The sequence below is a fragment of the Amphiura filiformis genome, chromosome 20 (genome assembly GCF_039555335.1).
Source record: "Amphiura filiformis chromosome 20, Afil_fr2py, whole genome shotgun sequence".
In the NCBI taxonomy this organism is placed as follows: Eukaryota; Metazoa; Echinodermata; class Ophiuroidea; order Amphilepidida; family Amphiuridae; genus Amphiura; species Amphiura filiformis.
Window position 1 is genome coordinate 42,113,640 of NC_092647.1, and position 125,066 is coordinate 42,238,705.

Below are 125,066 nucleotides of genomic sequence, written 5' to 3' on the forward strand. Positions count from 1 at the left end.
TAAGTGCATTTTATACAATGGTTGAATTCTATTTCTTGCAATGAAGAATTTCAAAAATGCCAACATTCCAATTGAAGTTTTGATTGAATTCTAGCTCGTTCACAATTTAAAAATGATAGCCACTCACAAGGTTGTGCCACAGTAACTCCATCTTATAGTTATTTTTGAAATCTTAATTTTATTTACAAATTGCTCAAATTGAACCATTTGTTGTAAGATACCAAAATGCACATAACACAGGCAATACCATGTTGCACGTTGTACACCAAAAATAATGGTATAGTGTGTTATGATGAGATCAAAGATGCATGACAGAGGGCTATATTTTATCATCTCATATGTACCCATCCACCACAAACTGGTCGTAAAGTCGGCATTTTCCATTTTGAGATACAATCAAAAACAGTATATGGATTTCTATGTAAATATATAAGAAAGTTGACATTTGATGAACCATAACTTCACTTCCAGATGTTCGATGAAGCTGGTTGAGGTGTCATTTTAAAGCTGAAAGTGCATTCTCTCCAAATCTGCAATAAACAGAAAATGATCTAGAGCCGACTTTACTACCACTTTGTGGTCACATATGTGACCCGATCTGGTCCGTGGGGGCCAAAGAAGGCATTTTTGACAATTGAGTTACTGTAATTATTATATTATACAATAGGCTATCATTTACAGAAAACACCAAAGGTCTAGCATACTTGGTTCTAAAGTTATGAAGTTTTTTGATGTCTATTTTCTTATGTATTTTATTGTTTTTTACTCCATATTTTTATCTTTATCTCAGTTTCAAAATTGCCGCCTTTGGCCCCCATGGACCAGATCGTGTCACATATATAACCTGGCACTCCAAAAAGATTTGACCTGAGTACTTTCATCACCATTTTGGTGTCACTCCTTGAAGGCAAAATAGTGTCCCTCTGAATTATTTCGGCCAGGTCACCAGAAATTTCAATTTCATGGTTGTTTGTGTTCTGTGTCCAATGTTTTGTACCAATATAACAAGCTACAGCCTTTTGCTAAGATCCTTCACAGTTTTATCCGACCTGGTACGCTCACGTAAAATCGCGCCTGTGTCACGCGATGCTACACAGAATGATCGGCGAATGAGGTGCTGATGTGATTATGACGTGATTCAATTAGCCAATCCGAACCGCCTTTGTGTCTAAGCCATAAATTGCGCCAATTTGAGGATGGATAAAAACTGTGAAGGAATTTTGCAATTGACAAGTGCTATGCGCACACACACATATGTAATGTTCAAGCTTTAAGATGCAAATCATCGTTCGATTTGGGACACTATCTTACTGTCCAGCTTTACAATAATGTTACCATAGAGCAATTCAGAGTGGTTACTCTTTGGGACTCACCTCTTTGAGGCACTCTCATTTCTGTTGAAGTAAGGCCCAGAGTAACATAAAAACCCTGATGATTAAAACAAATGATGGCAATTGAGAGTACAAACAAGTTTAAATCTGTTACTGTAGAGTGGACCAAAGTAACACTACCTGATGTGGCAGTGACAGCAACATGTTGAGGCAGCAGTTTCATGCTCACGTCTATGCTGTGTCTTTAAGGGCTGGGGTATGAACGTTTGGACAGTATTTATTGTGGGACATTAGAGCACATCAGACATATGGAATGGCATTCTGAATACGAAGAATGTCCTTCTGATATCAAATAATTTCGATAAATAAATTTGATATTTTTGATATTTAACAGTACTTGAAGTAAACTTTATAAATCTGATGATTTATACTTAAAGTGTATGTAGGTGGGATGAAAAGCCGACGACGATCAATTGAAAATTTTGACCTTTCGTATTGAAGATATGGATTTTTCCCCAAAAACAAACAAAAAAAAATAAGGTTTTTTTGGGGAAAAAATCCATATCTTCAATATGAAAGGTCAAAATTTTCAATTGATTGTCGGCTTTTCCTCCCAGCTACATACACTTGAGAATATGTCATTAGATTTATAAAATTTACTTCAAGGACTGTTATATATCGAAAATGTGAAAAATTTGTATTATATCGTGAATGTCAAAAAATGAAAATTATTTGATATCAGAAAGACATGCTTCAGTATTCAGAATGCAATTCGATATGTCTGATGTGCTCTCATGTCCCACAAAAATACTGTCGTAAACGCTCATAAACGCTCATTCTAGATCCCTTGAATTAAAGATCAATCAGACAAATTGTGTTTTTTTTCCCAAATATAGATTTATTTCAGATGATATTCAGTGACCAGCACTGTTTTCAAAGCAGCAGCATTAAGGCACTATCAGTGATTCTCTCAATCGAAAATTAAAACAACATCTGAAATTAATTTTTGCCTTTTAAAACATCTGAAATACCCTGAAAAGTGGACTAGACACAACCTAATAAGGGTACCCGATCACATCTTATGCAATGTTTGACGAGTATGTCCGTATGACGTTTGTATCTATGCAATTGAATGGAGTTTTTCATATGAAAAAACACCAAATGATAATTTTATTGACATATCCTTACTTTTAAGCCATTTAAAAAAGGTAATATTTTTGCTGCTTTACATGGATCACTGATAGTACCTTTAATCTACTGTATTTCCATTACCATTGTTTACAATGCAATATATAGCTCAAAACTTACATACTAGTCTGAATTGTATAACTATTTCCCTTTCACCATAAGGGGAAAAAATCATTTGGTTGTCCTTCCACATCCTGCACCAAAATTTGAAAACTGGAAAAAAGTTGTTACCGTACCAAAGAATACCGACCCCAATTTTTGACATTTCTGAAAAAGGGGGTTTTTTTTCTCAGACTTTTGGAATTTTAATTATGATATTGAAATATCCTCATTGACATCTTATTACTAGTTATTAGCTTTCATTAGTAAGTTTATTGTGCAGTTTTTACTCTGATTTCTAAAATAAAATGAAAACATTGTTTTGAAAAGTGTATCCACCTGCCAGCAGCTACCCTGGAAAAGTTGAAAAAACAACCAAACAATTGTTTTTTTCTTGGCTCATGGGTCATGAAGTGAAACTGCTATAAACCAGACCATGGAATAGAGACCTTTTTTCCGTAAGATCAATTCAAAATTCTTATGGTTAATAATCTTAAATTCCTATCATTACTACTTCATTGTTTCCTAAATTGAATATAAACTGCACCCACATAGTATTTATTACATTTCAAACTGGGATGTTTTGTGATAAAAGCAACATTTATTAACAAAATTTATTATTGGGTTCTTTAGATAGATAAATTTGTCCTGAATATTTTAATAAAATATTGACACTGACTTTCCCTCTTGGCAGAGAACAACATATAGCTGGGCCATATGGGATATATAGGGGGATATATTCCCTCTCCAAGGTAACAAAGAAATTAACTAAAGGAGTGCTTCTTTAGACTACAATGAGCGTGTATGGAAGTTTAGGGAGTCTCCAGCAATATAACATTATGCCTTATATGTTAGAAAAATAATTATCAAGCATGAATCACTTGGTTTTATTTAAAAGAAACACATAACGAATAAAACAGTCAGCTCTCAACACGCGATATTCAAAATTCCCGCATTGGAATTGTCTAAGTGCAATGTTCACTATGAGCTAGTTTTAAATAAAACCATTTGATTTGTGCTTGATAATTATTTTTCTTACATAAGGCATAACATTGTGATTACCGGAGACTTCCTTCAAGGCAATTGAAGGAGTAAAATTTAGGGGGCTAAATTTAATGAGTGAAATGCGATTGATATGTATCACTGTGTAACACTTTTCCAACATGTTGAAAGTGCTGCTTAATTTTCATTCGGGTTACATTGGATCATCCCCTGGGAACCTTGGATAATCTGGTTCATCTGAAAATGAAGAAGGCAAAATATTTAGGGACCAATTAGTGTTATGCAGTTCCATCTTTCCTGTTCCACTGAATTGCTAAAAATTTGTATTTCCCTTTATTTCCTGAAAACCCCCTTCTATGCACATATCTTAAAGCCGTAATGTATGATTTCCGTCAAATTTTAATGGTTATTTAAGCCAAAATGCTGAAATAATATTTATTAGTAACTAGCACTATAATGTTCATGTGCATGACAGCACACATTCTTGCCAGTGAACATTTGGTATTTATTTTATTTAAATGTATTATTATTATTATTATTATTATTATTGTAGTGTGTAAGTTGGGACATGTGTACACAGGAAACATTGGAAAAAAATTGGGTTTGAAAACAATTAACCAATTTCATATTTCATTATGGCTTTAAATTATGTATATCAATCTTGGTAAAGTTGTTAGCCTTACCTGGTCTTATTATTGTATTCTGACATGTGTTTCCATAATATGGATAAGGACATGAGCATGTGAAACAGGTGGTGCCGCAGGTGCTGAGATGCTGGCAAGCTCCTCCATTCAGACATGGATTTGGATTGCAGCAGTCTGAAATTGGAATTTATCAGATAGCTTATAGTTGGTCGTATGTCATAAGTTGGGTATGCAAAAAGGGTGGAGGGACACGTTTTCTGAAAATTGTGATACAAATTTGATTGGCTTTCCATAACACCATATCCTATGCATGTAGTAAAAGTGCCATAACTTTGCAATTATTCAAGCAAGACATATAAAAGTATACATTTTTATAAAGGCAAGACATAAAGGAATCTCAATATAAATACAGATTTGGTGTACAAACAACAATTATGAAGAAAATCACAAAAAGTGAATTTTGGCAATTTTGTTTGGTACATCATAACAAAAAACATGCTTTCCAAAAATTTTGTTTTGTTTTTGAAATAGACCAAATTATAAAAAAAAGAGAAAACCGTTTCTCAGTCGATCATGCTTTTTATGATGAGCATAAATAATTGCTAACCTATAGATGCTGTATTTATTGAGTTATCGTGTACCTAAATCGTCATTTTACCGAGAAAATGAACATTGAAATAAAGGCCATTGAAGTTTAAAGTGGTCACATTTTGCACTTTGATCGAAGCTCACAGGAGAATGCGGCATTTCTTGCTTTTCTACCTTACATTACATGAACATCAGGTAAATCCACAGACCCTTGAGAAGTTAGAGCGAAATCTATTCATATCTTGATGTTTAAATCGGGGGAAAAAACTTGAAAAAAATCCACATTTTATCAGCTAAAACTGAGCCATTTGACCGCTAGGTTTTTGTGAAATCAGTGCTTCCGTGGTGCTTCCATAATATGCGCCGCGCATGCAGATAAGCGTTGCGTATTCGTATCTGTGCATTAACAAATTGTGCGACTACAAAATGTGATGCGTTGTTGCCCGCGTGTACCCCGATGGTACAACAAAGGTTTTCTTTTCTTTTAAATTGCGGAAACGAGTGAAATAGTGAAATAAAATCCATAAAATAGAGCAGTTAGAGTAACAAATCTGGATTTTCTTTCCTTGTATTTATAAAAAACATAACAAAGTAAATACATTTCAAAAAAGCTCAATTTCGCGAAAGAAACAATGTCTAGAGTACACAGCCATGTTAAGCCTAATTTTATGTTCTGTCAGTCTACTGAAGCATATAATTATACATTATTCAGTAAAAAAATCACATCAGTTGAAATGAAAAATGCCAGGGGTGGAGGAGCAGGCGGATGTGGAGCAGGCGGATGCGGGAGTGTGCAATAGGGCCTATGTGAATTCACATATCAGCATGTCAAAACTACTGGGTGCTTTTCAAATCTAGTGAGGGTATGATGTATTGACAGCTTTGAATGTTGAATTTGTACAACTAAACTAAACTAATTACTACACCCCCTGATAAATTTTGTGACTAATTTTGCATTTTTCTCATAAAGTAACTACACACTGGTAACAAAGGTTATGTTAAATGTATATTATTGGGGCAAGGAATCAAATTACTTCACTGAAATTTCAGTGATTCAAGATAAGGCGTTCATGTTAATAATTGAGGTATTGTAAAAAACATACCGCTTGTCTTGAGTCACTGAAATTCCAGTGTAGTACCTGGATGCCTTACCCCTATAATAAACATAGCTTTTGTTACCAGTGTGTTATTTTTTTTTGAGAAAAATGCAAGTATAGTCACAAATTTATCAAGGGGTGTAGCACCACCTTAAATTTTTTTTTTCAATTTTTAATGAAATCCTAGTTGAATTTCAGTATTTTTAGCAATGTACATTTCTCTTCTTGATATTCATTTCCTCAATAATAGAATAACCATCTCGCTAATTACTCGTAAAAATATCATTGACCTTCACAATGTAATTAACATACGTACAATTATTTTAAATAGTTTATTTGAAGCATTAATGTGTCGATAACATATCCTCTAAATCTGATGACATTCTTGCATTAAATACAAATTTTACAGTCATCTGATTTGTAATTGAGGTCCGATTTGAGGAAAACGCTTTTGAAAATTGAGATTTACATAGGCGCTTGTGTATTAATTAATTAGTAATTTTAATTTTTGAGATAATTCTTATAAGTATTATCTCAAAAATTAAGCATGTGTTAAGGTTAAAAATACAACATCAAAAAATACATTTTTTGTCATTTTTGACCATGTAATGGAAATTGTACCCATGCAACATGACATGCGACCAGTTATCAATCAAGAAAATAGACAATTCAGGATAAAAAAGTATAAGCCGCTAAATTAGTGGGGGGGGGGTTGACGAAAGAGACAAAAGGCAGACACCCTCCACAAAAACATTATTTTGAGTTTGAGCAACTACTGGTACAGGCGACTGTATAAATATGTATTATTAATCTATATTGCAATGCTTTTGGGCATTACTTCCATGTTTTGGGTGGTTCCATAAATAAGCCTGCATGCACATTTTAAGCCCAAAGGGACTGTTCACAAACACTTGTTAGGGGGGTCTGATGCAAAACGGGGGGTTCTTAAAAGTTTTGACCCTCCTAAGGGGGGAGGCTGAAAAATTTGACCAAATTTTCCCAGGAAAATTGAGTTTATATGCTTTTCTATGGGGTTGACCCATAATTTTAATGTCAAAAAGGAGGCCCTGAAATTTTTGAGATCTGAAAAAGGGGCCCGAAACATTTTTTGTGATAATTTTTTTTGCATCAGGCCCCCTTACAAGTTTATGAATGGTCTCTAAATTCATAACTCACCTCTTCTGTTAAAATGGGTGTTTTAATTTGTATATTTACTGGATTGAGAAAATCTATTTCAAAAGAGTAGTGACCATTTTTTCCCGCTGTTTACATCTGCAATCATTCCCCGTGTAACATGGACACCAAATGCTTTTAATCATAGTTTGGCCTTTAAAAATAATTCTGTTCAAGTTTTTGTTAATTTTGAATAAGTTTTTCATTGTTTAATCTAAAAACGTGAGTATTATTCAAACTTTGTTAGTTCACAATTTTTATAGCTGCAAACAAATTTCCCTGTGTAATGGTTTCCATAGAGGAAACAAAACCTTGGATTACTAATATTTCATAAAGGAAAGAATGCAAAAATTTTGTCATATCTGTTTTTTAAACCCACTTTTCAGTTAAACTTTTGGCAAATAAAGAATAAACATGCAAAGAATCACAGTGTAACATATTTTTATGAGAAACCAAATGATCTGGTAATATTAGAATTGTTCTATTTCTTGTACATTGTCAAATTTAATTCCTATTCCTATTCAATATTGGATATTTCCATAACCTGACCACCTTTTCTGACTACCTTTTCTGACCACCTTTTCTGACCATCTTTTTTGACAATCTTATTTGACATTATTTTGATGTTTGCTTCATTGTTATTATCTTTACACTTTGCACAATAATGTTGTACCATTCTGGATGTTAAGGGATGAGTCTATAGGAATAACGACCAAACAAAGAAATTCTTGTTTAAGCCGTAATATTGTAGTCTTTCAACCCTTTCACAACTTCAGCTGTGTAACTTACAAAAATTCCCGCTAAAAAGTGGTTCTTTTAATTTTAGAAAATACATTAATAATCGCATTGGACTTTTTTTATTTTTTTTATTATAAATGACCACCAGCCTATAATGTTCTAGTCACACTATAGACTGGGATTACATGTGACGTCATTGCCAGGCAATTGGTCTCTATTGTTCCTTGTCGGAAATATGCCCACGCAGTCAGGGACCGTGCTTTTAAAACTCCCGCCAGATCACAATAAGGCCATTGAACTGCGTAGTAGCCATCGTACTCATTGAAGTATAACGGTATACGTTCCTTACCGACTCATTATTAATGTGTGGAAAGGGGTAAGGGACGGCATTCTGATCATTCTAATCCTTTCTTTTGAGTTCAATAGATAAAAGAAAGGCCTTGAACACAGGTGCCGAGTTGTAGATAATATTTAATCATCAAAGCTGATGGCATAAGAAATTTCGAGGAGGCAGCGCTTATTATTTCTTGTAAACACAATCTAATGTGGTACTCATCACTACATGTAGAAGGCAGGCGGGTCTGCAAATTAGTGCATGAAGCTAGTAAAGATATAGCTTTATGTTCAGTTTAATCAATTAAAATGCTATGGCTGGATATCAAAAAAATCGCGAGGCATTAAGTATTAATTTTTATATTATTATGACAAAATCCAGTCCCTTCTCAATTGAATAGGCTCCGAGATTAGACTTTCCTTTCCAAAAATAAATTATATGGCCTAGAGGACATGATATAGGCCTAATCTAAACCCATATTCGGTATCCAGAAACCTTCACAGTCTGAGCGGCGCTTGCACTCGCATCGCATTGAACTAGACAAAGTTCGCTAAACTGAGGCCTGCTTCAATTGCCAACCTTTATCGAGGGGCGAGTTTGAGGTTTCATAGTCATCTATTACCTATACCATTTTTCACCCGATGTGGCAGTGATGTCAACGCGTTGTGAACAGCTGTTCGGCATTTCGCGCATCTATGCGGTGTCTTTAAGCGGCGTGCGTATGTACACCAGCGCCATCGACCTCCAGCGCAGTGATGCTGCACCTAATAAAATTCGTTTCATATCTCTTTCCCGCCAGGAGTGTCGTAAAATACATCATCTCCCGGGGAGTACAGAGTTATGTTCATTGCATTCTGGAAAGCGGACATTTCGGCTGGTGCCTTCATCACAAAAAAGGAATCCCCGATCATCACGATAATGGCGCGATCACGAACACCCGGCAAGCGGCAGAGCGTTTCAACCAATTACAAGTCTTGATTGTGTCCGTTTGTCTGCAATGCGCGCGGCGCCACGCCGCTCATTGCAACCGGCATGGTAGTATGAAACCAGCACAGAGGAGTAAGATATCTTACTCCTCTGTGGAAACCAACTTTACACTGGCGTGACCCCGGATGTGACGTCACTGTCACATCAGGGTGAAATAGTCTCGGTACCAGCGGTTTGTGCTCCTCCGTCACCGTTAGTGACGGAGGAGCACAAACCGCTGGTACCAAGACTAAGGTGAAATGGTATTGAACAACGCAAACCAGCCAAATTTGTCATAAGTTTGAATAGCCATTAGAACAACCGTGAATATAGTGTCAGAAAGTCTTACACATCTTAGTATAACCTTGTCGTTAGCGTGATACTGAATGCAGCGCCATATTTGGAATATATTCGTACACGGTGTGGGCAAATAGTTGCTCAAATGTAGGCTAAGTAGGCCTAAATCATGAAAATCGCTTAATCGGAATAATACTAACCAGTAACGGACACGAGACAGCACTACTTTTGAAGTTTGAGGTAGTAAAGCTTTTCCTTGTTATAAAAAACAAGGAAAAGGCAGTCATTTTTATCACAACGCGATATTTAAAAAAGTACATTTTGAGAGGGCCTACGCTGGTTCTTTTGATTCTAGTGTAAAATCTGTTCATCACATGTAGTCCGATTTGGTATCTATGGTCTCATCAAAGTCTTGAGAACTCTTTTGATGTTATGTTGGTTAACAAAAGCGATACTGTTAAAAATAGCGGTATTTATGCAAGTTTAACGTATCTATTGTGTAAAATGCATTGAGAATTGTCGGCTAAAGAGGGCATAAATTAAAATCGCGCAGAGTAATAGCAACAATAACTATCTACATTCCAAGCGGAAACGCTTTTCAAAAAACATACCACCTTTTTGGACAATCGCTGAAACCGAAATATGAAATTCCAGGCCATCTGTAAAAAGTGCGTGAGCAGAAATGACCATGAACTTGGGTCACCGAAACAAGTGTTTATATTGGTGTCAGGCCTATCATAGTGATACAACAATTAGCCCCCAATAATGGCTTTCATTTGAACCGTTATTTGTTAAACTGCGATTTTTACTTTTTGAGAAATCAATGAATGTATCAAAAAACTTTTCGAAAGTCGATTTAAAATGGCATAACCCGTTAAGTGACATAAAATTGAAATTATCAAGTGAAATTTGTTTTGTTTTTCCATACTTCCATGGTTTTTCACAGGGCAGTTAACTTCTCAGTTTAGAGAGGAGACAGTTATCATTTCAGGTGCTGGGTCAATAATCAATAGAGTAATCACAATTACCACTTCACAAGGTCATATTCATGATATTTGTCAAACATGCCCTATATATTAAGGGTGCAGCATGAATGTGAATATGGGTTTAAGGGTATACAAGGTATTGTTGGTCGAAGCAGATTTTCATTTATCTGAATCAATATATTATTGAAAAATAACACTTTGGTGTTTTGCAGAAGTTCATTATACAAATCATATACTTTGGAAAACTTGCTTATTTATTGTTTATGAGTTATGTACGTTTTACAAAAGTGTTGTTGTTTCAGCCCTCTCTACAACATAACTCAAGAACCACAGGACCTACAAAAGTATATCTGTGATATTTGAATTATTCTACACGTTCGCTATGAATAAGCCCAATCGCCATAACTTTCTGGTTTTTTGGGACACTTTGACCTCTGACATATCTGGAAAATTGCTGTAATCATTAATTTATTATTGTAATAATGTTATCATTATAAATAATAAAATAATTAATTTATACAATAATCAAATTTTTGGGTTTGTTTTTATTCTAGTAACACGTTTTAAATTATATTTTGTACGCTCTAAACCCCAATTTTTCTGAATTTTCCCGATAGGTCAAAGGACAAAGTGTCCCAAAACTGCAAAATGTGTTCCACAATGCATTGCAAACTTCCAATGCCGATTGGGCTTATTGAGCAATGCAATTTTTGCTAAAGCTCACTACCATTTGCAAGGTGCTGTGAACTACTTTGTTTTCTGCTGCTTCGACCAACAATACATCGTATACCCTTAATTGTCCATCAGACAGACAAAGTCTGAACAGGGAAGTGCATGCTGAGGGTAACACTAGGGAGCTAGCACTCGTTCGAATGAAGTCAGGAAAATTGGATGTGTGTGCAAAATTTTATTTTATTTGTTTTAAACCAGGGTTTTAAATAATTTCATTTACCATGAAAGTGTTGTAGTTTGAAGTTTTTATTAGGAAATTGCTTTTACATCAGTGGCACTCGATCCGATGGTGCATCCAAGACATTAAATATACAAACAAAATTGTACTACAAAACAAAATCAAAGGATACTCGACCCGTACTCGACAAGCAAAAGGTACAAATAAATAATCTAAAGTGAGAAAGAAATAACAACCATGTACCCTTAAAAATGTTGTATATCTATTAACAAGTCCCAGAGAAAAGCTTGCTAATTATCACCCAGCATGACTGTCTATGATTATGGTGTAAAACACTAGGATCCAAAACATTCTCATCTATTAGTGCACAGTTCTTTAATCCAATTTGTACATTCATTGAATAACCTTTGAAAATTGGGGTACAAAAACCTCATACTCTGCAACTTGAGGTCAAATTTTGCACTATGATTGTTTAGTTAATGTTATTAGACTATGGCATTGGGATAAGGCCATTGTAGTCTATAGTGTAAGAATCAAATATCACAGGGCTCACTGTAAAAGCTGGTCAGAAAAGGTAGTCAGAAAAGGTGGTCATGTTATGGAAACACCCTTCAATATTGGCATATGATGAAATTGCTCACACAATCACTTTAAAAAATTGATAGACGGTAACAGTTACTATGAATGCTACACTCAATTACAAAGTTCGATCCCCATGTAACATGATTTTGTGGAAACCATGGGGAATGTGTTTTTCCCAATGCATGTCCTAAAGACAGTGTTAATAGGGATGACCAATGAACCATCAACATGATTAGAACGCTCCCATAGACATGCAGGGAGCTCAACTGTGCACTGCTTGCACAGACATTTCTAAATTGATCTCATTCTTTTATTTTTCAATATTTTTCTGTACAAATTGAGGAAGTGAATACCAATTATATTTTGTAACTATCTTGCAAATTACAGCAACACAACTTATTTCATTTTCCTGTAAGTGAGAGTCAAAATTGTTCCATCGCCACAGTGCGTTTAATTGCCAGTGGCTAAGTTCAGCACTGCTCAAGAATGGCACAAAATATTCATGTCAATAATTTCAGGTGAAAAACGTGGCCTACTGAGCTGTAATTTGGCATAGTTGCCAGTAATACCTCTATCATACCCTCTGTAAAAAGGGAAAAAATTGAACAAGTAGATCTCGAGTTACAAATTAAATCACCAGCTTCCCTTTGGAATTTCCATACTCCTTTCGAATCATGCTAAGAAGACACCTTAATTTCTGAACATAAATGTGAAGTTTCGTGCTCATTCGATGTATTTTTCACCTGATTTCAACCCTAAACGTTTTCTTATATTTAGGCCTATACCATCCACAACTTGCTGCTGGCTATACCTTGTTTAGAACTTTCAAAAGAAGTACCTGAATCTGCAACCATAACTGTTTCAAAATAGCCCGCGAAAGTCATGCAGGTGACTCCGAGGTCATGCATTGAATTGGTTTGAATGAAGAATACTACGGGAACCAGCACCTTTTGTTAGAAGTCACACATGAGCATGATGAGTGAAGTAGATAACCTCTATTGTTGTGAATGAGTCAATGACCTTCAATGACACTTAAGATTTTGTTTGCATACACCTACTAATTGGTCATATTAAACCCAATAACATTGACATTTTTGGTTGTGAAAAAAAAAAGTTCACCTGGACTTAGTGCAATTTTGATTTTGTACCATATCGGCCATCTTGGATGATTTTTGGCAAATGTTCTCTAAATGCATGATTTCAATGCCTCGGTTTGAAAAAATAATTTATGCCATTGACTAGTAAAGTGCCATTTCATAAGAAACCCTTTGATACTTTCACAATATGCTTGTTTCATGTTTGCATATATGTTAAAATAAAGAAATATATAAAGGTAAATATATGCTTATGCCAATTTTGCTCCCAATTGCTATTTTTGGACCTTGTCATTTTATTTCGTTCCAATGACCGGTCAGAATTGGAAACTTTGAAAATTCATAATTCGAAAAGTTTTTGACCGATTTTGACCATTTAACCACCAAAATACTTCTGTTGATGAGTTCTATCCAGAAAACAATCTTTTGTAGCAATAGGGGCAACATGAAATTTTGATGGTTATCCCTAGTGTTAATTAGTTCAAGCAGCAATGACGTGTGACACTGTAAATTGGTCCACATGTGTAAAACAAATAGGGCTATACACAGTGGCGTAGCTAGAGGGGGGCAAGGGGGGCAACTGCCCCCCAATATTCCATTCCGTCGGTTCAGACAGGACCGTCAGTTCACTTTGAGTGGTCTACTAAAGTGCCGCCGCAGAGCGCCGGTCGGCAAATCATGCATCTGCATGCGATGTATACTCACGCGGCATCGTCGGTCATGTGAACTTGACTAGGCTTATAATATTATGTGCATGAAAGCATTGTAATAATAGTATGTATACTGATGCCGAAATGTATATGGCCCATTTCACGGTTAGGCGCCACTTTTTGATTTTCAACATATCTGGCCTGTATGGCACGCCACACCGGACAAAAAACGGCGAGACTTAAAAAATGACGTCCAGTTTAAAAAATGACGCCAAGAATGAAAAAAATGACGTCGAGAATGAAATGATAACGTCGAGTTTTAAAATACGACGTTGAGTTCAAAACGATGACGTTGAGATTGTAAAACCAACGCCGAGTTTGTAACGGCAAGTTTTTTCGCGTCCAGACTTTTTTCGCGTCCAGATTTTTTCGCGTCGAGAAGCGCCCTCTATAGATTCTGATTGGCCATGTTGACATGGTCCAAATAGCTAGTCATTTTCAATATCTGCAATGGCGGAAATAAAAGAATATGGTGAGTGTGGCAAATCTTATGAGTGAGATTCAGAGGACAGACATTGATTCCGAGGTTAATTCCGTGGAAAGACTAGGAAGAATATGGTAGAAGAGCATTTGTGTAATTAAGTTACGACCTTTCTAGCTGTATACTTGCCATAGTCAGTTCAATGGAATGACTCTTATGTCGTGTGAAATTTAAATAACCAGCATAACATGATATACAAGGTGTACCAGAAATACCCTGGTGAATGAATTTGGACATAAGTCAAGAAATAGGCATCGGAAAAAATGTAAAAACCGGCGTTTAGCTCATTGTATTGTGCATCATATTATTATAATATTATTATGTATGCAAATTATATTTGATTTGGTTGACTGTTTGTGAAGAAATGAGCGATTAGGGCCTACATAATCATGACAATGCCCGCATCAATGCAATTTCCGCGGGGAAGTGACGCGTATGTATAGGGCTATTAAGTCTCCCATTTCAGCACCGCAGTCACCCAAAGACCCCATATTTGTTTTTATTATCACATGCTCTGTCACCCAAATACTCCTTATATTTTCCTTTTGATCTGTCACCCAAAGACCCTTATACATGTATATCCATTTGAACAGCAACGAGTCATCTATCACTGATTTTGTTACTTATTTTGAAATAACAAAGCCATTTGAGCTAGAAATTCAATTTTCGAGGGTCTCGTCCGAAGACCCTATTTTAAAAAAGGTCATTCTTACCCAATGCTCCGACTAATTTAGATCCAAACGGTCCGTCTGTCACCCAATGACCCCATATTGTGTGCATTTTGATCTCACCAAATGCCAATATGTATGCTCTCACCCAATGACCCCATATTTTTTTATATTTTGCTCTCACCAAATGCCCCTTACTGTGAAAGTGTCAGCAGCCCCACACCTATATCCATTTCATATTGAAGTGCCCCCCCTGCTTTTTCATACTGCTCGCCCCGTCCTTATAAAGATTGTGTATCTCATTAAATTTAGTCCTCTTATAATCCAACGGTGTTATGTTAATCCTGCTTTAAGCAGTCATGTGGAAGCATTAACATCTAGGGGAGGGGCGCTAGTAGGGGACGAGCATTCGGTTTGGCTGATGTGACTTTTTGTGCGCACAAAAATATTTCAATTTTGGACTATTGTAGTCCTAGATGAACGTGCGTTTTGCTATTTTGATTGGTCATCGCGCACGAAGCGCGTACAATTGTGTAATTTTACCCATTTGGTCCCAAAAAAGGTGCTAAAAAGGAAGATGCACATGGGAATTATTACTTTGTTTCTTCTATTATGATTTTTAGGGGGACGTGGTTCAATGTGTTCTAGCCAATTTACAGTGTAATTGTTGATACTGTGCAATGTTTTGTTTAAAACTTTTGCATTCATTATTCAGGACAATATTTAAAGTAACATTTTGTCCAGGAAAACTTTGATTTCTGCAACAAACTTATTGAACAGATTAAACTTATTAACAGATTATTTAAAGAACGATAAGAATTTTACCAAAATATAAAGCCCATTGGCATGTACTTTGTTTGAATTTTTGATATTGGCAACCTTAATGATAATAATAAGTTTATATTCATTATGAGCGATAATGAGAATGATGCCATCACTGATCTTGCTAATTTCATTCATTCTGCTTAAAAAACGTTCTTTAAACATGTTAAATAATTTCTCATGTTCATAATAATATGTTGTATTCTCTATGTTCGATCCTGTATCATTTAATGTCTAGTTTGACTTATACCTGCTTTGTTTGGGTGATTGTCTATAAAATGCTGATTCTGATTCTGAATGAACTTTCTTTCAAACTTGAAATGAAGTGATTGATTCATGCGTTATGTAATCGCTAATTTATTCGCAATCATTCAACCGATTCAAGTAAAACCATCGTATTATAATGGGCTATACGCTGTTTTTTAAATATTTGGATTCTGATGCCTATTTCTCAACTTAGGTCCAGTTGTTTATTTTTCTGGGACACCCTGTACACTCCCCAGAGCCAATTGGTCAAACATGAATTATCACTCAAATTATTGTAACAGGTAGGCCTATAAATTTCATGTTTTGTCTTACGTTGCCTCCATACCCAATGTGTCTTTGTTAACCCATTTTGACCCTACCTGCTACCCATACCTAACATTACATCACTGACCTTGCCCATTTCCTGTCCTATCCTTGCAATGTGACCTGATAACCATGGTAACCCACCCCATACTATGTGCTTTTTCATGTGCTAGGCAGTTCTGCACTGACCTCCGCCAAGTCAAGACCATGCTGGATTCAACCATAGATAAGGAGACACTATCACTATCATGGACTTAAACAAACATGCATAGCACTTACCTACAATGAAACATGAACAATATACTGCCAATAATCACGCTCAAGTGCTATCTTTATCATTGTTGTTTCTTTCAAATATGAATAATATTAGTAAATAATCAATAAATTGCATGGTTTATAATAATTACTAGTATTGAGATATAATATATACAGAAAGGCTATAGAGGGCGCTTCTCGGCGCGAAAAAATCTGGACGCGAAAAAAATCTGGACGCGAAAAAACTCGGCTGTTACAAACTCGGCGTTGGTTTTACAATCTCAACGTCATCGTTTTGAACTCAACGTTGTATTTTAAAACTCGACGTTATTATTTCATTATCGACGTTATCATTTCATTCTCGACGTTGTTTTTTATTCTCGACGTTAATTTTTTTTATTCTCGGCGTCATTTTTTAAACTGGACGTCATTTTTTAAGTCTCGCCGTTTTTTGTCTTATATCGCGTGCCATAGGCCTGGTGTGTAAAAAATAATGGGGTTATATACAGAATTGACTGTTGGTGATTTTTCATTGTCTCTGTATGGCCTACCTCCACTAGCTTAATCGGCCTTTCTGCTTTTATCGTTCTGGGCCCACAGGGGTCAGAAGTGGTCAAAAAGCACATTTCACTAGCAACCTGGAAACAGACATTTATTTTCTAAATGCTGCCACTTTTAACTATGTTGAGCCTACCAGCTGCTTTTGTTGTTTTTATGTAGTGAACAAGTACACTATACAGCCATACATGAACAAAATATTAGTTGTCAGTTAAACTATCATGAGAACCATTTAAATTTCTAAATTCGGATGTGACATTTTCCGTTCACATCTATGTACCTTATTCAATGTGGAATAGATAGACTTATATTTTACATGAATGGCAAACTAGTGTGTTTTAGTAAAGTTCAGAGTCTTGTTACTATTTGTTGAACAAATTACACTTGTTGCTCTTAATATGTAGATACAGCGATATTTTGAATTTTTGCCAACAAATTCTGTTCACAATTTTGTCACATCCGATTATTTTTCCAAATAGCATAATTTAAAACAAATATGTGGCAGAATTTTTCCTCTTTGATTTTTAAAAATCTCCTGCTATGAGCTATCTAATGACACCATTTAATGAAAACTCCTTCATCAACTTAGCTTGCAGATGTCATTTCAAAGTTTCCGTTCACATGTGTCACATCAATGGTACCTGTCACATCCAAAATAGTTTCTTCAAAGAACTAAGACAGGAATGGGACTAGGATGCCAGTTTGAAGTTATTTCATTACAGGTTTGTGGGGGATCAAAAGGCACAACAAATCATTAATTCAGTATGCCTTCTTTAATTGTGACAGGAGATTAAAAAGCTTCAATTTCCGCTCACATGTCACATCCTCAAAATTAGTAGTTTTTAGGCCAAAATACTTTATAATAAACTACATGATATTTGACTTTCTAAAATAGGTTTATTATTTCATACATGTCACATATGATTATTTCATGGCTTTGTTGTTGTCTTTAGGGGACAGTTTTGTATACAATTTACAGAAGCAGATGTGACATTTTCAATTGTGAACGGAAAATTTCAGTATTATAAACATTTTGCTTGTCAAAAATATAAAGGGTCGGGAAAAATATTTTAGCATTGCTCAATTCAATAGAATCTCACAAAATATATGTGTTAGAAGTACCCAAAGCTTATATTTTTGACAAGCAAACTGTTTATAATAATGAAATATTCTGTTCACAATTGAAAATGTCACATCCGCTTCTATAAATTGTAAACAATGTTTTAAAATGAACACTAACACATGTTGATATATTTCAATATATCCCATTTAATTTACTGAGTGTGTGAAAACTCTTTGAATCATTATTTTCTGAAACATACTCTGCTTTACAGTGTGTGGTTTCCGTTCACATTGACATCAGTCACATCCTAAATTGCACAATTTAATATCAGAATCTTGAATTTGACATGTGTTTTCAAACTGGCTGATATTATTTGTGAACATTACCCATATTATGACCTTCAAAGCTGTGAAATATCAGAGTCATTCATTGATTATTAAAATTGTTGAGTAAACCTTTTCATGTCAATTTCCCTTTTTTACAAAAAAATTACATTTAAGTGGCCATAAATTTGTCATTACACAACAAAATTTGCCCAAATTTGGTCAGAAGGGAGCCCATGACATACTCGTTTATTTTAAATGTCTATTATATATGTATTGGACACTCGCAGTATAAATATACACTACTCAATATTTATCAAATTCATTAAAAAATTACATAACATGAGATAATAAATCATAATTTTCTTCAAGAAGTAGAGAGATTTAAGCTAGGAAATGATATTTTTATGAAAATCTGGTCTTATTTGGAAAAGAAAACCCCTATTAATTTATGAAATTTAATCCATTTTGAAAATTTCAAGTTTTTTTCACCAAAAGTGGCGCCTAACCGTGAAATGGGCCATATACGTACTAATATTTCTTGCTTGATACAATAAAGATTCACATTTTGATTATGTTAATAATTGGAGTTCAACATTATATCAGTATTTGTATTGGGATTTAGACACACTGGCACACTGTGTAATTGAATTATTTAAAACTTTCAAAGACTATATAAACATGTTCAAACATTATTTCCTTGTCTATTCTTTAGTGATTTTCACACAATTTCAAAGGAACAAAATGCTATATAGGCCTACCTAAATGTAAAAACATGCACGAAAAATTGGCCCTCCACAACGCTAAAACCTCAGAGCTTCCATGGCTGGCTTCGCCCCTGGACCCCACCAGGGGCTCCTAAGACGGGCCCCTGGACCCCACCCACTTATCGCTCCGCTCGCTACGCTCATCTTTTAAATATATCTTGTCGGTTCGTGGAACAAACTTGCCCCCCCAATATCACAATACTGGCTATACATACCTTTTTACATTTCGTGAAATGTGAATTTATTTAAAAAAGCTCACTGTAGCTCGAAATGCCCAGGCTGGTTACATGGTACAATATCTGTGATACGTCTGTACTTACCACTGCCAATGTAAAGGAGAAGATTAGGTGATCCTGCACCAGGATTGGTCACTACATTTGGGGTTGCCATGTTCAATAGTTTAGTAACTATAGCACCTGGTGTCAGAGCTGGGCATAACCCTCGCAGAATGGCAGCAGCACCTGCAAGAGATTTCAATATGGTTCCAATAAATTGAGCTTATTTCATTGACAAGAGCTTGGGCTATAGAACCAAATTGTTCAATCTTTCAATCAAACACCAACGCTGGGTCGATCCTTATTGTTTATGAAATTAATTAATTGACTATTGTTAATTGTGATAACATTTAAGTCCTTGCATGTAATGATATTGACCAATACATTAATTCTAATCAATTATAAATAGTTGATAGTTCATTTCTAAAGCATCGAAGCTGCATCGATAGGAAATAAATGTAAATCACTGTGGGCCTCAAGGAAGAACAGATGATTAATTGTGTTTTCAACTGATTGAGTGTCCCAGGTTAAAGAAGAAATAAAACAAACAAAAAACTATTTTTCCTTTCTGTTTACAGTACGACAGCAACTTCATGACCTCTTTTGTTCGACAGAAAATTTATACGGGTTGGTGAACACGAGTTACGTAACGCAATGTTGAAATTTTAGCCGGCAAACATGTTTTATCAAAATAGCTCCAGAAATGGAAGACACGGGTCGTATATTGCTCCATTTATGTACCCTAACCACAGATAAGATATCAAACATTTGTGTAAAGCAACAAATAACTTGTAAAAGTTGAATTAAATGGACAATACAGAAGCTTGAACATGTCCAAAGTAGCTCGGAAAATGAGAAAAATAGCATGTCACGAACACAAAAATGTTCATATCATCAAGCAAGAAAAAGCGCGGAATCAAAATGGGTGTCATGTTATAGAATAACTAAAGTGAGCTTGCCTGAAAATTTCATCAATTTTGGTTGGGGTATATTTTTAGTCGTATATTGAACACGTTGAAATGTTTATCTTTGTGCGTGACTACTGTCACGCAATATACTGTAAGGCCGATCGATGTTTTTCCTGCAAAGAAGCTTGCATTGTCAATTGTCCATTGTTAGGTATTTACCTTGAAAATAATACTTCCAACGTTTAAACAATTTTAAAGTCAGCATAAAGGTTTGTGTTACATTATTTGGACGGCGTTAATTCATTCCAGAAATAGAATTCACGAGTGAGCCATGAGTGGGAATAACATTGCTATTATTACCGTATCTATCAAATCACTGGTATGGCTTGGTGGTAAATAACGGGGGTAAATTAAAAATTTGGAAGTTCGATCTTGGTTCGAACCCCGCTAGCACCTCTCTTTGATTTTTGATTTTACATTGCTATTATTACCGTATCTATCAAATCACTGGTATGGCTTGGTGGTAAATACCGGGGGTAAATTAAAAATTTGGAAGTTCGATCTTGGTTCGAACCCCGCTAGCACCTCTCTTTGATTTTTGATTTTATTTTAACTCATTTTTTTAAATCCTAGTTTTCATATTTTTATTAAATTTGAAGTTTTGTTATTCCAAAAATGATAACAATATTTATAATATTAATAAATAACTGTCAGGAAGGTTTTCACATTACTTTTGAAGCAGGAGTAGCGAGATAAAATGAAAGAAAGCACCTAATATCTTGACCGCTTAACTATGGGGGATTAAATAAGACATCAAAGTTAGTTGCTCTATCTGAAAACGAACTTGGCTGATTCCAATTAGGTGTAATCCGAGGTGTAAGTTGGACATTGTGTAAAAATGACAAATATGCCAAAATATTAGGTTTGAAATTGCGTGCTTCTCGTGATTTAATATGTATGCATAAAAGCTCATAAAATATGTTGTCGATAGGGGAGGGGTCTAGTCCAATTAAAAAATTGTGGAAATCTGTGTTGATGTTCCTTTATTTGATAATCCTACTCCAAGTATATAATCTTGAACTTAAAAATTACTTAAGTTTGACATGCTTTATTTGAAATTATTTCATATTGAAAGCTACTGAACTTAAATGCAATTTTTAAAAAAGATATCAAATCGAATGTAGGATTAGGCCCAAATATGAAATGCTTAGCAACAAGAAATAAATCATGAAAAAGGTGGGCCTTCAAGCTGACATTCATTAGGCCTATATTATTAAAGACAAAAGGGAGAGAAAAAGAAAGAAAAACGAACTAAAACATTCTAAGCATAATTCCATGATGGGAATCGAACTCTCAACCTTCCGCACTGAAGACCTTCGCTCTGTCCACTAAGCCATCGCATCTTGTTATTGCAACGGGTATTATTGTGCTATCTTATTTCTCGTTCAACATGTCACAGTATCTCACTCAACAACAGTCTTTTTAAAACTGCTTGTACTTCAGTTAAATGAGATGATACTACCTTCTTAGACGACTATAATATTTTGTTACACAATAGAGTATTTTGCATTAATAAAATATACAACAATAGGCATTTTTAATTGCTATATTGATCAATATAACATGCTTAATAGACATCAGTGCCGGCTGGGATCCATTTCGTGAAGCATCGTGACACTTGCAACGTGCGCGTACGACACGAGGACTCAAAGAACACAACTTTTCAACCTACGACTAGGTTGTTCCACCGCTAATTTTCGCTGAAAATTTAATACAAGCTCTGGTTAATTAATTATGGTTTATCATAACAGAAAAGCATTAGACCGGCGTTTCCTCCAAGCTGTAGATATAACCATTTTAGTGATCGTGACATGCATTTTCTCTCATTTTTTAGGCTACTTCGCGCTCCAAAAGCATTCATTTTTTTCCACAATAATTCAACTTTTACACGTTATTCTTTGCCTTATACTCATGTTTCATATGTTATCTATGGGCTCAATATGGAAATGAAGGGAGGAACGACCATTCCATTTTTTTTGATGTTTTCTGAAAAACCGTATTTGCCACCTGATTTTCAACATTACGTTACGTAACAGCAGAGGTCACGCCGTTAAAAATTACCGGAAGTGAGCTAAGTTGCTGTCGTACTGTTACTCATCGGTGAAATAGGTTTTACAATAGACGTAAAATAAGCTGAGAATTACAGCAAATTATATTAACATTTAAATAATTTAAAATTATATTAACATTTAAATCTGTAAACATCATGTAAATCTAATTCTTAAGTTTCTGCTCACTCAAAACTTGTATTTCAAAAGTACCGGGCAAAAGTAGTAGTTTTGTAGCCGGGAGAGGGGCACAGCCATGACCGTTTCGAAGGGGGCACATCTATACAGATATATATGCTATACGGGGGCACAGAATATGTTTGACAATTTTGCGCTTAAAATATTATTTTCTTGGGGTGGCAGGGGTACACCCAAGTTTTTTTTTCAAAGAGTGGGCATCATATGTCTATAATACAGATTGGCACAAATTGGAAAGTCAGGTCCACTTCATTCTAATCTTTAGTCCATAGTGCCATGCAGAGAAGGTTTAATAAAGAGGAGGGTCAACAGAATTATATCCTTGAGATAATCCCATAGGTAATCCTGTCGCATCTATTCTAAAGCAGTATACAGATTTTTTATTGTACGTACACTATGTAAGTTATTTAATCTATTGCCATTATCTTTCCAGTTCTGTTTAAGTTCTAACGAATGTTTGATGACGTAAAATCGATAATATATTTCTGCTAGATATATTGTATCTAACATTATCGATTTTTCTGTATACGACTATAGTCCTTTATTCTCAAGTAGAATAAACATCCACTTGAAATATCCTGTGATGTTATGTGTGTGACCGCCCATGGTTGACCGATTTTCACTTCAGAATTGGAAATATTTCCAATGTTTCTATAGAGAATTTGTTGAAAAGTATGAAACGCGTGTGTTATTGGACCTGCTGCTTGGATGGAATACCACATGTGGATAATACAAGAAAGAAATCGAGTGCTGTAAAATTTCCCACCAAATCAGCCCTTTTTTTGTAAATATATAAATTTCTATAAAGAAGAAATTTTTAGGATTTTTTAGAGAGGTGATGAACTGATGATTGTTGATCATTTCTATTTTATTATTTTATGTATTTTCCTATCATTTCCTGCAAACCTAATAAAGATATTCTGATAATTGAAAACATTCTTTTCATAAATAATAGAGGCTGAAAGTGGCAACAAGCAGCAAAAATTATAATTTGCCATATGGAACAGTCATATTTTATCCGAAATCTGACAAGATGACAGGGTCTGCATGCATGGTGTGCATGGCATGATGACATGCACACACTGACCTATCCCTATTAAAAGCAGTTAGCTGCAACTTGTGTATCACACCCATCCCGGGTTCAAACTCCATTGTGGTATTCTATTGTAAAGCAGCTAAATAGGGTGATTCATCATTTACTTTGAATGAGCGGTCTTAAGCGCTTCAGACTCAGTATTATACGTACAATATTGTATGTACAATATTTTTCGATGACGTCAGAAAGTATTGCACGCATACAATAAAAAGTATGTACCGGAAAATATATATTTTGCCACAATCATTGGTTGCTTAATTGATAATGGAGTTGCCAAATTTCTAAGAGTGGTAACTTAGTGCAGTGTTCGTGTAACGGAATGATGAACATCTTTTATGTCTTCTTGTATTCAACTGTACTTGAATTATTATATAATCAATGGGCACCTTTAAAGTTAATAATATTAATACTGATATTAATATAAAAAAATATTAAAATTGTAATAATAATATAAATGGCACATTCAGTTATTATTTATTTATTTATTTATTTATAGATTGATTTATTTAGGCCTATTTGTTTATTTATTTATTGATTGATTGATTGATTGATTGATTACTGATTGATTAATTGATTTAGAGATTCATTTATATTTAGTCATATATTGATTTAGTCAGTTTCTTAAGTATTATTTGTAGGCCTATGTATTTATTCTGATTTTGATTTTATTGATATTGATATTTTTATTATTTTTTTAAGTTTTGGCTTAGCATTTGTTACATTATAACACGGTGTGTTATGAATTTGCAACACCTTTTTACATGTTGATATCGGTGAGGCATGTTATGATGGTGTATGTTATAGGCCTACCTATGATCATCACAATACATCCATAAACGTGTTAATGCAGTAACCGTAGCTTTATAGGGGCCCGGGAGCACCCCCCCCATTGATCTGAATTTTAGAAAATCCATAGGAAAACTGCCAAAAACGGCTTGTGCCCCTCCCCCCTCATCAGACCCGGATGCAACGCCTTCTATACTTTTTCATTAATTATAGGCCTATTAATAGTAATGCGTTGAGATTTTAAATAGTAATATCCGCCTTTTTTTCTTTCTTTTTGAAATGATATACTCGTTACAAAAACAAATCAGCATGGAAAACATTTTTTTTTTCGTCAGAGGCAGATATTTGGTCTAATCAGTGTAAGCTACAAAATAGACGATCTTTTAAAATCATTTTTAAATGGCTTTTTTTCAACCTTATTGTTTGTATTTGTAATGTTCACACAATCTGACAATGTCCCAACTTATACCTAATGTGAATCGAGCCATTTAACACGTGCTTGTAGGACAACGATTTTGAATTAAACATGTTAATTGTGATATTTTAATTCCCCTAGAACACCACAGTTAAGCGTCCAAAATTGTAAGTGGGCTTTCTTTTATTTTACCTCATTATTTCGTTAAAATTACTCGGAAACCCTCCTAAGAGTTGTTACTAATAAACATTTCATAATTTTGGGCAAAGAATAGCCAAATAGTTGACCGAAATCGTATATTTGCACCAATATTTGACTGAAATCGTATATCAGCATTAAACCATCCCTTCGTGGCTTTATTGCAAGCCAAAGTGCTGCTAAATGTGAAACGAGATTACTTGAAATATATATTTCAGAGTTGAAAGAGTTTCAACTATACGAACATATTTCTGAAATATGTCTCTCTGATTGGTTGATTGTCAAGAGGATTACGACATCCTCAAAGCCTCCTGCTGTAATTCTCTATTCGATATCTATTATAGGACCGATCTTTTGAAATCCACACAACCGTGTCAAATGAAATAGTCTCGAATCATAATTTGTGCACAATACAACGTTGATAGGCCTACCGCACGTCAGATTTGAATTTTATTAAAATAGGCATAAATTACATTGAACAGGTTGAATGCTGGCAAAAGTAGACAAAATAACTATGGGTCGAATTTACATTAATCAGTGTCCAGGGCCAGGATAACATTTAGGACTCCTTCGCATTCTAAAACAATACTTCACCAAATGTCCTTGCTTTCATTTTCTCATTTAATTTGTTTTAATTTTAATTAATTTCTTTATCCACTGGCTCTGTGGTAAATCCGGTATTGCCAAATATTTCTCGTCCATTACCCGTGTTAATCTATTTATTTATTAAAATGCACCATCTATTAAATTCCTGTAATACAATGTATAGGCCTAGTGTATTTGATAACAAAGTTGTTTTATTTTTGATTGGAATTTGGGGTTCCATAGATTTACAAGTGGTCTGTTTGTACATTATTAATATTATTATTAATGTACAAAATGCAAACGAATGTATATATATTTGATTGTTTTGTAAACATTAAATTTGATGTTTACTCATAATTATGTCTGGAAAGTCAGGGAAAAAACTAAGGAGTATCGTTATTTAGTTTCCTGGGAAAGTGGATCAGATGAGCAGTGAGTAACAACATTCCCTCTAAATGTTTATTTTATTTTTAAATGAATTTATTAGGCCTACTGGTAAAGTGCAGAAAAACCTCCAAACGCACTCTAGGATTTTTCATCAGCAGCAGTAGAAATTTCTCTTGCATAGATTTTCGGGTGACCTCGCTTGGATTTAGCAAACAATGAACTGTCAGGGTTATAGCGCGTTATTTAATCTGATTCAACTCGTCGTGGCACGTATATTTATTGGACGTGCAATACTTTTTGACATCACGAAAAATATTGTACATACAATATTGTACGTACAATGCGGAGTCTGAAGCTCGCTTCACACATATTTTGTTTGAGGATAGCTTGATCAACCTCCTCTTTATTATACATCTTCTCTGATAGTACGCAGCAGGACTCGAACGATATATCACTGGCAAGGGGGTACTCAGGCCCTGAGTGCCACCTTAGGGGGGGTTGCTAAATTGACCAATTCAGCATTAGTTTCAGCACAAAATAATTTGAAAGATCAATTTATTACCGATCTTCAACCCCAGGATTCAACTTCATTATAACCAAAATAATTAGTGGTAGGCCCTATTTGTACAAATTTTCGTGCGCTCCAGGCCCAATTGGGAATTGGGGGAGGGGCACCATTATGTATCGGGGGGAGGGGGCATCATTATGTATCCTTAGCCCTGGGTGCCATAACCCGTAGCTACGCCACTGGCTGTAATAGTTGTTTAAAGGAAAGGAGCGGTTAAAAAGGTTTCAGTCCTAGGAAGAGGGGGTTCAAATAGGTCTTTGAAGAGAGGGGTAAAAAAAGTGTCTAGTTTTCAAAAAGTGTTCATGGGCCTAATATATATATGTATGTTAAAAATAAAATTGTCCAACCCAAGGTATTTCTAAATTCAACACTCCCTGAAATACGATACCCCGAGTATGATACATACCTGTAACATGTGGACAAGCCATTGACGTTCCACTTATGGTATTGTATTCTCCATTGTTCCATGAGCTGCGGATGTTAACTCCCGGTGCAAATATATCAAGACAATTTCCGATATTGGAAAACCCTGCTCTTGCGTCATTGTTATCTGTAGCTCCAACTGTAATAGCCTGATAAATTATAAAAACATATGGAAGCTCTCAGTGTGGCATCCTATATATCGGGCATCCTATGCATTAGGCGAACATATCCTTAAAATGTTTTGAAAGCAAATTTGGAAGCTGTCAGCTAGAAATCCTACTGGTTTGTTCATACCAAAATGTCATTACCGGTATTGACTAGTTAACAACAGGTGGAACATACAATGTGCCCTATAGGCACTATGCCTTGTCTGGACATGAAGGTCTCAGTATATATAATTTTTGCACCAAGCTATGTTCATTACAAGTTTTACTTTGTTCTAGACTCTGGTTATCATTGTTTCTGTTGGTACAATCGCAAATTTCCAATTTGCGAGACGGTTCTGTTTTTGGTCAGTTCTTACCTAGCTGGGGGGTTTACACCCCCAGCTAGGTACTGTAATGCTATCGGATCTTTCTTCTTTCTGGCAATAAATTTCAAAATGCTTCTCCTCCTACATGTTACACCCCACAGTTACGTAACTTGCACATATGTATCGACTATATCCAGTGCCCATAGGGTCTAAACAGAATTGGGGTAAATGGTCATTAAGGGGGCATTTCCTGTATTTAACCAAATACCTTCAAAATGCTTCTTCTGCCACATATTATATAGTACAATGATGTCATTTGCATATATGCATCTAGAACTTGCATACAGAATTGGGGTCAAAGGTCATTAAAGGGCCAAAATCTTACATTTGCATTATCTGGACATCTGTAAGGGGTATGGGGCTCAAACTCGGTGACAACAAATCTCATGACCAGGGGAACAATTTGCACGGGTCAGGTCAAAGGTCATGCAGAGGTCAAATTTTAGAAATGAATTTCCTGGACATCTGTAAGGGTGCAGGGGCTCAGACTTGGTGACAACAAACTTAATGATCAGGGGACATTTTGGAACACTTTGCAGGGGTCAGGTCAAAGGTTATCTGGGGTCAAATCTTATAATTTCATTTTCTGGATATGGGGCCCAAACTCTGTGACAACAAATCACATGATCAGGGGAACATTTTGCAGGGGTCAGGTCAAAGGTCATGCAGAGGTCGAATCTTATAAATGTATTTTTTGGACATCTGTAAGGAATACAGGACTCAAACTCGGTGACAACAAACCTCATGACCAGGGGAACATTTTTGGAACATTTTGCAGGGGTCAAATACCTCCACAACACCAACATGCCCCCAGCTAGGTTTGTGGTCTATGACCACCATTTGCCACTAGTTCTTTCTTTCTTTCTTTCTTTCTTCTGTCAAACTTTTAACGAGCCACATATGAAAAAGTTTGGCCACAATATGAGCATAAAAGTGGTAGCATGAAGAGCAACATTTTTTTACTGCACGACCTTGTATTAGGCAAGCATGGGAAAACCCATTGTGCTCCCCATTGTTCACTCGTTATGGCTGATTGATTTCCATTGTTAGGAATCCCCGTGCACATCGAAAATATGAGTTTTGGTGATATTTATTATTATTTTGGATCAAAAAGTGCCACCTTTTGCTATCCACTAATAAACATGAAATTTATATCATCAGAAAGATAACTCTCTCAAGTGTTTATTGCAATGCGAAGAAAAATGTTAGCATGTTCCAGTGAAATGTTCTGAAATTATTTATCAAATAATTTGCTCAAAAAACTTGAAAAAGAAAGAAAAATGTCTCATTTCCCATTAAAAATTGAAAAACGTACAACTTTCTAAGTAAAAAGTGCCACCTTTTCCCAAAACTCAATGCATTTATAATTTATATTATTTGAAAGTAGATATATCAAAGTTTTTAATACCGAGCGAAGATATTTAAAAACATTTTTCGTTTTCCTGTAGTGGTTGAAGATAGGTAGAAAAGTCGACATTTTACTAGAATTTCCTGTGTTAAAAAGACCTTTTGAAAGTGGCGTGAGCAGATGCACCAAAGTTTTCCATATGCATAGCCATATGCTTTAAGCCAATGTGACCATATTTGGTCACAAGGACCATTGGGTGGGGGCACAAATGTTACATGACCAACTCGGGGTCAAAGGTCATCCAAAGGTCATTATGACCCAAATGTGATTTTCACTAAAAATGCTTCTTCTTCCACAAATTACATAACACAATGTCGTCACTTGCATACCTGCATCAACTTTAGCCAGTGTCTAAAAGTTGTACAAAGAATTGGGGTCAAAGGTCATTAAGGGGGTAAAATCTTACAATTGCATTATCTCAACATCCGTAAGGGGTATGGGGCTCAAACTCAGTGACAACAAATCTCATGACCAGGGGAACATTTTACAGGGGTCAGGTCAAAGGTCATGCAGAGGTCAAATTTAAGAAATGCATTTTCTGTACATCTGTAATGGGTACGGGACTCAAACTCTGTGACAACAAACTTAATGACCAGGGGAATATTTTGGAACACTTTGCAGGGGTTAGGTCAAAGGTTATCTGGGGTCAAATCTTATACCATAATTTCATTGTCTGTAAGGGTATGGGGGCTTAATTTCGATGACAACAAACCTCGTGACCCGGGAAACATTAAGGTCAAAGGTCAGGTCAAACAGCCATTAAAGGGTTACATGCCTTAATCGCGATTGTCTGCGCTCTGTGAGCTTAAATTATCTCTAGTTCAAATTGCTTCTTTGCACTAAAAACAACAACTTAAATATTTTCATATTATCACATGAGGAAAATTTATGAAGTGAAATTAAGTGAAAATAAAATAGGATAAAATATCAGTGTCTATGGTCAGGCAGAAAAGAAATGCCCTGGGCAGTCTATTAACTCCTTGCATGCTCAAGAATTCATCAAGATTCAACATTAACCATGGTCAAATTGGATACTACTGCATAAAGAATCAAGGTTTAGAAAATATTATTAAGAGAAAGAATAACTATCTAAATAATAAATTGACCTCTGCATGTTGAATAACTATGTTTAACTTTACCCACATAGGCCTACTAAGTGTATACCACTGAATTGCAGAGAGGTCCAGGGAAGAAGGGTAAGGGGTATTTCCCATGGTTTGGTTGGAGCTGGGAGCCCTCCTGCCGACAGTGGTATGTGAAAATAATACCATGGAAAGAAGATTTATTGCCCTCGCTTTTCTCTAATCGAGGGTAATTTTCCTCAAGTTCTTTAAGGATCCGTCCAGCTGATGTGTGACGGAAGGCTTGTTCAGACGATTGCTTTAAGTCGCTTATAAGTACATTTGAATGTAAACTTGCATGTAGTGCCTGTCTAAACACACTCGCATGTAGCTAAGCAGGGGCGGATCCAGGAAGTTTCAATAGAGGGGGCGCCGAGCCACCGCCCACACAAAGTCAGGCGCCGATCTGCAAAAATAGTGCGCCCCCCTCTAAATCCGCCCCTGACAAGCAAGTTACTTTTGTACTTTTGACGATCCCCTCTGTGATGTAAGATATCTTAGATGTAGCAAGCTACATTCGAATGTAAGGCCAGTGAGAACAAGACTTGCATGTAACTCGCATGTAAGCATGACCTTGATCCTATTGTGATTGTGTATAATCATATAATTTACCACTCAAGGTCACACTTTACATGTGACTTTTACTTACAAGTAAGTCCTGTGTGGATACACACTCACTTGTAGCATAATTTAATTCCTGACTTGCATATGCTTGCATGCAAGTTACATATTTCGAAAGTAGGCTACCGTCTAAACACACCTAATGTAGCAAGATAATATATTTTGACAAGACATATAATATCAGTGTGATGTCCACATGGCTATAGTTAATTTAACTCACCTGTTGTCAAAATGGTAATTTATATTTCAAAACAGTGGCTCCGGAACCGGGAGGGGCAGGCCCTCCAATATTTTTTGAGGGGGGGGGGGGCAAGTACACTAGGGCCCCCAATAATTTAAGGTAAAATTCATAATTTTAAGGTAAAATTCATAATTGGCCCCCACACATATGTGGGGCTTATGTTATCACCCAGATGGTTGCCCGTTTGCCTGGCTGCCTGGTTGTTTGTTTGGCTGGCCTTCCGGGTGGAAGCAAATTCATTAATCCACTCTGCAGCTCCAAGCAGTAACCGATCAACTTCATTATTATATGTCTTCAGAATCTTGCATCCCATACCTTTGTAAATTACATAACCTGGCTGACTGATAAATTTGTGTATCGGTCTCCTGGAGCTACAGGTTTTTTTTTATACCTGTAACCACTCTTCATAGTTCATATACTTAATGTGCACAAGTCGCCATGTATAACCAAAATCACATTTTTGACCAACAATCACATATTTGACCAGAAATCACATTTTGACCAAGAATCTCATTTTGGACCAAAAATCTAATTTTTCACCAAGAATCACATTTTTCAAACTTGTATAGTTTTGTGTCATGTTATTTGCATATATATGAATATTAATAAGCTTATTTGCATATATTACCTACATTTTCATTAATTCACTCTGCAGCTTAAACACATACAGATCAATTTCTATCTTGGTATTGTGATAGTATATAGTGGCCTAATGTGCTGTATAGTTTTGTGGCATGTTATTTGCATATTTATGAATATTAATGAGCTTATTTGCATATTATTTCTATTAACAAAACCTTTATTGTTTACACATCTTTGTGTGGGGGCCACCTTAATTACGAACTGTGTAATTCTAGTTTTGAGGTAAAATTCATAATTTTAGGGTACTATAATTCATAATGTAAGGTACAATTCATGTAATGTATGCATTTCAAAAGCTTCCATGCATACCCTCTCCCGCACCCACCCCCTTCTGCATTTCGTGCCTCAAAGCAGGCCCCATACTCTGACTCAGCTAAAAAAAGTAAGAAAATGCTGAAAATTACACCTTTTATAACTTAAAATCCCCCAAATCTCCTCTTTGCGTCTTTGCGATCATCTCCCCAAATCTTCTCTTCGGGATCGTGTAAAAGGTCCGAGGTAAAAATCTGATGAAAATACTATCTCTGCTTGCCCTGAGAAATTTCTAAAGAATCTCTGTCCCTGGCCTCTTGGTCTTTCACAAATCTCTGATGAAATCCATTGATTTGAACTCCAAGTGCAGTATATTTCAATATTTACATGATTTTATATATACGACAAATATTTTAGTGCTAAAACTGGGTGACATTAGTTGTGAATATGTGTGATTTGATGGAAGCATCCCGGGGGAGGCACTCCCTATCTGAAATGGCAGGGATGTGCCTCGGCCATGTTAAAAGTAGGGGGCATTCAGGTCAAATGTACAATAAAAATATGGGGTCATTCAGTACACAACCTGAATAAAAATGGGGTCATTCGGTATGAAACTTTGAAAAAAGGATGGTCATTGGGGTAACAAAAAGTAAAATGGGAGTCATTGAGTACAGGATTGCCAAAAGAGTATCATTAAGTACACATAAATAAGTGCCAAACTGCGTAAAAACAACTTGGCCACCTTGGAAATGTGAAAAATCTCATTATTTCTGGAAGAGAACACAAATACCACCTAAATTTGGGAATTAAAAGGGGGGGGGTCATTGGGCATAGCAGGAAATAGAAAAAGGGGGTCATTGAGTACATGATTTTTTTAAAGGGGGTCATTGGGTAATAGGTAGGACCATAACACAAAAAAGGGGGTCATTGGGTACAAGCCGGTTTGAAAAAGGGGGTCTATCCCGAGGCACATGATGCATATCTGTCATGGAAGTGCCCCCGGGGCCGAAGCATTATGTTGGGACTTTATTGATGCCTACAGTAACAAAAACCGATTAATTTTTGCCAATTATAAGCCAAACAAACTATACAGGGTGTAACAATAAAATTTGTACAATTTTGAAAATAGAATGACACAAGTATGCCGCCTATTTTTTGGTTTGATATTAATATGTCTATCAAGATAATTTCTTTAGCCACCAGATAAGCTTTGTTTCAATAAAATTGTAGGTATACAAGTGAAGATATAGCCAATTATGTAACCTAGTCTTAAAACCGCTTGGGCCACTTTTGTCTGAGTGTTACAAAAGTGACTGAATAGAGTTGAACCATGGACCAGTTGGACGGTGCTCTTATGATAGGTCAATTTAAACAATGGGGTATTCGAAGTGTTGGAAATGATTACATAATAGAATACCTCCTTGAGTTTTTGAAAGTCACAACTAAACACTGACATATAACAACCTCATTTACTAGAAATCGTGGCTGCAGCTCAACACCTTCAACTCCAATTCACGTTGGAAGAGCGTATTTTTATGGTTGTGACATTCGGTAGCACATTGAGTCGAGCAGAAACCATAAGATTCTTTATAGCTTATTTTCTAAACTCACGTCTTCTTTCAAGGCATACAATTACATATAACTATGAGAAGCATGTAAAATTTGTTGACAGAAATGCTGGCAATAGTGGTTGCCCCAGAACAGCTAGAAGCCCAGCTGAACTTAATTTCAAATTTTTATTGTTTTGTACTTATGGGTGCAAAAACTGTTTTCAGTTTTACCAATGATATCTCAGGGATATGAGAAATTACTTTATTTATAAGATAATTTGAAAGAGATTTCATGACTTCATTTATAGATTTTAAAGAAATGTCATATTATTATTAAGTTCATGTTAATTATATGAAGAAACACCACTTAAAATTCTTTTGTGTCAGTTCTTTGATGTTCAATGCACGATAAACACAATATACGCGGTTCAAACTTGATATACGCTAACATGGCAAAAGTGGCCCAACACGTTTTCTGGACGATTTAATTAATCGGACATAACTTTTGAACCTTAGCTAGTAAAGAAACCAACTAAACGTCTTCTTTTAGCCAAGATATCACTAATTCTACTGCATATTACATTTGTGCCGTAACTCTTTTAGTTTTTTCCTGAGAAGTCAAAATGCAATTGTACAAATTTTATTGTTACACCCTGTAGACCTTACCTCTGGGGCTGATGCTGGTGAAAAGTTGCATGCATTCTGCCCAAAGTTGTTGCCTGCTGCTACACTCACTACCACACCAGCATTGTACATCGCAGTCACAGCGTTGTTCAAAGCCGGTGAATTCCCAGCAGTTAAAGACATAGATGCGACTGCTGGCTGGATGGCATTACAAGCTACCCAGTTCATACCTATAATGATTAGAATAATATTGTATACAGGTAAAAAATAGACAAATATTAAGCAAATCAACAAAAAATCATTAGAATGAGGATCATGCAGTGGTCATAAGTATATATGAGTAAGATTTATTTTCCCCTAGAGTAGTTGGCTCTGAAGATGGCACTCGCTCGTGTTCCAAAAGCTCAGACCTCTGAAAATGACTTCTGTAGGGAAAGATTAAATCTTACTCATGTTTACCGACCTAGAGCACCAAGTAATGTCAAATCATGTTGTATGTTCCCAAGTTATTAAATGCATCCTATAACATTTGAAGAGTTACAAGTAAGAAAGGTCAAAATTTGGTCCATGATACCCTCCAACATTGAAAGATGGGTAGTGAGAAAAGGTGAGATACAAGGGGAGTCAGTGCTTCAAATATATTGCATTCATGTTTCACTCAAATTTGCAGTTTTGATAGGGCACACATTTCAATTCTTTAATACAAGTGTGCCAACTATTTTTTCCAAGATTGTCTGAATCAATTTAAAAAAATATGCATATTTTGGTTTTATATATAAAATAAAAACCATAAAAGGTATGACCACCAAATCTTCAGGGATTAGTCTTCATGTCAAGTTATAAATTAAAGCATGTTGAAAAAGTTGAAAAAAACTTTTTGGAACTCATGCAAATTAGTTGAATGATATACAATTTGTGGCATAGTCTAATACAATGGGAGTTCATAACAATTATTAAGTTTTTAGCAAGTTTTCCAGGTAACCAGGTTCAGACCTGTCAAGATTTTGTCAGGAGCAGCTCTGACATCTTCAGGACAAAGTACCTAAATACATGTATGAGACATATAGGCCGTCCCTTACCTACTGACGACTCTGAGAGCTGTTTACTGAAGACAGCCCCTTGTCAACAGTGAACAAGTAGACCTTGCCTATCTGCTAATGTAAAAGTTTTTGGTGGCCCTAAAAACCCGTTCAATGAAGACCGCTCCTTGTAAATATAAAGTGGTGGCTCTGAAAAGAGCTGTTCAGTAAAGATTGTCCTGTGTCAACAGAGAATAAGCAGACATCACCCATCTGCTAATGTGAAAAAGTTTGGTGACTCTGAAAAGAGCTGGTCACTGAATTAAGACAGCCCAATAGAGTACAAGCAGCCCGGACAAGCAGCTTTCGCTTATCTGCTGATGCAAGTGATGCAGAGAGTTTGCCACAAAGTGGGCTGCCTTCTTCCTCTTTGTGTTATTATTAAACCTGGTCTAATTTGGTTGTAGCGCATTTGTTATGAGTGTTAGATGAACTGTGGTAATCATGCTTTTATTGAATAAGTAGTCCACCATATTTACGGTATGATACCTCATATATTGTGGCAGTTGTGTTAGAAATAGCTTGATCTGGAAAGATGCCATTTGCCCTCACATAGCAACAGTAAACAAATTATTTAAAAAAATTAATCCTACTACACATTTTTAAAGCACTCTAAAGGCACACATTTTGCAATGTTGTTACTTCATAAATTTGCAAAAATAGAAAAAAAACGAGATCTGATTGCGTTCGCCTGCGACCGCGAGCATGCACAGCCAGCAGTGACAAATGAGTTATGACCCGAATCTTTGAGAACCGGAAGTGATCCCTTAATTACCTTTTGACCCTCAAAAAATATTACATAGTGCTTAGGATGTCATAAGGAATATTCCTGGTGAATTTCAGCTTAATCGGAACTTATACATGGATTTTGATTTTTTTTAAATTTATGATTGACCTTTTGACCCCCTTAATGACCTTTTGACCTCAATGAAAGAAAAACCACATGTACACCGACAAAATGCATTGTTCCAATTTTAATTAAAAAATTCTACTTTGTTTAGTTGTCGAGATAAAAATTCTTAAAGTTATTTACCTAAAAACAGGAAGTGACCCCTTAACCCTAACCCGCCTGAATACTACAAAATACTACTCGATATATGCGCTGTTAGTGCATGCATCCCACGTGGTGTGATGACGCAATCGCCCTAAGTGATATATAGGCACGGTTTCAGCTGGCCAGCGAAGCCCAAGACCCGTGGCAAAGTGTCGCCGATCGAGTGCTTGGCATGCGAGGGGTCTCGGGTTCGAATCCCACCCAGAGCAAACAACTTCTTTCCTTATTTTCTCTCTTTATTCTTTCCTTCTTTCCCTTCCCGTCGCCGAAAAGCCCTTAGGGCGTTAGGGTTAATGACCTTGACCCCCAAAATAAAAATACCATACATACATCAGGTAACACTGATTCATGTATGATGATTATATTACTCTGGTCTGTTTACATTTTGAGATAAATTTTTTTTTAATGTTTTTGATAATTTTGGTTTTTGACCAGAAGTAACCCCTTAATGACCTTTGACCCCAAAACTGTAGGCATCCTAAAGACCCTAGCTAGTAGCGATGCATGTGTGCTAATGGCGACTCTCTGCTATGTAATTTGTAAAGACAGTGATTTTTTGAATATTTTATACAAATTTTTCAGACTTTTACCGGAAGTGACCCCTTAATGACCTTTGATTCCAATTTTGTACGTGGTATAACTTTTAGACACTGGCTATAGGTGATGCATGTGTGCAAGTGCCGTCACGGTGCTATGTAATATGTGGAAGGAGTAGCATTTTTAGTGAAAATCACAGTTTTGGCCACTGACCGGAAGTGGATGACATTTGATCGGAAGTTGATCATGTGACATCTGTGGCACCACCCAATAGTCCTAGTGACCAACTATGATCAACATGGCTGAAAGCATGTGGCTACGATGGCTGATTTAATGATGTTGACAGAAAGAAGAACTAGATCTACGATACCTTGTGCTCACAGAGCACGACCCTTAGCCAGTGATGTTTAGCCACTAGGCGGTTTTGTTGATAACCGGAAGTGATCCCTTAATTACCTTTGACCATAAAATATTACATAGTGCTTAGGATGTCATAAGGAATATTCCTGGTGAATAAATCGAAACTTATACATGGATTTTGATTTTTTTTAAATTTATAATTGACCTTTTGACCCCCTTAATGACCTTTGACCTCAATGAAAAAAAAAACCCTTATGTACACCAACAAAATGCATTGTTCCAATTTTAATTAAAAAATTCTAATTTGTTTAGTTGTTGAGATAAAAATTCTTGAAGTTATTTAGCTAAAAACAGGAAGTGACCCCTTAATGACCTTTGACCTCCAAAATAAAAATATCATGCATACATCAAGTAATACTGATTCATGTATGATGGATATTACTCTGGTCTGTTTACATTTTGAGATAATTTTGTTTTTTGACCGGAAGTAACCCCTTAATGACCTTTGACCCCAGAACTGTAGGCATCCTAAAGATCCTGGCTAGTAGCGATGCATGTGTGCTAATGGCGACTCTCTGCTATGTAATTTGTAAAGACAGTGATTTTTTGAATATTTTTACAAATTTTTCAGACTTTTACCGAAGTGACCCCTTAATGACCTTTGATCTCAATTCTGTGTATAACTTTTAGACACTGGATATAGATGATGCATGTGTGTAAGTGACGTCACGATGCTATGTAATATGTGGAAGAAGAAGCATTTTTAGTGAAAATCACGTTTTTAGCCATTGACCGGAAGTGGATGACCTTTGACCGAAATAGTCATCTGACATTTGTGGCACCACCCAATGGTCCTACTGACTAACTATGATCAACATGGCTCAAAGCATGTGGCTACGATGGCTGATTATGATGTTGACAGAAGAAAGAAGAAGAAGAAGAAAGAACGCGGTAAAAAGAAAGCCTTAACCGTGAAACTGGCTAAGGCAAGAACGCGGAAAAAAGAATGCACAGCGCTGATAGCGGCTGTGCAAGAAAGAAGAACGCGGAAAAAAGAATGCACAGCGCCGATAGCGGCTGTGCAATCACAAGTTGAATGGAATTCAAGGCTCTGTTCCCTTATTATGTTAGCCATTAAACTTGTACATACCACCGAGAACTGTTGAAACAAATCCTGATCCAGCACAATTCAGAACTTTGACACTATGTATTGTTGCACATGATGCCACTCCAACAGTACCACCTGCAGCGATTCCTCCACAATGGGTTCCATGTCCATTACAGTCCTACAAAATAAATCAATTTGTATCAATTAATTAATCAGTCGATCATCTTTTTTATATCTGGATGATTGAGATTATTCACAGATGCAATAAAATTTTAGGTAATCAATCATTCTACAAGTACTACATGAATATACATGATCCCCTATGACTTCCTGGCACCAGGTCTGGATGCTCAGACACCTAGGGTAAAACTGAGATAGATAGATATCTAATCAAGTTTTCCTAAATTTGTCCTATAGGCGATGCAGGATGAATTATGGGGGGGGGAAGCATTATTTTGGCAGGTTGAACGATATTTGCCACATATTTTTGGGCACCTGTTCAATATTAGCCTATGCCCTGACGTAGCAAAATGGAAACGTTCAAATATGAACATTTTCCTGTTTTTCCTGCGCTCACCACACTGACATGATTAGATCATTTTTGTACTATTTATATATGTATAAAAGAACTTAACTGAAAAACTGGGCTTAAAAACATAAAAATGATCAAAATAAAATAATGTGAACAAGTTCATTCATTCATTCGATCATTCATTTTATTTTCATCATCATCAATACATATTATAACCAGCATAACAGGGATAAGCAATGCGGAAAATAATGATGTGATGAGGTAGATGCATTACAAAGCCAAAGGCCTAAAAGACATTAATGCATCACCTTTACAGAATGACACCAAATGTAGGCTCAGAAATAGTTAAAGATCAATAGCCAAAAATTGCCAATTCCAACTTGAAGCCTATGGCAATGTAAAAATCACTCAGTAGGCCTACAGTAATTTACAAATACAGACTAAGGGAGTGTGGTGGTGGCAGTGGGGGAGATTAGGGTTGGAAAAGTTGGAACCTCAAACATCAAAAAAACCAAAAATATATGCCATTAACTTGTTAGCTAAAAATTTTGAGTTATTACTCATTGGATTCATAGGATACACCCAAAGTGTAAAGTGCACATATTTTGTTGATTTGAAGCTTGAGAGTACACAAAAACATTCATGCGCACATGGCCCACAAAAAACTTGAAATATGCGTGCTGTCTCGTACATTTGACCCCAGACTTTTACCCGCAAATGTTTTTGATCCCCCTATTAAAGGGGTATTTCGTGATCCACAGCCTCATCCCCCACTTTTCTCAAAAAAAGTTGAGATTTTTATATCACTGGAAACCACTGGCTACATAATGTTTATGTACAAAATATTTCTTGTAGATTAATTCGTTTTGCAAAGATATCGTGAAATTTGAATTTTGTTCTGGTGCACCAGAACGAAATTACAACGCATTGTCTATGGAGCAGTGTAATACACATAATCATGCATAACTCGCAAACGCATAAAATCGGAATCAACTGAAATTTTGGGAATAGGCTTTTTTCGTGGATATGTACTGAAAAATGTCATAAAAAGAGGATGCTAGGATCACGAAATCCTCCTTTAAGGACTGATTTTTTTATCCCCCTTTTTAGGATCCCAATTTTTTTGGATCCCCCATATTTTCCACCCAAAAAAGTATAAATTTATGAACACTCCCTAAAATAATAATCGTATCGTACCTGTCCTATTGTGCCTCCCAAGTAGTCATATCCCTGAGTACTAAATCGTCCGCTAAACTCCGAATGAGTACTTAAAGTGCCGGTATCGATGATGTATATGTGCGTATTACCTGACAAGTTAGAAATTCAAGGAAGATTAGTATGAACATCATTTTCTTTCACACAATATGAAATATTTAACTTGCCACGGTGAATCATAACTATTGATTTTTTTTAAATTATTGAATGAATGGGGACACTATTTGGGTGTAGCTGAGACTATTATACCTATAATAGTCTCAGGGTGTAGCATGGAAATACTATAGGTATGCCAGGCAATCCTTATAATTTTAAAACACATTTTGCTAGTCAGCCAAATTCGCCTAGAACACAATACATATTTACATAGAAATTTAAAAGAACAGGTAGGTCAAGGAAACCTACATAAATATGTTGTCTATAGTTCACTTGACCCAATGATATGATTTTTTATGGTGATGAGACACTCGCACATGGATTTTTAAAGGGCAGTTCTAGGCCTACATAGAAAAGCTGCTATCATCATGAGACTAAGATCTAGAAACACCACCGAAAAGCTGTTTTGTTAGCTGTTCAAATCTTTTTGATGAAAGTCAATATTTGCGAAGATGTAACTTTGCTACGAAAGTGCTATGACAAAAAGGTTTTCAGTTTTGGCTTTCTTTACTCAAGGGCTTTAATTCGATATATAAATGATGCAGTTTGATGGCAAATTTGAATTCACCTGGCATTACCTAAATACTAGACCTATGCAAGTACTTCCATGGTGTAGGCTATATTCACAAGTGTCCATGCTAAGTCATTGCACATAGGCTATATTGCCCAAAATTGTTGCTCTTTGTCCACACAATTCAAATTTTGAGGCAACTTCAGTGGACTGATTAATCACTGGGTGAGGGTTCAACGGAGGTGCTCCAGAATTTTAGTTATAAGCATGATAAAGGTCATCAGGGCCTAGGGTTTAAGCCTATTGTTACAATTTTCTCATAATGGCTCACATTTCAAAGGTTTTCCTCGGACACAAGTCAGTGTCCATGATACCCGCCATGATATGTTAATATGTAAGCTGTGTTCAAGGTCACAGGTCAAAGGCCACTTCCAACATTGTTAAAAAGCTTGTTTGTCCACAGAATATGATCCGTGATGCAACATCATGGTCTTTGAGTGACATACAGAGGATGATTTAAGCACTTACCACCACGCCACTGTGTTGACTTGCGGTTAGCACAGCTGTGTGAGTGAACATGACACCACTGCTCGCATATTGCATTGGCGGGCATGGTTACATTTGAATTTGGACTGATATTTCACATTATGTTACCTACAGAAGGTGTGAATTATCCTTTATGCATACATCATTTTTGTTCTGAAATCGACCAAGTAATAATGACACACGCACAATTCTTAAACCGGGGGGGGGGGCACTTCAATATGAAATGGATATAGGTGTATAGGGCTGGCACTTTCGCACTAAGGGGCATTCGGTGAGAGCAAAATGTAAAAAATATGGGGTCATTGGGTGAGAGCATGATTTTTGGCATTCGGTGAGAGCAAAATGTAAAAAATATGGGGTCATTTGGGTGAGAACATGACCTTTTTTTTTTAAATGGAATCTTTGGGTGAGAGTCGAAACGGCGCTACAAAAACCTCGAAAAATCGAATTTCTAGTTCTAAATGGCTTCAAATTTCATTGTTTTTTTTTTTCAAAATAAGTAACAAAATCAGTGAAAATGAAAGTTGCTGTTCAAATTGAACTTGTAAGGGTCTTTGGGTGACAGATCAAATGGAAAAATAGGGGGTCTTCGGGTAACAGAGCATGTGTTCGTAAAAAAATATGGGGTCTTTGGGTGACAGCGATGCTGAAAACGGGGTCTTAACAGCCCTACATACGCGTCACCTCCAAAGTTGGAGTGCCCCCCGGTTCTTAAACAACATCTTTTGCACAGAATTCAATGGGATTTGAAAAGTAAAGTGGCAGTTGAAACTCTAGTGATAACACGTTTGCAGTGCATGATGGGGCTTCCTTAACTCATCCTCTGAGTGACATAATTCAGGGTTAAAAAGTTGTGTATGGTCGCCGTGTCTTGAGCTCAGTGTGGGTTCTGGGCAAAATAAATGCGCACAAATTTGAGAAAATTTGTAATTTTGAAGCTAAAATTGCAATAAAAATGTTAAATTTGTTCAAAATGCGCCCGAGGCATGAGAAAATGTGCAGATTTGGTGTAAATTTCTAAAGAAAAAAAGGGTCCACATGGGTGTTGAGTTTGCTTCAAAGGCGTAAGCTGATGAAAAAGGGGGTCATTGGGTGTATAAAAGTTTGCTTTAAAAAACAGGCACATGATGCATAGAGTGTTCTCTCCCCCCTGGATGAGAACCACCACAGGTATAAAGAATGCGAATCCGCATCTTGTGCGTTTAATACTTGTCTTTCAAACTGCACCCATTTTGTTTGTGTGTTTGTTTCGGGGTACTCAGTACAAATGACCATACAGGGACGTGCTGCAAATATGGGTAGCATTTTCAGCCTTTTGGTATATCAATGACCCCTTTTTCAAAGCTATGATTTGTCATAAAATGTGTCTTACAATGCGAATTTAAAAAAATCAAAATTATTTGATATCAGAAAGACATTCTTCGAATTCAGAATGCAATTCGATATGTCTGATGTGCCCTAATGTCCCACAATAAATACTGTCCAAACGTTCATACCCCTTCCCTTAATCCAGCCAAAATTTTGGGAAAATTTGTAAAAACTAAGACAATTTGGGTTAAATTCGGCCAAAAATTTTGACTTTTGGTATATCAATGGGTCCAAATTTCTTGTAAAATTGGTATATTTATGCGTCCACTTTCAAATTCTAAGTGGCACGTCCCTACCAAAACCGAACTTGAGTACCCCCCCCCCCCCGGGGTGTGTTTGTTTTGTTTTGTTTTGGCTTTTGTTTGTTTGTTGGGTTTTTTTCTTTGTGGTGACTGAAATGTAGACCTACAGTATACATTTCTTGTGTCTGCCTCGGTCCAGATTATTACACTGAAATGATATTTACCTCTGGCCTTCAAGTTGTCTAACGGTAAGTTTCTCTGGTCTATACGGTCAAGTCCCCACGAAAGGCTGGCCTGACTTGCAGTGACTATCCCGTCGTCCTCTATATAGTCAACAAGTTCACTACGTAAAAGCTACGGAAGACAATTTGAGGCAAGGGTGAACAACCCAAAAGTTCGATGTCCTATAAACAGAAGTCCTTTCATTAGGTAGGGAGGGGGTCAAAAAGTCCTACATTTGTATTAAAAAAAAGAGTAGTTAAAACATCGGTCAAAGTGATTGCTTTTTAAGGATGCTTCAAAATGATGATATCAAATCAATATAGTAGTGTAGTACGTATGTGCAACCTGCAACTTGTACGTTCATTTTTAAAGCAGCTGTACTACACTTTGATTCTTTTTATGTGAAAATCCAGCAAGTCCTACTTTTTTTGTGCCAAGAAAGGTATAAAGAAGAACATTTTAAAATAATATACAGTATTTTGTTTCTTTCATAAACGTGACTATCCTAGCATTGTCACCTCCACAACTCCATAGCGACGGCCCTGTATCTTATGAATACGAGTTGGAATTGTCGATATTTGACACTTCCTTAGAGGGGAGGGGGACGGAGTTAGCCTTCTTACGAAAAGACTCGTTTGTAGGACTTTTAGGCTTTTCCCTAAAAACTTTTAATGTTTTTAGGGCGATGAGTATAATATACATGAACGCACGCGTCCCCCTATTTGCCTTTGAACTGGCTTTTGCTTTTGGGGATTCTGGATTATGTTCAAAATGTGATAATGAAATGATTGCATTTATATGATCACCATATCAATAACTAGTTTGAGTTACAGTAGTAGTTAGCTGTTACGCGGATTTAGGGTTTCTCTACCAGAAGTCCGTTTGTGCCGAAATTCTTTCCCACAATGCAATATGCGTATTGCATAACAAAGAATTTTGATTAACCTCCGAACTGTATCTATTGTTATGCAAAACGCTTATTGCATTGTGAGAAGGAATTTCAGCACACTTCCGGTAGAGAAACTCTAAATCCGCGTATTGGTCGAACTTGAATTCGCTGTTGTAGTGCACGTTAGAATATGACCGTTGCTAGGCCAACTGGGTCACGCTTTCTTTGTTACGAACCCCTGATCGAAATGATCACAACACAACACAAGCCTATATGGCATATCAAAATTCGGAACAGGAGCAGTAACCAACCTAGGCGAAATGTCAACCGTGCTAGCATGGTCAACCATGGTCAACCATGGTCAAAACATGGTTGACCATGGTTAACTATGGTCAGCGATGATCAGCCATGGTGGCTTGACCATGGTCAACCATGGTTGCCATGGTCACCATGGTATACCATGGTCGACCATGCTTTAGCATGGCCGAGCATGGTCAGCCATGGTCTTCACCTCACTTGACCATGGTTGACCATGGTCACTTTTAAGTATACCATGGTCAACCATGCTTTATCATGGGTGAGCATGGTCAGCCATGTTCATCACCTCACTTGACCATGGTTGACCATGGTCACTTCAAGTATACCATGGTCAATCATGCTTTAGCATGGGTGAGCATGGTCAGCCATGGTCATCACCTCACCTGACCATGGTCACTTCAAGTATACCATGGTCAACCATGCTTTAGCATGTGTGAGCATGGTCAGCCATGGTCATCACCTCACCTGACCATGGTTGACCATGGTTACTTCAAGTATACCATGGTCAACCATGCTTTAGCATGGCTGAGCATGGTCAGCCATGGTCATCACCTCACCTGACCATGGTTGACCATGGTCACTTTTAAGTATACCATGGTCGACCATGCTTTAGCATGGCTGAGCATTGTCAGCCATGGTCATCACCTCACCTGACCATGGTTGACTCTGGGTAGTGAATGAGAAAAAGCGCCCTCTGTTGTTATTAATCGTATTTAATGCGTATTTACAACGTTGTGAATAAATATTTGACACCATAGAATATAAAAACTAGTAATTTGATAAGTTAAAATAAGATTTTTAACGGAATAAATCTAAATAATATGATTATGCAGTTTATTCTGTTAAATATTTGCCCCATAATTTTTGACCATGGTTGACCATGGTCACTTTAGATAGACCATGGTTGACCATGGTCTCTGGCTGTGGTGCCATTTTTCAAAAACATGGTTGACCATGGTTGACCATGGTCAAAAACATGGTTGACCATGGTCAAAACATGGTTGACCATGGTCAAAACATGGTTGACCATGGTCAAAACATGGTTGACCATGGTCAAAACATGATTGACCATGGTCAAAACCCTGGTTGTTGAACTATGGTTGACAATGGTTCAACCATGGTCAAACATGCTAAGTTTTAACCATGGTTGACCATGGTCACTTCAGATAGACCATGGTCAAAAGGTTAACCATGGTTGACCATGGTCTCTGGCCGTGGTGCCATTTTTCAAAGCATGGTTGACCATGGTTTGACCATGGTCAAAACCCATGGTTGAACCATGGTTGACCATGGTTAACCATAGTTCAACCATGCCTTTTTCGCATAGGAATGGTTACTAACGTGCACTAACAGCGAATTGTGGTATCCTGTGAATAACCTCTGGCGAAAATTCAATTGTTGTGGTTATTTTGAAGCAGCAGTCTTATTTAGTACGTCCATGGTCTGATGAAGAATTCAAATATCACTCTTTTGAAGGTCTTGTGGTTCTTGAGTTATGATGTAAAAGAGTGTCAAAACTTTGATACTTACTCTCTGCAAGGTACCTCTGTTTTGGTCAAGGTGAACCGACATTACTCCGTTTAACGCACCGTTGTACCTTGCCAATACACGGTCTGCTCCTTGGCCTGCTCCCATACCATTTCCGAAATTGCTTTCCACAAAAGCATTTTCATCAACGCCTTCCTGCAAAAACAAATAAATCAAAAAAATAAATAAATAAATAATGACATAATTTTTAAGATAGATCCATTAATTCCATTAAATATAATATATGTATGAGCAATTTTAATTCATTGCATTAAATTTAACAAATTCTCTCTGTTTTGATTAATAACTCAAGAACTAACAGGCCTATCAAGATATTAATTAATACCATTTGTGAAATTGTCAGAAATGTGCATCTTTTAGCTATCACTATACAATAAACCAAAGCTTATTTTGATAAAACAGTTTTGTAGCCTGATGTCGAATGCCAAAATGGTAAAATGGTGAACATACCGGCTCGATCTCTGCTATGTTTTTCCTGGCTGATAAAAATTGTGACGGAAGTGACCCCTTAATGACCGCTGACTCCAAATAAAATAATGTCACATTTACACTTGGTAATACAGCAATTCATGCCAAAGTGATATGTTTTTCTTTGCTAATACATTTTTTAATGTACTTGGTTTTAGACCTGATGTGACCCCTTAATGACCTTTGACCACAAATAAAAGATACCACATATACACTGCGTAACAACAATGTGTGAACATACCGGCTCTCTGTTATGTTTTCCTGGCTAACAAAAATTGTTGACGGTATTTTGCCAATCGATTCGTGTTCCACGACTCTTAGGATATTTGGTTTAAAAGATACAGAGTTAGGTGCACTAATACTAAGTACAAAAAGTGAATATATCTCATTAACCAATGATCCTACAGATATGCAGCCACTGAACTTTTTGTTCCTTACGACCGGAGGAAAAGTTCGACATATCGCATGACGCAGTTTCATACTCCCCAAGAGATTATTTCCCCCAAGTTACAGCCCAATCAGGACAACTTCTAATTTTACCTGACCTTTGACCTCACATGACCGTTGTGGTGTGATACTTCCCAAGTGTCAGGGGAGGCACTGTCCCAGTGTCGAGGAGCTGAAAATAACCCTTCACCAGCATCTGCACCAGTAGGTGCAAAAAGCTGTTTTTTTCCTCATGGATTTATCTATGGGGGGTGCTCCCAACCTACTCATCTCTACCTTTCACTCTTTCTAAATCTTTTCTTGCTATAATTTTTTCATTTCGCAATCCAGTTAGCAAGGATAGGTGAGTCAAACTAGTTGGCTTGGTAGGATGGTTAACATCAGATTTTGGCTAGGACAGTGGGTTTTTGTCCTTAGTATACAATGGTATAGGGTATAGCGCCTGATCCCAGGGGCGATTACCGATTGTAATATCTTTCTGGGGTACAGGATATAGATCCCCAGTTGGATGGTGAAGGCGAGCGCCACATGGGCACCTTCTTTGTGCTATTCCCTGTACACCGTGCTCAGTTATACTGTTTACAGGAGCAGGCAGTGTGGACGCTAACTGGAAATTGTGTCTATCTCTTTCATCTTTCTGTCTTTTCTTTCTTTCTTTCTCCCCAATCATAGAGTAAAAGTAGGTTGTAGTAACATCTTGGGATGCCAATAATATCTTGCAATAAGGGTGAGGTAACCCTATTAACCTCTACTGACAACACGCATCCTGCCAGCGCGTCAGTATATGGCAGAAACCCCTCATGAATTATGAAGTACAAGAATAAGGAAGGCCGTAGAACCCAAGGCCATAATGGGTACCATCTAGATGGTTCGAAATCGCCCAGTCATAACTACTCAGAGGCAAGACCTCAGATTGAAGTTCTGCAGTCAAAGCCACGAGGAGGCTCCAAGGCGGGGAAGAGTGGAAGCTTCAGAATGGAGAATAGTAGGAAGACTGGACAAGAGTTATTTGTTTGCACATACAACACAAGAACAATCAGAACAGAAGAGTAATTACAACATTTGTTGGAAGAGTTAGAGGAATTCAAGTGGGACATCATTGGTTTAGCAGAAACAAGGAGAGAAGGGGAAGGTTTGGAAGAGATTGAAGGGGGAGCTTGGATGTACAACAGAGGAGCAACAGAAGATAACAAAAAGGCAAGAGGAGTTGGTTTCCTGATACATTCAAAAATCAAAGACAACATTATAGAGGTGAAGAGTTCCTCAAATCGGGTGATTTTACTAAGACTTCAGCTAGCTGGAAAGGAAGAGATGTGCATCATCCAGGTATATGCACCAACAAGTGACCATGATGATGATGAAGTGGAGCAGTTCTATGAAGATATCACAAAAGCACTGGAAGAGCACAAATCAAATTATACCATAGTTATGGGAGACTTTAATGCTAAAGTTGGTAAACAACAAGAAGGTGAAGAAAATATCTTGGGAAAATTTGGAGTTGGAGAAAGAAATAGAAGGGGTGAGACCATGATAGAATTTGCTGCCCAACACAGTCTTGTGATCACAAATACCTGCTTCAAGAAAAATGTGAATAGATTACTGGACTTGGGAAAGCCCAAATGGCCATACCAAAAATCAAATTGACTTTATACTCAGTACCTCGGAGAGGAATTGTGAAAAACTGTGAAGTCATCACGAGAGTAGATATCGCTAGCGACCACAGAATGGTGAGAGCCTGCATTCACATCAGCAGAAAGTTAGCCAGACTTAAATTCATCAAGAGCCAGAAAAAGAAGAAAGTTAACTTGCTTAAACTAAGAGAAAGGAAGGAAGAATTTCAAATCCAATTGCAAAATAGATTTCATATCTTGGAAGATGAACATCTCAACATAGATGACAGATGCAGCCTGATAACAAACATCATCTTAGAAGAGGCAGCATCTGTAGCACCTCCAAATAAAAGCTCCAAACAGAAGACAGAGGAGGATATTGAAATCGACCAATTGAACTCAAAAAGAAAGCAACTCAGGGAAAAAGATAACAAGACAGCAAGAGAGAAAGTAGAATATGCTGAACTTGTTAAAACAACCAGAAAGAAACGAAGACAGAGAAATAGAAAGAGGAGGAGAAACTAATTCAAAACATACTGAAAATGGGAAAAGGTCCCAAAGAAATAAATAAAAAAAGTCGAAAGAAGGTCAGAATCCAAAAACTGCGCAAAAAAGATGGTTCACCAACTTCAAATAGGGAGGAAATCCTCAATATATGTTCAGACTTCTATCAAGAACTATACAATTCACACACGGAGGCCAAGAGCCAAGAAGCCAAAATAACATCACCAGAAAACTAAGAATTACCAGACATCACATTTCGTGAAGTAGAAACAGCAATCAAGGAGATGAAGAAAAACAAGGCACCAGGATTAGATGAGATAACAAAGGATATTCTCGAGGAGGGAGGAAGTGAAGTAATAACCCATCTAGCAAAACTGTTTAACCAAATCATCATCAAAAAATGCATCCCACAATCTTGGAAGGAAGCAAAAATCATTCTTCTTCACAGGAAGGGAGACAAAGCAGACATCAAGAATTACAGACCCATTAGTCTTCTCTCACATCTGTACAAAATTTTCACAAAAAATTTTTCAAAATAGACTAAAGAAAGAACTGGATGAACATCAACCACGAGAGCAGGCAGGTTTTAGAGAAGGTTTCTCAACCATGGACCACCTACTTGCAATAAACCAACTCATAGAAAAGTCAAACGAATACCAACTTGACTTTATATGTATTGGATTCATTGATTTCGAGAAAGCATTCGATTCCGTAGAACATCAGGATCTCTTCCAAGCACTGAGAGAAATAGGAATAAATGAAGGGTTTGTTTGTATTCTGGAGGATATAATACGCAGATGCAACATCTAGAATCCATCTGGATACTGACGTTTCTAAAATTGTTAAGATATCCAGAGGAGTTAGACAAGGAGATACGTTGTCACCAAAGATATTCACTGCAGCTATGGAGGCTATCTTCAAAAAACTACCTTTGGATGAAAGAGGAATCAATGTTGATGGAGAAAAATTAACAGACCTCCGATTTGCAGATGACGTTGCCCTTACTACCTTAACAGTGGAGGACATGGAAATACAACTTAATGATTTGAACAAAGAAAGCAAGAAGGTGGGATTAAAATGCACAAAGGAAAAACAAAATATATGACAAATATGGCAACAGATAAAAAGATCGTTATTGAAGATCAGGAAATTGAAAGAGTTGAGGAGTATAAATATCTGGGCCAAACACTGAGGTTAAAGGATTGTTCGAAGGAAGAAATATTAAGAAGGATAAAAGCAGGTTGGAGTTGCTTTGGAAGACCTAAAGAAATCTTATGCAACAAAAATATACCCATGTCACTCAGAAGGAAAGTATATAATCAATGTGTCCTTCCAACAATGACGTATGGCTCTGAAACATGGTCATTAACTAAATACTTAGAAACTAAACTACAATCCGCTCAAAGAGTAATGGAACGGCAAATGTTAAACATCTCATTGCGAGACAAAGTAAGGTGCTCGACCATCAGACAGCTGGCGGTGTTGCAGACATTTTGAGAAAAATCAAACAATCAAAATGGAGATGGGCTGGACATGTTGCCAGAAGAAATGATAACAGATGGACAAAGAGATTGTTAGAATGGCAACCAAGAATGGGAAAAAGAGGAAGAGGTAGACAGAAGAGGAGATGGAGAGATGATATAACATCATATATTGGTACAACATGGGCGAGAGTAGCATTAGATAGAAAGGTATGGAGTGATCGTGAGGAGGGCTACATCCAACAGTGGATTGACATAGCCTAGATAGATAGAAGTGTCAGGGATCATTTTCCCAAAGTTACAGCCTGATCGCAGCAACTTTAAATTTGACCTGACCTTTGACCTCACATGACCTTTGCGGTTTTATACTCCCCAAGTTTCAGGGATCATTGTCCCCAAGTTACAGCCTAATAGGAGCAACTTCAAATTTGACCTGACCTTTGACCTCACATGATCTTTGCGGTTTCATACTCCCCAAGAGTCTGGGATCACGTCCCCCGAGTTACAGCCAAATCGGAGCAACTCCTAATTTGACCTGACCTTTGACCTCACATGACCTTCGTGGTTTAATATTCCCCAAGAGTCAGGGATCATTTTCCCAAAGTTACAGCCTGATCGCAGCAACTTAAAATTTGACCTGACCTTTAACCTCACATGACCTTTGCGGTTTTATACTCCCCAAGTGTCAGGGATCATTGTCCCCAAGTTACAAGTTCTACAACATCTTTAACATTACATTCAAATAATAATTACATTCTAAATTGGAACTGACACCAATGTTTTTCAGGAATATCTTGTTTAGGTGGCTAGCCATCCTTACCCAGGCGGCGGATGACATGATCGAGGCGGCAACTTGTGAAACTGCCCGGCCGTATGGCATTTTCCAATAGTTGGTTAGTTTTGTGGGGTTCATTCCGGTCCCCGCACTCCGTGCATCCGCAGGTATTCAATTCATGCTTGTCGGTGAACGTTAAAAACACCCCCTTTTGCATCTCATTTCGCGAATTTTTTTAGGGGAAAATCACCCCTTTTTTTAGCGATTGGCGCGAATTATTTGCCCTTCGAAAATACCTCTATTTTCGCTAACTTAACACGAACGATATTTCTAATATGCCCTTTTCTGGCAATAACGCGTAGGCTGCTCGATGAAAATACCCTTTTTTTCAATTTCGCGAACACGTGGTTTGAAAAACGCCCCTTTTTATGTGTTTCGCGAATCACGTTTCTTCATCTGAAAACACCCCTTATTTCGCGAAATTTTCGACGAGCATGAATACCAGCGGATGCACGGAGGCGGGGACCGGGGTTCATTATCGAACCCCAACGGTTTTAGCTTGTATTTATATTATTTATCAACATAGGCCTATTTGTTTGTGATATTTCAAGCGTTTTAAAATTTCAAAATAATCTCATTCAATTACACGGTTGACGATGAAAATTTACTGAATTTAGAGAATGCAATGCGGCCACCACCTGTCCTTACCTTTAGACTAAGAATGTATTGATTTGCAATCTTCCTCCCTGGTGGTAGTGGGTAATGACGGGCTGCCGTAGAAACACTGACTTGCAATGAAAGAAACAATGTCATCAGCAGAACCAGTGTCTGCACTTCGTAGGCTTTATTTGGAGCCATCGTTGACGTGTAGCCTATTATCATAATCACACTTAACTGTAAAAAATACAAATGTTAAGAACAATACAAATTGAATCATCACGTTCAGTAACCCGATTGTCAAAGGATATACAACGTTAAGACACTTCTGAGCCCGACTCAGCCTGAGAGTTCCCAGCAAGAGAGTTCCCAGCAAGAACACAAACACAAAATATTCGAGTAAGTAAAAGCTTACTGGTTTTGTCAAGCGAAAATTTCTAATTGAAGAACACAAAACGCTTTAATACAGAAAAAGTTAAAATTTTGAGTTTAAATAACATTCCGAAAACTTTTTTGAAGACTTTATATGACATTCTAACATAATGTTGTTCAATGTTGACAAAATATTTTCTAAACATGTTAGCTTGAAATTCCCCTGGACAAGGAACTCAATTAATGCTAATTGTTTCGTTATAACTCGTACGAAACTCGAGGAGCTGCTCCTGGCTGCGAAGCAGGGGCTATTTTAACGTGCCTCCTGGCACGTTTGTGCAGTGAGATTAAAAATCCGTGCAGTGAGAATTAAAAATCCGTGCTTAAAATATTTTTATGCTATTCGACAAACTCAATATGGATGCTTTAAATATAGCATCCCAGCAAACACAAAACGTTTTCGACATCATTCGCAAAAGGTTATAAAAGGTTGTCAGAAAAGCGTTTAAATGTCGGGTTATATAAAGGGTATATTAAGGGTATAAAACGTTTTCATAACATTAAAAACATTTTTGATAATCGACTGCTCAGCAAACACAAAAAGTTTTACAGAAAAGCGATTAAATGTCGGGTTATATAAAGGGTATAAAAACGTTTTTATAACATTCCAAAAACATTTTTGAAAACTTGATACAAAACATTCTAAACAGAATGTTATTTTGAGGTTGAAAAAATATTTTGATAAAAATGTTTGCCCAAAATATTTGCAATAACGTTTTTAAAACGTTTGCATGACCTTTATATAACCCGACATTTAAATGTTATTAACCCGTTTTGAAAAATACATTTTAAGAACATTTGGAAAAAATGTTTGCAAAAATAGTTTACAATAACATTTTGAAAACATTTTAAAAATATTGTTGTAGTGTGTTTTCATACCAAACGTTTTAAAACGTTTTGATGACCTTTATATAACCCGACATTTTAATGTTATTAAAACGTTTTTACCTAAACCAAAAGCCAAAATATAACTTATTATAACTTTTGTGTTTGCTGGGATCTACCGTATGGTCATTTTCAGATGAAATGGCAAAGGTTTTGCGCTGGCCGCCCTTTACACTTCATTACCCCTCTTCTCATGTTTCTAGAAAACTATTTAATTTTCACAGGGCCTCATGCATATTATAGACATAGTTTGCTAACCGCTAGTATCATCAACTTCCCCTCCCCTCACGCCTTGCTCACGATAGTCATGATAGTGTTTACAATCAAAACAAATTCTGGCAACTTTCCATTTTGTCAACCTGCGTGGCAAATAGGGTTGGGTGCGGCACCTACCAAAAATTGATAAGGGGCACAGTATATACAATCGGATGCGAGACTTCTCACCCCGAAACACATTCGCCCCAAAAAGGTTCACCCAATACACAATACATACCACGACCAGTTCGCCCCAATACACGTACATACCACGACCAGTTCGCCCCAATTGACTCACTGTGTAACGTTGCCGTAGTGTGCATGCGACCAATGCCAATCAATACGATCAATCATAACAGTTCCGTCAAGAGATCATTGCCCGGGATCATTGTAGGCCTTAGAATACGCAATTCCTCGTCGTGAAACTCGCTTTTTAGTGCTTTTCTAGCTAATTTTCTGCCGGGAAATAGGCCACTTCGTACCTCTTCCCCGACCTCTTCACTTCCGCCCATTCAATTACACATACGTGCAATCAGCCTACACTCCCGTTATTGACAGGCCCCATGTCACTCGGGGAAAAAACGGGAAATCGCCATAAACTTTTTATTATTTTAACATAATTTTTTTTTTTTTTAATAAATCTGTTCTTAATTATTGTGATTTGTCATTTTTTTTGGTGACATTTGAAACATGTCCCATAATTTTACCAAAATTTCGGTGATTTTACACAAATGTTGGCGATTTTACAAAAATGCTGGCGATTTTACAAAAATTTTTGCGATTTTACAAAAAATTTTGCGATTTTACAAAAATTTTTGCGATTTTACAAAAATTTTGTCGATTTTACAAAAAATTTTGCGATTTTACCAAAATTTTGGCAATTTCACAAAAAAATTGGCGATTTTACAAACATTTTGGCAATTTTACAAAAATTTGGGTGAATTTACAAAAATTTGGAGATTTTACACAATTTTTGGTGATTTTACAAAAATGTTGTTGATTTTACAAAAATTGCAGTGATTTTTGGCGATTTTACATGTTGATTTGACCAAAATTGAGACAATTTTACACAAATTGCAATGATTTTACAAAATAATAGTGACTTTCTTTTTACAAAGTATCCTGTGTGTACATGTACCTATTAGCCTGGGGTACTAGAGCAATTGTTTTGCCCATGTAGGGGTGTGTTCTGTAGCTTCAGATTGTCCTATTTTTCCTATCCAACATGCAACATGTCCAAGATGACCATACAAGTATGTGAGCTTATTGCCATTGGGCTATTCCAGTTGAAATCCATACACCCCCTAATATGGAAGACATGACCCCAGGACATGACCTTAAACCGCCCACACTGGGGTGTATATATAGAAGCACCCATTCAAGTCACCCCAGTTGAATTTCACTCTCCTTGTGAGTTTGTGTATTTTCTCACCATTTTTAGTTATATTTCTTCTTTCAGGGGGGAAGAGTGTATGAATTGCACCCATCCCATAATACACTGAACTGCACATTTAGAAATGTGACCACCTAGGCCTAAATGGGATTAATTTATATAGATTTATAAAATACTAAAGACTACAGAAGCGCATTGAAAATTGCTTTGAAAATATGTGGTTCTCCTAATTGATGATATAACTTGGAAAAAGAATGACTTTTATTAAATTTATCTATTGTACAGGTCCCCAGTCAAGTTGTCTGTATTACAGACTGGGAATCTGATTACTACATGTACCTGTGAGCACAGATCCTGGCAGTGATGTATCGTTTGAGTCCGGACTCGGACTCGAGTCCGGACTCGAGTCCACTTTTTGTCGGACTTGGACTCGACTTCGGACATAAAAAGACTCGGCTCGGCCTCGAACACAAAAGGACTCGGACTCAAAGCCAAGTCGGTCCGAGTCATGCAATTAGATCGGGAGCTTAGATCCATGTTTAATAAAAATCCCTTTAAAAAGGGATGTACCGGCAAAAGGATGAATTACAATGAGTAACATAAGACTTCGTTTTAAAATATAAATATACAGTAAAAATAATTTTTAAGTGTAAAGATTATGGTTGTATTTTGAGCCAAATTCCATTTGTTGCTATTCTCTCAAAATCAGTCTACGTTGTTAGATACATTTGAAATAAGATGAAATAAATTCCAAACATTTGGCACCAAATGTGATCATTTGGTACCAAATGTGATGTGATCCCTTCTACATCCTTATTTAATTTGGAAGCTAATTCATTAGCGATTTTCCCAATAGTTTATGTTACACCCTATTTTGTATTCTTCTTTCACACTATCCCAGCAAACACAAAAACGTTTTAAAAACGTTTTAAAAAAGTTATATTTTGGCTTTTAGTTTAGGTAAAACGTTTTAATAACATTAAAATGTCGGGTTATATAAAGGTCATGATAACGTTTTAAAAACGTTTTGTATGAAAACACACTTCAACAATATCTTTAAATGTTTCAAAAAATGTTATTGTAAACTATTTTTGCAAACATTTTTGCCAAATATTGTGTCAATACTTAAATAACATTATGTTAAAATATTTGAACCTAGCAAACACAGAAATATTCTTACAATGTTTTTTTAAAACCTTTAATAACATTTAAATGTCGGGTTATATAAAGGTCATGAAAACGTTTTAAAACGTTATTGAAAATATTTTGGGCAAACATTTTTCGCAAAATATTTGTTCAACCCCAAAATAACATTCTGTTTAGAATGTTTTGTATTAAGTTTTCAAGAATGTTTATGGAATGTTATTAAAACGTTTTTATACCCTTTATATAACCCGACATTTAAACGTTTTCTGTAAAACATTTTTGTTTGTTGGGCAGTAGATTATCAAAAATGTTTTTTAAGGTTATGAAAACGTTTTATACTCTTAATATACCCTTTATATAACCCGACATTTAAACGTTTTCTGACAACCTTTTATAATCTTTTTTGCGAATGATGTCGAAAACATTTTGTGTTTGCTGGGATACTTACGTCAAAACTGTTTATGAGTATAATTGTGATTGCACAAATGAAATTTGTAAAAGCAAACAACATTCGCATCTTTTAGTATAGATTAATTCATAACAATCTGGTTTTGAAAATTTAAACACACAGAATATTAAACACTATATCAAGAATAATTTTTGGGACTATATAAACAACAAATATATTATAGGCCTACACATACTGAAACCCAAAGCTATTGTATTAATTTTGTTAGCATGGTTAAAGACTAGTGATATAATGAGGAACATAATTCGTTACATCTGCACTAGAGCTCCATTTTCTGATTTATGTCATCATTATTATACCAAAATATATGAAGTTAATCAACTTATCCAAAAGAAGATAATTGTTTATCATGTGTGAGTGCAAATAGCTTTTGCAGCAGACTTTTGATTAAGGGCATAACATTACACCCTCTTCTATCCTAACATCTAATTATTATCATGTGAAACTCCTAAATGTAGAACCAATTGTCCTGCCAATTATTCTCTCCCACCAATTGCCAATTAATTTTCATGTGTAAGTTTTCTGGAATAGATGTGTAATGACATCAAAACAGTTTCATAAACTTATAGCAAGATTGCTGCTAGATAACCTTGACCCTGCTTGAAAAGCACTATGACCATTGACCACACACTGACACCACAGATATTGGAACTTGTACTGAGTATTATATTGTCCCCTGTGCTTTATACTCTAAAAAGGTCAATGTGCATGGTAAGAGGACCAGCGAATTTGCCAAATTTTCAATTTTGAAAGAAAGTTCCTAAAATATTATACTGATTTTACCTTAATATTGCAAAACCAACACAAAACATCTGTTGTCTTCACACACCAATTTTGGTATTTCTATTTGCCTTGACAACTCGATCATTTTTTGACAATATCTTCTGTTTTGTTCATACACTATCTATAGAAAGTTAGAAACAACAACAAACTTGAGCCAATTAATAAGTACCGGCCAGTTCCTGGCCGGTACAAAAATGTGAACTGATTATACCTAAATATGTCAAAATAGATCTAAAATTTGATTTAAAATTTGTTGACTTCACTTTATTTGCCCTTTTTCCTAAAATTGGGGGCTGTCAAATAAGTCATCTGTCATGTATCCTACATATCCACCATATTATTTAGGTTAATATCTGTGAATTAGCATAATCATATTATTGTTAGCATTGATGAAATAAACCAGTTAGGTCTTGATAATTAATTATACATAATTTTACTGTTTAAAAATATCTTAAACTTCTTTCATGGAACTTTCTAATTCATGAAACTCAGTGAAAAAGAGAAAAAGTGCACACTGGACCATGCAGTATGCATGGCACGTCGTCCTAACATTGTGCTCCTCCTTACATACATGTACATGTATGGGTATGGTTATTACATAGGGTATTTTACATTCTGTCGGTCGCTCACGATAGATTCGGCTATTCCATCTTGCGCCCTCAGACACAGGGGACACTTACTGTTGTACTCAATGGGGGAAATCACAAAACATGTCATATGATATATACCTCTTTGTGAAACAATTTAAAAAGTTAGATTTCTTATCAGGGGAATACACTCCCAATAATGAATAAATTACAAAGGAAAATTAATGCACATTGACGTGTTCTATGCGGAGAAAATTGACTTGAAATCAAAGACCCTGTACAATCCAATAGGGATGTTGTGAGGGTGTCCCCTTTGACAGATGTGAGAAATGGGTAAGTGCACTAGATGGAACAACCCTGACCGAGATAATACATACATGTGTAGTTTGTATGTGTTCACTAGATTTGCTGCACATTTGTTCAGTTTTGAAAAGATATTTGGAACTATAATATCAGGTACAAAGCATACTACATTCTTGAACTTTTGTTTGGACTTTGGTGACAGCATAATCCACCCAGACTGACTGATAAAAAGGGGGGGGGGGATATGGACCCCACCCCTAACTGGTCTGACGTATGGAAATTACATGAATTTTTCAATGCTTGCAAATTTTTCAGGCATTGAAAATATCTTACTTTACAGGTTTGTCCTTCACCTTATATTAGGTGAATGGTTTTGCAGGAAAATACTTACTTTCTGAAAACACAGACATCAGAGAGCAGTCATGGTAAGAGTCATGGTCATGTGCAGTGGTGTCCTGGATTGGTGTTTGTGACATACTACATGTACACAGAACCCACATGTGGGCAGGAACTAGGGAAGTGTCACTTGATTTGTGCAGCATACATCAGTAGTAATTTAGTATAGCCAAGATTCAGTGTGAGGGAGCAAAGCCAAATTTTGGTCCCCATTAATTTTGTCAATAGTAATTTTAAGGACACTTTACTCTTTGATGTACCCATTTTATCCCAGAAAATTATTCATGGCAGGCAACCCTGAGTCCCCCTTAGCACACATACAAATAGGAGGAATAAATTTAAAAAAAAATAACACCATTGTCAATATAATAAAAATTAAAGCCATAAGGCCCTTCACAATTGATTCATAGTTTCCTGTTTCATGGTTGAAAACAAGGGATGAGGTGACTTTTAATTATTAATTATCTATTATTTTAATTTTAAAACAAGCGGTCGCAACCTACATCTACATCAACCCGGCCGTTTTAGGAGCATGCATTTAATTATTTTACAACTATGTTTAATTTTATACAGGAGTAATCGTACAGTTATGTTGTTAGTTTATTCATCATTATAGTTGATATGATCAAAGTCAGAAAGTAGCAACTGGAAGTCATTTTAACTGGAAGTCATTTAAAAAAGTTACTTTAAAAGAGAAAATCCAAAATAAAAATAAAATAATTAGGCCTAAATATTTTGCAATTCTCTACTTTGGATGCGGACGGGAAACAGGAAACTAAGAATTATTTGTAAAGGTCCTAATGTACGATCTTATTTTATGAAATTGGTTAATTTTTTTCAAACCTGATTTTTTGGCATATTTGTATAAATGTTTACACATGTCCCAACGTCCACCTATATAACTGGAATCGGCCAAATTTGTTGTGTTTGTAAGTCAACAAAGCAAAGTTTGACATGAAGTCATAATTCATAAAATTATGACTTTATGTCCTCCTATAGAACTGCATGTTAAACGGTCAAAATAACCGGTAGGGTTTTTTCACTTTAACTTGTTATTTCAGCTCAAAATTAACAGAAACCCTTCCCTACAATTAGGCCAAAAAATAAATTGTTTGCTTGTCCATAGATCACTTTCAGAATTTGGGTCGGTCGGTCAGTCAGGAAAAGTTTATCACTAGTAAAAAGCATAGCCTAATGTAAAGTACTTGTTTGTATGCAAAACACTCACTGACCGCAGAATTTCCACCAAAGACAAATTCAACTCCTCTACTTTATTTAACATGTAGGTCTGCATGTCTGACAGATTTAAAATATTGCATTTTTAAATTCACAAATGTTATATTCACTTTTTACTTGTGTAGACGCAGAGAATGATAAAATATCAGAACCCTCAGCCAGGTACGAATGGAGAAAGGAAACATGCAGGAAATCATATTTTACACACCGGTGTGTCCAGGATCTTTTCTGTGAGGGGCTCAGAGATTGCCAAAAAGTGGCTAATTTTACATGATTTTTAACAACGTTCAGGGGGTGCTTTAATTTGTTGAAAACTACACATGTAAATCAAGGATACAAGGTTCATGCGTGTGGTTTGCTTTGCCTGTGAACTGTGTGGGGTGGTTGTGTATATGTGGGGGTTGGGGTGTGGGGCCCCCGGGTGGGGCCGGCCGGGTGAAAGTGTACACATGTGACCAGAAAAACACAAATTAGAATTATGCGTCCTTTTCTGAGAATAAACATGAATCACACAAATCCTAGTAGGGTTTTGTTTTGCTCAAAAGAGCAAATCCTGTTCATATGTTTTAAAAATCTCTGGTCATGCATACACACTGTGAAACTTTTGCCCCCTGGGAGTTGTCTCTTTGGATAAAGTTAAAAAAGAAGAGAGACTGGCCACAGCATTTAATACTGTTACTATTTGTTGCCTGTTTTATACTATGCTGCCTTTTATTTGTTATTTAATATTACCACTGATTACACTGCAAAAAGCATGTTTAGGAATTGCACCCCTGTTTTTAAACATATTTAAATGCTACACATGTTTAGAAACTTTGTAAGAAAAGTGTTTAGTTCCTAAAAACCAATGTCAAATTCCAATTTAGACATGTGTTAAATTCTTACAGCCTATCAAATTCCTTAAAGACATGGTGCAAGATATTGTTTAGAAAAGTGTTTAATTCCTATTGCAGTGTAGTAGTGGCAGCCAGGCCTGATATGTATGATACAGCTACTGAGTGCTCCATCCCGGGGGCATTCGACTTGACAGAGCCAGGGGTGTGCGGACAGCAGTTCAAAACTATAGGGTTTTGGAATCAAGCATGTTTAGAAATGTGGTTCAATAAAAGTGTGAAATCCTAAGCTTTAACAAACTTTTATCCTTCAATAGTGACTTCCATGGCAAATTTATGTAAAGTCATCAGTGGTGTAGATTTCTTTTCAACATTGTGTCTGTCTTAATTTAATTTAAAAAAGGATGATTGATCTTTGAAGCCCTCTGAAATAAATTTTTTTTTTTTTTTTCATTTGGCAGGCCAATGGTACATGTTTGTACATGACACTTGAACATGGCTGCAATGCTTGATGTGTGTTGTTTAGAGAGTAGGGATGATTGTTGATTGATGGTTTAAATTGTTGTGTGTTTGTTAATTTCCATTTTGCCCTGTGTATCATGGGGTTTGGGATTTCTTATGTTTGGTGATGTGTGACTGTGTGTGTGGTGTTTTGTAATTTAAAAAAAATGAATATTAATGTCAAAAAAAATATTGTGGTGATGGACTTCCTGTAAAGTGTTAAGTCCGTGATCAAGAGTAAAATGAATTATCTTTTGCTTCTGGCTATTGCGTGTGAAAAATTGTCATTTTCAAGTTTCAAGTTAAAATTGGCAAATAGGACATAAAAAGTGATAAAAAAAACCTAGTTATGGCCAAATAACAGATTTGGACAAAAATAAATGTACTTAAAAAAGTATTGAAAAGGGAATAGAGCAAGCAACTCCTTCAGAGCAGTTGAGGAAATGTCAAGAGAAATGTATAGTTTAATACTAGTACATAGGTACATTTTTACATAGGAGCAGAGTGAAATTATATGATTGAGATAATTGAACATGTATGAGACTTGCGCTGTAGGCCTGCAGTTATCGAATTAGAGTAAATGTTGCTATGCCATATGTGACCCCTCGGCACAACTGAGCCCGGATGTCGCCAGTGTCACTATTGAGATATGCTCCATCGAACTTAACAATAAACAATAGGAAACAAAGGATTTATTGACTGTTTTATTGATTTTTCACTACTTAAATGTCAAGTAGTATAGACATGATATACATCATTTTAAAGCTAATTTCAAGCAGAATATTTTGGTTGAATATCTCAAAAATGATGATTGGCGAGTTCAGGGCTCAGTTGTGCCGAGGGGTCACATATTAAAATATCCAACCTTTTTTGACCCATATTTTTAAAACGAAGAAAAAAATTCTAAAACTAATATCATCATAGTTTTTTGTCTTTTGAACACAAATATGCAATTTTCATCAACTTTGTTATTAAGAGAAAGTTGTTATGGTCAGAAATATTGACATGGAAAATCAAAATGTAGCTCTTTTCTCAAAAACTGCTCATTTCTGCCCACATCTGCTGTGCTTAGTGTTGGGAGACCTTGCATCATTTTCTTTCTGAAAATGTATACTTTATGTATATTAAAGACTTTTTAGAACATTAAAAGGTGCCCCATTAACATGGTTAATGTGTGCCTAAAATTCCCCTAGTTTTACCCTCGGGGCTCATAGTAATATTGCATAGCCCCTAAATGGTCTAGATATAATGCAGCGAGCTAGCAAGAAAAATTTGCATATTTAAGCGTTTCATTCCGTACTGTTTTTAGAGCGTTTTATTTAAACGATGCCCCATGAATGTGTGCCAAAAACGCGCTTGCCCTTAGTCCTCTCGGCTTGTGTCCTTTTGCTGCGATACCCAATTTCATTATTTGTCCATGTATTTTGAATGAGAGCACACAATGCACGATAAAAGCACCAGCTCTGAAACTAACTTTAACTTAATTAGATTGATTTTTGCATTACTTTTAATTTTTTTTGTTCAAACAAACTTTCTAACATTACTTTAAGTCCTTCATACCTCACTCGACTCCAACTCCAGTTTTTTTAACCCCAATATGTCCAACTTAATGAATATTTTGTAATTCACTCCACTTCAATTTGCGCACATTTCATTTTGACATTTGAAAAACCCGCCTACAAATGTATACTATGTTTTTGATAGAGAAAAAAGTAAAGGGAAAATGAAAATAACAACAAATAATGTTTCTTCTCCTTAAACAAGACCAAGGACAATAACACTTTGGGTGCTCCATTTTATTTCAATACAATGAGGTTAAGAAAATGGCAGTTGTTCCAAATCTACCTTACACAGAGTGGGCTGACATTCAAATTTTAGATGCCTCTTGGACAAACATTAAAATTGGGTACGGTATCGCTATAAAATGTGTCATAAAAACAAAACGGTAAATGCTAATTCCTTGATTTTTTCACACATGATCTCTAATGGATATGTTATGTATAAAATGTTTGAAAACCTAAAAGGTTCAACTCGGTTCTTAAATAAAAATGGATTCTTTTCTCTATTGCACTTTTTTTACTCACCCTGTACTAGAAAGGAAGCAAATTCAAGAATAATTGAACAAAACCCAAACAAACATTTGAAAAGTCAAGGCGACAGAAAAAAACTCGAGCGGATGGGCTTTTCAAGTATGGTAGGTTGGTCGAAATTTTTTTCACTTTAATTTTTTCTGGAGGCTAAAATGACCCTAATTAATACTAGTCTCCGAAAGCTTGAAAATTTGGAAAAAAAATGATTTTTTTTTTTCAAACATATTTTGAAAATGTTCGAAATGTTCAGTCAAAATCAATCAATTTTGACCAGTGCATGAATTAAGCAAAAAGTAAAAAAAATCTCCCCATCCCCTCTCTCAAAAAAAATCTCCCATTGTGTTCCAATATCTGTGGTTGGTCAAGCCTATATTTATACTAGGTTGCTTTTTCCTCCTTGAGAAATCTACAAGAATAGAACTTAAACATGAAATACCCATTATTCTAGTCTATGAAATACCATGAGTGATTTGCTCATCCGGATGCTCGTAAAAATCATCAAAATTCAGATTTTGATACCTTTGTCATTGTCATAAACATGTATAGCCTCAGTGTTAGTGGCTCAGCCTAAAGCCTACTTATTACAAAAATAAGGAATTTACATGAATCTGTATTATTAGTTTCTTGTTAAAGATTTTGAAAAAGGGACAAGGTGACTTTTAATTATTAATTATCTTTTATTTTCTTTATTTAGTTTGAACTATTACAGGCAACTATTGGCTCGTTTTGACTAGAGCGGGCATTTAATTATTTCACAACAATATTTGATTTTATAAATAAGTGAAGGTGGAGTTGTACTCTTTGTTCATTCATCATTATTGTTGATATTATTAAAGTCAGAAAATGGCAAGTAGAAGTAGTTGAAAGTTATTTTAAAGGAGAAAATTAGAAATAGAAAAAATAATTAATTATTTTGAGATTTTCAATTTTTTGGGCGGTAAACAGGAAACTAATAATCAAGTGCGAAGGGCCTAATTTATATACTGACAAGTGACAGTATATAAATTAGCTACATGTGTTTGAATGGGGTTCCAACTTCGTCAGTACTGCTCAGTGCGGCAAGTCTATTTTGCATAACAGAAATTCTCATTTCAAAAATACCATGACAATTTGAATGACCATGATGACTTATCATTCACTTCTAAGCATTATAAACAATTTTAATTTGTTTACAGGTTCGCTGGGATCACTCAATGGGTCCAGTTTTAATAATAACGCTATAGAGTCTACAAACTAGACCCACTGACTAAAGAATAAACTTTTGCCCAGCCAGATGATCCCAGATGATGCTGTCTGCTACTTTCTGCAATTTGTGAAAAATATACTGCCACAAACATTTACATGTCTGAAACTTTTAATAGTCAGAGAACTATTACATAATACCTGGCCTTGTGCTCACAATTTTAACCAAATCACCATGCACATAATGATATGCTGATTTATCAGTGGGTATAAACTATACACTGCACTGTGCATACACAGTGGTAATTTTATGCAGTCATGCACATCACAATCATTCACTTGTCCACTCACCATGCTGAGATAGTCCTTCGAGAAAGACCTCGGCTATGGGGGGGGGGGGACTCAGCGAAGCCGAACAACGAGGCCGAAGGCCGAGAAGCGAGGCCGAACTATTAATAGATTTTAACCTAAGCCGATAGTCATTCTTGAAGGACTATGCTGAGATAGCTCCACTGAAATATAATTGAAGTAAAATCATAGATTAATTGGTAAAATGAATTAAGTTAGTTGCTGAATGACACTGACAGACCAGCACCTACCTCATAAAGTTTCACTGGAGTACTTCCATGTCCTGGGCAAGTCAACAATATTTTTGGCAGCTTAAAAATTTGCCAGATTTTTCAGATTTTTTTCATTTTACATTCACCAGAAGAAACCATGGGGCTTACAAAAAATTATAGGCCTACACAAAAAGTCAAAAAACAAGAGACATACTAAATAGAAAAGTGTGGATTTATTTAGATAAGGCCCTTTACAATTGATTCCGAGTTTACTGTTCAAGATTTTAAATATAGGACGAGGTGACTTTTAATTATTAATTATCTATTATTTTCTTTATTTAGTATTAGTTATCACAACCAATTATCAACCCGTTTTGCCTGGAGCCGCATTTAATTATTTTATTACTATGCTTACTTTTACACATACACTGTAGTATAAGGTGCAGTTATGCTGTTTGTTTATTCATCATTATTGTTTATATGCTTCATGTTAGAAAGTAGCAAGTAAAAGTCATTAAAAGCAATTTTAAAGGACAAAATGCAAATTATAAATAAAACAATTAAATATTTTGCAATTTTCAATTTTGGACGTGGGCGGTTCACAATATACTAAGAATTGATTGTGAAGAGCCTAAAAGTGTTTTTATTTTTTATGAAACAAAATCCACCTGCATAGTACAGCTGCATAACAATTTAAGGGAAGCAAGAAATAAATCCCTACTTTTTTATTTAGTATGTTTGATATTATTTAGATGACAAATTTGCTAAGTGATGAAAAAAATCCGGGATTTTTTTCATCACTTAGCAAATTTGTGACAGGGCTAAAAGCCAAGGAGGCATTTTTGAAAATTGAGTTACTATATTAAATTATTTACCTTGTAGTAACATTAGGCTATCATATACTGAAAACACCAAAAGTCTTGTATACTTGGTTCTAAAGTTATGAGGTTTTGTGATGTGCATTTTCTTATCTGTTTTTATTGTTTTTTACTCCATATTTTGCCTTTATCTCAGTTTCAAATTTGCCACCTTTGGCCTCTATGGACCAGATCATGTCACATTTTAGATTTCTTATGGTTTTTTAAAACTTATTTTGTGAGGAAAAAAGTGAGGATTTTTTTCAACACTCTGCAACTTTTTTTTATTATTTTGTGAGGAAAAAGGTGAGGATTTTTTCATCGCTTTGCAAATTTGTGTTTACTTGTACATTATATATTATTTTATGAGGGAAAATTCAGGAATTATGTTTTATATTATTATATGAGAAAAATTCAGGAATTTGCACCACTTTCCAATGTTTCTTATTTCCTTTTGGGATTGTTTCCCAACTAAAACCCAGTGGAACTATTATTTTATTATTAAAAATTATTTTATAAATCAGCAATTCTAAAAAGTGATGAATTATAGGATGGCAACAAATGAGGCCACTTTTGTTATCCCCTAGGCATGTATACAATGGATAAAAAGAAGAGAAATATATATTTAAAAATAAAATAAAATTTTCTTATTTTGTGATATTGGCAATTAAAAACCTATCCTTGTAATAATTCAAATTGCTTATGTCAAAATCTAACCTTTTCTGGTCATAAATATAGGCCTACACATAATTATAATCATTTTCAGTAAAGCAATATTCTGTGCAGGACAGTCACAGAGCTTCCCACCGTAAAAATATGGTATGGCATGCTAAAACAATTTGAACAAAGACTATTTTCAGATACTATTGCATTGACATGAAATTGCATTTCATAAAAAAAAAACCATTAAGGTAATACACAATTTTAAAGTGTTGCGATTTCAGTAGTTCACAACATCTTGCGAATGGTAGTGAGTTTCGCAAAAATTGCATTGCTCATTTCCTTATGAAAGCGTGTAGAAGAATTCAAATATCACAGAAATGCTTTTATAGGTCCTGTGGTTCTTGAGTTATGTTGTAAAGAGGGCTAAAACAACAACACTTTTGTAAAATGTACATAACTCATTAACAACAATAAATTAAGCAAGTTTTTAAAGTATATGATTTGTAGAATGAACTTTTGCAAAACATCAAAGTGTTCTCTTTTACTAATATATTGATTTAGACAATAAAAATCGATTTTTTTGGTTGCTTCGACCAACAATACCCTGTCTACCCTTAAAGGAGTATTTCGTGATCCTAGCTTATTCCCCAAATTACAGTTGATTCCGATTTTGCGTTTGCGAGTTATGCATGATTACAGAGGAGGCTTAAAGGCATTCCTACAATGCACTATGATTGGGAAATATATCAATATAACCTAATTTTAAAGACAAAGTCCCCATAATTGCCACACACACAAAATGGTAATTTTAAAACTGCAACCAACGAGCTCAATAGTTGAGACTTATAACTTAGGCTATATTTGACTTTCTTGAAACATTCATATTGTCCCACTGCATTAATTTTATTCATAAAGTCACAATGTTTGGAATGTTAATTTAAATAAAAGGATAAAAACACCAGATATTTGCACACAATCCCAATGCAAGCTAGGTCAACTGTACCACATGTGTACAAAAGTAAGATACCATATTATAGACAATGTGTTGTAATTTCGTACTGGTATACCAGAACGAAATTTAAATTTGGCGATATTTTTGCCAAACGAATTAATCTGCAAGAAATATTTTGTATATAAACATTATGTAGCCAGAGGTTTCCAGCAGTGTATAAAAATCTCAACTTTTTTTGAGAAAAGTGGGGGATGATGCTGTGGATCACAAAATGCTCTTTTAAGTCACAATCAAAATACTATTAAGGGGTATTTCTGGCCAATTTGTGTTTATTTTTGCATTTTTTCAAAATTATAGCACATTGGTGACAGGTTTATATATGTATATTATAGGGCAAGGACTACAAGTACTGCACTGAAAATTCAGCATTGATTTATTGATCAAATATTGGTTTTCCCTCATTTTTGACTGTAACTCCACAACTGTTGTATGTGCTGAAATAAAATGTTAAGTGCAGTAGTTGCAGTCCAATAATATACATACCTTACTTGTCACCAATGCGCTATAATTTTTGCAAAAATGCAAAAAATAGGCACAAAATTGGGCAGGGGTGTAGTACCCCCTTAAAGAATGTTGATTTTATATTGTCTGAGATGTAATTTGCACCAACCTAGATTGACCCACAGTCTCGGTTCGGTTCCATCTCTGGATAATGTAACAATAAATAATCACATTAATGCTCTATGAAAAAATACCAAAATCTTGTAACCCCACCCCTTAGTTTTCTCAAGGCCAAAACCCATTCCTCTTCATCCACAAGTCGACGTAGTAGAAGACCAGCCTGTAGAGTTCGTGACCAACTCATAGAACAAAGATTTGAAAGTTATTTTGTGATCTTTGATTGATTCTGAATCAATTTAGCTTGGGCTCACCTCCTGAAACTTCTGGGCATTCCTGGGAGGGGTAAATCAAGGCAGGGGCGATGCTAAAGGGGGTATGGGGGTGTGACACCCCCCCAATATATAATTTTGTCAGCAAAAATTAACTTTTGTCGTCAAAACCATGTGATTGTCGGCAAATGTAGTCAAAGCTATGTATGATTGTCGACAGATTGCAAGAGTCATCTAAAATATTAATTGTGCTGTTGTTACGTAATATAGCCATGGTTAATATTACAGTAGTTACTCATTAATAAAATTTTGTCGAAATTTTTTTTACTCCTACGTTTTTAGGCGCTAGCACCCATAATCCTTTTTTTTTTTGCTGTTCACTTTTTCAAACCAAAAAAAAATTGGGTCAACCTTTTCGGGCTGTTGTGGAAGGGGAGGCAAAATTGATTTCCGTCGGCTAAAAATGCTGTATACCCCCGAATCATATTATTCAGCGACGCCCTGAATCAAGGTTACATGGGGGTCAAATTTTCAGAATGCTCCAATTATGTCAAGTAATATATCAAATTACCTGTGTGGTCATGAGGATTCCAAAATGTATAGTTTGTTATGTGTCAGACCTTTCAAGAGGTCGCTATGAAAAAAAATGTTCATAGGTCAACAACCTTTTTGAATTCTGAAAAATAGTAAACAACGTCCGATTTTGGTGATTTTGGTGTCTAATTATGTTTTCTTGCATGATAAATACAACTAAGCAAATTAAAAAACTATACAAGGAACCAATGACCCTCTTTTGCAACATGGCTGCCAAAAGCATCCATATTGTAATTAGGAGGTCATCGGTTCCTTGTACAGTTTTTTAAGTTGCCTACTGCCTAGTTGTATTTCTGTTGCCTAGTTGTATTTTCAGTTTCTTATAGGATAGTAACAAACATTTGCAAAGTTGCATTTTGCAAAAAACTCCATTGCAATTGAACAATCAGTTCTAAATATATGAGTAATTAAAGAGTTTCCGAAACAATAGAAAACAAAAGGAAATATTTCCTTTGTTTGGCTATATCGCAAAATCAATATTTCCGAGTTCCAACTGATTTTGCTTGATCACATCACATATTTATTCATTGAAGTATTATGGAACTCAACCAAACAGAAACACAATACAGGTCTGAGTGTACAAAAATTCAACTTAACCAAAAGGAGGCCGGGGGGCACTCTCATATCACGTCATTAGACCTGTCAATAGACCTATTTTTTTTGGGAGGGGGCAAATCTACAAACTTCACCAAACATGATCACAGTACAGAAGTATTATGGAACACAACCAAAAAGAACCACAATACAAGTCTGATTGTACAAAAATTCTAGTAAATAGAACTTAACCAAAAGGAGGCCGGGGGGACATTCCCATATACTGGTACACATCATTAGACCTGTCAATGGACCCCCTTTTGGAGGCAAATCAGCTTACACCTAATGACCCTCTGTATTTGTATAGAAATTTACACCAAATCTTTGTCCAACCTCCCTGCTCCCCCCCCCCAAAAAAAAAATCAAATGGTGCATCCCCTAGGCCTACTCATCAAACAGGAGTAATACAGACCTTCACTTAACAGGAACACACACACAGTATACAGCAGATCTGACTCGTGGCTCATCCAACAGAAGAAATCATAGTAATATCCCACCCAAGTTCACCAAACATGAACACAGTACAGAAGTAGGTCTATTATGGAACGCAACCAAATAGAAACACAAAACAGGACTGACTGTACAAATATTCTAGTAATGGAACTTAAACAAAAGGAGACACAGGGGGCACTCCCATCCCATATATTTGTACATGTACCTGATATGTCAATAGACCCCCTTTTATGAGGCAAATCTCCCACCCAACTTCACCAAACACAGTACATAAGTATTATGGAACACAACCAAAAAGAGACACAATACAGGTCTAACTGTACAATAATTCTAGTAAATGGAATTTAACCAAAAGGAGGCCTGGGTGGGGGGGGGGGGGGGTCACTCCCATATATTGGTACACATCATTAGACTTGTCAATGGACCCCCTTTTTTGAGGCAAATCAGCTTAGACCTAATGACCCTCTGTATTTGTATAGAAATTTACACCAAATCTTTGTCCAACCTCCCTGCCCCCCCCCTAAAACAATCAAATGGTGCATCCCCTAGGCCTACTCATCAAACAGGAGTAATACAGAACTTCCCTTAACAGGAACACACACAGTACAGCAGATCTGACTCATGGCTCATCCAACAGAAGAAATCATAGTAATATCCCACCCAAGTTCACCAAACATGAACACAGTACAGAAGTAGGTCTATTATGGAACACAACCAAATAGAAACACAATACAGGACTGACGGTACAAAAATTCTAGTAATGGAACTTAAACAAAAGGAGGCACAGGGGGGCACTCCCATCCCATATATTGGTACACGTCATGTACCTGATATGTCAATAGACCCCCTTTTTGAGGCAAATCTCCCACCCAACTTCACCAAACAGAATACATAAGTATTATGGAACACAACCAAAAAGAGACACAATACAGGTCTAACTGTACAAAAATTCTAGTAAATGGAATTTAACCAAAAGGAGGCCGGGGGGTCACTCCCATATATTGGTACACATCATTAGACCTGGCAATAGACCCCTTTTTTGAGGCAAATTTCCCACCAAACATGAACACAGTACATATTATGGAACTCAGCCAAATAGAAACACAATACAGGACTGACTGTACAAAAATTCTAGTAAATGGAACTTTAACAAAATGAGGCACAGGGGGTGGGGGCACTGCCATATATTGGTACCGGTACACATCATGTACCTGATATGTCAATAGACCCCCTTTTTTGAGGCAAATCTCCCATCCAACTTCACCAAACACAGTAGGCCTACAGAAGTATTATGGAACACAACCAAAAAGAAACACAATACAGGTCTGACTGTACAAAAATTCAAGTAAATGGAATTTAACCAAAAGGAGGCCCGGGGGCCCCCCCATATATTGGTACACATCATTAGACCTGTCAATAGACCGATTTTTTGAGGCAAATTTCCCACCCAACATCACCAAACATGAACACAGTACATATTATGGAACTCAACCAAATAGAAACACACAGGTCTGACTGTACACAAATTCTATAGTAAATGTGTACAAAAGTGAAAAGTTAAAGTACAAAATAGGCACTTTTCGTAATTTTCAGTGCTTTGAAATTTATGGGGGTAAAAATATATTATTTTGTCACCCCACCCCCCAAAAAAAAAAAAAAAAGTCCCCCCATGCACCACCCGTCTCATTTGGGCAATTTTCAACTTTTGCTCATCGGACTTGCTTATGCGTGTGAATTTACATGTAAAATCACCTGGTAGGCAGGGTGGTAGTTTTTCGCTGTATTGTGTTACACATATTGACATATTGACCAATCACACGCGCTTGAGGAACTCACTTCGATTTGAATTTTATCGCTTTTTTTTTTTTATCTCCAAGTCCAAAAGTAATGTTATTCCGATTCCAAAGATCAAAATGAGAAAGATTTTTAATTTTTTTCGCAAAGGAAGTTTTCCAGAAAAACGCATGTGAATTATTCATTCTCCATTGAAATGTGTATAAAAGTAAAAGTTGAAGCCCAAAATAGGCACTTTCCTTAATTTTCAGTGCTTTGAAATTCATAGGTGTAAAAATATGGCCGATTTGAACATATTATTTTTTTCACCCCCCACCTGCCGAAAAACCCACCCACCATGCCCCTCCCCCCATCATTTGAGCAATTTTTCAATTTTTGCTCATTGAGGAGCTCTTGCTAGAAATATGTGTGTGAATTTACATGTAAAATCACCTGGCAGGCAGGGTGGGAGTTTTTCGCTGTATTCTGTTACACATATTGACCGACCACACACACTTGAGGAACTCACTTCGATTTGAATTTTATTACTTTTTTTATATCTCCAAGTCTAAAAGTAATATGGTATTTTCGAAAAAAAAAATCACAATGAGAAAGATTTTAAATTTTTTTCGCAAAGAAAATTTTTCCAGAAAAACGCATGTGAATTATTCATTTTCCATTGAAATGTGTACAAAAGTGAAATGTTGAAGCCCAAAATAGGCACTTTCCTAAATTTTCAGTGCTTTGAAATTCATGGGAGTAAAAATATGTCCAATTCCGAACAAATTATTTTTTCACCCCCCTTCTCCCGAAAAAATCCACCCACCCACCATGTACCACCCCCTCATTTGGGCAATTTTCAATTTTTGCTCATGAGCTCTTGCTTGAGATATGCGTGTGAATTTCCATGTAAAATCACCTGGCAGGCAGGGTAGGTGTTTTTCGCTGTATTCTGTTACACATATTGACATATTGACCAACCACACACACTTGAGGAACTCACTTAGATTTGAATTTTATTGCTTTTTTTATCTCCATATCCAAAAGTAAATATGGTATTTCTGATTCCAAAAGTGAAAAGTTGAAGCCCAAAATTGGCACTTTCCTTAATTTTCAATGCTTTGAAATTCAGGGGGGTAAAAATATGGCCAATTTTGAACATATTAACTTTGCGTTATCGATCAAGTGACATAGGGCCTTCTCCCACTCACTCTGACTCCTTCCTCTACCTCTCTCTCAACTATGCACTTTGTATTTCATCATTATGCTAATTCTTTATATTCCTCTCCAAATATAAAATTAAAGAAGATATTTTGTGGAGTACAAATTTCACTGTTACATTTCTAGGGTCTGTGATGAAATCCAGTGTATTGAATCTGTCTCAGTGGGTAAACTCTTTGTGCCTCCAAACAGTAAGGGGCTGTGCAATAATTATGAGCCCTGGGGGAGGGTATATAAAATTTCTGAGCAGCCCGCCAAAAATTGCTTTCCACCCTCTCGGCCTGCCAAAAATTGCTTGCCCCCCCCCTCTCGGCCCGCCAAAAATCTTTGCCCCCCTTAACATATGCCTAATTTTGGGGATCCCAATTTGCAAATCTAAATGGTCTAGATATATGTTGCGAGCACATCGAGCAGGAACATTTGCATAGGCCTATTAAAGCGCTTCCGTACTGTTTTCCTAAGCCTTTTAGAGCGTTTTATTTAAAAGGCGCCCCATGAATGTGTGCCAAACATTTCTTGCCCCCCCCCCCAATTTTACCCTCCTCCAATTTCATTGAACCCTGGTGGACTGTGACCTTCCTGTGCTCAGATACTCATCAGTGTGTGTTGCACTGTTGGGATAAAAAATGGGGATAGAGATCACCATCATACATGTATCAGAGTCCCCGGTTGGAGTCCCAGCACATACGGTACAGAGGCTGTGCTAAAGTTGTGAGAGAAATTCTCCCTAGCTATTTAAATTAAATAAAAATTCCTTTAAAAAAGGAATGGGCGCCCAATGGGAGCTATGATATGATGTGCTGAAATCGGGGAGGCACTCCCACTTTATTTGACCTATGCTGTAGATACAATCTAAATCTAATTTTTGGATCTTGCCAACATTTTTGCTACATGTACTGTTACTGGTACCTTTATATTGGCAGTGCGACAAGTATTAGGTACCCTACATTTGAAAAATTCGACTGCTTTAAAAAAAAAACTAATCAGTCAGTCCTACCATGACAACAGCAACGCCGACCATGACCCATCCAACAATTGCGTTCCGCCCCGATGCTATTTTCTATTTACTTGTTTTCCCTTTCAAAATCAACATAATAATTATTATTTGAAAAAGAAAATTGACTTTTTTCCAAGGGTACTATTATTAATAATAGGTACCACCATGCCCACTGGCTTTGGTTATAAAGACCCATTGAATTAGTCTCTAAAGTCAGGTCATTTTTAATTGTTAAGAGAAAGACGCGATGATCCATCTTGCTGACAATGGGTAGTCACTTTTATTGATGGTACTTGAAAACATTCTTTAGTACCTACGAGATTCTGTCTGATTTTCTTTTCACCCTAGGATCTAGTTAGTGCATTCGGGCATTACAAGATGGCGCGTCCTCAATCAACTAACGAACAAAACAATCAGTAGGTGCGTCGCGTCCATTGAAAAGGGACAAAATATCTTGCAGAGTTTGAGAAAAAAGAGGGGGAGTGTTAAACACTATAAATAATTCCAGCAATATGGTAAGGTTGAGTATGGGTCAAACATCCATTGAAAAACAAATCTAATGAAGCGAATAGTAGTCAACAGAAAATGAAGTGGATGTGTTGAAGGGTGGTGTTCCCTATCAACGTGCATGGGTTCATATAATACAGGCAATGATCGTAGTCAATGACACAAGATATATAATTTGTTATCATCTTTTAATGAAGTAACCATTCTTGTTAGTAGAGAGGCTCATTGGTAGTGTGTGTTCAGTGCTGAGATCAGAGATCGACTACCCACTAGATCTTGTACAGCCCCAACTCTCTGGGTGTTTCCAAACTAAGTTTATATTATTATTCTCTCATTAATATGATAAGAGACTACTTAAGATGATTGTTGGTAAACACATTATCATGATGTTTTGGGAGGTCTGACTACCTCTTTGCTCATATCATGAGGAATCACGACTGGTTATTTAGACTGATCTTAAGTGATCATTCATATGATAATGAAGTGGTTAGCACTACTGGCCTTCTTAGTTTGTCCACTTAGAATGTTGGTGCTACCTAGCAAGCTTATCAATTATTCATGACTCTTAATCTGTTTATGATTTCGGGTCTTCATTGGTAATTAGTACCATGATTCCTAAAACAATGGAATCATGATACCAATTAATAGTCAGCCCATTTCTGGTCTCTTACAGATGGAGCAAGAGAAGCAGAAGTAAATTACGGTAAAAATACCATACCACCATATTATTTCATATTAAATTGCTATATTCTGGGGCTATTTCCGAATGTCCCAAATTCTTTAAGATAAACGCCGGTCTTTTGAACGGAACTGAAAGTGAATACAAATGGCTACTACGTAAGATCAACGATAGCCTAGGGCTCGGGCCCTTTAAAAGAAAAATGAAGGTTAAACCGCACTAAAAAGAATGAAAATAGTTCAGACCGGACATACAGCCACAAACCATGCACCGTGAATACACAAACTTGGCTTCTAAAGAATGATGGAAATAAAGATTTCCCTAAACGATCGTTGCCATGGAAAACACGCATTTATCTCGACAGAATCGGTCAAATACATTTAGTGGTATGCAATTTACACAAACTAACTTGATAAATAACTTGTAATTTTCGCAGACAATGAGCTCTTTTGAAAGTAAAATGCGATCTACAACACTAGCATAAATAGGCGTTTAACTCTTTAAATAATACCTTGACACTACGTCTTTATACCTGAGCAAATTGCAAACATAAAACTTTTTGAAATCCATTCACATACTTTGGTTAAAGTGTGAAATTCTGCTAAATTGTCCACGCCTTTTACTGTATAACTTCAGTCCATGATCCATTTGGACCACGGATGGGCAGCCTGGGGATTTAGGGGGGAAATCATTTTCGATTTTTCTCAAATAGATTATAAGAATTATTGGATTTCGCTTACACCTAGATTAAACAGATTTTGTGGCTGACATCGATCGTTAAAATCATCTCAAAGAAAATGTGATTGAATATTGACGACCTTCAACAAAAAAATGGTGATTTAAATATCATACCTTATCTAAACTCAGTGGGTTGAGATATTGAATACAGACAATAGGGTTGAATCAACCAAGCGCATCTATACAATGAATTCCCAGGGTATGATAAGCAATAGAACTATTCCTTTTCAACAAAACCATTCTTTGACACAAAAATTCCTCCCACGGCACGCATTAGGGGTGGTGCAATAATTATGTGTACCCCGGGGGTGAATTATAGGGGGGCAAAGATTTTTGGCAGGCCAAAAGGGGGGGCAAGCATTTTTGGCAGGTCGAAAGGGGGGTCAAGCGATTTTTGGCAGGTCGAAAGGGGGGGGCAAGCAATTTTGGCACAGATATTTTGGGCACCGTTTCTATATTACGCCCTAAAAGGCGAGGAAAGCGTTACTGAACACGTTCAAATATGCAAAATTTCCTGCTCGCTATCTTTCGCATTATATGTTAAGACAATTTAAGGTTTTAAATTCGGGTTCCCCAAAATCTTGCATGTGTAAGGGGGGGCAAAGATTTTTGGCACGTCAAAGGGGGGCAAAGGTTTTTGGCACGTCGAAGGGGGGGGGCAAAGGTTTTTGGCACGGCCAAAGGGGGGCAAGCAATTTTGGCAGACCATTTTGAGAATTCACCGGGTACACATAATTATTGCACCACCCCTTAACTGAAGGATATAATGACTCCCCTATTTAAATTTATCATCAAATGTGTCTTATTCCCCTAAAAAATCTTATCGAGATTTGCACAAATCAAGAACAAAACAAGCAAATCACATATCGAATATAGGAAGAAACGAAGGTCCTGCATTCATGTGGGAGCCATATTGACAATCACCTATGTTATTCACTAAACAAACGTGTAACTACAAAGTCATGGCTAGGAAATCCCTCTCGTTCTATAAATTCTTCAGATTTTAGGCGAAAGGCACGCGAACTTAGTATTGTGACCAAATTTATATACGTAGCTATAAATATATTTCATATTTTATCGAATATGATGAGGATGTATTATGAATTGTAAAATGGGTCAAAAAGGCCAGGCTTAAGCAATTAAGGCTTAAATGTCTTAATAAAAATTCCTTTAAAAAAGGAATGGGCGCCCAATGTGAGCTGGACGTGATATGGTGAATTCCCGTCATGGTGTTTAGATTTAGTATTATGATTTTTTTTCTTGGGAAGAGTAGAAGATGATCAAATGCAAGAGAAATACGTCATGGAATGAAGCTTTCGTGACAATTTCCGATTATGTGGAATGGGAGGTCTGTTTTTGGGCCTATTGTCATGATTGTAGTGAGGACCTATGCTTTGGATATTGTTGAATTTCGTTATGCAGGGCCTAGGGTATATGATGGTTATTATAGATGTTACAAGCTACGCTCTAGTCCAATATTTACTAATTCTTCTCACACGACGCATTTCGACAAAGTCATGTAGGCCTAAACGTAATTTAGTTTTTCACCCGACCTCTGTCCAAAAACAATCCTGAAATGTTGAAAATTTGGGGTCGGAGCACTCATGCCAGTTTATCCTGAGGTATAATCTGTGTCTTCTGTAGCCCACCAACCCTATGGCTAAGAAAGGCTGAGAAATACTTAAAGTAGTTCCTAATAAAACAAATCATAGGCCTACCCTCCTTTCATATCAAACAATTCCAAGAAATTGGCAGGCCTGTTAAATCAAGGGTAAGATCGATCGTTATTCTTCATGAAACGGGCACAGCCCATTTTTTATGTTATTAATTCTGCTAAAAATTAATTAATCAATAACAAAATTACGTCATAATTATGACTTTAAGTCGGTCATAGAACTCTATTTTAAACGGACAAAATAGCCATTGGGGTTTCTTTCACTTTACCTTGCTATTTCTAGCAGATAGGCATATTACTATAAATATTATTTCATTCAGCATTTTGGGTAAACACTAACAATATGACGTAAATCGTACATCATTGCTTTAAGCTGCCCGAATAACGGCGAACCACGAGTCACAAGACGCCTAATTGGGCTACCATATCGCTGGGTTGGCAACTCTGGTTGAAAATATACACTTCTGACCTTCAAGCATGGACCCATGGTTCAACACAATCATGTCTTCCGAATTTATCCCTTTCTCTGCTGACCAGAATAATTGAACTTCGTTAACTAATGTTCTTTATCAGAGATAGTCGCCACACAGATACTGAGCTGTGTTCAAATATCTATGGTTGGTCACCATCAGTGAAGCACATAAACCAATTAGCGATTTCATGATTGGTCAGTGGTTGTGTTAGTCAATTATAATTGATTGGTGTTTGTTTAAGGATTAGGTGTACAAAGGTCTTGTTGTTATAATGCACTGCAATCACTATCACCACAATGGCCTCATTCCAGTGGCATATTTCAATAACCTCAATTAAACAATCATAGTGCAAAATTTAAACTCAAGTTGCAGAGTATGATTTTTTGTACTCAAATTTTCAATGGTCATTCAATGAATGTACAAATGTATTGGGGTTAAAGAACTGTGCCCTGATAGATGAGCATGTTGTAGATTCTAGTGAATATCATGAATATGCAAAGGCCATCAGTTTATGATATTGATCTTATGGTCCAATGTCACCGTCTATCTGGTTCTAAGACAGACGGTGAACTGGTTGAAGGCATACAAATGTCTCCGTTATTTGGTGTTTTTATAAGTCCATTAATTTTGTCTTTTAAACAAAGAATATACGCACACCATTTTATTCTGTGCATATCAGAAAACAATAATAAAATAAAATCCAAGCATACCTATGCGAAAAAGGCATGGTTGAACTATGGTTAACCATGGTTCAACCATGGGTTTTGACCATGGTCAAACCATGGTCAACCATGCTTTGAAAAATGGCACCACGGCCAGAGACCATGGTCAACCATGGTTAACCTTTTGACCATGGTCTATCTAAAGTGACCATGGTCAACCATGGTTAAAACTTAGCATGTTTGACCATGGTTGAACCATTGTCAACCATAGTTCAACAACCAGGGTTTTGACCATGGTCAACCATGTTTTTGACCATGGTCAACCATGTTTTTGACCATGGTCAACCATGTTTTTGACCATGGTCAACCATGGTCAACCATGTTTTTGAAAAATGGCACCTCGGCCAGAGACCATGGTCAACCATGGTCTATCTAAAGTGACCATGGTCAACCATGGTCAAAAATTATGGGGTAAATATTTAACGGAATAAACTGCATAATCATATTATTTAGATTTATTCTGTTAAAAATCTTATTTTAACTTATCAAATTACTAGTTTTTATATTTTATGGTGTCAAATATTTATTCACAATGTTGTAAATATGCATTAAATACGATTAATAACAACAGAGGGCGCTTTTTCTCATTCACTACCCAGAGTCAACCATGGTCAGGTGAGGTGATGACCATGGCTGACAATGCTCAGCCATGCTAAAGCATGGTCGACCATGGTATACTTAAAAGTGACCATGGTCAACCATGGTCAGGTGAGGTGATGACCATGGCTGACCATGCTCAGCCATGCTAAAGCATGGTTGACCATGGTATACTTGAAGTAGCCATGGTCAACCATGGTCAGGTGAGGTGATGACCATGGCTGACCATGCTCACACATGCTAAAGCATGGTTGACCATGGTATACTTGAAGTGACCATGGTCAGGTGAGGTGATGACCATGGCTGACCATGCTCACCCATGCTAAAGCATGATTGACCATGGTATACTTGAAGTGACCATGGTCAACCATGGTCAAGTGAAGTGATGAACATGGCTGACCATGCTCACCCATGATAAAGCATGGTTGACCATGGTATATTTTAAAAGTGACCATGGTCAACCATGGTCAAGTGAGGTGAAGACCATGGCTGACCATGCTCGGCCATGCTAAAGCATGGTCGACCAGGTATACCATGGTGACCATGGCAACCATGGTTGACCATGGTCAAGCCACCATGGCTGATCATCGCTGACCATAGTTAACCATGGTCAACAATGTTTTGACCATGGTTGACCATGGTTGACCATGCTAGCACGGTTGACATTTCGCCTAGGTATTGTGGTTTTATTTCTGAGCAAGGGCATAATTTTAGCAAAACAATTGCGGAGTAAATCTAGTAAGAGTGAAATTAGAAGCTTTTCACAAACACATGCCTATATTTTGGGCGCCTCCGAGAGGCGCCCAAAAAGCATGAAAACTATAACACAGAATTAAATACCAAACAAGAGAGATCAACAGTTTATTTTGATGTAATTAAAGTGATGATAAACAATGATACTGGCACTTTTCTATATAAACCATTGGAAATCAAAAATTAGCAATGGTATACAAACATTACTTACTTTTTCTCAGAAATTCCTCAGAAAAAAATTCAATTTGCTAAAAGTGTTTTGTCTTTTTGTCACAAACTAAAATACCTTGTCATTCTCCTCGTTGCTTCATATGGGGTACACCCCATCGGTCCAAACCCCGTCAGTCCGAACCACCGCTTGGGGGCACGGGTGGCGCAGCAGTACAGGCTCTACCTGCAATCGGAGGGTTGCGAGTTTGATCCCCGGTGGTGCCATGTGTTGTGCACTTGGGCAAGGCACTTTACCTCACTTCCCCTCTCTACCCAGGGGTGAAATGGGGAGCTCTTTAGGGACCGCTCATTATTTACAGGGGAGGGGGGCCGGGAAAAATGTAGGGGGGCTATGTGATTTTCACTTTAACAAACAGGGGGGTTATGTGATTTTATTTTTCCTGATAGGGGGGTCAGGTGAAATTTAATATTAAATTATTCACTATGATTATGATTCTGATTCACTACAATATTTACCTCATATTTGGCCATTTTAGCCACAAAAATCTCAATTTTTGCGCGCTTCGCGCGAATTTATTCCTGCACTGTATTTTGAGTTTAGCTTCAATATGGCAACATTTTTGTCCGCTTCGCACACATTTGTGTCATGAACTTATTCTCTCACCAAAAGGTGCTGGATTCACATAATACTTCCAAGAAATGTTTTCCAACCACCTCATGTCAAAAAGAAATCTACGCCACTGTTCATCAGCACAATAGCCATATGCCAGGGTGGCAAGTCGGTTCCCTCCCCTGCTCAGTCGACAGATGTATTGTGACAAAACTTATGATTTGCATCTTCCTTTTGGTCTATTTTAGACCCTAAATTAACCCCATTTTGTTAGTATCAAAATGCCAAATTGCTGCGCGCATTTATCTCAGAGAAACCATTCTGTGAGTAGATCTGCAAGACATGCCTTTGTAAATTCTGGTTTTTTTTTTTTCCATCTTGAACTTGAACACGAATCTCAAAAATGATAGTTATAATTCCATCCATTCTATAATGTAAATCATAAATATGAGTGTTAGGGCAGCTCCTCTGGTGCTTGGAAAAAGCATAAAACTTGTATACTGGATCAAAATACTGGGACTAAATTAACCAAAAGTTGTGAAAGCCCTATATGCATCATCTTTTGGAATGATTTTAGGGCACATATTGTCCTCAATTTTGTTCATTTTAGCTTTTTTTTCCGCGCGCTTCGAGCGCACTTGTCCAAGTAATGTTCTTTTAGTAGCAGATCAGTGGGACGATTTGGAAATTTTGCCCCCTGGTCCCTGGACTCCCTGGTTCGGTGACTCCGATACATCTCTCATTGAATTTTAGCATTGAAATAGCATATTTTCTGGGGACAGCTTGGAAAAAAACTTGGATTACAACTGTGGGGAGAGTGGTGTCTTCTATACGAAGAGCCAGAGGTGGCAATCATGTTGCCATGCCCAGGGGCCATCAAAAGGTGAATCCGGCCATGGTATACCAGCAAAGTGTATTTCTCGATGTGGGGGGGGTTATGTTTTTTTTTTGGCGGCTATAGGGGGGTTATGTAATTTTAGATGCTGCTAATAGGGGGGGGGGGGTTGTGTAACTTTATGAACTCAATTTTGAAATCCCCCCGGCCCCCCCTCCCCTATAAATAATGAACGGTCCCTAGATAGGGATATTGTCCATTGAGCGCCCCGGGTGAGCGACGCCCAAAGGTATGAGCATGCCTTGGGCATTGTATGGCAGCTGACATATTCACAACGGCGGAATAAATGTAAAGCGCTTTGATACATGTGAAAGGCGCTATATAAATGTCAACATTTATTTTTGTTTTTTTTTAGTCCGAATTTTAAGCTTACCTAACGGTAAACCTATAAACATAACCCTAGCCCTAAAAATTTGGACTAGCGGTGGTTCAGACGGGTGTTTCGAACTGACGGGGAGACCCCTTCAAATGTACCTTGTTTTGTTGTGCCTCCTTGTTTTCCTATACTTGACACATATGGGAGTGGCATGGATTATGAATTTCATTTTGTTTATATTGTACTTGTATAATTATTATATTTGTTTAACCTGTTGGTTAGGCCATAATTTTCTTTTATTGTTTTATGTATTTTTAAGATATTTGAAACTGTTTCCGGTTGTGTAAAATGTCCAGAGGCATTTGCATTAGGCGCTATATTCAATTTGTTTTTATTATTATTTATTATATTACATTAAAAATTTTCAATAATGAAAAAAAATCACTATTTTCATCACAAAATAACTTGATAATCTTATCTCTATCCATTAGGCTACCACAGGGCCGTAGCAAGGTTGAAAAATGTGGGGCGGCCATCACAAATGTGGGGCGGCCAAGTTACAAATTTATGCCCAAATTGAAATAAAGATATAAAGAAAAACATAACAAATTTCTCAAAAAGTGGGGCGGCCATGGCATCCCCGGCCGCCCCGCTTGCTACGGCCCTGGGCTACCACCTCCCACTGATAAATGGTGGTTAAAACAAACTTGGTCTAATGTTAGCAGCTATAAGCAGCTATGTAACTGTTGACAGGGGCGGCGGAACGATTTTGAAAGTGGGGGGACCAGTCGGGGTGATGTAAAAAATCAAAATAATGGCTGCGAAGTGGCCATCGCGTCAGGCTTCTTGACGCAGGGGGTGTCTGAGGGGGATGTTCCCCCTGAGAAGTGAGAAACTTTTGCAAAATGAAGGCCCAATTTAAGCCATTTGGTGGACCATTCTGGCACTATTATTGTGTACAATTTTAGTTTGAAAAATCCGAAAATGGGTTAAATGAAGGCCCAAATTGAAGCCATTCGTGGATAAGTTTTCACTCTAATTGTATAAATTATTGCTTTTAGTGTTGGGTGTCCTAATACAGCAGGGGAGTTGGAAAATTTTGCAAAATGAAGGTCCAATTGAAGCCATTTTGTGCATAATTTTTACACTTTCTTTAAGCATGTTAAGGTCTAGATTAGAGATTTGATTATTTATGTTCACCCAGACATGTTACACACAACACATTATTGGTTAAAAGTGGGGGGGCAGGTCCCCCCAGTCAAAAAAGTGGAGGGACCACTGCCCCCCGGTTCCACTGCCCTTGACTGTTGAAAGCTCCCTCCTTTTTGCCCAGTGACTTGCAATGGATATTACAATTGGAAAGACATATTTATCAGTCAGTCCTTGAATTGATCCCAAATTACTGGTCAAAACCTTTCAATCCCTTTTTTCTGTGCATTTTTAGCAGTGGTGTAGTGTCATAGGGGCATGGGGGGGGGGGGGCAAAATTGAGAAAATCCCATAGGAAAATAACCGAAAAACGGCTTCCCCAATCAGACAGTGCCCCGAATAAGATGGCCCATGCTACGCCACTGATTTTCAGTGGGGGTGGTAAAGTCCCAGGTAAAGTGTTACCAAATATCATTTTTTGTAAAAATCATATCTTTCCAGGAACTACCCACTTTCCTCAGTGGCATAGTGTCAAATGGGCACGTGCACGGTGCACTCACATCCCAAAATGGTCATCCTATCCTGAAATAATAATGGTGCCAATTCTGACAATAATTTTAAACAAAATGCTTGTCACAACTTGGTCTTCATTGCTGGTCTAAGTTGCCAGGTAAGGCAAAAAAAAAAGGTTTGTCTCAAAGCTCACGAGAAATTTAAAACAAATGAGAAATGCGATTTTTTTTTTTTTTTATTCCCGCCTTTTTTTTCATGGTATTTTGAGAAAAAAGTCTGATTTTCCCCGATTTTTCTGGAAAAACTAAAAAAAATTTTTTTTTGAAATAAAAAAATTTCCGCATTTGTTTTTTGTAAAATCGTGGGATTTTACAAACGTGCGCGCAAGTTGACTAATTTGGATGTTGCTTAACTAGGGAATTAGGTTAGTCGAAATAGTGTCAATTTTGACAAGAGCTTATTGCAACATCTCGCTCAGTCAGCACATTTTAAAATTAGTGGGTCATTCTTCGGTAAGTTGCTTATTTGAAGAATGAAAAATAGACATTTTAAAATGATTTTTCTATTTATTTTTACAGATTAAGAATGTGAGATATATGTCTCCAAAGTAGTGAAAAAGTGTTTGGCTCAATTGATATCTTTTTCAGCAACTTCATATATTTTTTTGCTTATTCTGCAGCTGATATCATCTCCATCACGGTCATCATCTGTGTCGCAATTGTCACGAAGATCAACTATAGCAAAAATGTGTCGCACATTGAACATTTGTTTTTTACCTTCGATAGAGGAAAGGAGTATATGCAACATATCATTACAATTCCATTTGACTATTTTTAAGGTCAAAACCGGGCATCTGTAGAGTGACGGAGATGATGTCAATAATTGGAGATGCTGCTTTAATTATCATCTCATTCATGTGACGGAAATGATTCTCTCATTACTGAATTCATCTTTGCACGTCATATCTGCCACAAAATTGTGATGGATATGATGTGATGGTATATTATGAAATAAACAAACCTATGACCCTAGTAGTAAAACTGTAACGTACACATAATCAATAGAAGAGGTGAGTAGAAATAAACTTACAACTGTTGTAATTTTGAAAAAAGCAATATAAATAATGCGACCATTTTAGTGCTCAGAAGCGTTCAGAAATAAAGGTACCCACCTGTATGCACCGGCGTGTCCAGGATCTTTTCCTGCGGGGGGCTCAGGGGGGCTTTCAGAGTTATCTTGGGGGGAGGCAGCTTAATGGCTAAAATCGCCAAAAACGGCTGATTTTACATGATTTTTAACAAAGTGCGGGGAGCTTCAGCACCCAAAGCTCTCCCTCCTGGACACGCCACTGTGTGTGAGTGAAGAAATGTTTAGTTTTGATAGGGCAAAATATGTCCAAATGAATTGAGCTCGTTCTCTCCAAGTGAAATATATGACTTTGTAACAAAATTGGTCTTCTTCTCAGAGCGCTTTAAATTTTTTGTGATGGTAAATGACGCAAATTTCAGGACAGGAAATTTTAGACATAAAGAGTGAAATTATTTTCATTCTTTGCTATTGCTTTGAAAGATGTGTTGCAATAACATTTTCCACAATCATTAATAGACAACAAATAGTTTGTTATTCCCAGTGTTTTTTACGCTGCTGAAATTAACCACTAAGAGATATAGGCCTAAGCATCAAAAGTTTTGATGATCCCAATCGGGACATGAGATTTTTGGGGTTGTGACACCCTGTAGAAGCAATTTTCTCGAAAATAAGAACTTCATCCAGTGTTTTGATGCTTTAAGATATGAAATTTCAATATTCAACATTTCTGAAAAAATAAAATAAATCCTGTTACATATTATAGTTATAACCCCTGAAAGTGGCGGGACTGCAAATAGGTACCTTACCAAAGAATGACCCCAGTACTATCTCTGATTAACATGATTAAGGCAAATGATTCAAAAAGATCAGGTGATTATAAAGTAAGTACAAATAATATTAAATGTTATGTGGATTAAAGAGCATGTACTGAGCTTTAGTTGTTTTGTTTTGCTCATGTAAGCTTACCTACTTCATAAGCTTACCTACATGAGTAAAACAAAACAACTGAATCATGCTCCTTTTAATCCATCGAAGTTGTACTTCATTGTATAGGCTACTCACCTAATTTCTGGGAAATTTCATTCATCTTTTTATGTAAGCTTATGTAGACAATTTCTATGGCTATATCTTGTCATAAATGTGTTTACGCAGTCTGCTGTCAATTTTTTTAGCTAAACCCTTGGGTTCATCGGGGTCTCAAACAACATCAGTTCCCATTCTACTGGTCAGGCTTCAGAACATTGTATAAGTAGGGCGAGAATGACGAACGACTTGAGAAGGGGTGGTTAAGTCATCTGGACAAACTGACCTATACATGTAGTCATGGCCAAGAATTACAGGTCAGTCCGAAACCCCCCATCAGTCTGAACCAACGCTAACCCTAAACCTAACCCTAACCCTAACCTTAACCCTAAACGTAACCCTAAAAATTCGGACTAGCGGTGGTTCGGACTGATGGTGTTTGAACTGACGTGATGTGATGTGAGTGCAGTGTTTGGAAGCTTTCTACTGAAGATAGCAATATGTGTGACTTGTGACTTGATAGGCCTATGAGAGAACCTAGACATAATTGTATATTAACAGACATGTAATGCTAAACATGCAGGGGTATAATGACTTGTGACTTGATATAGAGAACTATAGGCATAGGCTTACAGACATGTCGTGCTAAACATGCAGTGCTATCTAATAAAGATACAGCAATGTATGCTTTTGACTTGATATGAGAAACCTTGACCTTTATATTTCATGCCAGTTTGCTTAAACCAAGCTTGACATTCAGTGCTCGAAAACTATCGTCTGAAGACAGCAATTAAGTGATTGGTTACATGACTTGCTATGAAAGACCTCAAAATTATAAGTACGGTATATGTCATATTCTTTGGTAACATTTATTATACCAAACTGACATGCAGTGCTATCTACTGAAGATAGCAATGTATGGCTTGTGACTTGTTGTGAGAGAATCTTTACCAATCATGTCATGATAGTTTGCTTTGCTTTTAAAAATAAACCCAATTTGACAAGTAGGCCTAGTGCTTTAGTGCTATCTACTGAAGATAGCCAAATGTGACTTTCAATCAGAGAGGTCATTTTTTGATTCATAGGATGAACACTTACTATTGAAATATTCAATAACAGATCTTTACATTAAAAAAAGCATTTACAAATGTAACAAAGCACTTAGTACAAATGTTATGAAATCCTAAGGGATTCTCATTTTAAAGATGTTTTATATATGGAAGTCTATTCAATGGATACAATCACTGTTTAACTTGAGCATGTTGAGCGTACAGTTCTGTTATCAAATGTTGCACAGCTGACAGCCAGACTTGTAGTATCCGTACCCGTACTTGTACCCGTACTCGAGCCAATTTCTGGGGGATTTGCCATTTGGTCTAATACCATTTGGTCTAATATCCATTTTGTCTATATCCATTTAATCTAAACCCATTAGGTCTATATCCAGTACGTCCAATAATCATTTGGTCCTATAATCATTTGGTCCGATTACCATTTGGTCCGATAACCATTTGGTCTAATAACCAATAAGTCTAAAACCATTTAGTCTAACAACCATTTAGTCTAATGCCCATTGTTCTATACCCAATAAGTCTAATAGCCATTTGGTCTAATAGCCATTTGGTCTACAAACCATTTGGTCTAACAAGCCATTTATAGTCTACTAGCCAATTGGTCTACTAACTGATTGGTCTAATAGCACGTGGGAGGCTGCATAGGCACAGTAACACTATTACATGTGCTGTGAGTGTGAGGTCATAGTCCAGGGTCACCGTGGTCTTAAAGGAGCCCGTTTCATAATCAGTGTAACAGGTTTATGGGCCTACATGTATTATCTACACATAACTCCATTATGCAAATGACCAAAAACATGAAAACCTAATTTGTTTTAATGTTGGAATGGCAATAGGCCTACTGGCAAATGCCCTGCACCCGTGGCACCCCCAGTGATGCGTGATGAGCCTATTATCATATTAACCTGATAAAGACTGAGGAAAGAAGAAACAAATAGTGTGGCAAAATATCACTCTTTCACTCGAGTAGGCATATATACAATAACTGCCAGTTACATTAGTCTTCATTTGTTTGGATATATCAATAAACAATAATAATTCTACTAATAATGTATTTTCAGCCCGTAACCAGTAGTAGACGAAATGGCAATTTTTTTAGACAAATTGGCATATAGACGAAATGGTATTAGACTAAATGGTTATTAGACCATAGGAGTATTGGACATAACGGTTATTAGACCAAACAGTTATAAGACCAAATGGTTATTAAAAAAATATTAGACCAAATGGTTATTAGACTATATGGATAGTAGACATACTGGTTATTAGACCAAACAATATTAGACTAAATGGACATTAGACTATATGATTATTAGACTGAATGGCAATTAGCCTTTCTGGTAATAGACCAAATGAATATAGAGCGAAAAGGAATTAGACCAAATGGTATTAGACCAAATGGCAAAAGACCAATTTCTGTACCCGTACCCGTACCCATGGCTCTGTACCCGTACCCATGGCTCCGTGCCCGTACCGGTACCCATACTCACACCTTATTTTGGCTTTGGACCCGTACCCGTACTCATGGACTGGGACCCGTACCCGTACTCATGGTCCGGGACCCCTACCCGTACCCATGTACCATACAGTACATGGCTAAATGCATGCATGAAAGTGAGAGTCAGAGCTAGATCCACTCTCACTTAATCTCCCACTCATGAATCCCACTGCACTGTGAGTCCCACATATATGATCATAATCAAAACAAATCTAGGTTACATGGGATGGGATGGGGTTAGGTGGGGATAGCCAGTGCCCTAAATTTTAGCCTGGCCCAGGGCCATGAAAAAGGTAAATATGGCCCTGGCTACACAAAATGTGTACGCTACATAGGCCTACAGTGTAGATACCTACATTGTGACAGCCTCCAGCCTGATGTGCACACTGCATGCCACCCATATACCGGTACATACAAATTACATGTCGCATTCACACTCTGACTGATACAGAAAAAAGCAGCAAACTGGACAAACATTTCAAGACATTGTTTTTTTGTGGTGAATTTCAAGTTATCGTGTTCATAGCTTTTATTCATTATTTTAATATTCCCCATCCGAATACACGCCCCTACACGAACCAGTGCACACATGAAGAACTACATTATGACTGGTGTGAGCAGTGAACACTTTCCGCCACAGATTCTGTGTTGGAATACGGTAGTGTATCTGATCACATGAATAGAGAGTTCCTTTACCTGTAAACACTGAGAAATTTATGATTTATAGTAGCTTTAGGCAAAGTATTAATAAATCAATAAATTAATGATAATTATTATATTAAGCTAATTGGATAATCTGGTGTGTGCCAGGGATGTGTGGCGGGATGTGTGGATGTGCATGAAAGGCATCAAAGGCTCCACTTATTTGGAAAATTGACAATTAATTTAAGTCTACCAAAATTGGATCAAATTTGAGATCCAATTGATGTTTTGAGATAACTTGAATGCTACATCACTGCTAAATGTATGTTGAAATTAGTATTGCACAGTGTGTGTGTCCATATAAAGACATAGTTCTTTTCATTTGCCTGAAATTTGCATCCCAAAATATGCCACCTTTAAGCTAGATTCACTAAGACCATCAATATTACATCTCTTTTTGTACTTGATTAATTCCTAAAAACCAGTTCTGCAACTTTCTGTAAATGAGAGTACTTCTTTGCAAATAAAAATTTAAACAACTTAAAATGTATGTTGTATGATTATGACGTAATAAATTTCTCTAATTTTTTTGGTGCAGACTGTAGTTTTATTCATTTGCTGTGGCATAAATGACATCAAAGAGTGTATGGTATTGCTAATAAATTAATGTTTACACCAATAACATTAGCTTTGCTTATACCCATAATAGGACCCATACAAGTACCCGTACCCATACTAGGACCCGTACCCATGGCCCGTACTCGAGTCCCAATTTCCGTACCCGTACTCATGGCTCCGGACCCGTACCCGTACTGGCACCCTATTTTGGGTTCGGACCCAAACCCGTACATGTACTCATGGCTTGGGACCCTTACCTGTACCCATGGCCTGGGATGCATACCCACTCCATGGTCTGGGACCCTGCACCTGTACTCATGGCTTGGGACCCAATACTACAAGTCTGTTGACAGCAGAGTAGCTACAGCAGAGTAGCTACAGTTCAGAAATCCAGGTGTATCATCAAAAACTAAATGTTTCATACTCAATGTTTACGAAACAAAGGTGAACCAACATTAGCACCAGCTAACATGCCCCCATCGATTTGAAAATTTAGAAAATCCCATAGGAAACTGTCAGAAAAATAGCTTGTGCTCTCCCCATGATTGATGCTCTCCTCCCAATATAGCCCATGTTACGTCACATGGCTTTCCTGGGAAGTTAATAAAGTGATTGAAATTCAATATTTTACAGAAAATGCCATCTGGGAACAAAATATTAATATTAAATGTTCTGCTCACTGGTGAAAAATGATTGCTCATCAGACAAAAATTGTCACAAAGATACAATGATGATACCCCCTGCTAGTGCTATGGGAGGGCATTCATTCACATGTAATTCAGCAGGTAAGGTTGTTCCTACAAGTACATGTATATCCCCAAAATATTTTGCTTTATTTGACATTTTGCTTGTGACTTTTTGTGTTATTGCTTGATGTGCACCACATAATACCATGAATACAGTTGGTTTTATTTTGATGTGTGTATATAATTGTGAGTCTACTGTGTGCTTATAATTAATTTTTCACCAATGTGTGAAGGGGCAGGGGCTTCAAGCGAAGGCTCCATGCAGCCTATGAGAAGTAAGGTGCATTTTTGATACAGTTTGTGTGGCTCAGTGGGTGTGTGTATTTTTATGATGGAAAACTCCTGCCCCCTGTTTCCAACAGTAAAAACAAAAAATACTAAAATTCCCATTTTTACGACAATTTTGCATAAAATTTGATGATTTTACCCCCCTGAAATTCACTTTGCACCCTCAATGCCCCCGAAAATAAATTTCTGGCACCGCCACTGCTAGTGAGGTGTGCCGGGACAGTGTGGAGTTTACAGTGAATAACAAGTTGACAGATTTAAAATGTTTTGCATATATAAGGTTTTTATCGATAGATGGGTTAAACATTGTATTTTTTTTCCAAAATTAAATGTAATTTCACAAAATATTGTACATTGCAATTTTACAAAATTGGGACTCCCTCTGGTATTTGTAAATGTGATGTATTCAGGGTGCCGCCCGAGTCCAGCTTGTCCAAATCCGAGCCGAGCCGAGTCCATTTGTATCCAAGTCCGAGTCCTTTTGTGTCCGAGTCCGGACTCGAGGTAAGATCAGAGTCCATGCCCGGAGCCGGAGGTGGGGGTGGGAGGTTATTCAACTTTGATGTGACAGGTATCTGCCTACTGGCAATGCTTACAATGTAGCAGGAGCCTATTTGTATAAACATGGGTCATTGGGTATAACAAACTGAAAAAGGGGTAATTGGGTATAAAGTTTTAAAAGAAGGGGGTCATTTGGTATAACATTTTGAAAAAATGGCTCATTATTTCCAAAAAATGGAGCAAAATTTTATATTTCTTTTCTAATTTGAAAATTTACAATACAAATTCGCTGAAAAAAAGAACATTTCAAAGTTTCTGCATAATTTCATGGCATTTTGATGATAAAATTAGAGAAAAAGATCATGTGTCAAAGGTCACACCACACCACACATCGCTCTCCCTATACACACCTACCCTACTGACCCCACCCCAACCCACACAGTTGATATTTCAAAGACTCAACTCAACTCAACCAACCAACCGTACACAAATTAGATCATACCTATGATCAGGTAACTCCTGAAGGTGAAAACTGTATGTATCAGACCACCTGTATCAGACAGCAGTCATGTGGGGGAATGTGTGTGTATGTGTGGCACACTACATGTAAACTCAGTCACAGTAACTTGCGCCCAGGGACTGGAGGAGTGTAGGCTGCGTGCAGCATACAGATAATGAATTGCAATATATTCAAATACCTATGTACATTATAGAAAAATAACATCATCGTCAATCATCATCATTATCATCATCGTTATCATCATCGTCATAATAATGATAATACTAACAGAAATTCACCTTTAATTCTAAACATCTTTTCAAAATTGTCCCACACAATGTGCAGTTAGTAGTGAGCACACACAAACTACAGACACCCTATAGCCCTATGGAAGAGTACCAATTTACTGAGTGGGAGCAGATATGTACATGGTCCAGTGTACAAGTTTCTCTCTTTCAAGAGTAAAATGGATTGGAAAGTTCCAGAACTCCAAGATATTATTATATGCCCAGATGTTTTATAAAATTATACATTTAAGTAATTATCAATTATTTCATTAATGATTTACAATAGTTTACAATAATATGATTCTGCTCAGTGACAGATAAATCTCAATAATTTGGTGGATATTTATGATTATATGACAGATCACTGATTTGACAGCCGCCAATTATTTTGGAAAATGGCCAAATAAGTAAAGTCAACAAATTTGAGATCTATTTTGACATTTTTAGATAATCATTTTACATGGATTTAATTAGTGGACTGGACTCGGACCTGACTCGGCTTTCTTATTGTTATTAACACATGTTTTGACAATAATATTTGGCAGTTTTATAGAATTGTTGACTATTTTATCTAAAAACTTGGTGATTTTGTCAAAATGTAGGCGATGTTAGCCAATTTTGGTGATTTTACCAAAATGTTGGCGATTTTACAAAATTCTTGGCAATTTTACGAAAATGTTAGCGATTTTACAAAAAATTTGGCAAATTTACTAAAATTTTGGCGATTTTACAAAAATTACGGCGATTTTACAAAAATTACGGCGATTTTACAAAAAATTACGGCGATTTTACAAAAATTACGGCGATTTTACCAAAAATTTGGCGATTTTACAAAAATTTCGGTGATTTTACAAAAATTATGGCGATTTTACAAAAAGTTTAGAGATATTAAAAAAAATTGGGTGATTTTAGAAATATTTAGGTGATTTAAGGGCTGGGGTATGAACGTTTGGACAGTATTTATTTTGGGACATCAGAGCACATCAGACATATCGAATTGCATTCTGAATACGAAGAATGTCATTCTGATATCAAATAATTTTCATTTTTGAAATTCGCAATTTAATACACATTTTATGGCAAATCATTAAAATTGATATTTTTGATATTTAACAGTACTTGAAGTAAACTTTATAAATCTGATGATTTATACTTAAAGTGTATGTAGGTGGGATGAAAAGCCGACGATCAATTGAAAATTTTGACCTTTCAGTATTGAAGATATGGATTTTTTTTCCCAAAACACCAAAAAAAAAAAGGTCTTTTTGGAAAAAAATCCATATCTTCAATATGAAAGGTCAAAATTTTCAATTGACCGTCGGCTTTTCCTCCCTGCTACATACACTTTAAAAATATATCATTAGATTTATATAATTTACTTCGAGGACTGTTATATATCAAAATTTGAAAAATATCAAATTTTTATAATTTGTCATAAAATTTGTATTATATTGTGATTTTCAAAAATGAAAATTATTTGATATCAGAAAGACATGCTTCGTATTCAGAATGCAATTCGATAGGTCTGAGGTGTTCTCATGTCCTACAAAAAATACTGTCGAAACGCAATAAAGGCTCATTTTAGATCCCTTAACAAAACATTTGGCGTTTTTATGCGAGTCTGCGATTTTAGGCGAATTCCCGCGTTTTCCCCTGTGACATGGGGCCTATTGACTGTGTTTCCTGATCGATCGCTTGAAGCCCGGCGTGTATTATTAATTTTAAATTTAATGTAGGCCTAGTATAAGCAAATGGTATGCTGACGGACTGAAGATTGGTACTCATAACAAAACCATAATGCATGATGATACGCCCGTGTTGCAAAATAAATTTCTGATGTCACTACTACAGGGCACTACTATTAGCTTAGGTCTATATTTTCATTAACAATAATTAATTTAATACATGTGTATGTCTGAAATGTAGGTCTTGATAATTATGTATTTTTTATGTTAAATCCTTACTTTATTTTAAATATACATTATTTTAAATAACAGGTAGGCCTACCGTATGTTTTCACCTGAGACGAATATAGGTATATTCGTCTCAGGTGTTCTTATTTTACAAATTATGTTAACTTTTTACAATTTACTTAGTAGTGTTAAACATGTAAATTATATAAAAGAAAATAAAAACAACAAAAAACTCCTGCGAGTTTTGTGTATTTATGTCTTGTCTCGTCTCCTCCAACCATATAAACCCTCCTCGTATGCTCCGTTCTAGTGACAAATCGCTTCTCTGCGAACCCCGTTCAAAACATTCATGGGGGGATAGGGCTTTTTCAATTGCTTCACCACGTCTCTGGAATACTCTGCCAACCCACATTAAACTAAGTACATCTTTAACACAGTTTAAAAGTTCTTTAAAGACTCACTTAATGAAAGAAGCATTTTACTGATGTGCATCACCATATTTTGTTCACCTATTGATTGTTGTTCATGTGTAGATTAAGTTGTAATGAAAATTAATTTTTATTTTGTAGTTTAAGTTAATCTTTGTATCGCGCCTTGAGCGCCATTGATTTGGTGGAGATGTGCGCATTAGAAATTCACATTATTATTATTATTATTATTATTATTATTATATTATTTTTATTTTACCGACTCAAACTCAGTTAAAATAAGTTTGAGATACGTTCAAAACTTTCAGTCCTATAAACATATTAAATCAGAGAAGATCTTCTTTGACATAATGAAAATATTAAATGGACTGAAAAATATTTGGCAATTTTTTAAAGATGTCTTGTGGGTTCCGTGCTGTGCACTGACTTTCGCCCCCTTTTTGCACCGCGTGTTAGCGGCGGATACTTACTGCCACTTACACGAAAACGCCGGGTGTGATATGTGTTCAATCAATGGTACCGGGACCAAAGCACGCAAAAGTCCCAGAACACACGGACGGCGTACCTTGCTAGACAAGTCCCCGGGCCCGCGGCCGTGTGCCTTACACACTGATGTACGATCGATTGCTTGATAAATAGGCCTAGTATGCTCTCAATTTGATTTATGAACCCGGGGGATTACGGGCCGTGTTTTGTGTTTGCGACGGAGGTGCATGTATCGGGAGGCAGTGCCGCGAAAAAGAAAAATGCAATGATTTTGTTTGCAAAACTGGTTAAAACCATCGGTAAAATTTTAATTTGGTTATTCTTTGCCAAATATTATTTTAGTAACAACTGTCAGGAAAGTTTTCTGGTCATTCTAAACTGTGATGTTCTAAAATAATCAAAGATATTAATCTTATAACAATTTTTAAATATTAGTCTCATATAATTATTCATCCTCATATAGCTTGATATGCGCGTTACAACTCTCTACAATAACTTATTATATATATCTTTAATCGAAATGCTATTCATTTAATTACATAATTATATATTTTTTATAATGTTTCAGATACATTTATAATGTACATGTATTCTTCCCGGGCGTTCTTACATATAATTTTGGTAATTGTAATTGACAGTTATCATGATCCATTTTGTTCTTAATTTCTGCGACTTGCCTGTCAATCACGGACTAATTATGATTGATTTAAACACCACGGCCCATTTTACACTGTGTCCTAATCCTCTCAATATGCCAACAATTTTAAAGCGGGGCGTTTTAACTCGATGTCAACTATACAAATGTCGGCCTATATTATTTATCGTTTTCATACGCTAAATAAGCTGGCATAATTATTCCTGGAATATCATGATTATATATAAATCCTCTTTCCTTGCTCACAGGGATAGGTGTGATATAGGCGGGAGGTGAAGTACTTTTGAGCATAGCATCTTTTCAGCAACTTTTGAAAAAAATGTTAAGCAATTTTGCGAAACTTTGAATAACTTTATACTATTTTGACAATTTTTGACCACTTTGGGCAACTTCCCCTGTGACATCTATTTATTTTTGGTAACAAAGGACCACTTCGTATAACTTCCAAATCTGGGTGCTTGATATACCTAGATTTGGAAGACGGGTGTTTACCCAGGGTAGCTCCAATCCCGGGCTCCAATACCGTACAAACATAATGAATTTGACCGACTCCAATGTAAGCTAGGACTTGGACATGTTTAAAGATTTACATATCGCCACTTTTTCACATTTTTTAAGTTAAAACATTGAAGAAAAGGCATGTTTTCAGAAAATAAATAAATTGAATATCTTTCGTGTGAAATGAGGTTTTGTATAAGAAACGTAAAATCAAAGTAAATAATATAAATATATATTATTGTCTTTCTCGTGTACCCACGAACAAACAAAGTTTTAAAACAAATTTAAAAATATGCACAATATATTGTATTAGGCCTATTATTACGTTGTAAAAAAGAGACGCTTTTGTATTTGTGTTGCGTATTATGTTGCTATGTTAAATTTTAAAAAACGGTTGAAAAGTATTTTGTAAAACGATCGCTCCCACTTGGGTTGATTTTTAATGCTATGTATTAAAATCTACATTACCAGTCGTTCTCCATGGACCCGAGGGAGGGTCTATATAAACGGGGTCTACATGTAAGTCAGCTTAGCTAAATCTCGGGGCTGAATCACATGGGTTTCTAAACATATTCATAGCATAACATGTTCACCAGCCAAAGTGTTACAAAATACTCAACGTTTTGGTAACATCTTATTTAAAAACAGCACTGCATACTGAAAATACAAATTGTATTAGTTACGACCAATGGATTGTAAAAATTGATAATAATGATAGTATTGTTATCATGTGAAAATAATAATAATACTATAATTTTTACTGCAATAATATTAATAATAATAATTATTATTATATTGTTAGGTATATTATTTTTTTATAATAAAGGCCTACAACAAAGACTGCTTTCTGTCTTTTTGGATGTTAATGTAGGCCTATGTTTATAAAAAATAATAACAATAATAAGACATTAATTTTTGTAAAAAACAATCAAACCAATTTTTGGATCTGTGTATATCCATAAAGGGTGAAGTACAAGGTGTCCCATAAAAAGGTTACATGTAGAAAATGAACCGCATTTGGTGATGGTACAACAAAACAATGTCATTTTTTCAGATACTATTTATTCATCCTTCTTGTAACCGTTTGTCAAGTTTCAATTCTGTATCTTAAAAGCAACTTAACTTATGAGCGCAAAATGACAGGGGTGTCAAGAGTGGCTAACCATCAAAATATCGCACAACGAAAGTTGAACACACGCAAACCTTTGCTTTAGGATTTTTGTAATTACTTTTTATGTTTCTCTTATTTATTATCAAAAGAAACTTAATGATAAATTAAATGTTGTACACTGAAAATAATAAATCATTTTTAGAGCTTCATGACTCATGAACTTTTTATTTTTTTGTATTGTTTTTAAATAATTAACTGCAGTTCATTTATTCAACCTCATAACAGGATCATACTTAAACAATTTATGATGAATGAACAGACGTTCATTAAATATTGAAAAAACCTAAAATTACTCATGCCTAATTTGCATAATAAAATCATAAATACATAATTAGCTGTAATTACCTAATTTGCATAATTAATTACTTTTTGTGTATTTTTGTTATCAATTGAAAGAACTTTGCATACATATGTGTGCAAAAAACCTGCACCTTTATATCATGTACGGTTTTCTATTGGCATCAATTTTGCATATTAATTAGCTGAACTTAGTCATTTTTGAGATTTAATTTGTCTGCAGATTGGCCGAAATTGCTAAAATAGTATATTTGGTTAATTTATTATAATTATTCAATGATAGATTTTTTAATTTTGTTTTCTGTAACGAAGTCAGGAAAGATAGGCATTTAACATGTGATATTTATATTAACGCTGCTTTTTCAAGCAAGCGTCCAAATATACCTTCAAAATCTCGAAATGTGCCAATTTTGTCATTACAGCCATTTGTGGCAGGATTTCATTCCATCTACGAGCATCTTTAAATTGACACTACGTCACAATGCATTGACCGATTTCAATTCTGTTAAGCTCAATAATGTAGGAACATTAAATAACGTGTTTCTGCTGCGATTATTTTTGAGGTGATATGCCTACTTATAATTTATAAGCACACTAAAAAGTCTAAAAATACATCCATGCACTCAAGAGGTGACACGCTGAATAGCAATGGGAGGTCGTATTGATTATAATACATGAATATAGGCCCTAAATGCAAACAATTGGAAGTTGTATTGATTGGCCGTATGATCGTCCGCATGTACTGCATTCACGGCACTTTACAGTTTACACAGTGAGTCAATTGGGGCGAACTTGTCGTGGTATGTACGTGTATTGGGGCGAACTGGTCGTGGTATGTACGTGTATTGGGGCGAACTGGTAGTGGTATGTACTGGTGTGGGGCGAAACGTCCTGACACCATACAATCACCCCCATGTTGACGTAACACCTGTATGTGGGTTTCTGTCCAAATTAATCTCATTTGGTCATTTTATCCTCGTGCTCATTTTTGCGCTCTTCATTCAAATTATTCTACTTTTGCACCATATTTCACCATTTTAGCTTCAATATAGCAAAATGTTCGCGCGCATCAGCGCATTTGTACAATAAACTTATATTATGTCGTCAAAACGTGCGGGATTCGCTGTACTTTAAGACATTTTTCATATAAATGACATTAACATGTTTACAAAATCCTCTTTTGGGGCACCAAAATGACCAAAAATAACTCAAAAGACATAATAGTTAAAAATGTATTTAAAACAGTCATGTAAGATGGTTGTATTTGTTACTTTTTTTCCGGCCTACGCTACTTAAGATATATATCATTCCCAGTAACTAGTAGCCATCAACATTAAACGGCTTATGAGAATAATTTTAGGGCCAAAAATGTGTAAACAAAATCCAAAATGTGTAATCGTTAATTTTGATTTTTAAAAAGGTTATAATCGCTAGTATCGTTGCAATTCCTTTGTTGGTCCTGATCCTCTGACACTGTCTTAGAATGAAATTCTGGACCTTGACTCGCTTGTCATCATTGAGTAATTTCAAAGCCTACCAAAACACTGTGAAATGGACGTAACATTTTTAAAATGGAAAAGCATAAGGCTGTGTATTTTTTACATAGTTCTTTACGGTTGCAATGTAGTCACCGAGTCGAAATATCTCTAAAATAAGCAAATTTAACCCATATCTCGGCAAATAGATATATTGACAAATCCAACGAGCCAAGTGAAGGTCAGAATTCAATCGGCCATTACTGGGTCCCGTCTGCACAAAACTTGTGTTCTTACTGCCCAATTGGGTGTATTAAATCCGCTTAAAATCGATGCTGAATTTTATTACGTGTAACACGGGTGATGGAATACAGCTTAATATCCCCGCCAAGGCCACATCATTTCACATTTTAGGTGGAATAGACCTAAGGGGACCCAGCTATGGCTGCCATTGAGGTGTAGGAATGCGTGAAATTGGATTCGTCTCAGTGAGACATTGAGACATAGGTAAAATGTTTTGAAAACGTTCTAAACATATGCTATAAACGCGTTTTGGTTTTGGTCAAAACTTTTTAATAGCATCTAGATGTCTGGTTAAGGTCTTAAAAACGATTTTTAAGATGGCTGATATAAGAAATAATCAAGAAAAGCGAAAAAAAATTGAAACTAGGCCTATACTCCAATTCCAGGTTCCCGACCAAATCTAATGTTCCCAACCCCGACTATATGGTTTGACATAGTTTAACATGATATTTAAGCAGTAAAGCCAGTTAGACCATTGTGAATAAACTAAACAATTTTAAAGAAAATAGTGGTGTGAAAAAACAGCCTAACGCCTTGAACCAAGGCTAAAAGTAGGTTACCTGTGGTTTCTTTTCAGGATTTAGATCTTTTGTACACATATCCACGTATTCTTCCGTGATGTGACTATGCGTGGTTTGGAAACAAAATAGTGGGGATTATGTTGTCAGTAATAAACACCTCAACAGAAGAAAGTTCTTACTGTTTGAGTGGTCATAAAATAAAATAATTTTTAACTAAATGAATTAAACCAAATTATTATCTACACTCACCAAAAAATAAGTAAATATCGTATGATATGATCAACTTGTAAATCTCGAAGGCGTTATTAAACGACTTCAAGAAAACGCTTTCAAGTTAATCATGAAAACTTAATAAAAAAGGCCTTTAAAAAACTCGTGAGCTTGAGACTCTACATCCCCGTCTACATCTTGCCCCAGCAAGGGGCTTTGACGATGGATTCCACCAAAGGATCTAAGGTGGATCCTTGGACCCCACCCGTATGAGCTAATAACATTGATAACTTGCCAGTAGTCCTAAATGCCCTACAAGTGAGAAAAGCTTTTGACTGCAGTATTTTCCCCTCTAAAATCAATATGTTAGACCCTCGGCCAAGTTGTTTTTTTAATCAAATTTTATTCAGACCTATTTTGCACTTTTGTTTGCAGATTAAGTATTGCTATATAATGAGTGTCAAGTGTCCAATCAGGTAAAGTCAAAAATGACTAAAATGCATGATTTTTAAAATCGCCAAAGCTGGAGAGGGACCAGCCCTCCACCCCTCCCCTGCAAGCTCGTCACAGCTGGTTGATCATCGAGACTTTACATTTGCCAACGTGCAGTGACTTTTTTCTCCTAAAATAGCCCCTGCTAGCGAAGGTCAATTGTGAATTGTCTAGGATGTGCGCTCCTAAGCTATACACAAAGTCCCTTAGTTGTTAGCCTTGATTCAAGGCTTCTGCTTTTTTCCTCTTCTTTCTTCCTTTTTTAAAAATTACTTTACTTTTGCTCGAAATTGAACATGGAACATTACCTAATTGCTTATAGATCAATGTTTTTTCTGAAGTTTTTCCATGTCATTCTTGGATGTCATTCTATCCATGCACTGAGCATACTGGTTTTGGCCACAGAGGGGCCTGAGGGTTCATGTGTCTGACCATGGTCTGACCAGGCAGGGTTTCACTTCCCTGATCTAACCTAGGAATCCCTGCTGGCTGCTTACAATAGCATCAAGCACACTGTATACAAGAGGCAGGGTATTTTCACACTAAGGACATTCCCTAGGCATGGCTGGATGATGTTCTATAATGTAGGCCCCTATGTTGTGTGTGGCCATGGTTTTAAATAGGTCTATATCTGATATAGGCCTACCAATGGATATAAATGAACAATTGATAGAAAAAATGCATCGGTCTATAGAAAGCCTGAGGACTTGGAGCAAGTCTACTTAGTTGTTGTAAAATGGTTTATGGAATGATGATGGGGCCGTAGTGGTCAGCAACAACCTGTGAAGTGTGCTGAGGCTTGTGGATCAACGTCTAGGCGTTGAACCTGTGCGTAGCGCAAATCACTGCGCTTTTCGTTTTGACCAAAACCAAAATACATTTAAAACACATTCATAACATTTTAAAAACATTTTTGTGTTTGCTGGGTTAACGTTATAAGGGGCCTCCTGAATTGTCGGCAGTAAAGATACCGGCTAAAACGTTAAGTGTTTATGAAACACAGTTGCCAGAAGTTTTGTTAGTAGCTCTGTTAGTAAGCATGGTAAGGTTGGTCCGTAAGGGACGCACGCTTCGTGAAGCTCTTGTAAAAAAATTATTGCCAAAGACAGTGATTATTTGCCTTTACGAGCAAATGATGCACTCGTACCAAATATTAGTTTAAAGTATTATACTCACCCCCACTTCAATAGTTTTCTCGGCGGTGTCTTCCTTACGCAGAAATGCTTGTTAAAATGTTGGTCTCAGAGTCAAAATACGCGCTTTTATACTTTTTCTGCCCTGCTTTCGTAGGTGGAAATTATTTGAATGATACCTGACTTGATTTAACTTGTAGGTCTATTCATTTATGATTAATGCCAAAAAAATCTATTCATGACTCTCACGCTATCTGCGCGCAAATTCTAATGCAAAAATAATTATATCCATGACTCTCACGCTATCTGCGCTTCTGAATGAAATCTAGTGCGGTTACTAGGTCAGTAGACTATTGTTGGAGTATATTCTAAAGCGTCAGTTCATATTTTTTTGCCCCGGGGGATCACTCACATAAATGGTCTGTACGCATGCGTGACCAAAAAACAAGTAAAAGGGGGTGTTATTTTAGGCAAGGCAAGTTACGCGCGTGACGCGTTTAGGGTCTAAAAAACAGTGATTTTCAAGAATAAGGGTAGTTTTCTGAAACTGGACAACTTGTTTAGGGTACCTTTTCAAATTTTTGGTAAATTATGAGTCCAAAAAGGGTACATTTGTTGCATTTTCAGCAGCCAAAAACTCATTAGGGGGTAAATTCTACACTAAACTACCTTATTAAGGGGCTAAATTTGCTGGTAGGGTAAAACTCGTTTAGGGGGTGTTTGAAAAAAATTTGGTCACGCATGCGTACACTGTCATATTTGAGTGGCCCCCCCGGGTTTTTTTGCCATGATCCGACAAAACCTACATGGCGTGATCTTGTTTCATGCGGATGAATCATGAAGAAAAAGTTACAAAAATGATGACATAACCCACATGCATATTAATGCCTATATTTTTTGAGGATCACATAATCCTGGAGCGATGATATGGCATACATCCATTAAGTTCTCTCCAATAACATATAAAAACAAGTTTTGGGCGTTTTCCCCCTCTCGAGAAAAACACATGGGGCGGAAATGACACTCTTTCTATCAAGCATTGGGATGATAAATGGGATCTCATGAGAACACATAGCAGGCTCTTCTGTGTAAGCTTTATGCCAAATAAAAAAATAGCCAAAAAAATAAACATGTTTCACGTCCCCTTTTTTTGAGGTTTCTTCAATTATATTTTTAATTTTTAAAAACAAAATGTCTAAGAAGTAGAGATGCTTTCTATAGTTTTGCTAATATATAGGCTACAATAAACACTTTCGGAGGGTTTTCCTCCTTTTTCCAGGCATTATCGTGTACCTTAAAACAGCTTTAATTATGGGTATTTTCATCGCTTTTCTTTGCGATAAATAATTAAAAAAATAAAAAGCCCACTCTTCCTCCCTTTTTTCAAAAACCCGGACGTGAAACATGTTTTTTTATTTCTATTATTTTACATGGCCTTATTTGTCTCAACATTTTAGTGTAAACATCGCTAGCCTGTTATGTACCTCTCCCACCCGCCTTAAGACCATTCTGTCACCAAGTCCTTTTTTGTAGAAAACTGCAACTCAATGACCCCTTTGGCCTTTTTCTAGATTTTGTCTCCAAATGACCATTGACCCATCATGACACCCTTTGTCTTTGACCACGATGACACCCCTTCATTCACCATGGCACCCCTGACTAACCATGATATCCCATCCATCACACCCCTTGACTCTCCATGACACCCCTTGACCCACCACGACACCCCTTGACCTACTCTGACGCCTTGACCCAACCCGACACCATTCACTCACCTGACACCCCTTGACCCACCATGAGGTTCAACAACCATTGGTCCACCATGACAGTCGACACCCCTTGACCCACCTGATGCCCCATTGACTCACTTTGACACCCCTTGACCCACCGTGGTATCCCTTGACCGTATGACACATGGGCGAAGCCAGCTTCCTTGGTCGGGGGAACAAAAAATGGTAGTGGGCATGAACGAAAAAAAATCCCAGTTTCATCATTTTGAGCCGGTATTATCAGTGGTATGTACGATGTATTATAGATACCGGTTTTTTCTTTCGAAAATGACTATTCGGAAAATGTGCGCCAGTAGCGCTAAAAAAGTTGATAGGCCTATTATAACACTACAGTGTGGGCCAAAAACAACTTTACCCAATTTCAGAGGGTGGTTGCTCGAATTGTAGAAGAGCTATTCATAATATTGTTACATATTCTAAATGTGTATGTTTCTAAAAGTATGTGATGAAGAAATGAAAGCAAAAGAAGCTAAATTTACAAAATGGTGCTAGTTTTAGGTCCGAGGGTCAAAAATCACTTTGTCCACACGTAATTCAATGGTATGTGTCCGATTGCTAAGAGTACGGCATACATATGCGTTAGGCATACATGTAATTGGTAAACACGTTTGGCTTGTCTTTGAAAAGTGATGATTGTTTTACATGCATGAAAGAAATACAATCGATTTTAACCCCCATTTACTTGTCATGTACTCGAACTTCACTCCTGTCATTAACCAACAATTAGCATCAACATTACACTGTTTACACAATTACAAAGGTTTTATCTGGCAAAATTTTTGAATTTTAAATAGGCCTTCGTGCGTTTTGTGACTGCGTGGCTTATTTCTAAATAGGTTGGCAAGGTGTCAAGATAAGGCAATTCACAACACAAGAGATGGCTTTTATGGCAGAGGTATACTTAATTAAGAACAGAAAGCTTTTTGGTAGTGCAGCGTCAATTTCGGATTCGTTTCCCGAACGTAAGATCCCACCGAAACCTACCATAACTCTACATACGAACAGCTTTCACAACCTCGGAAGTGTGATGAATAGATGCAAAGCACGGAGCGGAAGTCCAGGAACTGGTCGTTCAGCTGCAAATATTGCAGCGGTTCAAAGGGAACTTGCAGCTAACCCCAGAGTCAGTTGTCGACGCAACAATTTGCCGAACATACCACGAACGCAATAAGTTCAATAACGTCAAACTTTCTTGTAGATAACATTTCGTAATGACAAAAAAATCAGGTCTGAGGTTACAATTGCTTTGCGCATTATTTGAAGAGAATTGTGTTTATTTTTGCAGCGTGAAAGCTGCATATCATGACGAAATATCATAGCTTGACATTTAAATTGTTCATATTTGATCTATTTGATTGTGTTATATAAAATTGCTGAACAAATGTGTGCGTATATTAAGTGGTTCTCATTCTTTATCGAACTCGCCATTGCAAGTGATGCGACGCGACAGCTAGTAGGCCTTCGCGTGGACAAAGTTAATTTTGGCTCTTTGATTTAAAACTAGCATCACGTTTTTAATTTAATACATTTTTGAATAGTTTTTTCACCAAATACTCTAAAGATGATGTTCTTTACGAATATGTAAAAACAATTTGCAGCAGACTTTTCAATTTTGAGATATGAACCTTTTAAATTGGGTAAAGTTGTTTTTGGCCCACGCTGTATTTGGCCCATGATTGGGGTGAATTTTCCTTTGCCTTCCCCATGTTCTTTCATTTTTGTCAGAATGACATCCCTTGACCCACCTGAACCCCCTTATCGTGGCACTTTATTCAATACTGACATTTTCTAATTGACGTATAAGTGATGTATATTTTATTACTTCAGCATTGAAGACATAGGTAACATGAAAATAGGATCCCAAGATTTTTCTTATTACTTTGAAATTATTAGGTTTATGACCCCAGGTTTTTTTTATTGTATTCGTTATCTTTTCTCATTTTTGACACGTGACCCTGGGGTAAAAATCACACAATTGGGCAATTGACCCACCATAAAACCCATGGACCCACCATCATGACCATGTAATCCCTTGACCAACCACATTAGCCTTTGACCCACCATGACACCTCATCAGGGCTGTCAACTCTCACGCATTGGCCGTGATTCTCACGCATTCGGTCACTTTCTCACGCCGAGGCAGTGGCGTAGCTGCCTGGGGGGGGGGCAGGGGCGATCGCCCCTGGCAAAATTGCCTATTTGGGCCCCCCGCCCCTAGCGCTATTTGGGCCCCCGCCCCCTAGCGCAAGGAAAAAAGAGGAAAAAGGAGAGAGAGAGAGAGGAAAAAAGAGAAGGGGAGAGAGGGAGAGGAGGGGAAAAGAGAGGGGGAGAGAGGGAGAGGAGGGGAAAAGAGATGGGGAATCCATACGATATGCAATACCATACGATTATGATTATCAATAAGCCTGGCAAAATTGTCTATTTCTGTCCCCTGCCCCCCCCTAGTGCAGGGAAAAAGGAGAAAGGGGGGAGAGAGAGGAAAAAGATGGGGGGGGAGAGAAGGGATAGAGAAAGAGGGAATCCATAGGCCTGCGATATGTGGTGCCATACGATTATTATCAATATACTCGACAATATACTTGATTTCTTGAAGACAAAGAAATAGAACTAGAAGGCTATATATTTGTACACAAATACGGCTATACCCGCATGTTATCGGTGTACACAAACTTACAGATCCTCATTTGCTGAGGACTATAGGTTGCTGTTGTCAGTCTCTAATTCACAGTGAAGCTATGCAATTTGATGGATTGAAATTCACAATACGCAATTTGATTAGGGGAAAGCTATTTCAGAGGGAGTATGTAAACTAAATGGAACAGCCATGTCAGAGGGAGTATGTAAATTAAATGGAACAGCTATTTTGGGCTTTAGATGTTCGTGATGGACAACGGGGATGTCCTCACAAAAGTAACTTTATTTTTTTCTGAAAAAAAGGCAGAAAAAAAAAAAAAAATGACATTAAAACTGAATAAGAATGAGAATAAAAGATAGGATTTTGTCTTTTGCCTATATTGTAGCTGCTTTCTTTACGGAGTAACGGCCGGCCCTATGTTTTAGCGTTTGGGGCCCTGGGGCCCATATTATGTGACACATGGGGTTCATATATACATATAACAATATAATGCTGAAGACCTATTAGTGTACCAAATCTAAACCCTGTATAGCTCCTTTATTTGCTGAGAAACGACCGGCCCTTTGTTTTAACATTTGGGCCTCTGGGGCTCTAGCCTTAAACATCTGCGGCCAAAATGGGCAAAAGGCAATTTGCAACTTAGGGCCCATTATACAGGCTGAGTCAAAAAGAAGTAAACTCATGTTTGAGGGGCTGTAACTATAGATCTGTAAGGAATCTGCTATAAATGAAAATATCATTGAAAAGAGCAAACTCTACACGTCTAAACGAAAAAAGAATTGTTGCAATTGCTCACAGCAAACTAAAGTTATACTTATTTGAATACAACCACCCATTTTTTTGCAGCTGCACACGGCTGATTGATTTTCATCAATTTCAATTTCGACGATTCAGCAAAGTGGTAACAGGATTATTGTTGAAATGACTTCTTTTGCTTTTAATTAATATTCAACAAGCAGGATGTAAGTCCATGACGGTACTGTGATTTGTAGGGATACCAATTCAAGTCTTTACAAACGATCCGACAGAAGCTTTATTGGGGAATGTTGGGTAAAGGATTGCGTCTTGAGCTGATCTTTGGGTGTTGCTGTAACGCATGTCTAGCTCTGGCAATGTTCCCTTGTGATCTAGCAGTTTGTGGTCTGCCTGAAGCTTCCGGCTGTCTTTTCTTTAGTGTCCCGTGCATATTGAGCTTGTTCACATTCTTATATACTGCTCCCTTACATGAAATCCTATTAGCTGTGGGAAATTAGAGACGATAAAGACACTGAACTTCAGTGGGAGTTTTAGTGTCATGATACTTCGTTGACAGAAAAGTGCGCTCTCGTGCGGTAAATTCTGGTGCCTTGTTGTAATCTGGCCCGTTTCATTATAATGTAGTGCAATGAGGTAAAATTTATATTGACAAGAACCCTTTAACCTGAGGGAATTATTGATCGAAACCACATCTGCCACGTAACTTTTTTTGCATTTGAATGTCGTGCCTTACCAATCAATATAATAGGTACTTGGGAAGCGAAACCGTGTGCAGCTACGAAAATGGGTGGTTGTATTCAATTGAGTATAAAGTAAGTTTGCTGTGAGCAATTGCAACAATTCTTTTTTTATTTGGACGTGTAGAATTTGCTCTTTCCAATGATATTTTCATTTATTGCAGATTCCTTACAGATCTCTAGTTACAGCCCCTCCAGCATGAGTTTACTATTTTTTGACTCAGCCTGTATGTGCCACATATGAGCTACAGTATCCTTGTAGTTTTATAGCTAGCCTCGTCAATCTATTGCCCCTTATTTTAACATTTGGGGCCCTTGGCACATAATATATGACATGTGGGGCTCATATATACTTGTATATATAGAGTACCCCTGGATCTATCAGTGTACCAACTCAGGGCCCTGAGGCTGCTTCATTTAATGAGAAACAGCATGCTTTGTATTTTTACATTTGGGCCCCTGGGGCCCGTGACCTTTGACCTCTGGGGCCAAGATGTGCAAAGGATAAATCTACGGGAGAGGGCCCATAAGTGTACCACATATGGGTCCTGGGGCCCTTGTAGTTTTAGCGCTAGCCCTGTCAATCTGTTGCCCCTTATTTTAACATTTGGGGCCCTGGGGCCCATAATATATGACATATGGGGCTCATGTATACTTGTATATATAGAGTACCCCTGGGGCTATCAGTGTACCAACTCAGGGCCCCGAGGCTGCTTCATTTGATGAGAAAAGGTATGCTTAGTATTTTTACATTTGGGCCCCTGGGCCCGTGACCTTTGACCTCTGGGGCCAAGATGGGCAAAGGATAAATCTACGGGGTAGGGCCCATAAGTGTACCACATATAGGCCCTGTGGCCCTTGCAGTTTTAGCGCTAGCCTTGACAGAATGTTGTGTTTGATGGAGGAGGAGAAGAAATCATAGGATGGCAATATACCCGTCGATGCTTCGCATGTGGGTATAAATCTTTTGAAATGATAATTGCACAAAAGCACCTATTAGGAGCAGTCATATTGACTAAATTAAATAAAACAATAAAATGGCCAACCCAAAAAGAAAAGTCGAAAAAGGTGGTCAAGAAGGTTGTGTCCGACATGTTTCTTGTATTGCATGCCCCACGCGCAAACATTTGCACAAATACTAATATAATTTTGGTTATAATTAAGTCGAATTTCAAATTAATGATTAGTTATGTTGAAATGCGAGCGAAAATTTTGATTTTCACCGCTTGGAAAGGGCGATCGATCTAGCTACAAGGCGCTGAATTGGCCGATTCGCCCCCGCCCCCCCCGACGACGCACGTGCCTTACCCTAGCTAAGCCACTGCAGATACCCACAATAAAACCCCAAAATTATGAGAATTGGTTCACCAAGATTTGGAAGAACCACGGGCCATTTCCAATTTCCAAGGGCCAATAAAAATAAAGGTGTGCTGGAAGAGTTAACCCAGCAAACACAAAACGTTTTCGACATCATTCGCAAAAGGTTATAAAGGGTTGTCAGAAAACGTTTAAATGTCGGGTTATATAAAGGATATATTAAGAGTACAAAACGTTTTCATAACCTTAAAAAACATTTTTTGATAATCTACTGCTCAGCAAACAAAAATGTTTTGCCGAAAACGTTTAAATGTCGGGTTATATAAAGGGTATAAAAACGTTTTAATAACATTCCAAAAGCATTCTTGAAAACTTGACACAAAACATTCTAAACAGAATGTTATTTTGGGGTTGAAAAAATATTTTGCGAAAAATGTTTGCACAAAATATTTTCAATAACGTTTTAAAAACGTTTTCATGACCTTTATATAACCCGACATTTAAATGTTATTAAAAGGTTTTGAAAAAACATTTTAAGAACATTTCTGTGTTTGCTGGGTTCAAATATTTTAACATAATGTTATTTAAGTATTGACACAATATTTGGCAAAAATGTTTGCAAAAATAGTTTACAATAACATTTATTGAAAACATTAAAAATATTGTTGTAGTGTGTTTTCATACAAAACGTTTTAAAACGTTATCATGACCTTTATATAACCCGACATTTTAATGTTATTAAAACGCTGGGAAATAAGCACTATTTGCTTGTAATTTGATATTTTTAGTTCACTAGGGGGCCAGTTTTGTGAGAAAAGTGTCCCAGCAACTAAAATTGAGATGGAACCAGGGGCCATTTCAGAGTTTCTGGGAGCCAAACGGCTCCCGTCTCCCTTAATTTCACCTGGTCTGTCCTCCATTATGATGTCTGTTTATGGATTGGTGCCCAGCCTCTACCACAGATATTATGTTTTTTTGGTGCACTCAGCCCTAATACAATATATCAATATCAATACTTTGGAATTCAATCATCGGTAAGATTTTTTATTTTTATATAATTATTACTTTTTAAAGAAAAACAATCAACATCCGTACCGGGGCACGAACTTGTTAAAGGAGTATTTCGTGATCCTAACATCCACTTTTTATGACATTTTTCAGTACATGTCCACGAAAAAAGCATATTCCCAAAATTTCAGTTGATTCTGATTTTGCGTTTGCGAGTTATGCATGATTATGTATTACACTGCTCCATAGACAATACGTTGTAAGTCGTTCTGGTGCACCAGAACGAAATTCAAATTTCGTGATATCTACGCTAAAGGAATTAATCTGCAAGAAATATTTTGTACATAAACATTATGTAGCCAGAGTATTCCAGTGATATAAAAATCTCAACTTTTTTCGAGAAAAGTGGGGGGATGAGGCTGTGGATCACGAAATGCCCCTTTAATATATAGGCTACTGACGGAAATATTTTTGCCGACGGATTTTTCTAAATTTGAATCAAATCTAACTAACTGAAGTGGCAACGTAAGCAGACAGTTAATAGACCAAAAATGCGGTTTGTTTCTTCACCATGCACAAGCAGCGCACACAAAAAGTTGTCTATTGTTGACCCCATTTTATTTTTGCCAAGGCCCGTCGTTGTTGTTGCGAGAATTATATACTAATAATTATAGAAAATCACAGACAGAAAATACCACTTTTAGTCATACATGTACAAGTCAGATAATTCAACTACAATGAGCGTAGGAGTTTTCAACCTAGACATGACCTAATCTGCCGAATGGATAAAATTAGGTTACACATTCCTATTTATATTGTGAAGATATACCTGTACCGATATGATTGATACCGTAAAATAATAATCAATTGCATTTGTGCCCCAGGACATAAATTTAAGCGCCTCGGATGTCATATGACAACACTGTTGTATTGTAAATATCGCACCATATCGAACCATAATATCATGATTAAAGGCCCCTAGATATATTATTATTGTCTTACAACCAAGAAAAGGTTTACCTTCAAGAAAAGGTTGTATTATAGATTAGCGGTAAGACCACGAAAAGTTTCAATAGGTAAAGGGGCTTTTCGTGATCCACAGCCTTATCCCCGGGCCTTATCCCCCACTTTTCTCCAAAAAAGTTGAGATTTTTATACCATTGGAAACCTCTGGCTACATAATGTTTATGTATATAACCCAGATAGCATGGCAATGGTGGCCCAATGAAGGGCCAATGTTTGAGTTCAATTGGCCCAACATTGGCTGACAGTATTGGGCCAATCATGTTTTGCTCATGGGCCCAAGCAAAGAGGTTTTAAATAGAAATAGAGTCGCAATAGATTATATAATCTTTTGTTCGTTTGATGCCGATTAGAAGTTGCGACAGGCTATTCATAAAAGTGGTACCATTGTTTCGAATAAAGGGGTTCCGCCATTAAATTGGTCACTGATCCGGCATCATATTAACGCTCTACCGGGCGCTCTACACAACAGGCGAGTATCAATAAGTGACCACACTACAGTCATGTGTAAGGGCAGTCATGTGTAAAGTGGTACCATTGTACTCATGTATTCCAAATGTGTGCTTGTGTGGGTCTGAAGACTATATAGGAGGTTTTAGCTGTCGATGCAATCATCTTTACCACCCACCTGACGATAGGTGTTTCATTTAAATAAATTGAATGCTCTTGGTGATCGATTACACATTAGAATGTATGAAGGCTGCCATTTCCAGTCCATATACATTATCTATATTACACCGTATAATGGTAATCGCTATGGTCATGTTTTTTATGTTGGGCACCAGTTACGTTGCATGTGTATTTTTCAAACAAATCACATGCTTTTACAGGTTTGGTACTATAACTTCAAAAGTTTACATTAGAACCCAATAAAAGTATATATTCTGAGAGCATATACTCAGACGATTTCAGAAACCATACAATGGGAGTAATTATACAGGGTGACCCATATAATATACAGGGTGTAACAAGCAAAATAAGAATGAAAATATTAATTCAGTTAGGGGTGGCACCCTCGACGTACATTGATAAAGTAAAGTTTTGACACATGTTTAATATAGTTAACATAATTGCCCACCTAGCCATATGGAACTTTTAGCGGTCAAGTACTTCAATTATGTAGATACAGGGTGGTCAAAAATCTGTCAATATTTATATAAATTTCTTTAAAACACCCCTTATCTGGCACTGGAGATGCAAATTTTCATGATTGAGGCATGTAACTAGATGTACAATAAGCTCAACAATCCAGTTTTGAGAGTTAAAAGAGAATTCGACAAAGCGTTTTCGTAAAAATGGACTTTTTGGATCAAAATTGAGCATGAGGGCGCTCTTTCTGATTTGTCGCAAACTTTCTATGTTTTACCAGTTTTTGGTTTACTGAAGTAAAGAGGATCACAACCAAGGTCTGCTTAAGAAATTTGAGCCTTTTATCATGTTTCGTTTGTCCGTAGCATCATTTTGAATGTTGCCTACATTAAATCCCTATTAAATACATAGAGGTCAACAAACTTTATTAATGTAGCAACAAGTAATTAGTAATTTTTAATTGTCTAATAACAAATATTGAGGCAATGAATGCTAAACATGATATCACTTGGCTGAGATCAAGTACAGAAACAAGTAGAAATCCATCAATAATGTTTATTGATGATCATGTGGCGGAGGATCACCATTGTACAGCATTGTGATCCTCCGCCACATGATCCTCCACCACATGAGCCACCCCTGACTAATTAGACTTAACGAGTTACAGTAATTAGTACAAATGAAAATCATTAATTTTTGTTTCAGAAATTGAAAGACCAATGTCTAAGGAAAAAAATAGTACTAAACAAGCTCATAATAAATATCAAATAAACAAGCTTCATGCATGTAGACACGTCTTGATGAGTAAGAATGCAACATAGCCGCCCTTTTTAGGTGCCCAGTATAAAAAACATGACCCTATACGTATACATGTAAGTATAAGTATAGGTAGGGATGACCAATGAACCATCAACTTGATTAGAACACTCCCATAGACATGCAGGGAGCTCAACTGTGCACTGCTTGCGCAGACATTTCTAAATTGAGCTCATTCTTTTATTTTTCATAATTTTTCTGTAAAAATTGGAGATGTTAATGCCAATTATAATTTATAACTATCTTGCAAATTACAGCAACATAACTTATTTCATTTTCCTGTAAGTGCGAGTCAAAATTGGTCCATCGCCACAGTGCGCTTAATTGCCAGTGGCTGAGTTCTGCACTGCTCAAGAATGGCACAAAATATTCATGTCAATAATTTCAAGTGAAAAACGTGACCTACTGAGCTGTAATTTGGCAGAGTTGCCAGCAATACCTCTATCATACCCTCTGTAAAAAGGTTAAAAAATTGAACAAGTAGATCTCGAGTTACAAATTAAATCACCAGCTTCCCTTTGGAATTTCCATACTCCTTTCGAATCATGCTAAGAAGACACCTTTCAAAACATAAATGTGAAGTTTCGTGCCCATTCGATGTATTTTTCACCTGATTTCAACCCTAAACATTTTCTTATATTTATACCATCTGCACTGACTTGCTGCTATACACGCACAGGAGCTGTACTTTTAAAATACGCGCCTAATCAATAATAAGTCTTTCACTCCATTGTTAAAGTACTGTGCTCCCTGTAGCATATGGAGTGACCAGTTCCTGGAGTGTGATGGTTTTGTAGCAGATGACAGTATTCATTCAAGCCTATCAAGGTCAGTTATTAGCCACTTGCTGAATGGCTGGGCATTATCAGCTATCAAAGAGATACCTTATGCTGCTGCCAATCACAATAGAGGTTAAACATTTTGTTAAAACCCCAGAAGTGATATCAGGACAAAGCTGTGCATGTTGGTACTTGATTGTTTGGATCCCTATGTTGAAAATCCCTTGTAGTACATTAGTATTTTTCTTATGTGTAGTGTATATTGTTGTGGAAAAAAGTTCACCTGGACTTTTGATTTTGTGCCACTTCGGCCATTATGGATGATTTTTGGCAAATGTTTTCTAAAAGCATGATTTCAGTGCCTCGGTTTGAAGAAATACTTAATGCTATTGACTAGTAAAGTGCCATTTCATAAGAAACCCCTTTGATACTTCACAATATGCTTGTTTCATGTTTGCATATATATTAAAATAAAGAAATATAAAAAGGTAAATATATGCTTATACCAATTTTGCTCACATTGGTATTTTTAGACTTTGTCAATTTATTTCGTTTCAATGACCGGTCAGAATGGGAAACTTTGAAAAGTCATAATTCGAAAAGTTTTTGACCGATTTTGACCATTTAACCACCAAAATACTTCTGTTGATGAGTTCTTTCCAGAAAACAATCTTTTGTAGCAATAGCGGCAACATGAAATTATGATGGTCATCCCTAGTATAGGCCTATAAAGGTTGTTTTTAAGAAATTTCCATTTAATTTTATTTTAAGAAGGAGATTGGTATAGAAATAGTGGCGTATCCAAAGAGGGAGGGGTTGGGGAGGGACAGATTCACCTCTGTGAGAAGTCTTGGGAGGGGGAGGGAGGAAGAGGAGAGGAGGGATATGGAGAATGAGAGAGGGCTGGAGGAAGGGATAATAAAAACAAGTAGATAAATAGAAATATAAGGAAAATGATGGGAATGAGAGAGGGAGGGTGAGAGGGGACAATGAGAGCGAGGGAGTGATAAAATGTAGGCCTAGGAAAGAATAAGTACGGAAAAGAAAGGAATGATGGATACATTTAATAATAATTATTAGGCCTATATAATAACTAAACACATAACAGCACTGGGCAGCCATTCGACGATGTCAATGCCTTTATTCGTTACGTAATTAAAACGCCCAGTCAGATGTATTTCACACCTACCAAACACAACTCACCCAATTTCGCAAACTGGACGTTGAATGTACACTCTCATGAATATTGATTGGCAACATTTTCCAATATGTCAGCGCTCTAATCGGAAACAATAGAACAATAGACCCTGCAGAGCGTTGGGCCCAAGGTTGGCTCAATATTGGGCTTGGGCCAATGTTGGCCCCAGCTTGGCCCAAACCTGTCACAGTTATTGAACCAACATTGGGTCTGTACCTATTTCTCATTGGCAAACAATTGGCTGCCAATGTTTTAACAATATGTAATTTTAGTATTGGGCCAATATTGATGCAATGGATTACTTTAATTATTGGCTCGGGAAAAGTCGATATGTATCATCTCTTGCCCGCTTCGCGGTAAGAGAGGAACACTACGACTCATCACCGTGTTGAATAGCCATCAAGAGTATTTGATAGCATGGTGACACGTACTTTAAAAATTATCTTTAAAAGTATGGTCTTAGAATTGAAATTGCCGAAAATTCTTGTGTATTTTCTTTAAAATAAATAATCCGTGGTGTTAAATAGCGTTTGCCCTGCGTTTTATCATCCGTGGTTTTGTTTCCTATTATTTCAAATTAGTATAATATTTAGGATTTAAATAAGGTCTTCCAAACACTAGTACTCATCACAATAATTATTTGTTACCATATTGTTACCCAATTTGTTACCGAAATTGGTGTGATAACCTATATATTGGCTGCCAACATGATGCCAATGTAAAAATTGCCAATTGAAAGCCAAGATTGGCCCAATATTATATACTGATGTAATGCCAATCAAACGATATCTAAAAGGCCATTAAACCAATGATTGGTTTATTATTGGCCCGAGATCAGCTGCCAATGAATGGTGAGCCAATATTGGCCCAATATTATATACTGATGTAATGCCAATGCAACTTTTTGCCAATATTGGCCCAATAAGTAGGCCCCTATGTTATCTGGGTAAAACACTGTTACGAGTCGTACTGACTCAACATGCTCAAGGCCAAAATCACCTTTTACCCGAACTCACACGAATGCCGGGACGAATGCGCAACACAAATTTAAGGGAGTGTTCAGAAATACTCTGGTGGGGGGGGGCTGGAAAATATGTAGGGGGGGGTCATAAAATTTTAGGAGTTCTGAATAGGGGGGGTTAAAAAAGTTTTGGGTGTATGAACAGGGGGGGTAAAAAGTTTGTCGGCACGTAGAGGGGGGGTGTAAATTTTTTTTCGCGCGCTGCACGCACAAATGTTCCCATATTTAACCCTGCAGAACAAAAGTATATTTGATCCAGTGTTAAAAATTGTCGTCTATAATTTGAGGTTTGTGTCAGTTCTTTCTGGTCAGCTCTTTAAATCACTAAAAGCTGCAATATCTTTGCTCTTCTTTAGTGTTGAAAATTTGTATACGATTCGTCTCTTTGCCGAATTCATTAATCGCACTAGGCGCGATTCGTCCAATTTCAATATCTACGTCGGGGAGTAAGATTTATCATTGATTTTTGGTGGAAATAAAAGATAACCTGAAACATAATCATAAGCATACAAAAACTCAATTTGCTCAAAATTCTCGATTCGTCACTCTGCCGAATTCATAACGATATGTCTACAGTATTTAACCCGGATTCGAGGTATTGTTGAACAAGCAAGTTACCAAGTAATGAAAAAAATATTAAAACAATATTGAGTATCATTTGACTCATTTTGTTGCTCTGTTCACTTTTTACTCAACAGCTGTAGGCCCTACTATCTTTTTGTTTAGAGTGCACAGGGTGTATTAAAATGATTGGTATACCCATCAGCTTTGTTGTCTAATAAAACACCTTCTTTCAAATTGAACATTAGATCCTCTTGAAATGACTACAATTAATTGTTTAATGGCCATTTATGACATGAATCTACAAAAAAGTGGATCCTATCCTGCATTTTGATGTGGCATTCTTGTCCATACTCACTGGGTACCAATCATTTTGACTGTATTTAGGCATAGCTCAGGGCTGTCAACTCTCACGCATTGGGTCACTTTAACACGGACTCACGCCAAGGTAGTATAATCTAACGCCTAGGTAGTAAATCTCACACAAAATGATTAAAATCTCACGCATCGTAATGAATAATGTGTTGCTCCTAACCCCCCCCCCCCCCCGCTTTTCACATTCTCGAGCGCCGTGGCTCAAATAATCATGGTACAAAATGAACATTGGAGTCGGCAAATCCCGGTGCTGCGTGCAAAACCACATACCTTTGCAAAATATGATATTTTGGATATGCAAAATTACATACTTTCCAAAAGTATGTAGTTTTGCATATGCAAAATTACATACTTTCCAAAAGTATGTAGTTTTGCATATGCAAAACTACATACTTCGGCAAAATATGTAGTTTTGCATATGCAAAATATCATACTTTAAGGTCACTATGTAAAAATACAAGTTTTGCTGGGAAACCCCGTGCAGTTCGTGTTTGTGAATAAGGGCGCATGTCACAATGATTGGTAACTTATATTTTAAAAGGCAAAATATAGCGGACTGTGTATGTAACAAATGAATTAGCAATATCTGTATCTGTCTCCACAATCCTAAAGTATTAGGCTACGTATAATATAAATTATTCTTTGAAAGTAGAGAATATTAGAACAGTGACCGTATGGATCCATTCTGCCCCTAAAGCGGCCGATACCGAACAACACATAGGGCCTACACGGCCTAAATTCTGAGGGATTTGCATGCTGGTCAGGTAGAAGATAAATAACAGGGCAGAGTGACCTTCAGCTTCTCCGTGTTTGGTCAGACCAGAGAAGATCTTCTCTGGTCAGACCTACCGTATAGGCGTAGGCTGCATGGGGTGTATCCTGCATAAATTAGTGTTCTTGGTCAAACCTGGGAGTAGTATCATAGGGCCTACCTCAGGTTCAATTCAAACATGTTTCACATTGGGGTGTACGCTGCATGACTGTATGTTTCTGTTTTCAGGGATGATTATCCTAATGTCTAATAAATGATGAGGGACATTAATTTGGTGGTATGCACCCTTACAACACACATCGCGCGGTGTTTCTTTATGCAAAATAAAAGTTATGCAAAACATCGTACTTTGTTAGTATGTAGATATGAATGCTATACCGGTACGCCTCTGTCTCACGTCAAGCAATTCCAAAAAGTTGACAGCCCTGCATAGCTGATTTTGAGCATGTAGGCCTACTATAGCTGTTGATCACTATAGCTGCTCATATTGTCTGAGTAAATATTTAAATGATCAACATTGAGTAGGCCTACCATCATTTTGACTCATTTTGTTGCTCTGTTCCCTTTTTGCTCAACATTGAGCAATTTGTACTATTTTTTAAATGTATTTAGGCATGGCTGATTTGAGTGTGTACTAGTCGTTGAACATGTTTGATTGGTGTGGTATTTTAGTGTTGTAGGGCCTAGGGTGCCTTTTTCGGAGATAATACAATGTACTATAATTCCGTTTGTAATACACATAATAGGGAATAAGTTTAAGGTTTAGACATTTGATGAACAGAGTCCATTTTCCTCACATATAGGCCTATATTAGGTTTAGCTATGCATGCAAAACCTTGGTCAATGAAGTGAGACGATTATAAACATTGTTTTTATCCAGATTTTAATGCTCTTAAAGTTCTTTAGTGCTCTTAAGGCTAGCTTCAGACTCCGTATTGTACGTACAATATTGTATGTACAATACTTTTCGTGACGTCAAAAAGTATTACACGTGCAATAAATATACGTGCCACGACGAGTTCAATCAGATTAAATAACGCGCTATAACCCGGACGGTTCATTGTTTGCTAAATCCAAGCGAGGTCACCAGAAAATCTATGCAAGAGAAATTTCTACTGCTGCTGATGAAAAATCCTAGAGTGCGTTTGGAGGTTCTTTCTGCACTTTACCAGTAGCCTAATAAATTCATAAAACAATAAAAATCAAATAAAGATTAGGGCAAATGTTTTTACTCACTGCTCATCTGATCCACTTTCCCAGGAAACTAAATACCGATACTCCTTAGTTTTTCCCTGACTTTCCAGACATAATTATGAGTAAACATCAAATTTAATGTTTACAAAACAATCAAATACATATACATTCTTTTGCATTTTGTACATAAATATTGATATCAATAATGTAGGCCTACAAACATTAAAAAAGGGGGCCTAAGAGTATATCTATTTTTAATCATATACTAATTCCGCCATGCCCAAACATATCTTATTATGAAATCGTGTAATGGAACCCAAATTCCAATCAAAAATAAAAACAAATTTGTTATCAAATACACTAGGCCTATACATTGTATTATAGGAATTTAATAGATGGTTCATTTTAATAAATAAATAGATTAACACGGGTAATGGACAAGAAATATTTGGCAATACCGGATTTACCAGAGAGCCAGTGGATAAAGAAATTAATTAAAATTAAAACAAATTAAATGAGAAAATGAAAGCAAGGACATTTGGTGAAGTATTGTTTTAGAATTCGAAGGAGTCCTAAATGTTATCCTGGCCCCAGGACACTGATTAATGTAAATTCGACCCATAGTTATTTTATCTACTTTTGCCAGCATTCAACCTGTTCAATGTGATTTATGCCTATTTTTAATAAAATTCCGAAATCTGACGTATCAACGTTGTATCGTGCACAAATTATGATTCGAGACTATTTCATTTGACACGGTTGTATGGATTTCAGAAGATCGGTCCTATAATAGATATCGATTAGAGAATTACAGCAAGAGGCTTTGAGGATGCCGTAATCCTCTTGACCATCAACCAATCAGAGAGACATATTTCAGAAATATATTCGTAGGTTTGAAACTCTTTCAACTCTGAAATATATATTTCAAGTAATCTCGTTTCACACTTTGGCTTGCAATAAAGCCACGAAGGGCGGTAATGTTAATATACGATTTCAGTCAAATATTGGTGCAAATATACGATTTCGGTCAACTATTTGGTTATCCTTTGCCCAAAATTATGAAATGTTTATTAGTAACAACAACTCTTAGGAGGGTTTTCGAGTAATTTTAGCGAAATAATGAGGTTAAATAAAAGAAAACCCACTTACAATTTTGGACGCTTAACTGTGTACATGGTGTTCTAGGGGAATTAAAATATCACAATTAACATGTTTAATTCAAAATCGTTGTCCTACAAGCACATGTTCAGATTGTGTGAACATTATAAATACAAACAATAAGGTTGAAAAATAAATAAAAAAATATTTTAAAATGATTTTAAAAGATCGTCTATTTTGTAGCTTTATGACACTGAATAGGCCAAATATCTGCCTCTGACGAAAAAAAATGTTTTCCATGCTGATTTGTTTTTGTAACAAGTACCGTATGTCATTTCAAAAAAAAAAAAAAAAAGGCGGATATTACTTTTTAAAAACTCAACGCATTACTATTAATACGCCTATAATTAATGAATGAAAAAGTATAGAAGGCGTTGCATCCAGTTCTGATGAGGGGGAGGGGCACAGCCGTTTTCGGCAGTTTTCCTATGGGATTTTCTAATATTTCAGATCAATGGGGGGGGGGGCTTCCGTGCCCCTAACACTACGGTTACTGCATTAACACGTTTATGGATGTATTGTGATGATCATAAGTAGGCCTATCATAACATGCCTCAACGATATCAATATGTAAAAAGGTGTTGCAAATTCATAACACAACGTGTTATAATGTAACGAATGCTATGCCAAAACTTTAAAAATTAACAAAAATATCAGTATCAATAAAATCAGAACCAGAATAAATACAAAGGCCTACAAATAATACTTTTAAACTTTCTAAATCAATATATGACTAAATATCAGTATAAATGAATCTCTAAATCAATTAATCAATCATTACTGAACATGTTCATCAGGACTGATTTAAGTTAATCAATCAGTTATCAATCAATAAATAAATAAATAAATAAATAAATATGACGAGTGTGGATGGGTGAAACCATCCATACGAAACAAATTTGTATTACGATGTGGTAATTTCACTAATAATAATAAATAAATAAATAAATAAATAAATAAATAAATAAATAAATAAATAGGCCTAAATAGATAAATCTATAAATAAATAAATAAGATCTGAATGTGCCATTTATATTATTATTACAATTTTAATATTATTAATATTAGTATTAATACGACGTATTATTTAACTTTAAAAAGGTGCCCATTGATTATATAATAATTCAAGTACAGTTGAATCATGGTAGGTATTATGATACCTACCATGGTTGAATACAAGAAGACATTAAAAGATGTTCGTCATTCCGTGCACTCACTAAATTTAGAACTCTTAGAAATTTGGCAACTCCGTATCAATTAAGCAACCTATGATTGTAGCAAAATATATATTTTCCCGGTGCTGCGTGCAAAAGCAGATACTTACGCAAAATATGATGTTTTGCATATGCAAAACTACATACTTTATAATAGTATGTACTTTTGCATATGCAAAAACACATACTTACGAAAAACATGTAGTTTTGCATATGCAAAACATCATACTTTACCGTACTTTACAGTACGTATACAAAAATAGATGTTTTGTATAGAAAGCACACGGGCTGGCTATAGGGAATCAGGGCGCATACTACCAAAGCGGGAGCACACCACTTAATAATGCGCCGTTACCATTCATTTCACGGAGCTTTTTGCAGGTAGCTGGAGGTATTCCAGGCAATTTGGTGTTTGAAACGATTCAAAACAGTCTCATCTCTCGCTTATATCCCTTCCAAACTGAGATTTGGCTACACATGTAATACTTTTCTCATTCCAATTTTACTAATTAGATTTGGCACGCTGTGTGAAAGACTACGGGCCCGACTACGGGTAAAAAACTATCGGGGCAAAAACGTTGGGGGTGCATAAACCACGATGATGTACTATTATAGGCCAAAGATACGTTTATTAATAAAGTAGGCCTTTATACCAAGTTGCATATGCAAAGCACACTTTTGGAAAAATATGTTAAATTTACATAGACCTAATCATGCAAAATGACATATCTTGCAATTTAGTACGGTATATTAAGTTTTGGCATAATTAGGGGTAAAAGTGCTGCATAAACAGCCACCGGAAATGTAATGTACTATAAGACATAAGGTCTTATTATACATTTATTAATATATTATATTCTAAGTTGCATATAATATATGCAGATAGCACACTTTAAAAGTATGTAATTTTGCATATTCATGCAAAATGACATATTTTACAAAAGTACATGGTTTGGGCAAAAAACGGGGGGTAAAATCGGTGTATAAACCCCAACAGAAATATAATGTGTAAGAAAGGTCTTATAATATGTTTATTATTATTATTATTAATATAGTATATACTAAGTTGCATTAGCAAAAGCACACACTTTTGGCAAAGTATGTAATTTTGTATAACCATGCAAAATGACATATTTTGCAAAAGTAGCCCATATGTTTTTGGCAAAAATGGGGGGGTATATATTAAGTTGCATAAGCAAAAGCACACACTTTTCACTTTTGGAAAAGTATGTAATTTTAATATAACCACATAAAATTACATATTTTGCAAAGGTATGTGGTTTTGGCAAAAACGGGGGGGGCATAAACCACCACCAGAAGTATAATGTTCTATATGACATTAGGTCTTATATACATTCAATAATATAGAATATACTAAGTTGCATAAGCAAATGCACACACTTTTTGGAAAAGTATGTAATTTTGTATAACCATTATGACCCTGCAAAATGACATATTTTGAAAAAGTATGTAGTTTTGTTTGTTGTTTTTTTTTGGGGGGGGGAGGTGGCATAAACAACCGCCAGAAATACAATGTACTAAGACATTAGGTCTTGTACGTTTATTAATATAGTATATACTTAGTTGCATAAGCAAAAGCACACAATTTTGGAAAAGTATGTAATTTTGCATAATCATGCAAAATGACATATTCTGCAAAAAGTATGTGGTTTTGGCAAAAATGGGGGTAAAAAGCGGTGCATAAACCACCACCGAAAGCATAATGTACTGTAAGACATTGGGTCTTATATACGTTTATTAATATAGTATATACTAAGTTGTATAAGCAAAAGCACACACTTTTGGAAAAGTATGTAATTTTGCAAAAAAAAAAAAAAAATGGGGTCTTATATATTCGTTTGTGTAAGCAAAAGTTTAAAAAATGAATTTGCCGTTTTTTAGCCTAAACAAACACCAAATAAATCTGTGAGCTAATCCATAGTTGCACTTCTCACAAATTATGTTCCTTGTGCATTTTCCACTTGAAAGATTTAAGCCAGCTATATTATTCATTTCTTTCAAAGCACTGACAAGTAGAACAGTATTCAAATAACCAGGAACTGGTAGCTTGTATGCTCTGCTGTAATGTTACTCATTGAATCACACAAGTAAACACTTCACAAATAACATTATGTTTTAATAACTTTTATTTCTCAAATCACTGTTGATCGACATAATGTGACAAAAAATCACAATAATACTTTGTTTCCCCTTGTATTTGGTAATGAAGTGACGTCCGTGATTTTACATGGCCCAAGATTATGTGTATTCACGAAGTGCCCTTGTACATACAGGTAACACAACTTTTAACAGTTTCCCCTCATAAATGTTTTTTCAACCGATTATGTAATCATGGTAATTGTGGCATGTTGGGCATCTTCAGTGTTAAATAATGGGTTCACAAAAATAACTCCCCCTAAAATTACAAAACACTTCTTTGCATAACTTGGCATGTATTTCGTTGATTTGAAAAATTTAAAAACCTGTGAATAAAGGAATCGTTTTTCTACCCTCCCAATGTTTTTTCTTTTAAAAATATTTTTGTTTTGGCCAAAAATAATCACATTTTCCAAAAATGATGCTTTTAGAAAAAGTTGCACTTTTCAACATCCTCATTTATGTCAAAATTAGCTTCAACGAATCATTACTTTGCACTAAACGATGGTTACATGGGTGATTAAGGGATCAGAGACAGAAAGGTAAAGGAAATCAAAACAATTAAACATTGAAATCGAGAAAGTTTTGTACATTACATGTATGGGATGTTGAAAAGTGCATTTTTTTTAAAGCATTATTTTTGAAAAATGTGATTATTTTTTACCAAAAAAAAAAAAGGAATTTGAGAAGGGATAACTTTAGTAGGGTAGCAAAAGATTGCTTTATTCACAGATTTATACATTTTCAAATCAACAAAATGAATGTCAAGTTATGCTAAGAAATGTTTTGTAATTGATTTTACCATTTTTGACACACCGGCTCAAAAGCTTCTAGAAATACCCCGTACATGTCAATAAATCATTGTTTTAAATTGCAAGATGATTGTATGGGTGACTGGGTTATCGTATACATAAAAATGAAAGAACACAAAAACACCATTAAATCAATCAAAACATTGATATCGAGAATGTTTTTGTACATTACATGTATAGGATGTGGAAAAGTGCAACTTTTTCTGAAAGCATCATTTTTGGAAAATGTGATTATTTTTTGCCAAAACAAACAGATTTTTATTAAAAAGAACTTTGGGAGGGTAGGAAAATAATTCCTTTATTCACAGGTTTTTAAATTTTTCAAATCAACGAAATGTATGTCAAGTTAAGCAAAAAATGTTTTGTAATTTTAAGGGGGGAGTTATTTTTTGTTTTTTCTTTATGTAATGATGCTTCCCATGTTTCAGAGCAGTTAACAAAAATTTGAAAACTTGAGTTGCAATGGCATGAAATCAGAAGGACTGCTCTTAACTTAAAATAGCTTGAATGGATTTCCTTAAAACACTGAAGATGCACAACATGCTTTTTATATTATGCTTTTTTCTGTCGGCTAAAACTACATTAATTTATTCAAAAGAAGTTGTATTATCTGTATGTGTGAATAATGTGTATACACTCTGTAGATTTGGGACAGCAGGTGCGATTCAACAGCAACGTGAGTCAAATATTGTTACCGAGTCGTCAAGGCCAAACACACCTTTCACCCAAATTCACTTCAGAGTGCACAAGAAAACACACTGTTTGAAAAGTTAACAGTATCTGAATAAATAAAAGTAAAACATGATAATCTTCTGATACATAAACATAAATAAATGTCCCGTTCTATAGCACTCTTTTACAAAATAAGATGTAATCTGGAAATTCCCAAGACTAATTTTAAACATTAACCTTTCATATTACACCACTTCCTGGGAATTTCCAAAATGATGTAATATCCACTTTACATTCTAGGGATTCAGTACATAAATAGTCCTGACTTTGTTTACTGTGATTACACGGTAAAGGGAATTCCCAACTTTCATGAAGTAGCTTTAAATTGTAAGATAAATGATCAAATTGAATTACTCAGTGCTGCAGTAATATGTTCTCAAGCAGAAGCAGATGTGTCTAAAGGTTTAAAAACCTATGCCTTG

General features: G+C 36.4%; 1 protein-coding gene and 1 pseudogene across 1 annotated transcript; both read right to left on the minus strand.

Moving 5' to 3' along the window:
• Positions 1-2,161: 2,161 nt before the first annotated feature.
• On the minus strand, positions 2,162-101,722 carry LOC140143109 (extracellular serine proteinase-like). Its single transcript, XM_072165161.1, has 11 exons — positions 101,544-101,722; positions 51,863-52,048; positions 45,852-46,004; positions 43,117-43,246; positions 40,052-40,161; positions 38,365-38,500; positions 34,227-34,414; positions 27,177-27,342; positions 19,567-19,707; positions 4,304-4,438; positions 2,162-3,857 (listed from the first exon to the last, which is right to left on the minus strand). Exons 2-11 carry the CDS (start codon positions 52,034-52,036, stop codon positions 3,814-3,816), a joined length of 1,377 nt encoding a protein of 458 aa, XP_072021262.1. The 5' UTR covers positions 52,037-52,048; positions 101,544-101,722; the 3' UTR covers positions 2,162-3,813.
• A 13,292-nt stretch (positions 101,723-115,014) lies between these two features.
• On the minus strand, positions 115,015-115,109 carry LOC140143198 (small nucleolar RNA U3; annotated as a pseudogene).
• Positions 115,110-125,066: the final 9,957 nt, after the last annotated feature.

Coding starts and splice junctions, on each gene's coding strand:
- LOC140143109 (XM_072165161.1), bottom strand. CDS start 52,036: ATGATAATAGGCTACACGTCAACGATGGCTCCAAATAAAGCCTACGAA. Junction 43,247..45,851: donor ACAGAGGTACCTTGCAGAGA/GTAAGTATCAAA, acceptor TGTCTTCCGTAG/CTTTTACGTAGTGAACTTGT. Junction 3,858..4,303: donor GAATACAATAATAAGACCAG/GTAAGGCTAACA, acceptor CTTCATTTTCAG/ATGAACCAGATTATCCAAGG.